This window comes from Acomys minous, assembly GCF_964271855.1.
Source record: "Acomys minous genome assembly, chromosome: 3".
In the NCBI taxonomy this organism is placed as follows: domain Eukaryota; kingdom Metazoa; phylum Chordata; class Mammalia; order Rodentia; family Muridae; genus Acomys; species Acomys minous.
This window is the reverse complement of record NC_140485.1, coordinates 142,591,469-142,715,556: the sequence shown is the minus strand read 5'-3', so window position 1 is coordinate 142,715,556 and position 124,088 is coordinate 142,591,469. Positions and strand designations below refer to the sequence as shown.

General features: G+C 49.4%; 3 protein-coding genes and 3 long non-coding RNA genes across 12 annotated transcripts; 4 read left to right on the top strand and 2 right to left on the bottom strand.

Moving 5' to 3' along the window:
* The first annotated feature begins 31,170 nt into the window (after window positions 1–31,170).
* On the top strand, window positions 31,171–55,784 carry CCR6 (C-C motif chemokine receptor 6). Of its 5 annotated transcripts, XM_084776111.1 has the most exons (4): window positions 31,171–31,403; window positions 40,575–40,665; window positions 52,159–52,246; window positions 52,355–55,783. In XM_084776111.1, exon 4 carries the CDS (start codon window positions 52,361–52,363, stop codon window positions 53,450–53,452), a length of 1,092 nt encoding a protein of 363 aa, XP_084632237.1. In that variant the 5' UTR covers window positions 31,171–31,403; window positions 40,575–40,665; window positions 52,159–52,246; window positions 52,355–52,360; the 3' UTR covers window positions 53,453–55,783. The 5 variants fall into 5 exon arrangements, with proteins under 5 accessions (XP_084632237.1, XP_084632240.1, XP_084632239.1 ...); XM_084776113.1 differs by lacking the exon at window positions 40,575–40,665 and having other exon boundaries at window positions 31,391–31,403; XM_084776115.1 differs by lacking the exon at window positions 31,171–31,403 and having other exon boundaries at window positions 40,635–40,665; window positions 52,355–55,784.
* A 2,664-nt stretch (window positions 55,785–58,448) lies between these two features.
* Window positions 58,449–60,048, top strand: LOC311593578. 2 transcript variants are annotated; one of them, XR_014777765.1, is made up of 4 exons: window positions 58,449–58,719; window positions 59,264–59,320; window positions 59,413–59,544; window positions 59,665–60,048. It is a non-coding gene; the product is annotated as an uncharacterized lncRNA (long non-coding RNA). The 2 variants fall into 2 exon arrangements; XR_014777766.1 differs by having other exon boundaries at window positions 58,453–58,719; window positions 59,413–60,048.
* Window positions 59,690–61,478, bottom strand: LOC311593579. Its single transcript, XR_014777767.1, has 3 exons — window positions 61,072–61,478; window positions 60,896–60,985; window positions 59,690–59,770 (listed from the first exon to the last, which is right to left on the bottom strand). It is a non-coding gene; the product is annotated as an uncharacterized lncRNA (long non-coding RNA).
* A 12,525-nt stretch (window positions 61,479–74,003) lies between these two features.
* On the top strand, window positions 74,004–91,544 carry MPC1 (mitochondrial pyruvate carrier 1; the record flags this gene model as incomplete). Its single annotated transcript, XM_084776502.1, has 4 exons — window positions 74,004–74,190; window positions 85,027–85,030; window positions 90,394–90,490; window positions 91,408–91,544. Exons 1-4 carry the CDS (start codon window positions 74,120–74,122, stop codon window positions 91,542–91,544), a joined length of 309 nt encoding a protein of 102 aa, XP_084632628.1. The 5' UTR covers window positions 74,004–74,119.
* Window positions 91,545–92,064: 520 nt separating this feature from the next.
* On the bottom strand, window positions 92,065–102,026 carry LOC311594622. 2 transcript variants are annotated; one of them, XR_014778155.1, is made up of 3 exons: window positions 101,828–102,026; window positions 96,691–96,983; window positions 92,065–94,906 (listed from the first exon to the last, which is right to left on the bottom strand). It is a non-coding gene; the product is annotated as an uncharacterized lncRNA (long non-coding RNA). The 2 variants fall into 2 exon arrangements; XR_014778154.1 differs by having other exon boundaries at window positions 92,065–96,983.
* Window positions 102,027–102,038: 12 nt separating this feature from the next.
* On the top strand, window positions 102,039–123,174 carry SFT2D1 (SFT2 domain containing 1). The gene is given in 9 exon segments (XM_084776501.1): window positions 102,039–102,249; window positions 110,892–110,978; window positions 111,468–111,550; window positions 112,700–112,781; window positions 116,405–116,420; window positions 116,423–116,439; window positions 117,824–117,882; window positions 118,844–118,873; window positions 122,697–123,174. Coding segments are annotated over 9 exon segments (477 nt in total). The 5' UTR covers window positions 102,039–102,186; the 3' UTR covers window positions 122,737–123,174.
* The last annotated feature ends 914 nt before the right edge of the window (window positions 123,175–124,088 follow it).

The following is a 124,088-nucleotide window of genomic DNA, read 5'->3' as shown; positions in this document are numbered from 1 at the left end:
ATTTCATTTTGATGAGCACCCTCCTGCCCCTCATGTTACATACAGCAGCAGTGGCTCACAGTGCAGATGCTGCTGCTGCCTGATTCCTGCTGTCCTGGAGCGGAGCACTGCAGGCCATGCAGCTTCTGCACCCCACAGCTCCTCAAGTTGCTTGTATCACCTTTCCTTGTCTGAAATGGCTCCTCAGAGCCACACAGACTGGTTTTCAGAGAACACAGCACACTAGAGTAGGTGCCCATCTCTACTGCGACATTAACCTTGTGTTTTATTTATCTCTTTGTTGTGGGAGAGCAAATGTAATTAATTCATCCTAGATAGGATACCGAAGACACTGTTCAAGTGTAGCATGGTGAACTAGTCAGTTGACTGGGGCCCACACCAACACGCATGACCACTTATGCCCAGAGCGTCCTAAGCACCTTGGGGCAGCTCTGCTGAAGGGAGTCCTCCCTGGCAGCTGTGCACTGCGTATCTAGCCTTGGGGATAGGACTGACGCTGGATTTGTAGCTGTAAACTTGCTGAGTTTCCAGGCTTCCTCCGCATATGAGCCTGTCTTCACCCTACAGGAAGGAGTGTTTGGATTGGGGGGAAGTAGCCACACAACACTCACGTTCTGGAGTGGTCCGTGTCCTTGTGTGGTATCTGAAAGCTCCAAAAGAGCAGGAACTTTGCTAAAAATGAATTTTCCTAGAACAGCATGTGGACCCTAGTGTGAATTTCATAAATGGATTTTGGTGTTGTAAGAGGATTTTTAAGTACTGCAGAAGGCAAGGGCTGCGTGGTGGCCACGCAGGCTCCTTCGCAGCCCAGGACTCCAGTTGGGATAGTGTCCTTGCCAGCTTGACGTCTGCAGATGGGGTCATTAGGTGCAGGTCTGATTCTGGAAGCTCATGGTCTCTCAGACTCAAGCACAGGTGGAGTTTTCCCCTCACATGAAGATGTCCTCTCATGGCACGAGGAGAAGCAGAGCATCCCCAGGCCTCTGGACCCCTTAGACAGGGACAAGCAGGAGAGGAGCAGCACCTCTGGAAGGAGGGGTGCAGGCCGAGCCCTGGGCACTGCACTAGAAAGAGGTCCCCATAGTTGGTTCTCTGCTGTGTGCACTAACAGGCCGTGCTGCTGGGCCCCGTCACTGGAAAGTGTTAGTGGGGGATGAAGTACAGAGGATGAAGACAAACCTGTCCAGCTAGTTAGATTGAGAGGACATTTTCTGCCTATAAAACCCATTGCTGTGAAAGAAGAATGGGTGAGTTAAAACACGCGGGTGCTTTGTAAGTGTCTGGCCAGGCAGATGTGCATAGTGCCCACCGGAGTCAGGTGGTGGTGGCCTTGGATCCTCCTGGAGTAGAGTTAAAGGTGGTTATGAGCCATCATGTAGGTCCTGGGACTTGAACCCAGGTCCTCTGGCAGAGCTCTTAACTGCTGAGCCGTCTTGCCAACCCTGTGGGTTTTGTCTTTTGTTTTCTGTTCCCCCTTTTTACATGGGTTCCTGCAGTGTTGCTTGGGTTGGGTTTATCAGTCCTGCCAGCCTCTTAAGTGTCTGGGGCTGTGGGTGCAACCATTGTACCTGGCTCTCAAGTGAATCTGGATTTTAAATCATTGGGTTAAGATTCAGAGTTGAAAGGCTTGGACTAACAAGATGCATTACAACCTTACTCATGGACTTACAGATGAATTCAAAGGATTCCATTTATAAAAAGGCAGTCACATGGGGAACTCACTGGGCAGAGTCCTGCAAAGGAGCTGGTTGCCGGGAAGACAGCTGGTGGATGTAGCTTACACTGGCAGCCTTGGTTCTGGAGAGGCTGGGCAGTCTCCCTCCAGCAAAGTTACACTGTAATCCTGCAGGGCAGACACCACTTCCAGGCAGAGGGGGGCACATCCTAAGGTTCCCCAGCAGGCTCTAGAAGGCTGTGCTGTCCATGTGTGCCTGCCTGCACCTCAGCTGTGCAGATGAGGTTTGTTTCCTGCAGGCCTGCCCTTCTTGTTGGGAAATGGGCTGAGTCCACGCTGGCAGGAGGGTGCGTAGCCAAGATGACCTTAGTTTCTGGGTCTCAGCTGGGAGCTTGATCTGGTCTCTTACACACTCAGTGTTAATGAGTTTCCTGTTTGACTTCCCAGCACCTCAGGGAAGCATGTGTGTTGCACATGCTTTATGTGATTGAAGGTGTCAGTGGGCATGTTGACCATTACTGTTGGCTTGTGCTAGGACCTGATGATGCTTGAGTTTTTGAGTGGGAAAGACCTCTCTTGGCACAGTTGTTCTTGACTCAAAAGATCTAGGGTGCCAAAGATGGCTCTGCAGCTAATGGCTCATAAGTCCTTTATCTCCTGCTGGTAAAGAAGACATGGACACTTTCGTGCATATACAAAATGGAGGCAAGTTTTACTAAGAATTACATGAAAAATTAAAAAGTGAGAGAAACTCTCCAGAAATGGGAAGGGTTTTCAAGAGGAAAAAGACATTAACTTCTTTATCTGGGGGTCTTATCGGACCATAGCCAAAACTAGACAAAAGCTGAGGTCATTACTTTGAGACTAAGCTAGTGGAGGTCCCAACGGGGTCATGGTCATGCACTGTTTGTGTGCTGCCCACCCAGTTAAGGTGGTTGAAACCCCTCTGCCCATCTCTGCCTTGTGCCATGTCAACTGCCCACATCAACTGTCTGCTACCGTAAGCCCTTGCCGGTTTGCCACCATCCACCTGGAAGGTGTCTCGCTGGCCACTAATTAACTTTCTTTTCTCACGTCTGCATGACCAGCCTTGAGCTTTGCTGTCACAGCATCAGGATGTAGCTGCAGTCTTCCTTGGTTGCCTGAGCCTGCCTGCCATCACAGGTGCAGAGCTCTGTCCCTCTCAGCTGCTTAGCTTGGTTATTTCATACGTAGCCACAAGCAACCATATCCACCTTCCTCTAACGCCAGCCTCTGTTCTCCCGGCAACACACGTCAGCAGCCTGCAGTTCATCGTGGGTCCTCTGCCTTACCGCCCACAGCTCCTGCTCACTGGTTTCTAAAGCCAAATAGCTCTCTGGAGATGATCACTGCCAGGCAACACCCCTTCTTTCTCTTCCTTCTCACCTCTTATGTGAGCTGAGGCTTTCGTCTTTGTGACCTAGGTCCTGGACCAAGTATGTTTTGCCTGGGCTGGCTGCACTGTATTCTGGCTGCAGGACCCTGCCCTCCCATCTCACGTACACCTTGGCCTTGCCAGTCTTTCCCCCACCTTAAGGCTCTAATGCCCCAGGCATGGTCTGTGATGCACAGAGCCGAGTCACCCAAGGATGAACCCTCCCTGGATGGTGCCCAGCCAGCCACCTATATGTTCAGGTGTGCAGGTAGTCGTCAGCCTCCATTGGAAGTTCTGTGAGCACTCCTGCCTGCTCTAGTTCCCTTCAGGCCCTCTATCCTGTGCCTGAAACTTGGCGTCCTGCCTAGCTCAGTCTGCGATGGATAAGAGCCTGAGAAGACGGGGTGCAGACAAGGGCTACCCGCCGTACTGAATGAAGCTCAGCTGAGAGATGATGGAGACAGGCAGGGAAGAGGCAAGCATCTTCCAGAAAGATGTTCCTGGATTATGTGATCTATGACTGACTGCTCCTTGGATCCCATGGAGTAAGCAGAGGGCCACCAAAGGGGGAAAAAGCACGGGGATTAGCAGGGAATGGAGCAACAGCATGAATGTAAGCATTACAGAGACCCACCTGGCACTGAATGACATGCCCATCAGTGGGTCTCTGTCATTCAGTGCCAGCATCGCAGTTTCCCATCCGTCAGAAGCAGTTTTTAAAACCTAGGATTCACAATGTAGACCAGGCTGGCTTCAGATTTACAGCCCACAACTAAATGCTGGAATTGCCACCCTGCCTGGCTAGTTACTTTGTTTTAAAGTCCATATTGTCTGGTGACAATGCAGCCATTCTTGTCCTGTGCCTGTAGGCATGGGGTACCATTTCCTTTCAACCTGGTTATGTCTGAGTGTCAGGCTGTCTCCTGGAGGTGTCATGTAGTTGGGTTTGTATGTTGTTGTTGTCCTTTAAGTATTTTGAATGGAATGTTTATAGTTGAATTTATGTGTGCAACTTTTAATTTTTTTAAGGCTCAAATCTGTTATTCCATATTGTCTTTTTTTTTCTTCTTACTTTCCAATGTAATTCTCTAAATTATTTCCTTTAAAAGATTTTTTATCTTTTAAGATGCATTTTTCACTATCTTTCTCAGTGACTGTCCCAGGCCCTGCAGCCTACTGACCTGCTAAACAAGATTCAGAACCAGTCTTTGATGCCTCTAGTAAGCCACATGGAACCAGCCCAACATTTACCAGAACTATTACTCTCTATAACTGTAATTTTTCTTAAGTGCCTGAGATTGAGAAGAGAACCAGGGAACATCTAGAGACAGAGAGAAAACTAAGGAAGGAAGATGAAGTGCATAAGCACCGCAGCTTGCCTCAGTCGGGATCTGAGCTCCCAGGCTGCGCCTCTGTGGCGAATGGGGCCTTCCTAATTTTGCTAGCCACCCATTTCTGGGAAGACATCCTCCCTTGCTCAGGGCCTGGCTTCCCTCTTTCCAGGCCATGTGCCCCATGTCATGCATCATGCCACTTACTGCGGTTTCACACAAGTGGCCTGTGTTTGTTCAGTTAGATTTAAAGTATTTAGGGAAGAAAACTTCTGTAGCTGTCTGCGAGCATTTAAGGAACTGTGCCCCTGCGCCATGACAGGATGCAGGATGCAGATTCTGAGAAGAGCATGGTGTCCTCCGCACCTCAGCAGCGGGAGAGAGTGGGCTGGGCAGCTCGAGATGGTCTCCATCCTCCGCCTCTCAGTGCACCATCACCTCAAACCAGCGAAGCTTGAGGGACGTTGTTTGCTTTGTTCTCCGTGTCTGTGGGGAGAGTCATAACAAAGATGAGCAACAGCAAGAGAATGCCCAGGTGGTTTCTGTGACTCACGTGACCTCAGACCACTGTCTCCACCTCACAGGACACTGCCGTGCCCAGCCCTGCACGGGTTCTGTGGATCTGAACTCAGTGGCTGGCCCTGGACCCACTCTGCCATCTCTCTAGCACCCCCACCTACACTTTCTTTCTTTGGTCTGATTTGGTTTGGTTTGGTTTTTCAAGACAGGGTTTCTCTGTGTAGCCCTGGCTGTCCTGGGACCTGTAGATCTGTCCTGTCTCTCTGTAGACCAGGCTGGCCATAAACTCACAGAAATCTGCCTGCCTCTGCCTCCCAAGGGCTAGGATTAAAAGTGTGTGCCACTACTGCCCCAAAACCCATTATTTCTGTGTGTGTGTGTGTGTGTGTGTGTGTGTGTGTGTGTGTGTGTGTGTTTTGTTTTATGGGACAGAGTCTCTCTATGTTTGCCTTGGCTGCCCTGGACTCGATTTGTAGACTAGGCTGGCCTTGAACTCAAAGCTATCTACCTGCCTCTGCCTTCCGAGGGCTGGGATTAAAGGCTTGCGCCACCATGCCCGGCAAAACCAATATTTCTTAAAAATCAAGAGATTCCTTAGAAATTCCATAATACAAATATACTAAGCTTTATTTTTTTTTAATTTGTTGGAGGGAGAAAAGAGAGACACACTGGTGTACATGTGCCGTGGTGAACATGTGGGCAGTCAGAGCGCTCTGAAGTCAGCCCTTCCTTCTACTGCAGGACCTGAGATCAGAATCATGGTGTCAGGCTTGTGCAGCACTTTATCCCCTGAGCCATCTCCCCAGCCTGATATTTTTTTAAAATAAATGTTTTTAATACAATATATTCTGATCACTGGTTCCCTGCCCTCAACTCCACACATATACTCCCCAACCACCACCAAACCATCCAACTCCATGCCTTCTCTTTTTCTCTTTAGAAAACAGGCAAATAAATAAATAAATAGATAAAAAATTAAATAGATATTAAAGCAAGAGACACAACCACATAAAACACAGTATACAAGCTTATGATAACATACAAACAAAATATCAGAAAGGCTAAAATAAAATTTAAAAAAGCTCAAACAAAGCAATATGAAACAACAAAAGTCTCCAAAAATAGCTTGAAGCTTCATTTTGTATTGACCCTCTGCATTTAAATATGGCTTGTATACCTAGTGCGGCTCCATTGGACAAAACATTGTTTTCTTTATAAGCAGCGGTCGGCTGGAGATAGCGTCTTACAGATAGGGGCTTGTCTCCACTTTCTCTCAGCAATGGGACTGTATCTGGCTTGGACTGCCATGCTGCCACAGTCTCTGTGAGTTTATAGGTGTCAATCACTTTCCTTGGTGTCTTCCATCCCCTCTGGCTCTTACAACTGAGAGTTCCTGCATCCCAAGGGAGAAGTGTGTTGGAGACATCCTATTTAGGACTGAGCACCCCAAGGTCTCGGTATTGGCACACTGTCCAGCTGTGGATCTCTGTGTATTTCCCATCTGCTTCAGGAGGAGCTTCTCTGACGATGGCTGAGTGAGACACTGAGCTATGGGTGTAGCCGACTGTCCTTAGGAGTGATTTTATTGCGAGCTCCTTTAGTAGAACGACAGCTTTTGGCTTTCCCCTAGGCCCATGGCCTATCTAGTCTCGCAGTAGCAGCCATGGGCTCCATCTTTTAGAATGAGCCTTAAATCCATTAGAAAGTGGAAGGGCTCTCCCACAATTGTGACACTATCGCTCTAGCACATCTTGCAGCAAGTCACCGTCAAAGGGTTTATAGTTGGGCTGGTGTTTACCTTTCTCCTCTGAGCACCTTGCAGTACCAGGAATACTGGTCAGTAGGGGTGAAGGCTCTAGTTAGGCACCAGCTTGACTTCTCTGGGTTCAGCAATGGGGCCTTAGCATCACTTTGTGGAGAGCAGTAGCCTAAGTTGTTTGGAGACTTCCATGGGGCCCCTTTGGCCAACAATTCAATTATGAGTAAACATTCCTGGCATTGGAGGGTTCACTTGGTGACAAAAGAGTCTAGGTGAGTCTTTGTCTCCCCTGGTATTTGATGACTCCATTTAGACTTCCTTGACAGAGATATATATTTAAGAATCTTCTACTGTAGTTTGTTTTCATATGGCCCATCAGATGACCCTTGTATTCCCCGAATTCCCTTCCTTACTCCATTTCCCTCCCCCATCTCCATTGAATCCACCTGTTCTAGTTCCCCCCACCCCCTATCTTCCCCACCCCCAATCTCCCCATCGCCCCACCCCCGTCTCCTACTGTATATTCTATTTCTCCTTCCTTGGGAGATGTGCCTTTCACCTCTAGTCCTTTATACCTAACCGCCTTGCGTATATGGATGGTAGCATGCCTATTGAAGGCTTACAAGCTAACATCCACATATAAGGGAATAAATACCATATTTGTCCTTTGAGGACTTTGTTACCTCACTCAGGAAGATTGTTTTTGTAGTTCCATTCACTTACCTGAGAATTTCATGATTTGTAACAGCTGGATAATATTTCACCGTGTAAATGGCTGAATATTATTCCACTGTGTGAATAAACCACATTTTCATTCCTGCTCATCATCTGTTAATGAACATCTAGTTGTTTCTGGCCATTATGGATAGAACAGCAGTGGAAGTGTCACTGCAGTCGGATGTGCAGCCCTTTGAGTATCTGCCCAAGAGCACTGTAACTGGCTCTTGAGGTCGGTCTATTCCCAGCTTCCTGAGGAACTGCCACACTTATGACCACAGTGGCTAGACAGTTATCACCCCCACCATTCACGAGGCCTGCCCCCCCCCCCCGCCACATCCTCGCCAGCAGGAGCTGTCCTTTGCTGTATTGTTCTTGGTCACTCTGACAGGTTTAAGATGGAATCTCTAAGTGATTTCCATTTCCATTTCCTTGCTGGCTGTGATGTTGAACACTTAAGTGCTTCTCAGGCATTTGTGTTTCACCTTTTGAGAACACTGTTTCGTTCTTTGTCCCCCCCCCCTTTTTTTTTTAGGTTGGTTGTTTTCTTGGTGGCCAGTTTTTTTGTTTTTTTACTTGTAGTTTTAACCCTCTGTGAGATACGTAATTGGTAAAGATCTTTCCCATGCTGTGGCCGCTTTGTCCAAATGATGGTGTCCCTGGCCGGACAGAAGCCAAATGTTCAGCTTCCTGAGGTCTGGTTTATCCATTGTGCTGCCAGCACTGTGCGAGCTCGAGGCTACCCCCACTTCTCTACCACATTAGTGCGTCCGTCCCCAGCCTCACTGTAAACGTTAAGTAGTAACCAGAATAGGTGTTAATCAGACTATATGTATAAAAGTATGTGTCCTAGATGGAACAGCAAACAAGCGACAAATGAGTGCTTACTCAGGGAGATTAGGGTACACTACCGTCTATAGTCAGCGTGTGGTCCTGCTGTGCCCTTCACAGCTGCTGCAGCCTAGCTACTGTGGTACTTTTAGACTGTGGAGCCAGGGAAGTGGTACTTGCCTCCCCAAGACATAAAAGAAGACATTTCCCTAAATGGCTGCTTGGACTCCTAGGACTTTTGAAGTGACTGGTTAGTGGTGTGAAGGTGAATTCGCAGGCTGAAGCCATGGGCAGCTGCCAGGACAGGCAACACTTGGTGAAGCAAAGAAGCCAACAGCCCTTCCGAGTTGCCAGGGGCCACGCCAGAGAAGCCATCAATCCCCGATGCTCAGGATGCTGTGAGAAGGCAGGCTGGCCTCCGAGGTCTGGGAAAGCTGTGTTCAAAGTAAGCGAGAGGAAGAAGTAAATGTCCTTAAAAGCACCCTCCAAAGAGTACTCAAAAAGAGCTTGTTGGTTGTGTTTGTTCTGCGGTGTCTAAGCAAGAGCACCTACATAGAATTGCCCGGTAGCGAGAACAAAGGAACTGGGTCATCTACTCTGCGTACACTTTCCAATCATGCTGCTGGGGCCCTGGGGGCAGCTTATCTCAAGGGCTTTGTCACTTCTTTGAAATAAAAAACAAAACAAAAATCACCATGGGCTGACAAAAATACTTGGCAGTGAGCCTAAGAAACAATAGCTTCTTTATATATTTTTTTTCCTACTGAATGTAAACTGGGGTCTTTGATTGGAGGAGTTAACTTTTCTAAGCTATGACTATAGCTTAATTGTGAAACCTTGCCTGACAAGGTCCTGGGTTCAGCCCTAGTCCACCAAAATTTAAAAAAAGAGAAATAAAAACAAAGACCTGTAGGTGGAAGCTATATTTAATTGAGCAGTTTTATACGGCCAAATAAAGAATTCATCTGTGGTGAGTATGGATGGAGAGGGAGGGCAGAGGCGGGATATGGAGGTGGACAGAGGAGAGGCAGTCAGGGGAGGATGCTAGGGAGGCTAGCATGAGGACCTGAATTGGCCATGCACATCTGTAACACCAGTTCCCGGGTGGCAGAGACAGGAGGAGCCTTTGAGCTTCCTGAGTCTGCCCCCCCCCCCAGAGATGGCAGGTTCTAGATTTAATGAGAGCCTCTGTCTCAAAAGTAAGGTGGAAAGTGGCTGAGGTGGGCTTCACAGGGAAAAGCCTGGTGACCTTAGTTTGGCCCCCAGAGCCCATTGTGGAAGAGAACCAACTCCCCAAAGTTGTCCTCTGAGCGCCACCTGTGTACCCTGGCATTCGTGTGGCACCCCCCCCCCCATACACACACATACACATCAGACACAGACAGACAGACAGACAGAGGGAAGAGAAAAGGGGAGGGGGAGGGGGAGGGGGGAGAGGGAGGGGGGAGAGGGAGGGAGGGGGGAGAGAGAAATGTAGGCCACGTTAGATTTGTGCCCAAATAGGAAGGCTTGCAGAAGATTGTCTCGCTGTTACTTTACAGAGAAGCTGAGCTTTCCACTGTGGTTTGATGTGTGGTTTTTAGAAGTCACCTACCTGCTGAGAGTGAGTCCGGACGCACCACAGTGGTGAGCTTAGAGAGAGCTCGCTCCCCCGAGACAAGGCTCAACCCATCACCTTGTCTAATAGGACCACTCGGTGAGGGGTGCTCTTCTTCAGCAATGCAGTAAAAGATTTACAAACTTCAATATTGATAATGTGCTGAGAATGCATTTCAACTGTCTGATAAATTGTCCCTTAATGACTTACTTTGTGAGCTCAAGGCCACCCTCCTCGGTGGCCATCATCATCTCATACCTAAGGTGTTCCTGTGGGACAGCAGGGAAAGGTCCATACCAAATGTCAGAGGCTAAAATGTATCGGTGATTACTTAGTTTATGACCTTTGGAGTTGCCTCAAGGCTGACACAGTCTGATGGAGCCACAAAGTGGAAAGAGCTTGGGCCTTCAATAACATTGTGGAGAAGATTTCCTAATTCAACCATCTGATTTTGATCTGAGAAAAACAAAGTTTTGCTGTGATGAACCTCTGGATATTTTTTCACTTATATCTCAACTTACCTAATTTTTATTTTGTCAGAGTCAGAAAGTCAGTTTTCATGTTTACCAGGACATTCTTTTAAAGTCACTTTTGTCAGCCATTCCTTTATGTTTTGGGTACTAAGGGCCTGTCTAGGCATCTTCCAGAAACATCTTTTCTATGAAGTCCTGTTCTCATCTTCTTTGCAGTAAATAACAAATCCAGAAAAGTTACCAATTGGCAGAGGTGGTGAGAGGCCTGTGTGTGGCGGTTCGCTCCTCGCATGGCTCTCAGGGCAGTGGTACTGGTGGATAGCACGCCTGGAACAGCAAGCAGCCTGTAAGAAAAGGTAACTGTGACACTTTGTGCCTGTGTCGTCCAACAGCTCACATACTACGGCGGGTTTCCCAGCTGATGGTGGTGCCGGGAGGTAGTAGAAACTCCAGAGGATAGGGCCTACGTGGAGGAAGGTAGTCCCGGAGGGTGTGTCTCCATACATGGCACACTCAGTGCACAGCACTGGGAAGTCCTCCAGGGCTGTTGAGACACTAACCTTTGGCTCTCATCAATGCTGCTTCCTGGCTTCCAAATGTGAGCACCCTCACCCTGTGGCACAGACTCCCCCATGAAGTCCAGCCTCTAAAGCCTTTTAAGTTGTTTACATTTGGTATTTTGTCACAGGGATGAAAAGCTAATAAACACAGTGATGCATAAAAATTTATGTAGAATGTTCCATTTTAGCTGGATTTGGTTTTCTGAATTACTTGAGGGGTAACACATTATAGGAGAATAAAAGTAAGCATGAGCATGTAAGGATATGGGGATCTCCATCACCAAAAATTGTATTGTCCAGCAAAAGTTCTTGTTTGCCCAAAATACAATAGCAATGTTAAGAATCTAACATTCCTTTTGTTATTAAAAATAATATACTCTTTATCCTGAGTCCAGTGGCACAGTGGTACATACATGGCAAACTCAGTAGGCAGCATTGGGAAGTCTCTATCAGACAGAGAATTTCCCTTTTTACCAAAGAAAACAAAGTATGTGACTAAATAAATTTGCAAGCTGCTTCTGTTCAGAAGGTAGTTACTTCTGTGTTCTGTGACAGTCCCGAGAAGCAGCTGAAGAGAGCAGAGGTTTGTTCCAGCTTGTGGTTTGGAGGGCAGGGAAAGCACGGCAGGCCCACCCAGTTCATGATGAGAGGCACTCTCGGTGGGCGGCTGTTTCCAGCCTGGCAAGCAGAAAGCAGATAGAGTGTGTCAGGGGCCCGGGCACGCTGTAACCTTCAAAGGCTGGCGACCTGTTAACCACCAGCCAGGGTCCCACCCAGTGGCACCAGCTAAGGACCAGGCATTTAAAACATGAGCCAGTAGGAAACATTCAGTTCACACCATAGCGTTCTGGCCTGGCCCCCCGTGCGGCATGGCCACTTCACAGGGCAAAATACATTTTCAACTTCAAGAATTCCCCAAGTCGGAACGGTTTAACCACCAATACAGAATCTGGAGCTCACAGTCTCTCCTGAGAGTCTCCTAAGTTGTGAAGCAAATCACTCCACCCGGCTTTGGCAGCACCAACCTCTAGCCATGCAGCCTCTGTCCACACCGTCTCTGTCCAGATTGCAAGGTTTTACATTTTTCTACCCCACTTTCCCCACGTCTCTCTGTGAACCTGCCTATGAGCAGCCAGCAACAATCATGTGATTGCCCGAATGCTGTGTGGCTTTGACATTTTCTCCAAGTCAGTCCAGCCTTACTCAGGTGTTCAGGGAAAGTGTAAAACAGACAGGCCTTTGCCAGACTGTGACACAAATGTCCTCTAGCACTGTCCCAGTGGACAGTTCTCCTCTGAAACCTCAGGATCTCTCTCTTTACTTCTGCGTTTCTCTTGTCATAAAGACAATCTACAGAGTAAGAGAAAATCTTAGCAAACCAAATGTCTATAATATATAAAGAGCCTTGTGGGCTGGAGAGATGGCTCAGCCGTTAAAGGCGAGGCTCACAACCAAAAATACAAGAGCCTTGCAGCTCAATAATTATAACAATAATTATAATAGCCAAATATCCTACTTATGAGTAAAGATCTGAATAGATTTACTAAGAGAAAATAGACAAATGGCCAATAAATACAAGAGAAGATGGGGGGACGTCATGAGGCACCAGATAAGGAAAGTACAAACTACAGGGAGAGATCTTTTTCCGTCCCCTGGGCTGGCCAGAGGGAGAAAGTCAGATGGCGAGTGCTGGTGAGAACATGGAACATGGGAACCCTCCAACACCAGTGGCGAGAATGTGAAGAGGAGCATTTGGGAGCTGGGGAAACAGTTCCCCAAGCGATGAAACCAAGAGCTCCCAGAAGAGCAAACAAGCCGACGGTAGATGCATTCCATTGGCAAGTGAAAACACATCTGCACGGTCTGACCATGAATGCTTATAGCTGAAAGTGGCAACAGCCCCGATGTCAGTGGATGAGCAGGGGCTTAATAAGGCATGCTGTATGCATACAAGGCCGTAATTGACCACAAAACACTCAGTTCTGTTACAGTCTACGGCTTGGGTGAGGCTTGGAGACACTGTAAGTGAAAACGTCACTCACAAAGTCTCCTTCTTACATGATTTCTACAAAGATAGGAGCAGGTGCTAAAGAGGAAGGAACAGGAGGTGGGTGAAAGAATCTGATGGGGCCGGGTGTGGTGGCCCAGGCATTTAATCCCAACACTTGAGAGGCAGAGGCAGGCAGAACTCTGAGTGGAGGCCAGCATGGTCTACAGAGTGAGTTCCAGGACAGCCAGGGCTATATAGTGAGAGCATGTCTTGAAAAAACAAGAGTAAATAAAAATTTAAAATCCAATTGTCTGCTTTAAACTATAAAAAGAAGGAAATATAAAGTTCATGAGCCCCCAAAAATCAGTGAAACTAAAAACAAAAATTATATAAAATCGGTGACATGACAAATCCATGCTAAAAAATAGTAAAATCCAGTATGTTCTAACAAGTCAAAGGAAAAGGAGCAAATAGCTCATATAGTGAGTGCAGTGCAGTGTCCCCAAGAACACCCACAGGCAGTGTCTGTCTCCATGCACACCCACAGGCAGTGTCTGTCCCCATGCACACACACAGGCAGTGTCCCCAAGAACACACACAGGCAGTGTCTGTCCCCATGCACACCCACAGGCAGTGTCTGTCCCCATGCACACACACAGGCAGTGTCCCCAAGAACACCCACAGGCAGTGTCTGTCCCCATGTACACCCACAGGCAGTGTCTGTCCCCATGCACACACACAGGCAGTGTCTGTCCCCATGCACACACACAGGCAGTGTCTATCCCCATGCACACCCACAGGCAGTGTCTGTCCCCATGCACACCGACAGGCAGTGTCTATCCCCATGCATACACACAGGCAGTGTCTGTCCCCATGCACACCCACAGGCAGTGTCTGTCCCCATGCACACCGACAGGCAGTATCTGTCCCCATGCATACATACAGGAAGTGTCTGTCCCCATGCACACCCACAGGCAGTGTCTGTCCCCATGCACACCCACAGGTAGTGTCTGTCCCCATGCACCCCTACAGGCAGTGTCTGTCACCATGCACACCGACAGGCAGTGTCTGTCCCCATGCATACACACAGGCAGTGTCTGTCCCCATGCACACCCACAGGCAGTGTCTGTCCCCATGCACACCCACAGGCAGTGTCTGTCCCCATGCATACACACAGGCAGTGTCTGTCCCCATGCATACACACAGGCAGTGTCTGTCCCCATGCATACACACAGGCAGTGTCTGTCCTCATGCATACACACAGGCAGTGTCTGTCCCCATGCACACCCACAGGCAGTGTCTGTCCCCATGCACACCGACAGGCAGTGTCTGTCCCCATGCATACACACAGGAAGTGTCTGTCCCCATGCACACCCACAGGCAGTGTCTGTCCCCATGCACACCCACAGGCAGTGTCTGTCCCCATGCACCCCTACAGGCAGTGTCTGTCACCATGCATACACACAGGTAGTGTCTGTCCCCATGCACCCCTACAGGCAGTGTCTGTCACCATGCACACCGACAGGCAGTGTCTGTCCCCATGCATACACACAGGCAGTGTCTGTCCCCATGCACACCCACAGGCAGTGTCTGTCCCCATGCACACCCACAGGCAGTGTCTGTCCCCATGCATACACACAGGCAGTGTCTGTCCCCATGCATACACACAGGCAGTGTCTGTCCCCATGCATACACACAGGCAGTGTCTGTCCTCATGCATACACACAGGCAGTGTCTGTCCCCATGCACACCCACAGGCAGTGTCTGTCCCCATGCACACCGACAGGCAGTGTCTATCCCCATGCATACACACAGGCAGTGTCTGTCCCCATGCACACCCACAGGCAGTGTCTGTCCCCATGCACACCGACAGGCAGTATCTGTCCCCATGCATACATACAGGAAGTGTCTGTCCCCATGCACACCCACAGGCAGTGTCTGTCCCCATGCACACCCACAGGCAGTGTCTGTCCCCATGCACCCCTACAGGCAGTGTCTGTCACCATGCATACACACAGGTAGTGTCTGTCCCCATGCACCCCTACAGGCAGTGTCTGTCACCATGCACACCGACAGGCAGTGTCTGTCCCCATGCATACACACAGGCAGTGTCTGTCCCCATGCACACCCACAGGCAGTGTCTGTCCCCATGCACACCCACAGGCAGTGTCTGTCCCCATGCATACACACAGGCAGTGTCTGTCCCCATGCATACACACAGACAGTGTCTGTCCCCATGCATACACACAGGCAGTGTCTGTCCTCATGCATACACACAGGCAGTGTCTGTCCCCATGCACACCCACAGGCAGTGTCTGTCCCCATGCACACCGACAGGCAGTGTCTGTCCCCATGCATACACACAGGAAGTGTCTGTCCCCATGCACACCCACAGGCAGTGTCTGTCCCCATGCACACCCACAGGCAGTGTCTGTCCCCATGCACCCCTACAGGCAGTGTCTGTCACCATGCATACACACAGGTAGTGTCTGTCCCCATGCACCCCTACAGGCAGTGTCTGTCACCATGCACACCGACAGGCAGTGTCTGTCCCCATGCATACACACAGGCAGTGTCTGTCCCCATGCACACCCACAGGCAGTGTCTGTCCCCATGCACACCCACAGGCAGTGTCTGTCCCCATGCATACACACAGGCAGTGTCTGTCCCCATGCATACACACAGGCAGTGTCTGTCCCCATGCATACACACAGGCAGTGTCTGTCCCCATGCACACCCACAGGCAGTGTCTGTCCCCATGCACACCCACAGGCAGTGTCTGTCCCCATGCATACACACAGGCAGTGTCTGTCCTCATGCATACACACAGGCAGTGTCTGTCCCCATGCACACCCACAGGCAGTGTCTGTCCCCATGCACACCGACAGGCAGTGTCTGTCCCCATGCATACACACAGGAAGTGTCTGTCCCCATGCACACCCACAGGCAGTGTCTGTCCCCATGCACACCCACAGGCAGTGTCTGTCCCCATGCACCCCTACAGGCAGTGTCTGTCACCATGCATACACACAGGTAGTGTCTGTCCCCATGCACCCCTACAGGCAGTGTCTGTCACCATGCACACCGACAGGCAGTGTCTGTCCCCATGCATACACACAGGCAGTGTCTGTCCTCATGCACCCCCACAGGCAGTGTCTGTCCCCATGCACCCCTACAGGCAGTGTCTGTCACCATGCATACACACAGGCAGTGTCTGTCCCCATGCATACACACAGGCAGTGTCTGTCCCCATGCATACACACAGGCAGTGTCTGTCCTCATGCACACCGACAGGCAGTGTCTGTCCCCATGCATACACACAGGCAGTGTCTGTCCCCATGCACACCCACAGGCAGTGTCTGTCTCCATGCACACCCACAGGCAGTGTCTGTCCCCATGCACCCCTACAGGCAGTGTCTGTCACCATGCATACACACAGGTAGTGTCTGTCCCCATGCACCCCCACAGGCAGTGTCTGTCCCTATGCACATACACAGGCAGTGTCTGTCACCATGCATACACACAGGCAGTGTCCCCATGCACCCCCACAGGCAGTGTCTGTCCTCATGCACCCCTACAGGCAGTGTCTGTCACCATGCATACACACAGGTAGTGTCTGTCCCCATGCACACACACAGGCAGTGTCTGTCCCCATGCACACCCACAGGCAGTGTCTGTCCCCATGCACCCCTACAGGCAGTGTCTGTCACCATGCATACACACAGGTAGTGTCTGTCCCCATGTACCCCCACAGGCAGTGTCTGTCCCTATGCACATACACAGGCAGTGTCTGTCACCATGCATACACACAGGCAGTGTCCCCATGCACCCCCACAGGCAGTGTCTGTCCTCATTCACACACACAGGCAGTGTCTGTCCCCATGCACCCCCACAGGCAGTGTCTGTCCCCATGCACACCCACAGGCAGTACCTGTCCCCATGCACACACACAGGCAGTGTCTGTCCCCATGCACCCCCACAGGCAGTGTCTGTCCCCATGCACCCCCACAGGCAGTGTCTGTCCTCATGCACACACACAGGCAGTGTCTGTCCCCATGCACCCCCACAGGCAGTGTCTGTCCCCATGCACACCCACAGGCAGTACCTGTCCCCATGCACACACACAGGCAGTGTCTGTCCCCATGCACACCCACAGGCAGTGTCTGTCCCCATGCACACCCACAGGCAGTGTCCCCATGCACACACACAGGCAGTGTCCCCATGCACACCCACAGGCAGTGTCTGTCCCCATGCACACCCACAGGCAGTGTCCCCATGCACACACACAGGCAGTGTCCCCATGCGCCCGCACAGGCAGTGTCTGTCCCCATGCACACCCACAGGCAGTGTCTGTCCCCATGCACCCCCACAGGCAGTGTCTGTCCCCATGCACCCCCACAGGCAGTGTCTGTCCCCATGCACACACACAGGCAGTGTCTGTCCCCATGCACACACACAGGCAGTGTCTGTCCCCATGCACACCCACAGGCAGTGTCCCCATGCACACACACAGGCAGTGTCCCCATGCACCCGCACAGGCAGTGTCTGTCCCCATGCACCCCCACAGGCAGTGTCTGTCCCCATGCACACCCACAGGCAGTGTCTGTCCCCATGCACACACACAGGCAGTGTCTGTCCCTATGCACACCCACAGGCAGTGTCCCCATGCACCCCCACAGGCAGTGTCTGTCCCCATGCACCCCCACAGGCAGTGTCTGTCCCCATGCACCCCCACAGGCAGTGTCTGTCCCCATGCACACACACAGGCAGTGTCTGTCCCCATGCACACACACAGGCAGTGTCTGTCCCCATGCCCACCCACAGCAGTGTCCCCATGCACACCCACAGGCAGTGTCCCCATGCACACACACAGGCAGTGTCCCCATGCGCCCGCACAGGCAGTGTCTGTACCCATGCACACACACAGACAGTGTCTGTACCCATGCACATCCACAGGCAATGTCTGTCCCCATGCACACCCATGTTTGCCTTCATGCACACCCATAGGCCGTGTCTGTCCCTATGCACACCCACTGGATTCTGCAGATGGCCCTGCACACATGAATGGATAAGTTAAAGAGGACAAAGTAGATTACCAGTATGTTACTGCACTGTTAACTACAGTTACTGCACCATTGCTACAGTTACTGCACTATTATTACAATTACTATACTATTCCTACATTTACTGCACTATTATTACAGTTACTGCACTATTATCACAGTTACTGCACTATTATCACAGTTGCTGCACTATTATCACAGTTGCTGCACTATTATCATAGTTACTGCACTGTTGTTATCACAGTTACTGCACTGTTATCACAGTTACTGCACTGTTGTTATCACAGCTACTGCACTGTTATCACAGCTACTGCACTGTTGTTATCACAGCTACTGCACTGTTATCACAGTTACTGCACTGTTATCGCAGCTACTGCACTGTTATCACAGTTACTGCACTGATTGTTCTATTACTAACATAAGTAATTTGCATGAAGCCATGTCCAGGATGAAGAACAGGAACAGGCCCCAAGCTGCCATGCCCTCTTTGGTGCTCCACCTTCCAGCAACATCCATGTGTTTAGAGACCAGAGAAACCCTGACCTGGTCCTTCAAGCTTCCATGGAGGTGTTACCACCCAGGCATGACTGAAGATAAACATTGTGTCAAACTGACTGAGCAGAAAGGGCGTGATGCTGGCTGTGGGGGAAGCCCAGACTCACCTGTCCGCTTCAGCATCCCTGACCTCTCTGTGCAGCATTCCTTTCTCTAGGAGATGGGCTAGGGCTCACAACTTCCTGTTGGATGGGGTAGGTCTGAGAATGTTTTTAAGTATGTATTAGCAAGGTGTCTATGTGCGAGTGCAGGCATGTATGTGGAGCTCAGAGGACAGCTTTCCGTCAGATCCCCTTGAACTGGAGTTACAACTGTTTGAAAGGGACCCAAACCCAGGTCCTCTGGAAGAGCAGTAAGTGGTCTTAACCACCGAGCCATCTCTCCAGTCCCTAAAGATTTGTTTTTACTGTTCTTAATTATGATTGTGTGTATGTGGGCAAGTGCACATGCTTTAGGTGCCTGCAGAGGTCAGAGGCATTGGATCCCTGTGGAGCTGGAGTTACAGGTGGTTGTGGGCCACCATGACTGGGTGCTGGGAATTGAACTTGGCTCCTCTCCAAGAGCTGTATACCACTTTGCCATCTTTCCGGTCTTTCCCCAAACCTATCTTTATCTGGTTTATTATTATTGGAAATAGAAGCTTTTCCTAAAGGCCACAAGTGATGAGTTGTTTTGAGCTTTCTGGAAATCAAAAAGTATCACCCACCCGACATTTCAGTGTCTTTATTTACAGAGCGTTAAGAGTTGGTCTGTGGTTGTGAAAGATGCTACATGCTGTGGATCTTGTCCGCGAATCCAGGCTCATCAAACCCTCCCTGAGGCAGGTCATGGGAGTTCCTGTTTTCCCTCACCTCCTGCCTTCAGAGTCTCAAAAGGAAATTTCTCTGACCTATGGGGTGGTGAGATGTCAGTGGGAAAAGGCGCTTGCTAAGCAAGCCTGACATCCTGAGTTCATGAGACCAGGACCAGGGGATAGTGAGAACGACCAGGACCAGCCCAGCAGCCAGCAGAGTACATTCCAAGGATTGGGGCTGGCTCAGTGGCTCCATGTTAAAAGCACCACCTGGTCTTCCAGAGGATGCAGGTTCCATTCCCAGCATCCACATGGCAGATCACAGCTGTCTGTAACTCCAGTTCCAGGGTATCTGATACCCTCATACAGACACACATGCAGGCAAAACCACCAATGTACAAATAAATGGTAGATAGATAGATAGACAGATACATACATACATACATACATACATACATACATACATACATTCTAGATAGATTAGGTAGGTAGATAGATAGATAGATACATAGATAGATAGATAGATAGATAGATAGATGATAGACAATGACATATAGTAGACAGATAAGTAGATAGGTGATAGATAGATAAATAGATGATAGATAGATGACAGGTAGATAATAGAGAGACTGATAGATAGGTAGATAGACAGACAGACAGACAGACAGACAGACAGATAGATAGATGATAGATAGGTATGTAGGTATAGATAAACAGACAGACAAATAGAAAGTACATCAGTAGAGAGCTGTAGGCTCAATTTTCTTAACAATTATACTTTATTATGAACTCACTAACAGAGCGTACCTCACTTACAACCTGACTAACCCAAAGAATAGGAAAAGGAGATTGAAGAACACAATAATGAAACCTTAAGGATCTCAGTTCTGAGGAACAAGCCTCCCGGAGTAGTCAGCAGGACCTCAGCAAACCGCAATTCAACCAAGGCGGCTGCTGGAACCTGGAACAGCGGCCGAGGCCCAGAGCCTCAGCCGGAGCCCTGAGCCGTGAAGCGTCCCTGCAGCAGCTCTCTCTAGGAGCATCTCTCCAAGTGTTGACGAACAGCCAAACAATCCCGAGTCTCCTTTCTCTCCCTCTGGATTTGGGATGTGGACAAGGTCCTACTGCCACTCCTGTCATCACGCCTTCCCCTCTGGGACGGGCTGCCCGTCAGTCCATCACTCCCAGGAGCCCTTTCTCTTTCAAGCTGCTGCTTCTGTCAGTTATTTGATCACAGAAATAACGAAGGTGACTGAAACGGCACCTCATAATGGTGCAGTGAGAGAGGGGCTGTCCACGTTAAAAGGAACTGCAAAGTGATATCGTCCAGAACACGACCCAGCAATAGTCTCAGAGGTAACTAGTGGCTGAGATGGCCTTGTGGGTTTTGCCAAGCTGGGAAGCCATGTTTAACAAGATGTTTGCTGTGTCCATGGGGTCCTTATCCGGGTGGCAAACGTGCCGGATCTCCAGCCAGGAGAAGTTGGAGAGGAAGTTGCCTCCACTCGGAAGCTCTGTGTCTCTTCTATGGCTTTTTGTTTTCAGGGTGAAACCTCTTCCCTTTTGAGGATGACAAATCACAAAACTGGCTTGCCCCAGATTGGTGCTGCCTTGCCTATCTCTACATCAACTCGAGATCGACACAAGATCGGGTCTACAGATCATTGCACAAATGAGATAAGCAGCGGGTAAACCCACACTCTAGTTTTTCACGCCAACCAGTGCATCACGTAATCTTTCAGTCTGAACAAATCTGTTAGCACCTGCCCCGAACAAGAGCGAGACAGCAGGGAGCAAAACAGACCCTGGTCCTTCTTGGCTGGGTCTTGTGTGATCAGACAGATACGAGGTGGGAACAAATGCTACAGAGGAATTTCTGGGGACTGAACCTTTTGTGAGACGGGCACTCAGAGACAACCAAAGGAAGAGAGGAGCCAGCTGCGTGTCTGAGGGAATAGGCACAACCAAGGGATAGCACAGTTGCCAAGGCAACTGGTATAAACAACAAAGAAGGAAGAAACTTCAGGGAAGTAGAGCTGTGAGCATGGCCGGTCCCCTGTGACCCCTGTGACTCCTGTGACTCTTCCACACCCTCCCAGATCGCTGGGAGTGTGACCCTGAGGACCAACGACAGAGGCATGGAGACGGAGACATGGAGACGCCGGTCCATGGCCTTGCTTGACTGTGTGGGCAGGAGGTAGGGGATGGGAGTCAGGCCAGGTCCCATTGTCACTCTTCTGTGTTACTGAGAACAGGTACCACAGAGGGACCACTAGCCATGCCCAGAGGGGTTTTCCACAGGAATCTCCTGCCACAGCACTTTCAGCTGTTCTCGGTAGGTACGTGTGCTTACCACTAGACTACTCCCAAGGGGCTCTGGCTGGGTGACATGTGTTCCCTGGCCAGTCTCTGCAGGGAACTTGAGCCTCGCCTACCTCTGCAAGGCCCCTAGGCCCTGGAACCTCTCCATTCCCTCTGGCTTAGCTCCTCCGTGGGCTTCCGGAACTAGTAAAGGAATTTCAAAATGTGCCCAGGCATCGGGCAGGATTTCCTGCCTTTTCTGGAGAGGTTCATGGTTTTGTAAACTCCAAGTCAAGCAGAAGGCAGCGCTGGCTGGACCACCCCCAAAGGCCTCCTGACAACTGGCTTTCCCACACTGGCCTATGAGGACAATTTTTACATTTCTTCTGAAAGCCACTGTCTGTTCTAAGGCTTGTTCTGATTGGTCAGATGCCCCTCAGCATCCAAGGATGGCTTCTTTATTAGGGTGCCCTCCTGTCTGGCATCACTCCATCACTTTGCTGAATCTGGGGAATTCCTGGAGGCTGTTAGGTATCTTGATGTGTGAGGAAATGGGCACAGTTCAGTCCTGGGTTCCTGCTCTTTCTACACAAGCCCAACAATTTGTGGGCTGACTTCCAATCCTGGTTCTCCCAATGGTTTTCTTTACAGTAACCTAAAGTCAAATCCTTTCTCCATACAAAGGAAGCACTTGGCAGCACACACACACACACACACACACACACACACACACACACACACACACACACACACACAGTGGGTCTACCAGAATCTCGGCCACTCTGCAGTCTCTCGGGGCTTGTGGTCTGACAGCAAGGAGGGTTTTGTGATCTGCATGGAGTAGCACCCCACAGCCTGTTTCACTTCCAGTGTACACCAGCGCCTCATGTGATCTCGGGCTATTTAGACACTGTGTACTTTTCCATGCTGCGACATAACAGGACAGTCTGCTAAGCACCTAGGGACTTGAGGTACGCCGCTGTCTCTCTGGCTAGAGGCTTTGTGTGGTGCTAGGAATGAAACCCAAGGCCTTGCACACGCTGGTCAAGCACTGGGACGCCCTCCAGCCCCGTGCCTCTTGTTAAAGCTCTCCGTAACTCATGTTGATAAACTTGAAATTATGTGTCCTGCAGACAGAGTCATCATCGTGGGGAGACCAGGGACCCCTTGTCTTTGTGCCCAATCTAAGCACTTCCCGTGTCAGCTAACCTATGCTGGCTGAATACGAATCACCGCTGCCCAGAGCTCTTCATTGTCCGTTCTCCCTTGTATAAATCGTATCTACTAAAAAACAAAAACAAAGAACAAAAAACAAAAACAGAAAAACCTACCCTTCCTCTGTGTTTGCCTCATGGCCAGCTGAGTTCCTGGTATGCAATGCTTAGACATACTAGGGGAAGTGAGAGCGGGCTGTTTTCTTCCCCTGCGGCAGCTCTGTACAACCTCAACACAACTTCCAGGAGGCCCACACCTTTCTAGTTTGGAGACTGAGTGTACTGTTTCAGACCAAGTGCCTGAGCATCCAGACCACCCTCTGAGGCAATTCACATCCATGCTGGCCCATGGGCTGGATCTGCCAGGAAAGGCCAGTGTGTTGTAAAGAGACCGGTAGGGCAGTTGCTCCTCACACATGGTGCCCTTCCCATAGGTGGATGGCACTGGAGGCAGATGACAAGGGTCCAGCATCCCTGCGCTGGGAGTGTGACACAGCTCTTCCTGTCACGGGCTCCAGGAGTCCAGGAGGGCTGACATGTGTTCTGATTGAGGTGTGCCATAAAGAATGGATCTAGGCTCCCAGCCTCCTCACAGAGTGAGAACAAGTTTAAGTGTGAGACTTGAGGGCCAGAGATGGATGTCCAGTGGCATCCTCAGTAGCTTTCCACCTTTTTTTTCCAGACTGATTCTCTCACTGAACCTGTATTTTATCAATTGTCTTGTCTGGCTGGCCACAGAGCTCCCACGATTTATCTAACTCTGGGCTTACTCTGACCACCCACGCCTCGAGTTCTGGGGTTACAGATGCAAGCTGCTGCACCTGGCTTTTATGTGGGTGTTCTGCCAGCGTCTATATGGGTGGGGGGAACCAAATTGTACGGACGGCTTTTTGCTGACTAAGACATCTCTCTAGCCCTATGCGGAGAAGTTAAAATGAATCTGAGGGGCCCACCAAAATCAGGGCGTGCTTGTGGCAGCAGAGCCCTGTGCTGACCCTGTTGCCTCAGTTGCACCCAGGCTTGGAGCCACCCAGGAAGGAAGCAGGTTTCTCGGTGACTCACTTAGGTGAGCCCCTACCTTTTCTAGAAGCCCACAGAGTCTGCAGTGTATACTAGAACTTTCGGAGGCACTGAGTCAGAACCGCCCATGCATTTCCTCATCATCTTCTGCTTGGGACCTAGCACCTTTGGGCCCAGCTACAAGTTGCTTCCATCCCCAGATGTCCTGACGGAGCCTGGACACTGTGTGTGAGTCACTTGGGAAACTCATCCACATAGGGAGCAAGTGGGAGATCCCACACTGCTCCAGAGAACTCTACAGAGCCACCTTGATCTTGTTCATTTTAGGCTTATTTAAGCATAGCATGATTTGGTGAAAACTTTTCTGGTGGCGATTAACCCAATTCTGAGTGCACAACAGAGCATCTGTAAATCTCCTTGAGGAACAAAGCGAGTTAGGCTACACTGAAACTCTTTTTAAAGTCTATAGATGGGCTCTATAGATTGTCTGAGAAGAACAAATTTACAACAAGGGTCCGGGGAAGAGTCTGACCACACAGGCAGTGCAAAGTGCACCAGGCTAGAAAACAAGCTCGCTCCCTGCCTCCCGCCTTATGGGTGGATAAGTATTACATTCCTTCAATGATGGAACAGCTCTGTGCTCAACGCCCAGGTTCCCTTAGCGCACGAAAACCGTCCGTGCCTCCTGTAGGGAACTCTAGACCTATCTAAGGATACCTGACGTGGCATGTGGACGTTTGGGGAAGGAAGAGAGGTTATACCATTTCCACACTTTTCTCTACAAAATATTTATTACTGTGAAGGATGGCAGATGCTGAAACTGTACCACGTGGTCACACTCAACACAAGTCATGGCGATGCATTCACCTGCCAGAAACAACAAGAGGAGCAGTCCCCATCCCAGACCCTGCCTCCGCCCCTGCCCCATCCCCGCCCTTGCCCCCGCCCCCACCTCCACCCTTAAGTTTCCTGAAGATGTGAAGGTTGTGAGTGAAACAATCAAGAACCATTCCTGCTCTGTGGTCTTCACCGCTATAGAGATCGCAGGTCAGAGAGAGACAGAAAATCAGGGGGGAAAGATGGAGTTACTTGCTGCCTGTGGGCCTGGCAGGAGGCATGAGACAGGGTTGTGGGAAGGAAGACAGGGGGGAAATGAGGACCAGAGAGCAGACATGTAGAGGAGAAATGAGAGAAATATGCTTAAGGGTTCAACACTATGACAGGAGAACCATTATTGCATTTTGATATCACCTGCTTTGTAAGGACACACACACGGTGCCTCGATCAACTTCCCACCTGCTAGTATGTTCTAGGTTTTCGTTCTATTTGAACTTATGGGGTTGTTCTTCCCTTCCTGGACGATGGAGGGCGTTCTCGCAGGGCCTCCTTACTGATCGGCCTAAGGTGAGGGTGGTTCACAAACTTAATTCCGAGAAACCTAAGGGCGGCGTCCGGCTCACAGAGGTCAAGTCTTCACATCTGTACCTCTTCCTTAGCAGAGGTAGAAAAAAGAGTGGATGCAAGGCTGCGGCGGCGGTGTTCCATGCCAATCATTAGAGCCGATTTTTGTTATTAAGTCAGTCTACAGCATGATGCCAGAGGCAGCAGGCAATGGCTTGAAATAAGTCAGGCCAGGATAAAGGAAGCGACTGCCAGGAATATCACCGTGAGTTTGCATCTCTGTTAGATTCATAAGAACCCATGAAACCTTTCCAGTCTCCGCTGTGTGACGTCACCAGGAATGGACCGTTCTTAGCAAAAACTAGCCCAGCCCTACTGGAACCATTTTGTTCCTTCCAAGTCTATGAGTTTTCAGCGGTCAGGAAGGAATTAGACTCCTATGTGATGCTCATTCCAGCAAAGCAGGGCAAACCTTTTCAGTATTGTCCCTTCCTGTGTGCACTTAGAATCTATGTATTAGGACAATAAATAAGGATGTTACCGTTACCCAAGGGTGAAACAATGTTCACCGCCTCCTGAGTTTTGTCTTGATTAAATTAAAGGCTTCCTAGAAGCAGCTCCTGGCATCGGACAGCAAGAACCTTATGGGCAGCTGTTCAGGAATCAGGCAGCCAACGGAAGTAATCTTCCAAGTTCGGTGCTATATGGGGGTGCTGTGCAGCAAGGCACGCTGGCTGAGCCATGGAAGCCCCGCCAAGTTTGAAACTGCAAACGGAGAGAGACTGGATGAACCCCCATTATATCAGTGTCCCCCAGGCTCCCAGAGGTGCTGGAGTTAGACTCCAGCACAGCCCACCACAGCACTGGACAGCAGCCTCAGTCGTAGGAACTGGAGACAGGGTGGCTGAGGTTGGAAGCTGGCTGCACATCTTCAGCATTTGTTTGAAGACTCATCCTCCTACATAGAAGTACTATCAGTGGACTGAAGAAGGCAGTGAGGCCTTGGGCCTTGTACTCTCTCTGATCCCCCTCTCACTGATGAGAATACAGTCTCTCTGCCTCCACCGTGCGCCTACTGTGGCTGAATTCCGGGCTGTGGGTCTTTCTTGACTCCTTTTATCGTCTTCACCAATGGTAAACTTTTCAGAAGCTATTAAAATAAGCTTCTGATTTACAAACTTATAGCAATAAAAAGCCACTTTTATATATCCCCAGAAGGAGAACTTATGTGTTACACAAATTTAACTTTTAGAGGACAGGATTCCAGGACAACGGATTTCTTTTTTCCAACATAGGGTTTCTCTGTGTAGTCCTGTCCTGGACCAGGCTGGCCTCGAACTCACAGCGATCCACCTGCCTCTACCTCTGCCTCCCAAGTGCTGAGATTAAAGGCATGTGCCACGATGCCCAGCTCAGGATTCTTTTTGTTTGTTTGTTTGCTATTTCATCAATAAAATGTGTACTGCAGGGTCATATCCCTACCTTGTTATGAAGCATGAATGGGTTAGATTCCCCTCTTATTTACCTCCCAAAGGCTCCAAACACATTAACACATGGATGTTTACAGAACACCCATTAACCTCCAAGCACATTAACACATGGCTAGCTACACTGAAGCCGCAGGAACTACACGGCTCTCACCCATGCTGTAGACTCTCCATACCATCAGCTAACACCAGTGTGTGAAAGCTTAGCGGGACGAGCGACTCGGAGTGTATAATGTTCCCTCCCAAGGGACAGCAGGTGTTGGGAGGGGAGGTCGCCATGGCAATCTGTGCAGATGGATTGTGTGACAGTAGGATGGCCTTGGGAGTTGTATACATAGACCTACGTGTCCCGGGAGGAATAGGGTAGAGCTGCTCAAGTCTTAGCTGCTGAAGCTGCTTCTCCTCTTCTGTCCTGAGGCCACCCCTACAGCGAAGGACAGACAGACAGACAGACAGACAGAAAGACACACACACACACACACACACACACACACACACACACACACACACACATCAGCGTTTTGATCAGGGGCCATGCCTGTGCATTGAGCATACACACACACTTGGGCTGCTGGCTCCAAGCCAGGAAGGACAGCGTGTCGCTACAGTTCTGTAGTTGCCGACAGGTTTCTGTTCCTCTGACCCTCGGTCAGCCAGTGGGGGAGGAGGAAGGTCAGGGGCTTTTGCCTGTTGGGAAACTAAACCTTGATTCTCATGCCCTGCGAGACTGGCTTGCATGAATGCTGTGGTTTTAATAGCTGTGTCCCCCAAACTCAGGTATTGAAGTCCTCACCTCCAAGGCTTAGGAGGTGATTGAAGTCATAGAGCCTCCCGAATAGGGTGAGTTCCTTTTTAAAGAGGACACCAGAGAGCTCTTCCTAACCTTATACTGTGTAAGGGCACTATGACATGGCACCATCTGTTTGGTTTGTTTGCTTTTTAATCTATATGTATGGATGCTTTTCCTGCATGTATGTCTGTGCACCATGTGCACACCTGCGGCCTGTGGAAGCCAAAGAGGACATCTGATCCCCTGGGACTGGAGTTACAAGAAGGTGTGAGCCACTGTGTGGGTGCTGGGAGTCAAATCCAGGCTCTCTGCAAGAGCAGCCAGTGTTCTCAGCCACTGAGCCGCCTCTCCAGCCGCCATCTCCTCCTCCTCCTCTGTTTTTCCTTCTGTTGACATCTCTATTGGGAAGGAGGGCCACCCACACCAGCGCATGTTGTGGCAATCAGAGCCGCTCCTTTCCTTCCGCCATGTGGGTTCTGAGTATCAAACCAGACTGTCAGGTTTACTGACCAATACTGATGGCTTTGTCTTAGTTTAATCAACTTAAGAGACACTATTTGGGGTTGGGTGTGGTAGTGCATGCCTGTAATCTCAGCACTCGGAAGGCAGAGGCAGGTGGATCTCTGTGAGTTTGAAGTCAGCCTGGTCTACAAAGGGAGTCCAGTGTAGCCAGGACTACACAGAGAAACCCTGTCTTGAAAAGAGAGGGTGGGGGAGACTACTTGTCATGTGTCAGGCAAACTAATAAGGTTGATTTGAGGTTTTATTTGTTTGTTTTTTGAGAGAAGGTTTTTCTGTCTCTGCCTGGCCTGGATTCTCTTTGTAGACCAGGCTGGCCTCGAACTTACAGAGATCCACCTGTCTCTGCCTCCCAGGTGCTGGGACTAAAGGTGTGCGCCACCACACCCCACTTCCTAATAAGGCTGAAATTATCTCCCATAGCAGTGGCACAGGGGACTCGCCAGGCCACACAGTTCTGTTTGTGGAGAAGCCAATCTCTTCCTTCGCCATAAAGAGAGATTCCTACAGCCCAGTTATCCTGTGAGAGCAGGGTGGGGTACCTCCACGAGCTTTTCAGCAGACAGTGAGACCCCTGCCTGCTCCAGCCCTCTCTGGAACAACTGCTTCAGTCTAGAGAGCCAGCAGGCTGGGATGAGACCGATGAATTGCTCCTTTTCCACTGAGCTGGCCTTTTCATTAAGTAAGACAAGTCATCAACGTGACAGAACTCTGGATGAAAGCATCATGGGTAAAACAAGTGAAGACCTGCCGGGTGTGGCACTGGGGAGGCAGAGGCAGGTGGATCTCTGTGAGTTCAAGACCAGCCTGATCTACAAAGAGAATCCAGAACAGCCAAGGCTACACAGGGAAACCCTGTCTCGAAAAACAAAACAAACGAACGGAACAAAACAAAACAAGTGAAGAAACCAGTACGAAGTCATAAGCTACGTCTCTTCAGGTCTGAGCACAGATCTAATTGGCCTGTGTCTGGGTTGCTGTCTGGGATTTCCCAAGACGCTATACCACACGGGGCTCAGGTTTGCCAAATTGGGCAGAAATGTTAACCAGCGTCCATGATGAGATATCTGTGTTGAGGAGCCCAAGACTACCTGATCCTTTGTCTAACAGTGAGCCACTGGCCTTTGTGGGGCTGAAGGGAGGGGCTGGCCACACCCCTCCCCCCCCACCAGAGCAGGTACTTCAGTCTGCCTCAGTGCTCCGGGTTTCCTGAAAAGGGCTGCTAAATGTTACAGTTTTTACGGCCTGCATCTACAGGCCTTCTCTTTCCCTCCCTCCCTGAGCAGTCACCTCGCTTCCTTGACAGGTGAGCCCTTAGCTGGGTCCGTCCCTGTGTTCTATCTTAGATGCTCTGTGGGCCGCTGTGCGTTCGAGGCCAGCCTGGTCTACATAGCAAATCCAGGACAGCCAAGGCTACACAGAGAAACCTTGTCTCGAAAAACAAACAACAACAAAACAAAAAAACTAAAAGAAAAGAAAGAAAAAGAAAAGTATGTTGGAAACAAGAGCCACATCATGGGTGACTTAGTGATGCCTCCAAACCAGGCTGCTTTTAGTGAATGAGGAAGTGGTGTTGGGTGTGGCCACCCCAAGACCCCACTGTTATGTGGTAGCAAGGTGTGTTTAATGAGGTTTGGGGGTCACAGTTGTTGATCACAGTGGAAAGGCTATAAATTCCAGCAAAAGCTCAACCCCCAACATCAATAGACACGGACTGTGATTTCCTGACAGGGCCTTTAAGAGGCGCCCTACAGGACCCTGAAGACTGAGATTCTCGGAGCCCAGGGTCGTTTGTCGTTGAGCCTCAGAGCCACGCTGTGCGCTGTGCTCAGGCCACTTGAGGCTGCCATCTTGTCAGGCTCTCCGTAAGCCAATGGGAATAAGGGAATAAGGGCATCATTCATTTGTCCCCTCTTCTGAGCCGTGATGGGGCGAGTATGACTTCTACTCTGTAGGCCTGTCAGCAGTGAAGAAGAGCCAGTACTGACCAGTCTGATGCCTGGAGGGGTCCCACCTTGGCCGGATCAGTTCATTCCCATGTACCCAGGTGATAGACACCTAAGGAGAACCGAAAGTCTCCCCCAGCTGTAGTGAATTTGGGGTGCTTCAAAAGCAGCGTGAACCCCCCCTGCTCCTTTCTAAGGACGGGTGGCCTCGTGCATCGGTGTAGAGGTGGGAGGCGGCCGGTGCCCCGTGCCTGCTCCTTCCTTGCCTTGCGTCTGTCCCGGCGTTCTGACATCACTCTCGCCTCCTCAGCCAGGGTTCCCTTTCAGCATTAGATCCCACATCCTGGAAACCACTTCTTTCTTCCCCGTCGGAGGCCCCTCTCACGTGTGCTCACTGTATGTAACACGAGTCCATTAGCTGACCTCATCACAGCTAAGGCTACCATACTGTGCATACGTGATTCGACCAGCGTGTAGATCTGTCAGGGTCAAGGACTCCGCCTGTTGCGTTCCCTGCTCCGTCTGCCATTCCCTGAACAGGGTGTAGCAGGCCCAGAGTGGTCAGGGAATGAGTGTTTACTGATGAGATATTATAAATGCAGCCTTGTAGAAAAAGCCCTCAGCAGTCTTACTCACTGAACCCCGCAGCTCCAAATCACTCAACACCTTTGTGAGCCGGCTTTTCCACGCCTGAGTAATGAGGGGTAGGAAATATCTATTTTGCAAAAATTTACTTGTCAGAAGTAGGTGAAAAGTACCCTTGCCTTGTGCCACATAGAAATGGCCTTTAACAGAATTGCTGAGATTCACAAGGAGAGGCGCAGATGCCACAGGCCTGAGCTGTCACCCACCTTGCCTACCAGAAGTCACTGGTGGTTTCCACCAAGGGCCAAACAAAGACTGTACTGGGGGTTAGGGGCACTTCACAGACGCTTGCTGAGAGGTCTTTACACTTCCATCCTCAAGGAGTAAAAATGTGGGTGGCTAACTATAATCCATTAGGTAGACAGGCTCGACCCCCTTTCAGAGATCTTTACAATCATTTGGCTGATATGTAATTTCCAAGAACCGAGAAGGATTCCACAGACTAATAATTCTGAAACAACAAAAAAAATTTGCATCTCACAATGAAATCATTGACCTAGTTACATAAGGTGCCTTCCTGCCTCCACCTTTGCTACCTTCATATGGTCTGCAGCGTGTTGAAGATAGAACACTTGTGGTGAGGCAGCTCGCCACCCCGCATGAGGGTGAGGAACAGGTCACACGGCCTTAAGGAGCCCAGCCCTGAGCCCCAAGCAGACCAGCAAGGATAGACACCACCTGCGGCTTGAAGGCATCACTTTCAATCCCCTGCGACTAGGGCTGGGGAGGTCTCCACACCTGTGAGAGGAAGCAAAGATCTAAGAAATCTAAAATTGAAAAGAAAAACTGCAGCTGCTGGTTTGTGGCTTGGAACACTGTTGGTAAGTTTTGTTTCGCCTCAGACTTTGGGAAACACGGGGTCTCTGTTGTCATTGTGAATGTCAGGCTTTGAAGACAGAGGAATAGTGTCGTGGTCTTGCTGCTGAGGCCTGCGTTCTTCAGTCCTGTTGAGATGGAGGACAGATGCTTACTGTGGCAGTCTTCCAAGGACCACAAATATTCTACGGGACTTAGTATGCAGCATCTAATGTCACTCTCACCATGTCTAGGGTGGAGGAGAAGGAGTCTGAGTCCCAATTTTTCAGGTGTCAGGGTCTCTGCCCTTTCTATCCCATAAGGAGATCCTTTTTCCTTTGGCTGATTGTGAGACAAGGCCTCATAATATCCCAGGCTGGCCTTGATCTTGCTATGTAGCTCAGGGTAACCCAAGTGCTGAGATTACCAGCATGTGCCACCAGACCAGGTTTCTGTGCTGCTGGGGACTGAAGCCAGTCTTTCATGGGCACTAGGCAAGTGCTCTACCAACTGAGCCCTAGAATACAGCGTTTAACCCAGTGCAGCTCTGCAGTAAGGCAGCCAGTGCCTGGCAAAGAAGCACGGAAACATTTGCAAAGGCTCCGACACGAGAGACCACCTCTGGAGAAGGACTCAGCTATAGCAAGGAAAAAAGAAAATGCAGATTCCACAAACTCCAACTGGCTTCGGTGTCCTTGTCACCCAGGGCTGCACTGGGCAGCGGAGTTGGCTGCAGGGTGGTCCTAAGGTGGATGGGGATCAGAAGAGGAAGTGGACCTTGAAGAGTAGGGAGGAGTTGAGGCAGAGGGACTCGGCCAGGACAGAGGGAGGAACCACTGGCGACATGTAGCTGAGAATGAGGGTGCAGGCAGCTGGTGAGCCTGCAGCCCACCCAAGTGGAGTGCGCAGATCCACCAAGGACGGTTTGTGCAACCGCTCAGGAGAACCCAGGGTGATTCGACTGGTCGGAAGACAATTCTTTTGACAGCATCAACTTCCAAGTGAAAGTGACAAACTAGTGGGTTTCGCAGGGCTGTGGGCTGATTGTTGTCACTTAAAGACGCTGTTGCGCTGTGAATATGACATCATCAGAGGCCTCCGCGTTCCCTCGCTGTTTTCCAAGTGCCTTAGGCCTCCTGAGCCCCGGCTTACCTGGAGACTTCCTACCTAATAATAATGTCTTCTAAGCCAGTCCCAGAAAGAGGAAACAAGCAGAAAAAGAGACCATAGCCAAAATAGATACCGCAAACTCCTGCCCTCAGCCTGGGTGCTTCTCCCAGGGGAGACCCTCAGGTGTGTCTTCAAATACACCAGCTCTTATTTTAGGCACAGTTCTGATAAATAGGGCTGTCTGGTTTCCAGCCTGGATGGGATTAGTGTGTTGGAAGGCCAACCAGTGAGGCAAGATGGACCCTGAGTTACTGGCAAAGCCTGATGGAGCCATTAACACCGCCACACCAACTCCAAACGCTTTGCACGGGGCCCCGCTGAATCGGACTCACAGTCCTGTGAGCTTGAAGGTTCTTCGTTAGCTACAGAGGGGGTGCACGCATGGCCTCAGCAGAGGCCATGGGAGAAGGTCAAGGAAGGCAAGACAAGGCTAGAAGGTGTGCTCTTACTGGAGCACAACCGGGAACCGCATCAGGCGCTACGCTGCAGCACGGCTTAACCTCGTGGAGTCTTATGGTAAATGTGTGAGATGCTCAGGTGGGTAGCCTTTGCTGAACGTGAGGCAGGAATCGATGCAGCAGCTGTCTCTGTATTCCGGCATATAGTACAACAAGCTTATCCGGAACGGCAAGTGGAATGTACTTGCAATGGCAGGAAACTGAACTCAGGCCAGGGGCATGCCTTCAATCCCAGCACTCGGGAGGTGGAGGCAGAGCTAGTTTCACGACAGCTGGGCCTACCCAAAGAAACCCTGTCTCAAAAAACCACACACACACACACACACACACACACACACACACACACACACCTGGGTGTGGTGACACACACCTTTAGTCCCAGTACTCAGGAGACAGAGGCAGGTGAATCTCTGTGAGGTAAAGGCCAGCCTGGACTACAAAAGTGAGTCCAGGACAGGCAAGGCTCATAGAGAAACTCTGTGTGTAAAGAAAAAGAAGGAGGAGGAAGAAGAGAGAGAGAGACAGAGAAGGAGAGAAAGAGGGGGAGAGAGAGAGAGACAGAAAGACAGAGACAGAGAGAGAGAGAGAGAGAGAGAGAGAGAGAGACAGAGAGAGAGACAGAGAGAGAGACAGAGAGAGAGAGAGAATAGGAGGGAATTGAATTCAGACTCTAAGGAAGGGCACTGGTTGAGCACCCAGCACTGTCCGGAACTGGGAATGGTGGCACACACCTGTAATCCTAGCACTCCAGAGGTGGGGCAGGAGGATCAGAAGATCCTGCTCAGTTACAGCCAGTTGGAGATCAGCCTAGACCACAGAGACCCTGTCTCAAGGAAAACAAAATGTAAAGCAGACATCACAGCAGAAAAATGAATGCCTGCTAACCACAACTTTCCTTTTACTTGTCAAAAAAAGAAAGAAAGAAAGAAAGAAAAGAATCCTACAGACGACAAAGCAGAGAGGGGAAACTTAAAAAAAAAAAGGCAGGTAGAAGAGGAGGTTTATATCTTAAAACCCAAGGAGGAAGTTGGGGGCAGTGATAAAAGATGTTCACGGATAAGGCAGGGTAGCCATCGAGGACCAGGGTAGGGCTGGGCCGACTCACCGTAGCAAACAGCCATACTGCTAAAAATGGCTCCCATGGCCCTGGGGAGAAGGGAACCTAGTTTTGAGTGTGGGCTGTCCCTGTGGTTGCTTCTGTACTTCCCTCCAGCCTGCTGTCTTCTAGGGACTTGGGGACAGAAGGACTCACATTAGTGTTTGAATCTTTACACAGTATCACTATGCGTCCACCCCACCGAACTCTGTGGTCGTAGGCCAGGAGCTCTGGCTTTAGGAATGAGCAGGGCATTTGATGACGTCACTTTGTGGGGCCTGCCACTCAACACAGCAAGGCTACAGGGAGTCAGGGTGGAGGGGCAGGCTTGGAGGGTTCCTTCCCTTCTCCAGACCTGCTAGCTCAGCAAGTGCGTTTTGATGCCATTGCCATAGAAACACATTCAGAGGTCCTAGCTGGTGTAAAGTTCTCAGTCCCCAGGATCTGCGATGTTTGGCAGCAGCAACAGCTGCTGATTATGGTATTTTTGCCCTGGAACATCGATGTCAGCAAGGCCCTTTTCTGTAAATCAGTGTAGCCTTTCCCAGCAAGCAGAATGGGTCAGTGTGGCCTGCAGCAAACCAGTGCAGGTCCCAGGCCCTTTGCTCCGCTAACTTTCCTAAGTGGGGAGGGCCAGTAGCCAAGTACTGTTTCCAGCAGTGGGTGTCGGTGCCAGCACAGCTAGGCCTTTCACTGTTCTGGGACCCAGCTCACTCACGGTGAGTGAGTGTCACCCTATGTCACCTTAGCCACATCCAGGGCAATACAGGAAGTAGAGATGAGCATGTGAAGCTGCTGCTAAGTGCCTAGGCTGCCCCCCACCCCAGCACCCCCATTGTAGCCCTAAGTGCTCACTCTTGGACGGCTGTCCATCTTCCGGGTGGGGTTTGTCCATTCCTACCTTTATCTACCTATTCTGACGAGAATAAAGCTGTGCATTTGACATGCGGCCAGAGTAGCTCAACTTCAGGACCTCAGAGAACATTTTCGAAGAATCTGGTATTTCCAAATGGTTCAGTCAAAATGTTCTGTTCAATAAAGAGCGACCAACTATTGGCTTGATGGAGATCATGTTTAAGAGACAGTGACCAGATAGGACCTGCCGAGTGCAGGACATATGCCATAAGCACAGTGTCTCTCTCAGATCTCAGAACAGCCCCAGAGGAGGGGAGTTGTCAAAGGTATTCAGAAAAAAGGGTGCCAAATTCAGCTCCGTGTGCCTCCAGAAACACCAGGCAGGCTGCGGCGCCTGCTTTCCCATGGTGCAATGAGGAGCTGGCCCATCCTTCACATCCATGACAGTTGCCCTGTCTGACTTTCTGGCATCCCTCCCTCCTTTGCTGAGTTTATACTGCAGAGAAGCAGAAAGGCTGCTCTTTACTGCCATCACCTCTGTGAGAGAACAGGGACCTCCTTTCCAGTTTGGCTTTAACCCTGAACTTTACATGTCCCAGGAAATCCCAGGAAAAGGAGAAGGTATAGTCACTCTGAGGCCAGCTTCCAGAAAGAGAACCTGAGGGCCAAGTGGCCAAGAACAGTTGAACCATTCTTGTTGGTTAAAGGCTGAGTCCTGCTCGATGGGAGATGTCCGTCAGGATTAAGTCCTTTAGTTGTTCCTGTGGACTCTATGTGTCCATTCTCCATGGTCTCTTCAGCCTCTGTATCCCCATTCCCCACTGTCTCTGGATCACCATCCCCCACTGTCTCTGGATCACCATCCCCCATTGTTTCTGGACCACCATCCCCCACTGTCTCTGGACCACCATCCCCCACTGTCTCTGGATCGCCATCCCCCACTGTCTCTGGACTACCATCCCCCACTGTCTCTGGACCACCGTCCCCCACTGTCTCTGGACCACCATCCCCCACTGTCTCTGGACCACCATCCCCCACTGTCTCTGGACCACCATCCCCCACTGTCTCTGGACCACCATCCCCCACTGTCTCTGGACCACCGTCCCCCACTGTCTCTGGACCACCATCCCCCACTGTCTCTGGATCACCATCCCCCGTTGTCTCTGGACCACCATCCCCCACTGTCACAATCTTTGCATCCTCATCTTCCAAGGCCTCTTTGCCTTTGTCCTCTACAGTCTTGCTCTTACTGCCCTCCATAGACTCTGGTCTCGTGGTCTCTGCACCTTCATCTCCTATGGTCTATCCTCTATGGTCTTTGCAACCCTCTTTGTGGTCCCTTGTGGTTTCTGCAGTCCCTGCCTGTCCCCCAATGTTGCAATAAGGTGTAATTAGATGCCTTCTCTTTTTTTCTTTTATCTTGTTTTCTGAGACAGGGTTTTTCTGTGTAGTCCTGGCTGCCCTGGACTCACTTTGTAGACCAGGCTGGCTTCAGATTCACAGAGATCCCCCTGCCTCTGCCTCCCAAGTGCTGGGACTAAAGGCATGCGCCATCACGCCCAGCCCCTATTGGACTTATTAATGAGCTTTAAGCACAATAACTGAGCAGATACTGGTCTGTGCTACCCCTCTCTGCTGGCTTAGCTACTTCCCAGCCATACACCCCAAGTTACTTGTAATCCTCACTCTCACGTCTGTCCTCTAGGAGAACGCCATGGCAACTCCTCTCCTAGCCTTTCCTTCTTGTGGCCAACTCCTTTCTTCCTTCTCTCCTCTGCCTATTAGCTGTCGCAGGAAATAGGAAGTGGGAGTTCTGGCAGGGAGAGACATGGACTCTATAGAGAAACTATAACTGCAAAGCTACACCCCGGAGTCTGAGGAAAATAGACCCATGAAACTGAAGGAGAGGCAACCAGGCACATGGCATACGTAAAATAGATAAGTTAGAAATTAAGTTATGAGCTAGTCCAGGAACGAGCTAAAGGACATTTTTACTGGATCAAAGTCTCATGGTCTCTGGATCTCTGTTCCTAGAGTGTCTGTGTGTCTTTCTTTCCTGGACATCTCTCCATCTCTGTCCTCTGCAGCGGCGGCTGAAGTCAGACGGGGGATTGGGAGACCACGTGAAGAGCGAGAGGTGGTAATGGTTCTTCCTACAGCTCAGTCGTAGGCACCTTCAGCGTTCGCTTCCTCCCTTCAGCGTTTGCTTCCTCCCTTCAGCATTTGCTTCCTCCCACACACTCATACCAAGAGGTGATTCTCAGGCTGCCCAGCATGAGCTAGGAGCCACACAGTCACTTTTCAGGAGAAGCTCTACTATGTAGATGTTCCTTCAACTGCTCTTCTCTCCTGCCTTCCCTGGTCGCCCTGCATTGGTGTTTGGGTGACCTGAACTTCTGGGTACCACTTAGGTTTCTCTCCCTTGCTTTGATTTGCCCGTTGACCCCAGTCAGCACCTCTCTGGGCCTCATGCCCCTATGTCTGTCTGTCTGTCTCTGTCTCTCTCTCTGTGTCTGTCTATCTGTCTCTGTCTGTCTGTCTGTCTGTCTGTCTGTCTGTCTCTCTCTCTCTCTCTCTCTCTCTCTCTCTCTCTCTCTCTCCTTCTCTTCCTCATGGGACTTGGTTATAACTGCAGAGCTGTGTCAGGGCCCTCTGATTATTTACAAATGTTGGCTTGACTTTGCTCATGCAGAGGCAAATTAAAATGCAACCAATGTGCGGCTTTGTGAGCCTAGACAGGTCAAGAGTGCCCAAGACTCTGCAGTCCCACAGTCTGTGATCTTCCTCTACCCAAGAGCCTTACATAACACTCAAGTCCTCCCCTGCTTACCAGCGTGGTGGCTGAGATGTCAAGTCACCCAGCTGTCTCTGGACTTTGTTCCCAATGGAACTTTCACACTGACTGTGTCATGTTCAGACTGCAAAGCGTTAATACAAAACTGCATGGCTGCCCACTGAGGGGCTTACTTTCTATGTACCCTACAGTATCCGTGTAGAGGCACGATGCCGTTCACATTTGTGGGCGGAGCTTTGGCGTGGGGCATTCCCAGATGAAAACAAATGCACTTGGATGTTCTCAGGGTGATGTAAGATTTGGATTTTGCTCTGAGATGTGAAAGAACTATTGGGGCAGAGAACACACAAAGCAGCGAAGAGTTTGAGAGACCACAGCTCCGTATCTCTACGCAGGCCGGGAACAGTGGGTATGTGAATGGAAGCCATCTGTCGTGGGCTGAGAGCCCTGAAAGGCAGAGAGGATGTGCCTTGGTTCACTTACTCCCTTGAGTAGAGGAGGAAGGTCAGAAACAGCCCCCCTTTTAAGGGAAGGAGGATAGGTCCACAGCCTTCTGGGTGGTGGTCCCTTGATGCTTTGGGCCCAACATGTAGGATTTCTGTTTTTGTTTTTCTGGTCCTTAACAAAGTTAAATCTGTTTTATTGATTTTTAAATTTCTTTCAGGTGAGTCTTTTCTGGGGTTAGTTCTCTGTAAGAGACTTGCTTTCTACCCTGGCAGTGGTGGTGCACGCCTTTAAGCCCAGTCCTCAGGAGGCAGAAGCAGACGGATCTTTGTGGGTCTGAGGCCAGTCTAGTCCACACGATGAGTTCCAGGACAGTCGGGGCTACATAGTGAGACCCTGTCTCATCTTCATGGCACACGAGGTCACGAAAGGAGTGGGAAGGACTGGGTAGAAAAAACAGGCCCACGCATCCTAGAAGCCTGGTTTCTTCCTCTGTGAGGCCAGTAAACTCCCTGGTGGGCACGTCTAACAGCTTCTACCCTGGAAAGAAGAGAAACAGAGCCACTGGGAGAGGGAGGCTGAGGCCAGGGAGAGTTGTTTTCGGCTTTCCTTCCTATGGGGTGTGTGTGTGTGTGTGTGTGTGTGTGTGTGTGTGTGTAGGTGTGTGTGTGTGTGTGTGTGTAGGTGTGTTCTAAGCATGGGGGAGTACTGCCACAGCACAGGCCTCCCTCAAGCAAGAGGACCAGGCCACTTGGAATCAAGGGAAATCCCAGGCTCTGCCATAGAACAGAGAAGGAGGGCATCAGTCAGAAGGACAAGGACAGCTGTGGTCACAAGGTCTGCAGACACTTCACCTCTCACGGAGAGCCAGGGCCGGGCAAGCAGAAACCATGCAGTCTTCAGGGAGAAGCTTGCTGGAGACAAGGACTGGACAAAACTAATGTGACAGCCTGGAGCAACTAAGCAGGACAGGGCAGGCTCTAGTTTTCCTGTCACACTCAAGCGTGGGGACAAGCTGATTTAGGGTTCTGTGGTGCAGAAAGGTGTAAAGCAAAGTGTACTCAGACTGAGCCAGTTGGGCCACTGTTTGTGAGACCACTGGGTCAGCAGCCCTAGGAACTGAGAGCGAGGTTCAGCCAGCCCTGGTCGGAATTGACCGCTGTGTCTCCACTGGGCCGTGTTCAGCATTTCCTGGGACTTGCTTCCTGGCCACTGAGGTGTGAACAACTTCACATTTTTTTTTTTGCTTCTTTAGTATTTAAACAACTGTAGACATGAAGAAACATCCCTTTACACCACGAGCCTGGAGAGTTGGCTTGGGGGTTAAGAGCACTTGTCCTCGCAGAGGACGTGGGTTTTGATTCCCAGAACCCCACATGGCAGCTCACATCCACCCATAGCCTCGGTCCCAGGGGATCTTCCAATGCCCTCTTCTGACTTCTTTGAACACCACGGACACATGTGGTACATAAATATACATGCAAACAAAAGCCACGCACATAAAATAAGATGGTTAAAAAAAAAAAAGAGGAGTCTATGACTCAAAGGTGACTGTCTCCTGGAAACTCCATTGTGGCATTAATGACGACCCATGGAGCTCCAGGTTCAGAGGCTCCTTTCTTCAGCAATTGTCACTGTGCATATAACCTTGGAGAGGGTCCTTTCGAATCCTATGTGCCTCCCCCCAAAAGGAGTGTCTCAATCCAGAGGAACTAGCTCCACAAACACCTGCACCTAAAAGTAAGTTCTCGCCTGTTGCTTCCCATGGTCCCGCTAAGGCCAGGGTAGTCATGGTAACTCTTACCAGCCATCTCTTGAAGATGAGAGGCCCTGATTTAGGGATCCCAACTTTTCAATCTCACTGCACAGAAACGGAAGCTAGCTAAAGACTGCGTTTTCCCAATCTCTGTCCCACGTACCCCCCCTCTCACGTCTCTCCCACTCTCTCCAGTGCTTGAGGCAGAGACCATTGTGGGGCCTGGCTGCTCTGAACACAGCAGATCCACACGCTGCCTCCAGGTGGCTCCAGCATCCTCCCTCCCAGGAGACTGTGATACACCAACACTTCACATAGAAAACAGGACCAAGGCTCTCTTCCTTGAAAAACCACATAACCAAGCTCTCCTCTTCTCTTCTTTGTACTGGTTTGACTCCAAGTCAGGTGATGGTGGTGGTGGTGGTGGTGGTGGTGGTGATGATGATGATGATGGTGATACATAAGTCTTTTACAGCCTACTGGCTGTACATGGTTAACCATTTATATCCAGGCAGGTAGGCGTTGCTTTTAAGTAGGAAGTGGTGACTGGGTGACTGTCTTCTGGCAACTCTAGCAGCTCACTATTCATTTCTCAGTGCTCACTGCTGTTGCATCTGTTGACAGAATGGTCCTCACACCCTTAGGACTGGAGCCTGGACAACCACCGAGGCGCGGGTAGCTAGCCCGTCCACTCCGGATCTCAGCATTTCCTGGGGTGAGCATGCATCCCTTTCCCGTTTTTTTCAGACATGTCTTAGTTCTTGGACATTTTCACCTCTGATGTGAATGTCTGATAGGGACAGTGTCCTATGGGATGTAGGCGTGCCAACCAAGCTTCCACAGAACACGTCCTTGTGGGTTCAGAAGAGAAATGAATTTTCTAGAAGCTGGCTCTTCCTGTAGGTTCATGGGAGGTTTTGTTCTCACTGCCTCACACCAGAGCTTTGGAGATGGTTTGGTCATCACTTGTTTCCTTAGAAAAAAAATCTGAGATACATCAGTCTGGAGAGGAATGGTGTGTGTGTGTGTGTGTGTGTGTGTGTGTGTGTGTGTGTAATATGTGTGAGATGTGTACACGTTGTGTGTGGTGTGTGGGGGTGCATGTGTGGGTGTGAGTGTGTGGGGGTGGTATGTGTAAGTCTGTGTGTGATGTGGGGGTGTGCGGTGTGTGTTTCTGTGTCTGTGTTTGTATGTGGTGGTAGTCTGTGTTGTGTGTGTAAGTGTATGTATGTGAAGGGTAGGGGTGGTATGTATGGAAGTGTAGTGTGTGCATGTTGTGGGTGCTTGTGTATGTATGGTGTGTGTTGTGGGGGGGGTGTCGTGTATGTTATGTATGTGCTGTTTGTGTTTGTGGTGTGTGTGCATGCTTTGTGTTGTGTGCGTTTGTGTTTATGGTGGTATGTGTGGTATGTGTATGTGTGTGTGCGTGTGTGTGCGTGTGTGTAAATATGTGGTGTGAGTACATGTATGTTACTAGAAACTGAACCTAGGGTATGGTACGTGCCAGACAAACACTCCACCAGTGAGCTATATTCCTAATTCACTTTGTAGCCCGGGCACTGAACTTGCTATTCTCCTGCCTCACCCTCCTGAGTACCTAGGATCACAGCCCGGTGCCACCATTCCCAGACTATTGGGTTGTTTGTTTGTTTGTTTGTTTGTTTTTTATTGCTAGGACTGAAGCACAGACCTCATGAGGCGACTGGTCTACCCTAGCTGCACTCAGTCCTAGCAAAGCAATGTCTTCCTTAAGACTTACTATTTATTTTTTCATTATGCGTATATGTGGGGGGGGGGATGTGAATGCATTAGTGTAAGTGTCCATGGAAGCCAGGGGTGTTGGACCCCACAGGAGCTCATTACAAGTGGCAATGAACCGCCAAACGCGTGTCCTGAGAATGGGCCTCTCGTCCTCTGTAAGAGGGGTGCTTGCTATTAGTAATGGAGTCACCTCTCTAGACCCCTAAATCTGCAATTGTTTAGTTCAGTACACAGAGAGACAAAGCTGAACGCTGAGTTAAGGTAAAGAAGCAGTGGGAGATATGTGAGCCACAAGGCTGTAGGCGGGAGATTGTGGAGACCAGCACCCCCTAAATACAGAACAGGCACAAAGGCTGCATCGCAGCTACTCTTGAAGCAGTTAAAGATTTAATGCCTGAAAATAAGTAAATCAAGGAAATATTAGCGGCGCATATAGTCCCAGCCTGTACTCGCAGAATTCAGTAGCTAAAGGCAAAGGATTGTGGGTACAATTCCACCCTGTGTCAAATAGTAAGACCTTGCATCAAAAACAAAGCAAACAAAATATACAACATGAAAGTGAACTGCCAAACAAAGCAAATCTCTGGAAAACACCTTCTGGGTTCTTCCTAACCACCAGCTAAAAAGCAGAAGGAACAAGTCTTGTCTTTGAGCTGCACTGACTTTCACAGAGCAGAGAAGCCAGCATGCATGTGAGCCCAGTGCTTTTAACACCCACACTGCACCCCTAGCACTGCTGTAGGAAACGCTTGAAGGAAGAGGGCTTAACTAAACTTACTATTGAAGGGCTTGTGGGAACTGCGTGGCAAAGCGACCCAGGTGGTGGTGACGGACACTGCTCATAGCCTCAGATGGCCTATGGCCTGTCTGCCGCCACCTGACCGAGCTCTGTGAAGCTGCAGCAGGAACAGATGGGAAACAGTGATCGTGGTGCCCAGCACATGAGTGGAACTTGATTTACAGCCTGCACACAGCTGGGCACACACCCACACCCACATCTGCATAGGCACTCATTCAAATACATTTAACCTAGGCTAGTATATACCATATGTGTATATGCGTGTATATACATACATATACACAGATGTGCACCCATCCAAACACACGGCTAGAAATGCTCATGCATAGAATTGTGCATGCATATGCAAACACCCACGCCTACATACCTACACATGTGAACACCAATGTAGCTGCATATGCACATGAGCACATATACCCATAAACAGACATGCACACACATACACATCTAGGCACATACTTAAGCTAACTCTCTCTCTCTCTCTCTCGCTCTCCCTCTCCCTCTCTCTGGGCTGCCTGTCTCTGATCCATCTCAAAGCCACATGTAGCTGTTCTTCTAGGCTTATCATCCACTATCTGACACCAGCTAAGGCTCTAACTGCCATGACAGTCGGATACATGGCACCTTCAGGTCCCCTTTCCTTGCACAGTGTACATAATGAAAAATGGCTTTAGGAAACCCGTATCACAGTACATAAAAGACACATAGAGTACATAAAAGTACATAGAGAAACCCTGTCTCAGGAAAAGAAAATTTCCCCCTAAAGCAGTGGTTTCTGACCCTCTGAAATGTTAGAGCCCAGAGGCAGAGGCAGGGTTGGCCAGGCCAGCGGCGTGCGGTCCACTTTGGCACCCTGGCTCTGCTGCTTTCACTGGAAAGGGGGAGAGGAGTGAGTGTCTCCGTGGTTTCAGACTTTAAGTGTGAAAGGCAGGAGAGAACTCACCTAAGCATCTGGGTGCTGGGAGGAGAGAGAAGCAGGAGGGGAAAGAGAGAACAGAGGTGGGAGAGGGAGAGCAGAGAGAGGGGGGAGAAGGTGCCACTGAAAGAGCCGAAAAGCCACTCAAAGCCACGCTGTCCCCAAGAGCTGGTTTCTTTTCTTTTTTCTTTTTGGTTTGGTTTTTTGAGACAGCGTTTCTCTGTGTAGCCTTGGCTGTCCTGGACTAGCTTTGTAGACCAGGCTGGCCTCGAACTCACAGAGATCCACCTGCCTCTACCCCTCTGCATGCTAGGATTACAAGTGTGTGCCACCATGCTCTGCCCGAGATATGGAGATTTTATTAAAGTTATCTTAATATAGACTTAAGGCATGGGGTTAGGGGGAAAGGGAGGAACCTGGGAAAACAGTAAGATACACTGAGGGCGTGGCCGGGGCTTCTCTATGAATCACCAAGAGTAAGCCGCCTATGCAAGTGTGCATACTTAAGTGTCTAGGCATAAACCAGCCTATGTACCATTTTGGTGGCCCTCAAAGTACATCCTAAGAGGTTCCCCCGTCTCCTTCTTGTGATGTGTGATATTATGGGGTGGCCCTGACGATATACTGGACAGAGTCGTCTCCGGATGAAGTTCAGCCAGGTTTCATTAGGGCTGCAGAGTGGGGCGCACACTCTTCCTGTGTAAATGAGGTTTCTGGCGAAGATTCCTAGAAAACGGAAGCTTTGCAGCTTGAAAGAGAGAAAGCACACAGCCAGAGGACCCATGGGCCTCTCCTGACAGTGAGCTTTCCAACAACCCATCAGAGGACACTTGCATAGGAAGCAGTCCTTTCTCAGAGCAGGGACAACACCGCCCCTCCGGCCCCAGGCACAGCTGACTAGGAACGAGTGTGGTCACAGACAAATGAAAAGCACAGCGTATGCATGCGCTCTTCTCAAGACCCCCTATTATGCGCACATGCTCCTCACCTACCTCCTGTCTCCAAGAGCCCTTGCTCAGATCACCCATAAAACTAGGCACGAATGCAGTCTAAGCAGTCTAGGCTCGCGGTTACTCTGCTGATAAGCATCTGTAGCTAGGACTCCAGGGTCCCCTGGCACCTGTTAGCTATCTCTCATGTTCACCCATCTCCTGCAGTCTCCGTTCTCTAGGGCTCCTGGCCCAAGAGGTCCAGGCCATCCTGTGTTCAGCTTATCCACTCAAACTGACAGGGGTCACCAGGTCCCAAGGGCACCTGTGTCGCTGTTGTTGAACTGTCTGAAATTCTTCCTGGTAGTCATGTCATCTCTAATCCTGGGCAGAGTCCTACTTTAGGGCAAAGTGGACACCCCTCTTTCAAGTTACGATCTCTCAAGCCCTGATGGATGTCCTTTCTAGCTGATCCTCCACTTCTGAAGCCACAGAACGCTTTATCTTGCTTGTTTGATGACCAAGGACCCCCAGCTGGCTCCTCCCCCAGCCCCTAATCACTGTGTAAATCTGGCCAGAGTCAGGTGTGGAGTCTGGCACGGACCTCGTTCTGAGCCTGGCCTTTTCAGTGGATTTGCCTAAAAGTTAGACCAACATTCGTTTTGCTGAGCTCTGTGGGAGTCTCCTGTCACTGCCACCACGTTGGCCGTTCATGTGGCTGAGCTTCCTTTGAGTGCTGCAGCCAAGGATCTGATCCCAAGCTCAGTTGCAGAGCAGCTGGGCACAGTGCCTCGTCCTCTTCTGGGCTTCTAGAGGGGGAATCTGTGCCTCTGACTGAGCCGGTTATGGGCTCCTGTAGCAGGACCCAGATTCCTATTTTCACAACAGCTGTCAGAGAGGGTTCCTCCCAGCCTCTCCAGGAAAGCTGCTTGGCTTGTGGCTTCTCTTCTGCCTTAAGCAGCAACAGACGTTTCCATCATTAGCTTTCTTCTCTCCTCTCTCAGGGGAGTCTTGAGGGCCTTCAATTCTATCTGTCCAAGCCTAACCACGTCTACACAGTCTCTCTTGTCAGGTAAGTTGGCGTACTCACAGGTCCCTGAGATTGAGGAGTAGGCATCCTTGAAGCGGTGGGTGAGCACAGCGCCCATGGTGTGTCAGACCATTGTCTCTGAGCAGCTGGTTTTAAGCCTGAAAGCTGAGTGACTGAAGTGAAAGGGGACACAGGTGGTGGCAAAGTTAGACAGCTGTGCGTGGTGGGGTGGGCACAGCGGGCTTGGTGGACTTCCTGCCAAGTACATACTAAGGCTGGGTTTCCGTCTAGCTTCTAACCATTTAAATGCAAAGGCAGGAGGCCGGGGAGACGGCTCAGTGATCGAGAGCATGTATTATCCTGCTGAAGACCTGGGCTCAGTTCCCAGGATCCGCAAGGTGGCTCGAGGCTGCCCATAGCTCCACTTCCAGGGGAGGCAATGCTGCCTTCTGACGTCCTTAAGCACCAGACACACACACGGTGAGCACACATGCATGAAGGCAAAGCACACACGGTGAGCACACATGCATGAAGGCAAAGCACACACGGTGAGCACACATGCATGAAGGCAAAGCCCTCATACCCATAAGCAAATCCACAAGCACAATTCTGAAGCTATGGAACCTTTTTTTTTCCCCAGTTTTCCTTACAGCTGAATTCTGCATTTTAGACCTGATCCACTGTTTGACTCTGCCCAAATTAGTTGCACACTGATTTGGTCATCCACTTTATTAATTTGTTTTAGATTCTTGATATTTTCATTTTTATTATTTTTATAATTTATTCAGATTACATCCCAATTGTTATCCCCTCGGTTGTATCTTCCTGTCCCTACCCTCCCTTCCTCTTTCGCTCTATTCCCCTCCCCTAGGCTCTGCGTAGGTTAGCATCACACGCAGAGTGGCAGCCCATCCCATTGCCCAGCGGCTGGCCCGTCCTGCTCTTTGAACCTGCACACCAGATTATATATACTTCCTCCTGATGATTACTTTCAATTTTCAGATTTAATCATAGATTTGCAATGTCTGTCACACTTCCCTTATCTGTTGCCTTGTGACCATGGCTACCAAGGCTTGGGGATCAGCCTGCCGGTTATATGTCAGCAAACACGTGGTGACTTACTCGTTGATTCTATGCCAGGTGCCTGAGAGTCCTTCATGATAGTCTTAAAGATGCATGAGGATGCGTGCCGACTCCATACCTCAGTGGTGACCTTCGCCTTTTCATGTGCGTTGTGTGGAACATGTGCATATGTGCGTTCACATGTGTGGGCACATGTATGTGCCCAGGGCTGATGTCATTAGTCTTCTTCGGTCGCCATTCCATCTGTAGGGCAGGGTCTCTCGAACCTGTAGTGTGGTTGGCCTCACCAGCTAGCTTGCTCTGAGGATCCTGTCTCTGCCTTTGGAGGCTAAGAAAACAGGGAAGCTCCCAAGCCCAACTGGCGCCTCCATACCTCTGGGGATCCGAGCTCGTGCTCCCTTGCTTTATGGCAAGCACTTTGCTAAGCTGTCTCCTACGCCTTAAGTTGTGAGGGTTTTTTTGTTTTTTGTTTTTTGTTTTGTTGTTGTTGTTGTTGTTGTTGTTGTTTTTTTGTCAGCTGTTCTACCTTTCTTGAGTCCTCACAGAGAAGGCACCCTAACAACGACATTCTCTGAGAGCCTGTGAAATGATTTGAAAGGGTGGACAGGAAAAAAGGCGGGAGCTGCTTTCTCTCCTGCTTTGAAGATACAACAAACACTCGATGAGAAAGATCCTCTGGGGCACTGGGCACTTTGAGGTTATGTACAGTGTAGGGCCCCACTGAGCCCTACAAGCAGCAGCCAGGGTGATGGACACTTTACTCACGGCAGCTCATATCAAGGTGCTGTTGCTTCTAAAGGTTTCCTCACCCATTTCACCCCCACTGGACCCCAAGGTTTTTCTCCAAAAAATAACCTGGGACATTTTTTCATAGATTCTTTTAATATCAATTTGTTCTTTAGACTATTTCTATACATACTTGTTTTTGGTTTTGGATTTTTGGTTTTTGAGACAGGGTTTCCCTTGTAGCCCTGGATGTCCTGGCCTCACTTTGTAGACCAGGCTGGCCTCGAACTCACAGAGATCCACCTGCTTCTGCCTCCCGAGTGCTGGGATTAAAGGTGTGCGCCACCCCGTTCAGCTTATTTTTTTGTTGTTGTTTGGGGGATTTTGTTTGTTTGTTTTTACTTGTTTGAGAACTGCTGACTTAGGAACATTTAAAGGCCTAGAATAACCATATCACATATTGAGAATCAGATGACATATGTGTATTTTGCATGTGGCCTCTTCAGGCCACAATCAGACCCAGTGAGTGGGCATGCGTGAAAGAGAATGTTGTGAGCCTGAAGACAACACAGGAAGATATACTGCTTCGCGTAGCTTGACTGTTGCTGTTTGTAAGTTCACAGGCCACAGGCTGACTGACGCTCTACACGTCCAGCCGCTCTCCTCTTGCTATATTGACAATCTATTTTGCTCTAAATTCCTTAAAGGAAAGAAAAAAAACCACTTAATTAGGAACCAGCAACATCTTTATCATCAAACACACCTTCTCCTAACAGAAAGCATATAGGCTGTGTCTCCAGTGGGTGAGCTGCCACTCGGATCGAGGTCGTGGGGTAGAACGTGTCCAGGACTCTGCATGCTGCAGTGGCCCAGATGCCAATCTGTGACCGGTGCAATTTCCTAGCAACGACATGCGCCGTCCTTGTGGTGACAGTAGTGGTTTGACAGGCTGGTTCGTTTCCAGGTACTGTGAGTGTCTGATATGCAAGTTGTCTTCCCTCGAAGCCCTCCCCGATCGCCAGCCCTGGCGATGCTGAGGTCATCATTATCCAGTGTAGCAACACACGTACAGCATCATCCCGAGGCAGCTTCAACTTACAAATCTCGGGTCCTTGAGATTTATTTCACCATTGCTATCAGTAAGATTAAATTAAGGCACTGTCTCTTGAATAGAATGTTCGTCCAAGCAATTGTCTGCCTCTGCTAACGATACCCTCTGGCCTGGGCACTAGTACAGGCCTCAAGCCCTCCTGACCATGAGGAGCCACCATGGCTGACACTGGCCATCCTTTCAGCAGGGGATAGCATGGGTTTCTGTACAGTCCTGAATTACATTGTTTGGGGAGGCTGTACCTGCCTGCTACCTCCCTGACTCCCAGACTTACCCTTGTTCTGTGTCGTAGGTCAATGCCTATCCTCAGGAGGCATTCTTTTTTTGGTTGTTTTATGAGACAGGGTTTCTCTGTGTAGTCCTGGATGTCCTGGACATGACTTTGTAGACCAGGCTGGTCTCAAACTCATAGAGATCTGCCTGCCTCTGCCTCCCAAGTGCTGGGATTAAAGGCGTGCGCCACCACCACCAGGATCTCAGGAGACTTTTTTAAACTTCCGTTGAACTGATTTTACTTGGATGCAAAAACTGTGACTTATCATAGTTCAGACAAATATTTTTCTTATATGGGGAGTCTAGCCAGGCACTGACATGCAGCACGGTTGGCTGACCCTCATAGTCTTTGATCCCAGCAGTTTTCCCCACCAAGGCAACGTGCATGGGGAGAAATCACCACGCCCTATGTCTGTCTACCCAAACCCTTCCAGCTAAGAACCATACTGACCGTTCCCAAGCCGTGGTCTCCTCAGAGGATACAGGACTCTTTCTTGAAGCACCACCCCAAGGCAACCTCTGTGGTACCCTGAACCTTCACGCCTCCTGTGGTTCCCAACACCTGTAGCCCTCAAGTCTCCCCAAGTCTGTACCAATCCCACCCTTCAGGGCCACGTCAGTCCTACTGGGCCACGTGCTTGCTGTAGCCTTCCCCTGACTCTTCTATCACTGCCTGCCAGTGAAAGGGCATCTGTGTAAAAGAACATTCAGTAGTTTTAAAATAGCATTACTAGGGCATAGTTACACACAGTTATTGAAGCAGTTCAGGGTTTTGACAGGCAAGCAGCCACACATAGACTATTATTCCACTTTGTGAAAACACTGTGATTTACCGAGCCCCCCCCCCCACCCCTACCCCCACCCCAGCCCCACCCCCAAACATTTAGGTCCTTCCTGGTTTGGAGCTATTAGCAGGATTGTCTCTAAAAATTCAAGTTAGTGTTTTTGCCTCCTGTCTGGGTGAATGCCAGGAGCCATACCTGGTCTGTGTAGCCAGGGCACAGCTAGTGTTACAGGAGGAGAGCACACGTGTGTCCACATGTTTGTGTGATGTCACAGTCCCACCACCCAGGTGGGACATCTGTGCCTGTTCCACGTCTCGGCTGATGCCCGTGCCTTCCAAGGCCATCCCTGTGGGCATGAAGCCACATCACACGGAGGTTGTGATTTGGCCTCCCCGACATATTGTGCATTTCTGTCCTTCAGGTGTGCGGTGACAACTCGGAGTCTTCGCATGCTCTGGATGTGACCAGATATGGGTTTCCAAAGGTCATTTTCCAATTCAATTTTTTTTTCATTTTCTGAAGTGGTTTTTTTTTTTTTTACAAAGAGCAGAAGTTTTTAATTCTCATTAAACACAATTTATTATTGTTATTACTTACAATGTATGTTTTTAATTTAAAAAATAATTTATTTATTTTTATTTTATGTGCATTGGTGTTTTGTCTGCATGTACGTCCATGTGGGGTGTTGGACCTCCTGGCACTGGAGATACAGACAGTTGTGAGCTGGGAATTGAACCAGGGTTCTCCGAAAGAGCAGTCAGTACCCTTAATCATCTCTCCATCCCCTACTTTTCTCAATCTACATAAGAAAATTCTTCCATTCTTCAGGTCACAAAGCTTTTCTTATGTTTTCCTCTAGGTGTTTTCTGTCTCTGCTTTTAGAGGTGCAGCCAGTGTGAGTTTGCTTTTCCTGTGGTGGGAGGGAGGAGACGAGGGGCAGCCTCTTCACATAATAGCCAGTTGCACCACTAATTCAGGATAGTTGTTCCATCGTGGGGTTAGCTTGGGACCTTGTTTAAGTCAGCTGGGCATCTGTACAAGGCTCACTTATGGGCTTTGTGGCCATCCCGCGGGTTCCTGTTCCTGCCTTCTCCATCATCAGCATCACAGACCCCGACATTGCGGTTCTAACTCTCACAGTGAGGTCATACGAATCCTCCACCTTTGTTCTCTCTCTCTCTCTCTCTCTCTCTCTCTCTCTCTTTGTTTTTTGTTTTGTTTTTTTTTTTTTTTTCGAGACAGGGTTTCTCTGTGTAGCCTTAGCTGTCCTGGACTCACTTTGTAGAACAGGCTGGCCTCGAACTCACATCGATCTGCCTGCCTCTGCCTCCCGAGTGCTGGGATTAAAGGCGTGTGCCACCACGCCCAGCTGTTCTCTCTCTTGAGTTCATGGTAGAATCAAAATCAGTTAGCCAAGGGTGCAGCGGTGCAGGCCTATAATGCCAGCACTCGGGAGGCAGAGGAAGATGGATCTCTGTGAGTTCGAGGCCAGCCTGGTCCAGGACAGCAAAGGCTACGCAGAGAGACCCTGTCTCCAAAAAAAAAAAAAGAAAGAAAGAAAGAAAAGAAAAGAAAAGAAAGGAAAGAAAGACAAGAAAAAGAAAAAAGGAAAAGAAAAACCCCAAAAAAAACAAAAGAGAAGAAAAAAAGCAGTTAGCCAATTTCTCTAGTTAGGAAGCCTTCCAGAGTTTTGACTTAGTTTATTGTTTGTGGAGAAATGTATCTCAGCAGAGAACTGTTCAGTCCTGTGCTCCTAAATCTACACACTCTTCTCTCTGCTAATTGGAATTTCAGCATATAAATCTTCTTCACAAACATTTTGCGGTTTCCTTTTTGTTATCTCTCCCTTCCTCCTTCCCTCCTTCCCTCCTGATCTCTTAGTTTATCTTTTGCTATTTTTTTTTTCAAGACAGTTTCACTATACATCTCCAGCTGGCTTTGAACCCACCATCATCCTGCCTCAGTTAGCATTCTGAGAGCTGAGGTTACAGGCGAGCACCACCACAGTGGGCTTCGCGCTTTCCGTTTCTAAGTCCTCTTGCTAGTGTAGACTCATGACTGTCCACAGGACTGTGTTGTCTGCTCAAGACGGTTGGTCGGTTGGTCGGTTGGTTGGTTGGTTGGTTGGTCGGTTGGTTGGTTGGTCGGTTGGTTGGTTGGTTGGTCATCCTAGTAAGTTTATTGTGTGCATGCAGATGCCTTCAGAGGCCAGGAGAGGGCATCACATCCTCTGGAACTGCAGTTACCAGTAACTGTGGGCCTCCTGACACAGTACTGTGTGAGTGCTGGCAATCAAACCCAGGTCCTCCCGAAGAGCATCGAGTCTTCTTAACCACAGAGCCGTCTCTCCAGTCCTCAAGACATGAGCGTCTGTCTGCATCTAGATACCTATAGATTGTGTTCTGTAAGATTTTCTTGTATACAATTAACTGGAATTTTGGGTGAAGACTCATACATTTCAAAATCTGTCGGATGTTTTTGTTTTTGTTTTTCTGATATGACTTTTCTTAAAGCTAAAGATTAGAAACAGCCAAATCCCAGTCTGTGACTAACCAATTCTGGGCAGGCTCATTCATTTACATATTCCTTATGGCTCTTTCCAAGCCACCAAAGCTGCCTTGACTCACTGAGTCAGAGCCCACGGTGTGTGCTTGCTGGCTCTTCTCAGAAAGACCCAGGAGCCATGTCGAGTGCATATTTTCACATCAAGGTACACGCAGTGCAGTGTGTTCTGACAGGGTGGAATGCTCCAGAACACACCACAACTGAAGCACATTTTCCTTCTCCCTTCACAGATTCACCTCTGCTCTCCCAACATCTACGCGAGTGCGTGCACGGCCCACTTCACTTTCTCCGCCTGGCTCTCCCGCCATCACGCACGGGGTGAGACTCTGCTCTATTTTGGCAGGGAGTGTGAGCTGGGCTAGATGTGGCTGGTTGAAAACATGCTGTCACTGTTGCTATTTTTCATTGTTGTTTTTTTTTCTTCAGGAAACAATGAATTCCACAGAGCCCTACTACTACCTTGACACAGCTTTCTATTCTGTGCCCACAGAAGACCAGCCGTGCTCCTTGGAAGAGGTCAGACAGTTCACCAGGGTGTTTGTGCCAATCGCCTACTCTTTAATATGTGTCTTTGGCCTCCTGGGCAATATTATGGTGGTGATGACCTTTGCCTTCTATAAGAAGGCCAGATCCATGACGGATGTTTACCTGTTGAATATGGCCATCACAGACATACTTTTTGTCCTCACTCTGCCATTCTGGGCAGTTACTCACGCCACCAACACTTGGGTTTTTAACAACGTGCTGTGTAAGCTGATGAAAGGCATCTATGCAGTCAACTTTAACTGTGGGATGCTGCTCCTGGCTTGTATCAGCATGGACCGGTACGTTGCCATCGTTCAGGCAACCAAGTCTTTCCGGGTACGGTCCAGGACGCTGGCACACAGTAGGGTCATCTGTGTGGCAGTGTGGCTCATTTCATTTGTCATCTCCAGCCCCACATTTATCTTCAACGAGAAGTACCAGCTGCAGGGCAGGGACGTCTGCGAGCCTCGGTACAGGTCTGTCAGGGAGCCCATCACGTGGAAGCTGCTGGGGCTGGGGCTGCAGCTGCTGTTCGGCTTCTTCATCCCGCTGCTGTTCATGACGTTCTGCTATCTCTTCATCATCAAGACCCTGGTGCAGGCCCAGAATTCTAAAAGGCACAGAGCCATCCGCGTGGTGATCGCCGTGGTCCTCGTGTTTCTGGCCTGTGAGATCCCTCACAACGCCGTCCTTCTTGTGACGGCGGTGAACACGGGTAAGATGAACCGGCCCTGCGGCGGTGAGAAACTCCGCGCCTACGCCGGGAACGTGGCTGAGGTCCTGGCTTTTCTCCACTGCTGCCTCAACCCTGTGTTGTACGCGTTCATCGGGCAGAAGTTCAGGAACTTCTTCATGAAGATCATGAAGGACGTGTGGTGCGCGAGAAGGCTGAGGAGGGCGCCGGGCTTCCTCTGTGCCCGGGTGTACTCAGAAAGCTACGCCTCCAGGCAGACCAGTGAGATTACAGACAATGACAACGCATCATCCTTTACCATGTAACGTGTGGCTATGAAGCCGCATACCCCGAAAACCTTTGTGAATCTTGCTATTGTATTTGGAAAAAAAAGAAAGAAAAAAAAAAAAAAAGGAAGGAAGGAAGGAAGAAACAAAGAAAGCCATGCCCAAATATATCCAGTAACTATGAAAATTAAGCAAAGACTTCCTACAGGACCAATGAGGAGGTGGGCACAAACAGCCAGGCCCTCCCAGGTGTGCATGGCAAGTTAACATTGGCAGCTCTTGTCTCCACAAAATCAGATGTAGGGAAGTCTGGATAAGAGTGAAGCGCTTATGAATGTAAGCATATTCAGAAATGTTCACGAAGGGGAGGGTCACAGACCCAGTGACCCCTAGCACCCACAGCACAAAACAAGGACGTTGTAGCTTGGGAAACTGACCGAAGCCCTACTGTAACTCGTGAGCAACCGGGACGCTTACCATAGCTGGTGGCAGATCACGGAGATCCTGTACCTGTTTCTGTTTTATCTTCTCAGCAAGCACCAGACTGGGGAGGGGGAAGGCAAGCAAGCATCCTCAACTGCAACAGCCACCTGGGGGTGGGGGGTGGGGGTGGGGGCAGGAGCCAAGTAGGAAGTGGGATGCCTGGCCTTGGTTCCAGAAATGGAAGAGGTTCCCTTGGCTCCCCGTTCCCCTCAGAGGTGGGTGGAGCCTGAGCAGGCGAGCTGGGAGCCTGTTCCAGGCTGGACTCTGGGCTCAGCAGACTCTAGCAGTTTAACATTCATGCCACGGATGGTAAACTTGGCTTGTCTGTGGCTGAAAGTGCTTTTCTTCCAGTTCAGAAATGATGCTGAAGATTCTGGTCACCGAGAGCTTCACATGAACCCCTGAACACGCTGGCTTCTGAGGCCAAGTGCGTTTTTTATTTAAATTGAAATTGAGCCTAGGCCTAGGGTTAGGGCTCTGAAGGTGTGCTGCCGCGGTGCTATATTCTGGTGCCCTTCTGCATATTTCATTTAGACAGAGGGTCTCACTAAGGTATCCAGGCAGGTCTTGAACTTGGCAATCCCCTGCCTCAGTTCTACAAAGACCTAGGATTACAGGCCTGTGCCGCTCACTGTGCCTGGCAGCTCTACCCAAAGCCATAGCTAGCTGTAGAAACAGGTTTCAGAGAGATTCCTCTGCCTCATTAGAAGCTTTTGGTACTCTGGCTCTCAGAGGGCCTCATAGGCAGATGGCAGATACGTGCTGGAGATGCGGAAACGCAAACCTCACTGCAGAAGTTGCTGACATATTTGATTCTGATGCATGGTTTGGAATTGAATGGTTAGTGAGATATAGCAATGCCTTTCTATAGTGTGAATGTGCGTGTGTGTGTGTGCACGCAAGTGTATGTACATGCGTGTGTGTATGTGCATTGCATGTATATGTGCATGTGCATGTGTGTATGTGTCTGCATGTGCATGCGTGTGTGTGTGTGTGTGTGTGTGTGTGTGTGTGTGTTTAGGCCAGAGGACAGCCTCCAGTGTATTCCTCAGACATTTTTTTAAAGACAAAAATCTCTCCGTGTCTCAGAGCTCAACGTGCTCAATAAGTAGCTGGGCTGGCAGGCCAGAGGAGCCCGGTCCAACTACCTCTGCCAGCACTGGGATTACAAGCATGCACCGCCACCACGCTATTTTAATTTTTCCCCTCACATAGGCTCTGGGCATTGAGCTGCTCTTTGTATTCACCTGCAAGGCAAGAGCTTTGGTACCTGTACTATCCCTCCAGCCCAGCATGGGAAACATAACCCCTCGGCTTGCTCCAATGGTTTCACACATTAAAATACAAACTTATTTACAAGATTTAATAATTCTGAGTCTTTTTGTTTGTTTTGTCTTGGGACCTACTAAGAGAGAAAGAGGGGGGACAGATTATGCCCCCCCCCATTTTCATGGTGTCCTGGTTTAATGTCTGTTGCTGTGATAAAATACCATGGCTGACCAAAAGCAACTTTGTGAAGAACTTCAGGTCACAGCGCATTACTGTGAGAGGTCAATGAAGGAAAACCATAGCCACAGTCAAGAACAGAGAAAAGAGAATGAAGCATGGCCTCTGTTGGCCACCGTCTTCTGCTTTCCTATACAGTTGGGGGCCCCATTCAAGAGGCCACATTCAGGACGCGTCTTGACACCATCTAACAAGACACTCTGCACAAATACCATGGCGACACCATCTAGCTGACTCCTTACCAACACAACACTCTTCCCAGATAATTCTAGATTGTGTCAAGACTACAGTTAAAATTAACAGGTCCACGTGGTGTCCTTGGAGCAATCTTAGCGTTTTCTCGATGGAAAGTGCTTTGTCTCAAACCTGAAATAACTTTGAAATCATTTGGGGGTTTAGGTATTAATTATTTAGTTTCTCTTTAGATAACTGGAAAAGAAAAGTGGACCATCCTTAGGTGACAGATCCCATTGTCCTATAAAGAAGCAGGTGCCCTTGAAGCTGCTGGCCTCCCAGATGGAGCTCCTAGCATGCTGAGAGAGAAGCATCAACCAAGGAAAATGCCTGTGAGGGAGGGATGGAGCCAAGGGCTCTGCTGGGTGTCGGGGTTGCTGGGGAACCAGAGCGCAAGCCACGCCCTGACCTCGCCCCCTTGACAGTTAACTCATCACCTTTATCCTCTTATCTGCTTGCCTCCCTCCATGGCTAGAAACCACAACCTAAGATGGAGAGAGAGAGAGAGAGAGAGAGAGATGCTGAACACACCCTCCTGTAGTCCCCCTGGGGCAGGAGGATCATCTGAGTAGTTAAAAGTCATACTGAGCGACACAGAGGCTCTATCTTGAAATATAACAGCAAAATAAAATAAATAAAACTAAAAAGAAATATTCGTCACTCTTGTGCTCTCACCCTGTCTTTCAGCCTTCATGGGCTACGGTGAGGCCAGGGATGTATTCTCAGTGTCTCCATGACGGCTGCATAGACCCACAGCCATGGAGGAAGTCATGGTTTTACCCAGGACTCGGTGCTGCACTGTGGGAGATCCTGTGCTTCACAAAGCAGCACCCCGACTCTTCCCCCTTCATATGTTGCAGGGCTGGGTATAAACCCCTCTGTGCACAGGGCACACACTCTGTCTTCCCCTGCATCCACAGCCTCTGACCCCCATGTGTGCTGGAGTTCTCTAACCTGCAGAGTCCGGCTCTGACTGACTTTCAGACTTGTTCTTTACGAGCCATCACACCCAGGGTTGTTGCCCTGGGTGTGTGGTGTGAGAATTGCTGAGGTTGGGGGGTCTCTACTTTCTCACTTGCTGTTTCTCACCCTCTTCCCAGGCAGGCATTCCCACAGGCTTGATGTCCCTCCATCTACTGCCAAGGTGGCTCATCCTCCTCACTTTGCCAGCCCGAAATTCCTTCATGCCCCGGGGACCAGGGGCAACTGCTGGGCTCTCCTGTGGACTGCCAGCTCTCACCGCTTGTCCACATGAGCTTTTCCTTTTTTGGTCAGAGGCCCCTTGGTGGTCAGTTCTTAGGATGGCTGTTTGAGAGCATCGGCTGGCTACACATCTGTTAAGGTCCTTAGGGCACAGCAGCTGTGGGGGATGGGGGGTAGCTGAGAGCAGCCGGAAGCCTGCAATAGGAGCTCTGTGACGTGTTCCTATGTCTGGTGAGCTATGTGGTGGGAAGGGGGACAATGAGAGAGGAATGGCCCCACCCTCCGGAGTCTAGCTGACCCCAGTCTCAGATGACCCCACAACCACCACCACCTCTGGTAGGACACATCCTCAGGACATCACAGCATTCTGGGAAATGTGCTGAATAAAGGGAAGGAGACGGAAGAAAAGATGTAGAGTAGCTAACTTTAATGACAGACCCCCTAGAGTTCTCCTGCAGACCAGGGGGCAAATGCCGCCTCTCCCGAGGACCACCAGCTCTCTTCCCGCTGTCAGTGGCTCCAAGTGGGCAACATGTGGTCTTTGCTTTGGCGCCCATGTCCTGCAGTGAGAGAAACACTTGGGAGCTGTGGAACGGAGCTGGCAGAGCACTGGGGAGGGGCACCACGCATGGAGAGACGTCAAGTCTGTGGGAATGGCTGCTTATGAAGAGAATCAGAAACCGGACGTGAGGAAGTGGGGACCCCCAAGCACAGACATCCTCACATCACACACAGGTGGCTTGCTGCCCCTCCTGTCAGCTCACCGGGCTTCCAGCTTCCGCTCTCTCACCCAAGTCTCAAGCCACACGCCCCAGCAAGGCAGCCGGAGACTGCGGGCCCTTGATGCTCTGCACTCCATCTCCCTTCTGGCAGCGGACCTGCCTCCCTCCCAACGGCCCAATCACGAGTCAGGCTAGGGGCATAGCTCGTCCATGCCAGTGGCTTCCTGACTTCTAGCATGTAGGCTAGGCCCTGTGGTGTAGGAAGTATCCTCTGCAACAAAACAAATTCTATGAAAGCAAGCCGCCCCCTGGTGACAAGGGGTCTTCTGACCCCTGTTAGGACCCAGTGGCACCATCTATCTTTCAATCTAGTGACTCCCCGAATAGCCCAGAACTATTGGGATTTGAAGCCTCTTTCCCTCCAGGACCTCCTCCTCCGTGCTACACATGGTGTCTGTTTCTCCTAATGTTCCCCGCCTTCACAGCCTTCTTATGGGTGCCTATGGCCCTGAGCCTAAAACTCCCCTAATAAAAATCAAGCTCCCAAAAGGCAATTCCTGACAGCTTCCTTTTCTACGAACTTGTTTTATTGTTCATAACACCTGTGAGTCTCAAGGTTTGCAAAATGATTCAGGCATGTGATCACAGTCACACTAACAGCACATGGAATGGTGGAAAAATAGCTCAAAGCATGATGGGAAATGCTGCAAAGGTCCTCCAGGACCTGAAGCCAGGACAAGGAACAGTTTGGATATTTAAGCTGTTCTGTGAGGTCTTTCTGCGGCTGCCTCATCAGTGCGCATGAGTACACGCTCCTCAACATCCCCTGAACAGCAGCGAAGTGGCCTGAGACTCAGGCTGAGCATGCGTCCTATCGCTCCCTGGCCTGAGACTCAGGCTGAGCATGCGCCCTATCACCCCTACGCATGTCTCTTCTCTGCCTCTCAACAGCCAATTGAGAGAAGCAACAGCTAGATGGGGGGAAAATCATCAAGTCGGGTCCTCAGAACACCCAGCAGAGTTAACCAGAGCACAGAAACTGAGACAGAAAGCAAAGGTGACATCATCGAGTCAGAAACTTACACGCACCGGCCGAAACCACCGGAGGAGGAGGAGGCAGCTGGCAGGTGCTCCCACTTGAAGGCTTCCTCTCCATGGGTGAGCATCTGCCTCTTGCTCCCACTGCAGGTATTTTTAAACCTTGGTAAACCCTGCTGGATATGGTCCAGCTTCTGGATGGTCCCACGGTCTCAGTGTTTTCAATATCCTTAGTGGCTTGCTGGTTTTCCCTCTCCCAGATGGCCTAGCCCAGGCCAGGATTGGCTATAGGAGACAAGAGTCCACTCAGTAAGTTTTAATAGCAGATGATGGTTTTACCAATATAGTTCACATTACAGCAGCAAGCCTGACCCTGTGACAGTCACCCTCTGTCCTTAGTCACCCTAGGAACACACATGTTCATGTTTCCTGAAGAAAGTTTTACTCACAGGAATAGAAAGTTCAGCCCAGACAACACAGGTGCACGATGCTTGGACTTGCGCTGTTTACCTTCATAAAACCCAGATGTTCTGAATTTCGGAATACAGAGATATCCAATAGGATCTCTACCATGCGCCCCACCCTCCCTCCCTCCTCCTACCCCCCAATCTCTCCCTCCCTCCCTCCCTCCCTCCCTCCCTCTTTCTCCTCTTCTCCCTTTCAGTTGGAGGACCCTGGCTTAGAAGCTTCCTGGCTGTGGAAATGGTCATTGGAACCCAGAGTGACCACATGTGGACAGGAGAGAGTGGGCTGTGTCCTTATAGCACTGGCCTGTGGCTGCACAACTTCTAAATTGGGCTTTGATGTTTCCAGGAGGATGGAGCAGCCTTCCTGGACTTCTTTCTGGAACTTGACCAACTTTTGTGTGTTTGAGATATACAATCTGCCACTAGAGGGCGGTAGTCCACCTCCACAGATGCAGCACTTGCCTGCTGGGACCTGCAGGTAACTAAAGCCTACCCCCAGCCTGTTCCCTCTGGGAGCTCTCTCAGAAGGAGGGCACGCACCACGCAGAGGCCCCAGGGGACATAGCCGCCCAGCATTTGCTTCCGGTTCCTTCTACAGCCTGGACAGGCGACTGCTGGCCCTGCGTTCCGAGCAGAGCTCCGAGTCTGTGCTCTCATGGTCTGTACTGGGAGAAGCAGATGAGAATCCTAAATCCACCGTAGACCTGCACAGGTGAAAAGTGTTGAGATGATCAGAGTGAGGCTGGCCTCCTGGCAGCCCTGGGTGTTACCACTGTTGCATCTCGTGTAGGAGGGTTTAGATGCTGCCTTTAAAACGGTCTGCCCGAGAGGGCACAAAGAGCTGCTTAGTGAGTACCTTAGGGAGGCCTGTGGGGAATACTGTGGGGAGGGCTGTTTTATTTTGTTTTCTTTCTTGGTTTTTATTGAGACCAGGCCTCTTGCTGTGTAGCACAATCCTGAGAAATGGATTAGAGGCATTTGCCAAGCCCTGTAATAAATTCTTTTACTTAAAAAAATTTTTTTATATTAAGAAAGATGTGTGTGTGTGTGTGTGTGTGTGTGTGTGTGTGTGTGTGTGTGTGTGTGTATGTGTATGTAAGGCTGGCACATTGGTGCATGCCTCTAATCCCAGCACTCTGGGAGGCAGAGGCAGGAGGATCTCTTGAGAGTTCGAGGCCAGCCTGGTCTACAAACTGAGTCCAGGACAGCCAAGGCTTCACAGAGAAACCCTGTCTCAAACAAACAAACAAACAAACAAACCAAAAAGCAAAAACGAAGTAGATATTCATGGCATTTTCTTTGGCTTCCCTCAGTCTCTTGGCCAAAAGTTTAGCATATTCCGTCGCCTCTCCATGCATTGTTTCTTCAGAACAATACACTGGCATCTGTGTCACAGGGCACCCGGGGGACAGACGCTGAATCTTGGGTGTTTGGTCCTGGGCTTCTCACTTTCTTGGTTTAAGGACTTTCTGGTAACATACTGGTGATGTCTTCTTCTTTAAAGGGACTGAGACGCTTTCGGACTCAGCCTATTGTGAACTGCAACCACCAAGACGCAGTAGCATCTGCCCAGACATAACCTTCTCTCTCTCTTTTAAACGATAACTAAGTTAGAAAGCTGAGATTGGCACCCACAATGCATCCTTGAACAGGGACCCTTTAGTCTGTAAGAAAAATGCCCTTTACTCTATAGCAAGGGCACTCTGTTGTGGGTCAAGACACCTTGGGTCATGGGAAAACCTTATTTGCCTTGAGGTGTCCTGATAACTCCTGACCTGGGTTCTTCCACCCTACCACCCCTGTTTCGTGTATGCTGTCAGCAGCCTCACCTGGCTGGTCTCCTCGAACTTATTCCATCCCCACCGGGAGTCTGTGCTTCAGTGCTCACGGTTGGCATTCCACACAGTGTCACATGCTGCCTGGGGTTATTGACACATAAATTACTTAGAAACAGTTCTAATTTTAGTTTCATGGCTACCCAGCCACGTTTTAAATGCTTCCTCACCTTTTGCTTGCGGCTGCTGTTTAGACGGCGTGGATGGCGGCTGTGCTGTCCCGTGGGGATCATTCTCTGCCCAGTCCTCTGGCTCCAGCAAATTCCCAGAAGAGGAAGGTTACAGGCAGCTTGTCAGACCTCCAGAGAACAGGAAATCAGGCCTGGGGCCATGTGGCTATGAGGCTCAGCCTGTAGGACTCTGCGCTTTGTCAACCATCAGCAGGGTCTCAAGGGTCTCTCTGGTCACGTCTGCTCCAGCACTCTGACAGAACCATCATCTCCATCTAACGAGAGCAGGTGGCATCGTCGTGCGTGGCTGCCGCCCGCCCCTCTTCAGTCAGGGCTTCTCAGAGCAGCTGATGGCACGGGAAGATGGGTGCTTGGGGAAAGTCCTGTGTTGGCCCATGCTTCAGCTACACACAGCAGTAAAACCGTTGGCCACTAAATCTGTCTTGTAACCTCTAGACATCCTCATATTGTTCTCCCTCTTCCTCCTCCCCTTCCCCTTCTTCTTCCTCTTCCCCTCTTTCTTCCTCTTCCTCCTCCTCCTCCACTTACTTCCACAGCCCTAATGACAGCCGCAGACCACAATTTCCTTGCACAGTTCAACCCTTCCTTACAAATTTCAATGTGCACACCGTTCCTAGCAGGAGCCACAGGCTCAGTGGCCTCTCCAGATGGTTCTGGTAACTTTGATCTTCTAGTCACCTGAAAACTGACCAAACAGGCAAATTGGTGAGGGGCAGCACATGCTGGATGACTTGAGGGCGGTAGTGGGACGGTGGGGGGGGGGGGGAGAGGAGAGTGCTCAGGAACAGACCGAGGAGGAAAATCTTGATGCCTATTGTTTTTTTGGTGATGCTGTTATTTTGTTTTGTTTTGTTTTTGAGACAGGATTTCTCTGTGTAGCCTTGGCTGTCCTGAACTTGCTTTATAGACCAGGCTGGCCTCAAACTCACAGAGATCCTCCTGCCTCTGCCTCCCACAACCACACCCAGTGTGGATACCTACTGTTAATGATGTGACCACGCCCTGCCTCCTTCCAAACCATCTCCTACTGAAGTCCTGACTCTGGGACCTAAGAGCATGGCTGTATTAGAGATGGGGTTTTCAGTGAGGCCTTAGAGTCAGGATAAGGCCATTTTGGGGTGGATCTAATCAAGCATAATCAGTGTCCTAATTAAGAGGAGAGATTTAAGAGGTCTGAGGAGCTGACTCACTGGGTAAGAGCACCTGTAATAATAATAAGGGTGGAGTTTGGATCCCAGAACACAAGGGCCAAGCACATTTGTGTTCAGTGCACACTTGTAACCCTAGCACCAAAGGGGAGCAGAGACAGGAGGATTACCGGGACTCGTCATCCCACTTTACTGAGAATAAGACCCAGCTTCCGGGAGAGACCATGCCTCCTGGGAGTGAGCAGAATGACTGTAGAGAAGGACACCCTTCTCTGGCTTCCACACTTGTGCATAGGCACCCACACCTCCACGCTGGGTGCACATACACACACACAAATAATACTTAAATTGTTTTTAAAGGAGGCTTGGATGCAGAGACAGCTATACAGAGGGAGACAGTGTGTGGAGTCACAAAGACAGCACACCGCTCGGAAGCCAAAGGAAGGGCCTTGGAAAAACCAGCCGGGTGCTGTCAGTGGTTTGAATCTGCAATGTCCTTCACGGCTTCCTGTTTTGCTCCCAGTTGGCAGAGCTATTTTGTGTGTGTGTGTGTGTGTGTGTGTGTGTGTGTGTGTGTGTGTGTGTTGGGGCTGGGGGGGTGGTGGAGGGGGTCGCTAGCATCCTTTAGGAAGTAGGGCCTGACTGGCTAACGTAGGTGACAAAAGGCAGAACCTTGGTGACAGCTAGCCCTGGATCTGGCCTGTCTCACCATTTCCAGGTCTACTGTGATGAGGGCCACCTCAGTCAGTCCTTTTTCCCCATCTCAATGAGCCCTCTGCTGTGCCTTCCCTTCCTGTCCCTCTGCTGTGCCTTCCCTTCCTGTCTCTCTGCTGTGCCTTCCCTTCCTGTCTCTCTGCTGTGCCTTCCCTTCCTGTCCCTCTGCTGTGCCTTCCCTTCCTGTCTCTCTGCTGTGCCTTCCCTTCCTGTCTCTCTGCTGTGCCTTCCCTTCCTGTCTCTCTGCTGTGCCTTCCCTTCCTGTCTCTCTGCTGTGCCTTCCCTTCCTGTCTCTCTGCTGTGCCTTCCCTTCCTGTCTCTCTGCTGTGCCTTCCCTTCCTGTCTCTCTGCTGTGCCTTCCCTTCCCTGCCATGGTGAATTGAGCCACGTGCTAAAACACCTCCTTGTTTCTCTTAGGTATTATTACTACGTTGGTGAGAAAAGTAACTGACATTCCTGCTGACACCTTGGTCAGGAACTTCTAACCTCTGTGGCTGTGAGAAACGTGTCTGTTTAAGCCATCCACTCATGGGAGTTTCTTTAACAGCCCTAGGAAGCTCACATAGGTACTACAGATAGACCTCATCCCCCCACGTAGTCCCCAGTGATCCAGTGTCATCGCCCATGTTCCTTTTCCCCTGACCTGTTTGGGACTTGTGTTAGCTTTCTGTAACTGCAACAAAATAACAGAAACAATTATATTAAAAACAGGAGCTGGGCGGTGGTGGTGCACACCTTTAATCCCAGCACTCAGGAGGCAGAGGCAAGTGGATCTGTATGAGTTTGAGGCCAGCCTCTTCTACAAAGTGAGTCCAGTACAGCAAAGGCTACACAGCGAGAAACCCTATCTCAAAAACATAAAAGCAAAAACAAAAACAAAAAGAAAAGAAAGAAAAAACAAAGAAAATGTCCTTCATATAATAATACCATGTACAATGGGCATATGCCATGGATTTTATTTCATTTGCTGAAGAGAACATAATGTTTTCTGAAGCCTCGGGAGGGAGCTTATTGTGGCCACTGGGACCCAGACCATGGAGATAATGTGTAGCACCATTGTCCTGTAGGTGCCAGCGTGCCTGTCAGCTTCTTCTGTGCCTGCTGCCCTGCATCCCTGACTGGAGTCCTCTTAGAACCTCCCTCCTGATACTGGGATGCCTCACCCTGTCACCCCATGGCTCTGCCATCTACTTAGCATCACCCTCCCCAGCCTCAGAGCAGAGCCTCCCAGGGTTTGAGCGTCACCCTCTCAAGGAAGCATGTCAACTGCCCTGTCTACCTCCCACCAATCTCTGTTAGGTCACTCCCGCCCTGGCATACAGCAGAGCCTGGGATAGAGGCGCCCCTCCCACCAGCTTCTCCATTTCTGTCGGGGCGTGAGCCCTGCAGAGCCTTTCACCTGTTGCCTGCAGCGCCACCTGGCACCAGTCTTTGGTACCTGATGACGCCTATGGGCAGACAAAGAATTAAATGTGAGTGGGAGAGATGAAAATGTCAGACAAGGACCTGAGCCACACATGGGCTTGATCTGAGGTTAACGTGTTAGAGAAAACATCCCTGCTGCCTTCTGCTCCTGTCTTACTTGCCACAGAGTGAGTCCCTGGGGAACCTCATGTGGACATGCTATCAGCCATGTGGAGAGGGAGGTCTCAGGCTAAAGCTGCAGCCCTCAGTCTCTGTGAGGATGAAACCCTGTCTTAGGTGCTTTGGGGAGGTGGCCTGTGACACGCAGTCATGTGACTTTCTCAGAGCTATGGGGTCCCCTGGGCATAGGAAAGGGATGGGTGGCACATGGCACAGCTAGCTGCACTCCTTTTTTCACTGGTGAAATTCTGGAATGTGGCTGCTGTCTGTTGGCCTCTCCTTGGACAGCTGGTGAGCACACAGCAAATATTAGCTTTCAGATAAGCCACGGGGGCCATCAGGGCTCGTCGCCGAGGTCCACGTGGAAGTGTCTTTGAAGTTGAGTAAGCAAAGCTACCCCAGCCAGACTTTGCTCTGTTTTCTGAGAACAGGCTAAGACCGCCATGCTCTCCTGGGCGTGGCTCCCTGTGGGTGGTGCTGCCCTCCTGGGCGTGGCTTCCTGTGGGTGGTGCTGCCCTCCTCCAGCCTCAGCGTCCAGGCACTAGGTCAGCTGGCCAGGTCTGCTATGCAGTCCCACTGAGGCTGAAGCCAGAGAACCAAAGGTGGCCCACTGGCTTCCAGCTAAAGATGCACAACACTGTCTTGAACAATGCAAAAGGCTTTATATATATATATATATATATATATATATATATAGTTTGTTTGTTTTTTTTTGTTTTTTGTTTTTTGTTTTTTGTTTTTGTTTTTTCATGACAGGATTTCTCTGTGTATCCTTGACTGTCCTAGACTTGCTTTGTAGACCAAGCTGATCTCAAACTCATAGTGATCTGCCTGCCTCAGTCTCCCAAGTGCTGGGATTAAAGGCGTGTGCCACCACCGCCAGGTGCAATAGGCTTTAACTAAGGTGAATATGAGTGGGAGGAGGAAGACACACTCACAATGATGGGAAGATATTGCGAAGAACTCCAGGAGTGGTGGGTGGAGCACGCCTACAATCCCTGCACTGGGAAGAGGCAGCAGGAGGATCAGAGCCGGGCAGCCAGTCTGTGCCACGTGACACCCGGTTTCCATGGAAACAAAAAGCACACAAAGCGTAAGGAGCACCACAGGGTATCAAGCAAGCCTCTGTGCACCTGGAGAACAGCTAGGTACAGGCAGTAGTGTGTCTGGGGTGGGGGTGGGGGTCGGTGCTGACTGCCAGCAGTGCTGGGAGCCATAGGGGAAACGCAGCCATTGTGCTGGTTGGTGAGTTTTGTGTGGACATTCACCAAAGAAGACCGCTTAAGCCAGTAGAACGTCTTCATTAACCAGCGGCAACACGGGGTGTTCGGGATCCCAGTGAGCATCAGTGTGGGGGTTTTAAGCACATGTTCTGGGTTGACATGCTTCGGTAAAGAACAATTAGCCAGAAGTGGAACTTCAGGAGCTAAAATGCTAGGTAAAGACTTTCGCAGAACTATGCACTTTGATGGGTTAGGCCTTTGTTTCATTCTGGTAGACGGTGTTGCCTGTGTGCTGAGTTTTATGGCCTGAATGATGCTTCCATCATGGAATCAGTTGTGCTATGGTCTGGGGCCCCAATACAGTCTCAGTAGAGCTTTGTAAGGATTTATTTAGCTCCAATTCTAGAATTTCTGCAGTAAAATGTTTGACAAATATCAGAAATCAAAGGTAATAATGGCAGTGTCATCTGTTCACCAAATCCCCAAACACAGGAAAGGCTGAACATGTAGTACAGGGCATCCTGCAAAAGCTCATTCAGGACCAACTTAGCCCCGAGGATGCTGTCGCACTAAGACTGCTTGGCTATGTGACTATACTTTGAAGATTACATTTTATGAAATTCAAATATATATCAAGTTTTGTCCATTAAGATTCAGCATCTGCTGGGTACCATGGTGCACACCTTTAATCCCAGCACTTGGGAGGCAGAGGCAGGCAGATCTCTGTGAGTTCAAGGCCTTCATGGTCTATAAAGCGAGTCCAGGACAGCTAGGGCTCTGTTACACAGAGAAACCCTGTCTCAAAAATACAAAACTAAACAAAACAAAAAGTCCGAAAGGATTTAGCATCTGAATGGAAATGAATCATGTATGTAAAATATAGCACAAAAAATAAAATACAGCCAGGTGGTGGTGGTGCTCGCCTTTAATCTCAGCACCTGGGAGGCAGAGGCAGATGGATCGCTGTGAGTTTAAAGCCAGCCTGGTCTGCAAAGTGAGTCCAGGACAGCCAAGGCTACACAGAGAAACCCTGTCTTGAAAAACCAAAGTAAATAAATAAATATAAAATACAATTCAGTGGTGACACTGAGGGGCATCCCCTTGCTGTGCAGTGTGGCTGGCATCAGGCACCCTCCCATGCTTAATGGCTGCCTGTACATCGGCTGCGTTGCTTATTGTGTGGCAGGCTATCATTTTATTGGTGAATCTTGAGTTCCTTATGTTTTAGATTTGGAGCCCTCATCAGGCAGGTGATCTGCAGACCTTTTCTCCCATCCTATAATCTTATTTTTCCCCTTGAGGACCAGGAGTTCACAGAATTTCACGTCAGTGTGGCAACATCTGCAATAAGCATTCTGTGCGTGGCCGCTGGACACCCCTGAAAGACGGCTTCCTGCTCTGTTGCTGTTGGTCCTCTGAGATGCCTGGCACTCTGGCAATCCCAGACGCTGCTCTTGCCGACTGCGGCCGGGAGCTCTCCTTGTGGGAGATCTGTAAACGGAGACGTCACTTCACCATTGATCTAGCTCCCGGAACTTGGCTTTTCACCCTGCACGGCACCAGGGCCTTACGCAAGAGAAGCGCACATGGGGACCAGGACAGATAGCCAGTGTATCTGCAGGGAGCCCTTTAGTGACCCTTCGCCCTGTGAGAGGAGAGCTAATGCCTGCAGCGTCAGAGGGCTGCGACCCGGCCTTTTAACTAGACGAGGAGGAGGAGGATAGCATGTAGACAGGCACAGAGGGTCCTTCAAGAGGACAAAAGGAAGGAAGGTAGGGACAGGGAGATTGCAGAGTTTGCTGTGACAGCACCAAGATGTCATTCCTTTTCTTTGTTTGGTACTGGGAACGAGACTGGGTAAGCACATGTCCCATCATTGATTTTTCTCATTGCCATGGATGTAATCTCTCTGAGTTTTCTTAAGAATTCAGCCACCTACAGGATCTAACATAAGAGTTACCATATCCATGTTATAGATTAAAAAAGTGAGGCCCCATGGGATTTAATGACTTCCACTTGTGGGCAACTCTGAACATTCCAGGGTGCCCCAACTCAGAAAGGTCAAGACAGGATCACCAACCTCAACCTGTAAGATGTTCTGTGCAGACCGGCCCTGGGGCTATTGGGATGCAGGCTGATCTCAGACCCAGCTAGTCAGGGTTCATGAAGACTCAGAACAGACAACAACCAACGTTCTGATGCAAACAGTCTTCCAAGAAGCTCCCCTTTGCACCTCGGCCCCTGAGGGCACAGCCTGCACCCCTGCAGGAACTAACAGGAACATCTGTGGCTTGGCTGAGAGCCTTGCGCTGTGCTGCGATGCAGGCCCTGGCTTTCTGCAGGGGACTTTTAGTCTTTGCTGACCAGCACATGGCTTCCTCGCGTCCACAGCCACTGTGCGCTGGCGATGGTTCTGGCTCCTTTGTCTCACTTCCATTTGTTCACTAGGAAGCCGCAGTGCTCTGTCCCTGAGACCCTTCTTTTGTGACTTCTTTGCCTGTGGCCTGAGAACCAGACCCTGACATGGAGAGAGGGAAGGAAGGCAAGTGCTTGTGTGGGACCAGTCATCAGGGCCCGAGCCCCAGCAGCTCACCGCCCCCGTTATAACTGGCTTTAATGTCCAGTCTGGGATCCTTCCGGCCAACCTTGGCTCCATGAGTGTTGTAACTGGCTAAGCAGAGGGCTGGCGGTAGAGAGAAAGCTGAGGTGGGCATTTCACAGTTTTGTTTGTTTTTTTTTTTTTTAACTGAGACATGAAGACAAGGTGTAGAGGAAGAACAGAGCTATCTCAGACTACTCCTCTGTGGACCAATGAACCTCCCTGTCTTGCCAACTGCCTGTTGGGAAATGGCAGGTACCCCTACTGGGAAGTGGAGGAAACCCCTCTAACCGTGATCCCTCTGTGGGCCCCAGAACAGCCTCCTCTCAGTTTGGTGGCTCCTAGCCTGTCTGTTGCAGGAGATCCACCCACAGCACTGGCCCCTGTGGTGTTCAGTTGGCATCTACTGAAATTAGGAAGGCAGCGAGAACTCACAAGGTGTTCTGTTATTTAAAAACGAGAAGGGAACAAGGCACACGGAACCCAGGTGCTGCAGTGAAATCCCCCCACATTGTGAGCCGAGATACTGTGTGAGGTGTTTTGTCACAGCAGTGACAAAAGTAAGACACTAGGCCCTGAGCTGTATCCCAGCACTATGAAAACGTTGCTGTTGGAGACAGGATCTATTATGTAGCTCTGGCTGGCAGAACACGCACTGTGTAGACTAGACTGACCCTAGTTTTACAGAGCTCTGTCTGATTCTGCCTTCTCAGTGCTGGCATGCACCATGACATGGGGACATGTTTTCAGGCTCCAACATAAAGAACTGAGGACAGATACTGATGAAAGTACTGAGGTGACAGATACGGCAGTGATCCTGATCTGGTCACTGAACATCAGATACATATCCTGAGATGCCGAGGGAGGCGGGGGGGGGGGGGGGGGATGGGGGGGACGCGTAGCTTAATGACAAAGTATGTATTTAGCACCAGGTCCTGGGTTCACGTCCAAGGACCAAAAACATTACAATACAACTCACAAAAATGTTCAATTAAAAATTGAAAATATTACCTTTGATCCCAGCACTTGGGAGGCAGAGGCAGATGAATCTCTGAGTTCCAGGCCAGCCTGGTGTACACAGTGAATTCCAGGACAGCCAGAGCTACACAGGGAAACCCTGTCTTGAGAGAAAAGGAAAAAGAAAAAGAAAAAGAAAGCAAAACCCAAAGTGTTACTGGTGGCCGTGGCGTGGGCAGTGGCGCTGGTAGTGGTGGTGGCGGCAGAGACATAGCTGTTGCGTTTCAGCCTTCGGGCTTCCTTGTGCTTGCAGCAGCTCTACAGAAATGCAGCGAGTGCTGAAGCTCTGTGCAGAGCGCTCAGATGCCCCTGCACAGGGGAGAAAACCTCAAATGCAGCACAGCCAATTATCCCCTGCAACACAGTGCGTACCTGCTGCCCACAGACAGTGGCCTGAGACTGAGCTCTGTAAGGAAGACAAGCATCCTTCCGGCCTATAACCTTAGACACCTCCCACCTCATTGATGCTGAACCACGCCCTCAGAGGAAGCCAGTTGTAGAGACCATGTTGTGACTGTCCTTCAGAGCATCCATGGGCTCAGGAGGCACACTCCCTCCTGACTCTTAATACTCACCTTGTGCACTGGCCTCAAAAAAGCCAGTAATTGGCCTTTGTACCTTCCACATACTGTCCGAACCTTGCAGGAAATTATTAGCCAGTGTGCCTGCTGTCACATTCTCTTGGGCTTTAGACTGAACTGCCTAAATCCTCCTTCAGGCAGATGCATGTTAACATGAGGACAGTTCTTTCTCGACATGCAGGAAGGGAAAGTGTGGCTCTCGTAGCCTGGGAGAGCTGGCTTCGCATTCCAGGCAAGGCCGTTAATGGGGTGGGACTTCCTGGTTCTGTTCCTTTACTTCAGCATACTGTGTCACCCTGCTCCACGGGTGGGAGCTAATAGAAAGCTCCAAGGTCCTGAAGAGGCCCTGTTAGGAAGCCAGTCCTGATGCGGTCCTGGTGATAGTAACAGGACAGTGGGACAAAGGCCTCTGTGGTATTTCTGCAAATCCTCTACTGGGCAGGAACCAGAGTCTCCCACACTGAGGCTTTGGGTCCCATGCCATCTCTCCAGTTGGCTCTCTGCAGGGGGCTATTCCCACAGCTCCCCTGATGCCCTGCTCATGAGCAAAAGAAAACCATGGGAGGAGAAGTCAAGCAGCTGTCAGTCCAGGAGCCTTTGCAGGGGAATCTCCTCACTGGTCCTATAAGAGAAGTTGAGTTTGACTCAAGAAGCCATGGCATTTGCTTACAGCCATCTTCTGAGTTGTGATGAGAAAAAAAATATATGCCTGGTGCTGGTGGGCACACAGGGCTGTTCATGATGTCATGGGTGATGAACTCAGAGGGCAGAGTGCTTGCTATATGAGCAAAATCCTAGGTTTCACCCCTACACTGCACAAACTAGGCATGGTGGCACATGCCTATAATTCAGTACTTGAAGACGAAGACATGAGCCTCAGAAGTTCAAGGCTGTCGTAGGTTACATAGTGAGTTGGATGTCAGCCTGAGACTGTCTCAAAAATACTAATACAAAGCCAGGCAAGGGTGGCACATCTCAGCACTTGGGAGGCAGAAGCCAGCCTGGTCTACAGAGTCAGTCCTAGGACACCAGGACTACACAGAGAAACTCTGTCTCGAAAAAGAAAACAAAAAATACTACCACTAATCAAGGATCCTTGCTTCCTAGTCTCTAAGTATATTCCTGACCCTGCCACGCCTCGGGGCAGAAGGGGTTATTACAGGCTTGCACTATTGTGTGTCCATAGCCCGTATGTCACAGGCTAAAGTTATAGAAAATGAGTTTGGTTCCATCAAAGCCCTGCCATATCCATTCTCAAAGGCATCTTCTGTCTTTAATGTCACTAAGTGTTTGTCTTCCGTTCTTTAATGTTAACTGGTGCTATGACATGCATCAGAAATGTCCCAGAGATCTGTGTGTGCAGAGCTTGGGCCCGACTTTCTGCTACAGGCTTAGCAGAATCTTTACAGGGCGAGACCTAGTTAGAAGGAAGTTACATCAGTGCCCATGTTTTGAGACTTGCTTTCCTGAGGAGACATACACGGAGTCTGGCAGTCCTCGTAAGGCCGCAAAGACAATATAAAGTATAACTCCACCAAAGTTCAACCTAGGAACCAATGGAGTTTATTGGGCTTATTTAGAAAGAATAGGTGAAAGGGTGGCTTACAGCAGTGTGGGGGCCCCGGGACAGTGGCAGTGGGTGGGGCTTCCCCACAGTGGCATAGGTGGAGTTCCTCCTTCGTTTACCTTTCCCTAAACAGTCTAGCACCCCTGAGACCTGCAGAACAGTCCAGCTAAGGCAGAATTGCACACAAGTGGCTGCAAGACACAGGAGGGAGCAGTTGGAATCTCCGGTGAGGGCCCAAGGACCCTCTCTACCCGTCCTCCTCTGAGGGGGGCTATAAGCAGTCAGTCGGCAGTCAGTCAGCAGGCCTACTAGTGATGCTGCAGTGCAAACAGACACAGCTCATCAGATGAAAATGGTGGCTGCTCTGCTCTGAGGGTAGTGCACCGCAACACCCACCCCTTCCTCCGGTTCTTGTGTTCCTTTTGCCCCTCCCCCACCCCTTCCACAGTGTTCCCTGAGCCTTGGAAGGGTCACACAGATGCGGACTGTTCTCCATCTCCAACCCTCATGCCCTCTCAATGGTCCCTTCATCTCTGAAGCTCGGCTGCTGAGTCTCAGAGGCGGTCTTAGCATAAAACACAAAGAGAAGCTGGGGTAAGGGGCGGGAAAATACCCAGATGGAAGCTGGCAGCAGTAGCCTGCAGACAGAAACACAAGCGTTTGGAAGCCAGCATATCACATTCATTTAATAAGATTATCTCAGTCACTTCCCCATTAAAGCTGATGTGTCCTTGTTAGGGTTTCTATTTCTGCAATGAAACACCACGGCCAAAATCATGGTGGGGAGGAAAGGGTTTATTTGGCTTACACTTCCACAGCACTGTTCATCATCTAAGGAAGCCAGGACAGGAACTCAAGTAGGGCTGGGACCTGGAGGCAGGAGCTGATGCAGAGGCCATGGAGGGTGCTGTTCACTGGCTTGTTCCTCATGACTTGCTCACAATTCCTTTTTATAGAACCCAGGACCACATGCCTAGAGGGTGGCACCACCCACAATGGGCCGGGCCCTCCCCCATCACTCCCTAATTAAGAAAATGCTCTACAGGCTTGCCCACAGCCTGATCTTATGGAGGCATTTTCTCAGTACAGGTTCCCTTTTTCCAGACGTTTTTAGCTTTGTGCCAAGTTGACATAAAAACATGTACATTTCTGCCAGTGCCTGCCAGAGTCCCAGAAGCATTCTAAATGACTCAGTTTTCCTTGCTTTGGGGTATAACCCCCAAATTGTGCTTTTGTTTTTCATTTTGTTTGTTTGTTTTTCTTTTGAGACACGGTTTCTCTGAGTAGCCCTGACTGTTCTGGAACTAGCTTTGTTGAGTAGGCTGGCCCAAACACAGATCCTCCTGCCTCTGCCTCCAGAGTGGTGGGATTCAAGACTTATGCCACAGCGCCCAGCTTCAAATTGTGCTTTTGTAAGGAAGAGAGAATAAATTGGCAAAAGTTAAACCTGAGAGAAGGAGCACACGTTTACTGTATGCAGAAGGGGGAAATCACCCAAGTAAGGTTTGCTTAACAACAGTCATCCAACTGCCAACTGTGAGGGCTCGGTCAGTGGTGACCTTGAACTCCTGGTCACCTTGCCTCCACCCCCTGATTCACCACTCCGCCTGGTTTATGCAAGGCTTCCGGGGCAAACCAGCCAAGAACGTTACCAAGTGTGTTACACTCTCAGCCCTATAAACGCGGAGACTGCCATCTTCAGTTTGCTTTTGGTAAACAAAGACCGACATTTTAATGAACCCAGGGGACAGGCATTAATGAGGTCATCTCAGGTGCGGCTGGGAGCAGCCCTATCTCCTGAGATAGTGACATTTTAGGGTGAGGATTGAAGGCAGGGTGTTCTTTGTGCTATCGGGTTTAAAGCAGAGGAGACTCGATCGCTTTTCCTTTCCTGGGGACGAGCGGGAGGTGGTAGTGGCCCTTTTCCTTTCCTTCAGCTCAGTTCGTTCTGCAGCCTGGCACCGCCACGTCTCGGGCCTGGCTCTGGACCTCAACACAGGCCTGTGCGGGTGTTCCAGCTATCGCTCCTCCAGTGTGCACGCCGAGAGGACTTACGTAACCTTTCCTTTCCGCACGTGGGCAGCCACGATTGTGGACACTGAGGCTTCCAGCTATTTTTAACTGCCTTCCTCCTCTGCACTGGCTGACTCCATCCAGAGCCGGTTGCCGCCGGCTTGCAGGATCTCACCGGCTCTCTGCAGACGCAAATGGATGACAGGAGCCCTACCTACCCGCCACGCCTCCCCAAACCCCCCACCCCACCCCCCGAGGACCACGCAAGCCAGCCCAGGGCCCCCGGGGCAGAGAAGTGTCACCCTCACGGTCCCTAGCAACCGCCGGGCAGTCCTCACAGGCCCTTTTACGACAGCAGCCCCGCGGCGCGCGCGGGGGCAGGCAGGAGGTGTGTTGCCCGCGCCAGCCAATCACAGACGTGCACTGCAGCCTAGCGAGTTCCCATAGGCGGAGCGCCGGGCGGCCGTCAAGCGAACCCGGGTGTCGTGAGGCGGGCGCGGGGAGAGAGCGCCGAGGGCCTCAGCCGGGTGGACGCTGGTGTCACCTGTCTGGGTAGCGGCGTCGCTGCGAACGGCACGGCCATGGCTGGAGCGCTGGTGCGCAAAGCGGCGGACTATGTCCGGAGCAAGGACTTTCGGGACTATCTCATGAGGTGAGCGAACGGGTAGGCCGTGAGGGACAACCCCGCGGCTCGGTGCCAAGATGGGAGAACCGCGCGCGCCGGCGGACGGCGTTCCCACCCGGGACCGGGGAGAAGGGGGACGCCGCTCCTACCCGGGACCGCTGGACAGCAGGCGAGGAAGGGACGCCGCTCCCACCCGGGACTGAGAAGACAGCGGGTGACTTAGGGGGACGCCGCTCCCACCGGTGCCAGAGGGGACGGCGGGTGATTTAGGGGACGCCTCTCCCACCGGTGCACAAGGGGACTACGCCCCGGGTCAGGGCGACTAGGGAATGCCTGGTGACAGAGAACAGAGCTCCGTGGGGAGACTGTAGGGACGGCGTTCCCACCCGTGACTGAGAGGACGGCAGGTGGCCAAGGGGACACCGCCCGCGGGCACGGCGACCTGGGGAATGGCAGGTGACAGGGGACAACCGGCCCGGTGACTAAAAGACGCTGGGAGACTGTGGGGCCGCCGCTCCTGGGCTGGCCGTCGGGATGCCCTTTGCTGGTTGACGTGGGGACACTGAGTGCCACCCCCTCCCCCTCCTCGGGTCCCCTTCGTCACGGGCCTGGGACGTGGCAGGAGAGGTGCTGGAATGTCCCTGGATGCGCTACTGCCTGGAGCTGGGCGCTAGAATGCGCAGCGTCGAAGTGATTTCGCCTCCCCACCCCAGCACCGTTTGCCCACTTTAAGTTGCAGGCTATGCATGGGGGAGGGGGTAAGGGGACCGGGCCAGTGTTTTGTCAACCACAGCCAAGTCTGAGAACTGGCTTTTACTTGCAATTGTATGTTCCGTTGAGAGACTGAAGAGGCACTTTCTGGAACTGGTTTTCAATGATAATATTCCGGTGCCTGCTTCTATTTATAAGTATCTCACAAAGCTTAGAATATTTAAAATATTTCCAAGCATAATTTTATTTTCTTGTGATTTTTAAACTTAGGTAAGCAGAGGGCTGCCTTTTAATTTTCTTTTCAATAGTTAATTCGGAGCCAGGCAGTGGTGGGGCATGATTTTAATCCCAGTGGAGGAAGGCAGAGGCAGGATGGAGGGCTACAAAACGGGTTCTAGGACAGCCAGAGAAACCCTGCCTCAAAAACAAGACAGAAAAGAAAAAAGAGGGAAAGTGTCGAGAGGCAAATTTTAAACTTAGCCTTTTCTCTCCTGGGGGAAAAACTTTTCTTTCTGGAACTTACCACAGTGTTTTATACTTCCAGTTATTTCTTCTAGATACCCCTTCCCCCAACAGCCCTGCTTTACTTTAGGAAGGGAGAATAAATCATAAACAGAAAAATGTAACCATGACTCTACTGTTAAAGTTCTAGTCTTTTGCATTTTTCAATGACTTTTTAAAAAAAGAATTATTTATTACGTGTACAGTGTTCCACCTGCATATACTCCTGCACGACACAAGAGGGCATCAGATCACATTATAGGTGGTTCTGAGCCACCATGTCATTGCTGGGAATTGAACTCAAGACTTTTCTTTGGAAGAGCAGCCAGTGCTCTTAACCTCTGAGCCATCTCTCCAGCCCCTTAGCAATGACTTATTACACTTTATTTACATCCATTGTCAGCTTAAGATCTCAATACTTTTTTAACTGAAGCACTTCTAGAGTTAGATTTTTTTTTCTTTTTTGTGATAAGGCCTCATTTTGTGTAGCCGGGCCTCCCAGTTCACTCTGTAGCTGAGGAGAGTCATGATCCTTTGTGCTCCTTTGCCTCCACCTCTTGAGTACTGGGACAGGCATGTGCTTTATCTGGGCTCAGGAAACCCCTTGCGTCCCTGCTAGGCAAACTAGTCCTGTTGCCTTCTAGCTTTGTGAAGTTTAGTTTTGTGCTTTAGTGGCTCCGGTGCTTGAAACATATCTGTTTTATTTATTTTTGGGACAGGGTTTTACTATGTGGCCCTTGCTGACCTAGAACTCACAGAAATCCTCCTGTCCCTGCCCCTACAGTGCTGGGATTAAAGGTGTGTGTCACTAAAGGTAGCCTCAGATAATTTATTATAATTAATATTATATATTTAGTGCCTTGGGTTTATTTTTTTTCCTGTGACAGGGTTTCCCTGTGTAGCCTTGGCTGTCCTGGACTTGCTTTGTAGACCAGGATGGCCTCAAACTCACAGAGATCTTTCTGCCTCTGCCTCCCGAGTGCTGGGATTGAAGGTGTACGCTACCACTGCCCAGTGCCTTGAATTTCTTTAACTCTTTTTACCCATCAGTCTTTTTTTCACCATCTTCTCATCTTGGTAAGATGTCTTCCTTTGAGAGGACCGCTTCCCTGGGACTGGCCTTGAGTTAGCTCTAGCACCTCAGCCGGCAGAGCAGCCACGCTGCTGCACTTGGTCATTGATCAGAATCTCAGAGCAAGAACTTCTTCCCAGGTTGCTAGTTTAGTAGTCTCTTTCTTTTCTTTTCTTTTCTTTTCTCTTTCTTTCTTTCTTTCTTTTTTTCTTGTTCTTTCCAGACAGGGTCTTGAACTGGCTTGGCTATCTTGGACTTGCTTTATACACCAGGCTGGCCTTGAACTCACAGCAATCCACCCACCTCTGCCTCCCAGGTGCTGGGATTAAAGGTGTGCGCCACCACGCCTGGCATCTTTTTTCTTTTTTTAATGTTGAGGCTCAAAATCAGGACTTGTGCCTTTTGTAGGCATTATAAGGCCTACAGAGTTATACCCTCAGCCCTCCAATTCCTGTATTTTGCGTATTTGATGTGTGTCCTAGTGTGTGTACCTATGGGGACCAGAATAGGTGTCAGAGCTCCTGGGACTGGCAGCGCAGACAACTGTGAGGCGCCATGTGGCACTGGCACTGCAACCCACGTGCTCTTACCTGCTGAGCCGCCTCTCTAACCTTTTAATTTTTACTTTCAAGTGTTTTGTTTTGTTTTTGAGACAGGAGCTCTGCATATCTCTGACTGTCATGGAATTTACTATTAGAGCAGGTTGACCTTGAACTCACAGAGACATATCTGCCTTTGCCTCCTGAGTCCTGGGATTAAAGATGTGTCCCACCACACCTGGCTTTTCAAAGTCTTTCTCTTAAGAAACTATTTCCTTATGTACTTTACTGACAAAATAAAGTGAAATAGCCTTTTTTTCCTTTCTATTTCTTCTATGTAGATTTTTTGTTAAATTAGAGTGAGCAGTGAGATGACTTGTATTTTAAGGACTGTATGTGTACAGATTTATTTTAAGTTTATAATTAAAGCAGAGATGACTATGCACACAGATACACACACACACAGACACATGCAGACACAGACACACACAGATACACACACACACACACACACACACACACACACACACACACACACACACACACGCCACCTATTCCTTAGGTAGAATCCAGGTTATACAATGCTTTTTTGTTTTGTTTTTCAAGACAGGGTTTCTTTGTGTAGCCTTGGCTGTCCTGGACTCGATTTGTAGACAGGCTAGCCTGAAACTCACAGTGATCCACCCTCCTCTGCCTCCTGAGTGATGGGATTAAAGGTGTGCACCACCTCGCCCAGCTGTATAGTGTTTTAAAGTCAGTCACAGCATGTTTACAAGTGTGAGGTTCGTGAGATGTTGGCAGTGAGTGTTCTCGTTAATAAGGTGTTCTGTTCTGCACTGACTTTAACTTCTGAGCTCCCAGAAGCTTTAAGAGTTTATTTTTTTTTAAAAAGAGTTTATTGTTGCCCAGAAGAAAAGTTGTAGTAGATAAAGGGACTGCTTCCTAAACGTGGAATATCAGAGTTGGGAATAACCAAGTAAGTACCAGCTTCCATATGAGAAAACTTGACCAATCAGAAAACTTGAGTCCTTTCAACACCCAACTTGTGAAGCCAAAACAGCATTGTCAGCTTAGGACCAAAGGAAGAGCAGCAGTGCACAGAAGCAGTCCTGAGAGAAAGCAGGGGTGAGGTTCTTTTGCCTTTTTGAGGAGGTCGAGGCTGAGGAGCTGGGACAAGTCCTCTGTGTGGCACAGCTGGCCTGGAACTTGTTTTGTAGGCTAGGCTGACCTTGCGCTTACAGAGACCTGCCTGCCTCTGCCTCTGCCCCCCAAGTGCTGGGAGCAAAGGTGTGCGCACCCTGCCCAGCTGAGAACCTCCTCTGTGTGCTCCCTGCCCGTGCTTCCCTCCTCTCGGCAGCCGCATTTAGACTCTTAGCACTTTGCTGTCCTATTATTGACCTTCAGAATTAATGAAAATGGAATGCTAGAGGCCTAGCATGCGTCCCTTACAGCTGTGACGTCCAGATGCTAGAGGCCTAGCATGAGTCCCTTACAGCTGCGACGTCCAGATGCTAGAGGCCTAGCATTCGTCCCTTACAGCTGCGACGTCCAGATGCTAGAGGCCCAGCATAAGTCCCTTACAGCTGCGATGTCCAGATGCTAGAGGCCCAGCATAAGTCCCTTACAGCTGCGATGTCCAGTTCACAGAGCTCTTTGTTGTCATTTAACAGTGTTCTGATTGTTAAATTACAACTAAAATATTAGATAAAATTTTGCAACAATAATCCAAATATAGGTGAGTATCTTTTAGGAAAATACAGAATTATAATCCAGACAACCTTAAAATTTCATCCCATTTAAATGGTGTTTTATAAGACGTCTAGGCTTGCCATTGGATCCTTTCAGTATGATAAAAGTACGGTATAAATGAGTTTATAGTAAACTATGTCCCCTAAATTATTCTCAGTGCTTTCAAAGAAATGTAGCAAATTCTATCAGTCCCTTTAGTAAAATAAGAGGCTGCAGTCAGCAGTGCACAACAGACATTAGGGAATAAAATAAGCTTAGGGGAACCGTCTGAGCAGCCAGTCACTACTGACTGCTTATTCCGAGGTAGTTGTCCTTTATTGTTCTGCTTTATCTGGTGTGTAACTGGCTGACTTGGTAGTGCTTACTGTGTTTCCCCACGTAGAATGAACAGTAATACACAATCGCTGACTATCCACAAGAAAAAAATATTTATCAATATTGATGAGAAGCTTAACTCTTCACCAAGGTCAAGACCTAGGCAAAGATATTCCTTAGTACTATTTTTTTTAACAGCATATAAGGAATCCCAACTAGCTAGGAGGTGTTGAATGCCTGTAATCTGGGAAGCAGAGGCAGGTGGATCACTGTGAGTTCGAGGCCAACCTGATCCACAAAGCAAGTCCAGGACAGCCAGGGCTACACAGAGAAATCCTGACTCAAAAAACAAACAAATAAACAACAACAACAACCAAAAAACCCAACCCAAACCAAAACCCAATAAAAAGTAGCAAGGGTCAGGGCACATTGCCAACGTGAGGGCAATTGTTTCCCTATATGCTTCATTAACAAATGCAGTCTGAGCTTGGAACATTCGGCCATTTGCATTGTCACACTCAAAGGCTGGGTCTGTTCACTCTGTCACACTCAAAGGCTGGGTCTGTTCACTCTGTCACACTCAAAGGCTGGGTCTGTTTGCTCTGTCACACTCAAAGGCTGTTTGGTTTGGCTGACTGGCTGTTGATGAATCTGGGCTCTTGTGCATGTTAAGCACACAGTCTACCACTAAGCTACATTCCTATCACTAAATTAAATAGATATAGATAAAAAAAAAAATCTAGCAGAAGGCTGTGTAAGAGCTATCTGACAACACCCCTGTGAAAGCTTTCAAAGAACTGAGTGGTAGAGTGGAGCTACTCCATGTCCATGCGTTGAGAGACTCTTACATCTTCAAGATGGCCATTCTTCCCAGCCTGGCTTACAGAACCAGTGCAGTGCCAGCCAAAATACCCGCAAAATCATTTTGTCCGTCTCAGGAAATGGATTCTGGGCTTCATGTAAAGTTTGATGCCCAGCAACACCAAAAAATAATGACAATAAATTAGTAGGTATGTGGTGAGCAGAAGACCCAGACAGTACTGAGGAAGAGCAAAGGTGGCAGGCTGGCAATACCCAGTTTACAGTTTACTGTAAAGCTACAGTAGTCAAGCCTGTGCTGCTAACATGGGAATAGACAAATAGATCAATGGCACGAAATAGACAGGTCGTAAATAAACACACACCAGTACAGCCAACTCAACTTCAGCCAAGGAGCAAAGAAAGAATAATGTAGCAAAGATAGTCTTTAACAAATTAAAACATTTACACACATCCTATGTCTGTAGCAAAAATTTTACTCAATTTACATTTATAGGGCAAAACATAAAGTGCAAACTATAGAATATGATAGAAAATCTAAGTTATCTGGGGTAGGCAATGACTTTTTAAATACAATACCAAAGGCAAGATAAGTGAAAAAAAGTGTGGGTGAACCAACCTTCATTAAGACTAGGTGTGGTAGTGCACACCTTTATTCCCAGCACTTGGGACACAAAGGCAGGTGGATCTTTGAGTTCTAGGCCAGCCTGGTCTACAAAGTGACAGGGCAGCCAGGGTTACACACAGAGAAACCCTGTCTGGAAAACAACAACAACAACAAAAGACTACTACTTTTAGCTACATGGTAGTTCATGCCTGTAAATCCATACTCAGGATTGGAGGCAAGAGAATTGAGATTCCAAACCAGCCTGGGCTACACAAGGAGACTTGGTCTCAGAAAACAATTTAGTTGGCTATGTGAAGGAGAAAAAGTCACAGATCTAAAAAGTGTTTGAAAAAGATAATTGATGGGCTGGAGAGATGGCTCAGCCGTTAAAGGCTAAGCTCACAACCAAAAATATAAGAGTTCGGTTCCCAGCACCCATGTCTGTCTGTCTCTCCAGACACAAACACATACACATACACATACACACACACCCACCCACCCACACACACACACACACACATACATATGGTAACTGATAAATCAAGACTATTACCTGGGCTGGAGAGATGGCTCAGGTTAAGAGCACTGGCTGCTCTTCCAGAGGTCCAGAATTCAGTTCCCAGGAACCACATGGTGGCTCACAAACATCTATAATGAGATCTGGTGCCCTCTTTTGGACTACAGGTGTTACTTGCAGGCAGAAGAACATTGTATACATAATAATAAATAAATGATGATGGTGCAGCTCTGGCTTTGGAGCCACTAGGGCTCTTCATCCTGGTGGGATGCAAATGGTGCAGTGCTCAGGATGGCAGTTCAGGCTTTCTAATACGTCAGAAGCCATGCTCCTGCTGTAAACAGGGCACCTGAGGGTGATTTCCACACGGGACCTACATATGGCTGTTTATAGCAGCTCTATGCATAATTGCCCAAACTGGGTATCAAACAAGTTGTCTGTCAGTGGGAGTGGGCGGGTGGTTAATGGTACATCCAAACGGTCGCATATTGTTCAGTGCCAAAAGGAAATGAGCTAGGAAATCATACAAAGACATATAGGAAACAAGCTCAGATTGGAAAATAGTGTACAGTAAAGGAATCAGGATTCAGGCTTCTTTTGCTGAAAGCTCTGAGCCTGCAAATAGCAGTCTAGTGGGCAATCAAAAGCAAGAAAAATCCTTAGCATTCACCAGGGTGATAGTGAGTTCAGTGCTGGCTAGTTGTTATGGTAACTTAATAGAGTCACCCATGGGCTTGTGGCTCTGGGTTGTAAGGGAAAGCTGGCTGAGCAAGCGGCAGAGAGCAAACTGAGGAGCAGCACAGTCTGCGGCTTATACAGCAGCTCTTCCCTTTACTAAAGGTTCACTTAGCACAGTAACAAATGCTAAGACAGGTTTGATCGCTAGACCAGTTAAAAAGAGCCAGCATGAAGGCCAGTGTGCAGGCACACCCTCCTAACCCAGCACTGGGAGGCAGAGGCAGGTGGTCTCTTCAAGTTCACAGCTAGTCTGGTCCATGTAGCAACTGTGAATTCCAGACTAGCCAGGGATATATATACCCTGTCTCAAAAGGGGGGCTGGGTGTGGTGGCACACCTGCAATCCCAGGACTGGGGCAGTGAGGACAGAAGATTCCTGACGTCTGCTGGCCAATATGCATAGTCTGCTCTGCAAGCTCCATGCCAACGCAAGCAAACAAACAAATGAACTACATGTGAAACTCCTGAGGAACAATAGTGGAGGTTGCCCTCTGGCCTACACATATGTGTACACAAGCATGCACACGCAGAAAAGTGTCTTTGCCCTCGTGTTGCATACATGTTCTTTGCTACCTTAAACTTGAGCACAGATCCCTGCCTAGCTCTGCAAGTAAACATGTTAATTATTTAAGGAGTGTTAGTCTAAAACTGGTACTAGAAAGCTGAGTCATCCTGTGTTACCTAATCTTTCTTCTTCCCCTCTGAAGTTTGAGGACGCCAACATCAGGATAACTAAGATAGTTTCAAAGTTCCAGGAACAAGGGACTTACAGGCAGACCACCCAATGATGGAATCGAGGCTGCCCCTCAAGTGAGAGGAATTGTTTGATAGCAAGAGCTGAACATCCCCTGCCCCTGCCCCTGGCCACACACACACAGTAAGACCACGCAGAACCAGACCTGAGAAAATCAGCGGGGACACAGCTGTGCACTGCTGCTTGCTGTGCATATATGGAGCCTTATTTGAGGGGTCCCCCATCAGACTGGCCTGTGAACCATTTTCTTTTTTTTATTATTATTATTTAATTTTATGTGCATTGTGTGTCTGTGTGACGGTGTCAGATCTTTAAGTTATAGACAGTTGTGAGCTGCCATATGGGTGCTGGGATTTGAACCCAGGTCCTCTGGAAGGGCAGTCGGTGCCCCCAGCTGCTGAGCCATCTCTCCAGCCTCCCCCCCCAAGGCCATTTCCTTGATGACTGGCTGATACTTGATGGCTCAGCCCACTGTGAGCAGTGCCACCCTAGGCACATGGTCCTAGGTTGTGTGGGAGGTGAGCAAGCCATGGAGGCCAGCGGTGCCAGTGCTCCAGGGGTTCTGCTTCTGTCCTGCTGTGAGTTTTTGCTCTGACCTCCCTTCCTAATGGATTGTAGGCCATAGTATGACATAACCCTTTCCTCGCCAAGCTCTCACTTTTCAGGTTTTGTCTGTTTCATTTTTAAAAGATGTTTATTTGTTTGTTTTGAGACAGAGTTTCTCTGTGTAGCCTTGGCTGTCCTAGAACTCACTTTGTAGACCAGGCTGGCCTTGAACTCACAGAGATCTACCTAAAGACATGCACCACCACCACCTGGATTAAAGATTCTTTTAATGTGTATGTTTGTGAGCCTGAACACATCTACCTGTGTCCCACCTCCCTGCAGGTGCCCACATGAGGCCAAAGGCAGGCACAGGATCCTCTGGAACGAGAGTTATAGTTAGTTGTGAACCACCATGTGGTGCTGGGAATTGAGCAGATGCTCTTATCTAAGCAATCTTTCCTGCAAAACTATTATTTTAAAAATCATCTTTAAGCCATGCAGTAGTGGTGCATGCCTTTAATTCCAACACTCAGGAGACAAGAGTTTGAAGACAGCCTCATCTACAGAGCGAGTTCCAGAGCAGCCAAGGCTGTGTTTATTTTTCAAGAAAATGTCACCACTCATTCATGCATTTGTTAATTCATTCATTTCATGAGACTAGCTTTATATAATAATGGGAGTTTATTACTAATAAGATTCAGCAGTGTTTCCAAGGCTGCACTGTTCACACTGGCCTGCACTTGAACTGTGGCTTAGACTGCTGTTCATTAAGCATAGAGTCACACTAGACTTCAAATAGTAAGTGCAAAAAAGTATGTAAAATAGCTCATTGATAATTTTTTTGGTGCATGTGGTTTTTCTCTGTGTACCCTTGGCTGTGTTGGACACACTTTGTAGACCAGGCTGGCCTTGAACTCTCCACCTGCCTCTGCCTCCCAGAATGCTGGGATTATAGGCATACACCACCATGCCTGGCTAGTTGGTAATTCTAATGATGACATGTTCATATTACAATGTGTTTTACATGTGGGGATAACTTTAAGAATTTGTATCACTCTCTCACACATATTCTTTCACCAGGTCTCACTATGTAGTTCAAGCCTCACACTTGCTTTGTCACCTTAAATAACCTCTCACTTACAACCCCTGCTCTAACCTTCTGAGTGCTAGAGTTACACACGTGCACTCCATACTCTGCTCTCTGTGCTTAAGATGGCTTGTAGAAAAGTTAAAATCATACACACAGCCCAAGTTACAGAACAGAGATCTAATGTCACCTGTTATTATGTATGATTCTTCTTTTGGGGTGGCAGTTGGGTTTTTTGTTTTTTGTTTTGGTTTTTGTTTGTTTGTTTGTTTGTTTGTTTTGGTTTTTCGAGACAGGGTTTCTCTGTGTAGCACCGGCTGTCCTGGACTCACTTTGTAGACCAGGCTGGCCTCAAACTCACAGCAATCTGCCTGTTTTTTGTTTGTTTTGGTTTTTGGTTTTTCGAGATAGGGTTTCTCTGTCCTGGAACTCTGTAGACCAGGCTGGCCGCAAACGCAGAGATCCCCCTGCTTCTGCCTCCCTACGTGCTGAGATGAAAGAGGTGTGCACCACACGTGGCACATATAATTCTTTAAAAACAAAACAACAAAACCAAAAGACTGTTTTATGTTTACTTTGAGAAGGTTTGTGTGTCATGGCATACTTAGGAAGATTGGAGAACAACTTGGGACTCAGTTCTCTCTACAGCATGTGGGTCTCAGGGATCAAATTTAGGCTCTTACGCTTGGGGGTGAGCACCTTTGCCCACTGGACAGGTGGCCAGCCTGTGATACAGCTCTTGATATTCTCAGACAAAAAACGTAAACTGTGTCACTAGCATGCGACTAAAGCTTAATTGCATGTGAGTTTGGAATGTACTAGAATGTTTGGAAGTATCTGATTATTTTTCTTTTTGTTTTGTTCCCTCCATGTCTCTTCTATCTGAACCTTGGTGACTCCACAAAATAGCACGGTAAGAAAATTGTAGCCATTCTGGGCACCTGTGCACTTTCTGCCCTATAGAGTTAGAGACAAGAGGCAAGTTGGGGTGCCTGCCTAACTCCCATGCCAAGGGGTAAGCTGTAGGTGAAGCACATGTCTGGGCCTGCCTCTGTGGACCACAGTTCTCCTGTGTTTAGAAAGGAGCCTGCGGGGCTGGAGAGATGGCTCAGCAGTTAAGAGCACTGTCTGTTCTTCCAGAGGTTCTGAGTTCAATTCCCAGCAACCACCTGGTGGCTCGCAGCCATCTATAATGAGATCTGATGCCCTTTTTTGGCATTCAGGTATACAAACAGATAGAGTACTATATACATAAAATAAATAAAATCTTTTTAAAAGAAAAGAAAAAGAAAGAAAGACAGACAGACAGACAGACGCCTGCAGTACTTGGTCCACAACAGTCAGCTCAGAACTTGGCAGCTGATGAAAAGGAAGGCAGTGGAGAGGGAAGGAGCAGACTGAAGTGGTCGTCCTGCAGTAGGCAACTTGTGCCCATGGCTTGCTTTCCAGACACAGAGACAGACCCCACACTATGCTGCTTGTTTCTGTTTGAAGTTTTTATAGCTACCATAAAAATAGCAAAGTAAAAACATTTCCATGTACTTGATAAATACTAGTCACAAAAATTCCTTATTTTTCTATAAATTGATTGCAGTTTCTGGCAGCGTGTACCAGACACATATTTCAGAACAGGGAAAAGAGAATTAAAATTTTGCACCAGATACAAAATATGCATTACAAGTATTGAAATAATTTTTGCCTTATGTGTGTAGACCAGGTGACTTATGATCTATCTGTTCATTCGTTCGTTCATTCATTCATTCATTTGAGACAGGGTCTTACTAAGTAGCCTTGGCTGGTCTGGAGCCTCAAACTGATAGAGATCCCCCTGCCTCTGCCTCCCAAAGCTGGCACTAATGTTGTGCACTGCCATACCTGGCTGTGTTGACTTAAAGTGACCTTCTTCCTGCCATAGATGCCAGAGTGCTGGGATTTAGAGGCATGTACCATCACACCCAGCACCCTTTGTGGTTTTAGGGAATATGTTTAAATATTCCCTAAATATAGCTCAATGCTATAGTGTTCTGTGTGTTTCTTAGCTTTCAGAATTCCATGTCATATAATTGAAAACTTATTATTCTTAAATTTGCCATCATTTAACTATCATTCAGACTTTTATGTGGCTTTAGTTCTATGCCATCGTCTGCCTCTTCTTTGGGAGCAGGCTGGTTATACATGGTGGTAGATAGTCAGGGCAGGTAAGCCCCTCTTAGAATAATTCTTCTGGACTAAGCCTGGTGATGCATGCCTTTAACCCCAGCACTCAGGAGGCAGAGGCAGTGGATCTCTGTGAGATTGAGGCCAGCCAGAGTGAGTCTAGGAGTACCAAGATAACACAGAGAAATCTTGCCTTGAAAAACTAAAATAAATTTAAAAATATAATAATAATAATAATAATAAGTTATTATTACTATTATTATTACTACTATTATTATTATTATTATTATTATTATTATTATTATTATTATTATTATTATTTAGGCTTTGTTACAGACTTCACAATCTGTGCATGATAAAGTAGATATCAAGACAACCATACAGTGCAGATCGGTGGAGAGTGATGGGAGAGAGATGGAAAAGTGGAGAGAGTGATGGAGAGATATGGAAGAATGGAGAGAGTGATGGAGAGATGGAAGAGTGGAGAGAGTGATAGAGAGATGGAAGAGTGGAGAGAGAGTGATGGAGAGATGGAAGAGTGGAGAGAGAGTGATGGAGAGATGGAAGAGTGGAGAGAGTGATGGAGAGATGGAAGAGTGCAGAGAGTGATGGAGAGATGGAAGAGTGCAGAGAGTGATGGAGAGATGGAAGAGTGGAGAGAGTGATGGAGAGATGGAAGAGTGGAGAGAGAGTGATGGAGAGATGGAAGAGTGGAGAGAGAGTGATGGAGAGATGGAAGAGTGGAGAGAGTGATGGAGAGATGGAAGAGTGCAGAGAGTGATGGAGAGATGGAAGAGTGCAGAGAGTGATGGAGAGATGGAAGAGTGGAGAGAGTGATGGAGAGATGGAAGAGTGGAGAGAGAGTGATGGAGAGATGGAAGAGTGGAGAGAGAGTGATGGAGAGATGGAAGAGTGGAGAGAGTGATGGAGAGATGGAAGAGTGCAGAGAGTGATGGAGAGATGGAAGAGTGCAGAGAGTGATGGAGAGATGGAAGAGTGGAGAGAGTGATGGAGAGATGGAAGAGTGGAGAGAGAGTGATGGAGAGATGGAAGAGTGGAGAGAGAGTGATGGAGAGATGGAAGAGTGGAGAGAGTGATGGAGAGATGGAAGAGTGGAGAGAGTGATGGAGAGATGGAAGAGTGGAGAGAGTGATGGAGAGATGGAAGAGTGGAGAGAGTGATGGAGAGATGGAAGAGTGGAGAGAGTGATGGAGAGATGGAAGAGTGCAGAGAGTGATGGAGAGATGGAAGAGTGCAGAGAGTGATGGAGAGATGGAAGAGTGGAGAGAGAGTGATGGAGAGATGGAAGAGTGCAGAGAGTGATGGAGAGATGGAAGAGTGGAGAGAGAGTGATGGAGAGATGGAAGAGTGGAGAGAGTGATGGAGAGATGGAAGAGTGGAGAGAGTGATGGAGAGATGGAAGAGTGGAGAGAGAGTGATGGAGAGATGGAAGAGTGCAGAGAGTGATGGAGAGATGGAAGAGTGGAGAGAGTGATGGAGAGATGGAAGAGTGGAGAGAGTGATGGAGAGATGGAAGAGTGGAGAGAGTGATGGAGAGATGGAAGAGTGGAGAGAGTGATGGAGAGATGGAAGAGTGGAGAGAGAGTGATGGAGAGATGGAAGAGTGGAGAGAGTGATGGAGAGATGGAAGAGTGGAGAGAGTGATGGAGAGATGGAAGAGTGGAGAGAGTGATGGAGAGATGGAAAAGTGGAGAGAGTGATGGAGAGATATGGAAGAATGGAGAGAGTGATGGAGAGATGGAAGAGTGGAGAGAGAGTGATGGAGAGATGGAAGAGTGGAGAGAGTGATAGAGAGATGGAAGAGTGGAGAGAGTGATGGAGAGATGGAAGAGTGGAGAGAGTGATGGAGAGATGGAAGAGTGCAGAGAGTGATGGAGAGATGGAAGAGTGGAGAGAGTGATGGAGAGATGGAAGAGTGGAGAGAGTGATGGAGAGATGGAAGAGTGGAGAGAGTGATGGAGAGATGGAAGAGTGGAGAGAGAGTGATGGAGAGATGGAAGAGTGGAGAGAGTGATGGAGAGATGGAAGAGTGGAGAGAGTGATGGAGAGATGGAAGAGTGGAGAGAGTGATGGAGAGATGGAAGAGTGGAGAGAGTGATGGAGAGATGGAAGAGTGGAGAGAGTGATGGAGAGATGGAAGAGTGGAGAGAGTGATGGAGAGATGGAAGAGTGGAGAGAGTGATGGAGAGATGGAAGAGTGCAGAGAGTGATGGAGAGATGGAAGAGTGGAGAGAGTGATGGAGAGATGGAAGAGTGGAGAGAGAGTGATGGAGAGATGGAAGAGTGGAGAGAGAGTGATGGAGAGATGGAAGAGTGGAGAGAGTGATGGAGAGATGGAAGAGTGGAGAGAGAGTGATGGAGAGATGGAAGAGTGCAGAGAGTGATGGAGAGAGATGGAAGAGTGGAGAGAGTGATGGAGAGATGGAAGAGTGGAGAGAGAGTGATGGAGAGATGGAAACAGATGCAGAAAGAAGAGAAAAGAAACAAATTATTATGGAGTAGCAGAGTTCAAAATGAGGTATCATCTTATAAAAAGACAGGTTGGAAAAGAAGTCACTAGGTTAAACAAGAAATAAGTAGTTATCCTACAAAGGTCTGGAGATAAGGGAAAAATGAAGGTGTAATGTCTGTTTAAATACACGAATGAAGACAAAAGCTGAGAGCAGCTCACATAGGAAACATGCAGCTTGACTGTAAGAAAACAAGTTGCTTAGCACAGAATCCCAAAGATCCTTTGAACCAACAGTGCCTAATCTGTGGAGACTACAACCCACGTTAACTTGGCTGTCTTTGCCATGCTGGCTGAGTAAACTTTAGCATACATATTCCAGGCATGTGCCTCAGCTGACATGTAAGCATGCTAGGTTACCTTTTCAACGTGTTCTCCTATCATGCCAAGTGCTATCCCAAATTATTCCTGTGTAGCCCTTTCTCCCACTTCCTTTGGGATTTTAATATAGTCATGACTTTACCCAAAGCAAAGTCTAGAAATATATTTCATAGTCTGTATTCATCACAGTCACTGTGACAGCTGCAGTCCCATGAAGGCCATTTAACCCTGGTCACTTTAGATGGGCATAGTTTTAGATGGTAGGAAATTATCTACTCTTTTATATTACTTCAAAAGTATTTTCAAACAATCTTAATTTTTTAGTGTGTGAGATGCTGACTATAGATTTCCAAGTTCATATATAAGCTAAAAAATATTTTCTAACATGGGCTCAGCAGTTAAAAGCAGGTATTCCTGCAGAGGACCTGAGTTCAGTTCTCAGCACCCATCGTGGGTGCCCCACAACCACTTGTATGGGATGTCTTCTTTTGAACTCTAAAAGTTCAAAAGATACCCATCCACACACACATATACACATGATCTTTAAAAACATCTTTTAAGCCAGGCACAGTGATGCATTTAATCCCAGCAGAAGGAGGCAGGTTTCTGTGAGTGGGTACCAGCCTGGTCTACATAGTGATTTCCAGGCTAGCCAGCATGCCATAGTGAGACACTATTTCAAAAAAAGCAAAATCAAGCTGCACTGTGGTGGTGTAACATGCCTTTAATCCCAGCACTTGGGAGGCAGAGGCCAGTGGATCTCTGAGTCTGAGGCCAGCCTTGTCTATAGAGTGAGTTCCAGGATAGCCAGGGGTTACACAGAGAAGCCCTGTCTCTTGAAAAACAAAAACAAAGAACTTTTTAAAAGTATCCTTGCCTTAGAAAAAGTGTCCAGTTTAAGTTCTGTGTTTTACTAATAGTGCACTTAATGAAAACTTGGGGGGGGGACATTTTAGTAGATTTAAACATATTGTAGACAATAGTTATAATAAGGTTTAAATTATCTAAGAATAGATAATCAGAGATTACTGACTTGTGATGTGGAAATCAGTGAGGAGCTTGAGCAGAGCCAGACCCTTCTTAGTTCTGGGCTCACCTGGTGGGAACTGGCTTACACTTGTGTGAAACCATGGAGCTGTAACTCGTTAACTTGAAGACACAAACATGAGGGTTCATTTCCACACATTTGTGTCCTTGAAGGTGTTGAAATGCAGCTGCTGATAGCTGCACTCTAACTTTTGCCCTCCTTTTTTTCTCATTTATTGCAGCACTTCTGGGGCCCAGTTGCCAACTGGGGTCTCCCCATTGCTGCCATCAATGACATGAAGAAATCTCCAGAGATCATCAGTGGGCGGATGACTTTCGGTAAGAGCACACTGAGGAAAGGAGGGCACTACACATGATGTCACTCCGCGTACATCTCACCACATGCTGTGGTTGCTATTAGGAAGTCACATGAGGAATATAAGGATGAGCTAGACACCTTTAATCCAGCACTCAAGGAGGCAGAGGCAGGCAGGACTCTGTGAGTTATGGTCTACAAAAAGTACAGGACAGTCAAGGCTGCCCAGAGAAAGCCTGTCTTGGAAAAAGAAGTGTGTGTGTGTGTGTGTGTGTTTGTGTACGCGCGTGCGCGCGCACTTGTATTAAAGAGTACTACTAGCTCTGAAATAGGAGTAATTTGAAGATTTTGGGAAATCTGAAAATCATTTGCTTCAGTTTGAGTATGTTCAGTTCAGGTCTGAGGGGCTGCTTTGTTTTGTTGAGTCAGGCTCCTCTGCAGCCCTGGCTGTCCTAGTAGAACTCCCTCTGAAGACCAGGCTGGCCTTGAACTCAGAGATCCACCTGCATCGGCCTCCCAAGTTCTGGAATTCAAGTCATGTGTCATCACTGCCTGGCTCAAGTGTGTGTTGTTTCAATTATCCTCATAGCCAACTGACTTTATTATAAACTTGATCAGGCAAGGGGTCCTAAGTCCACTTGAAACCCCAGTATGTGAGCATACAAATGAAGGAAAAGGTTTAAGTGGCAGTTCTTTCAAATGCTTGATATAAAAAGCTCTCACACACAGCAAAAGGGTGGAGAACTAATTTGCAATTATTCCTGCTGATACGTATGTCCTAATGTTTAGGTAATAAACCACAGCCTTAAAGGCTTACAAGTGGTAGCTACGGTGCAGGGGTGGAAGAGGCTCTTCTCACTACTGCATTGGATGTATTGACTTTTGTTTCCTTCAGCCTGGCATCCAGTGTATTCGTGTTCTTTGTTTTTGTGTTTTGCAGCCCTCTGTTGCTACTCTTTGACATTCATGAGATTTGCCTACAAAGTGCAGCCTCGAAACTGGCTTCTGTTTGCATGCCACGTAACAAACGAAGTAGCACAGCTCATTCAGGGAGGCCGGCTTATCAACTATGAGTAAGCAAATTTCAATGTATTGTTTTGAGGAACTAGTAAGAAACTTGATTTTAAAAACAGGTAAACCACCAGGCATGGTGGTGTACGCGTGTAATCTCAGGACTTGGGAGGCAGAGGCAGGCAGATCTCTGTGAGTTCGAGGCCAGCCTGGTTTACAAAACGAGTCCAGGACAGCCAAGGCTACACAGAGAAACCCTGTCTTGAAAAACCAAAAAATAAAAAATAAAATAAAACGAAACAGGTAAACATTAACATAAAGTATGCTGTGCCATTGTTACTGAGGCTGGCAGAGGAATTTGTTTCTCATTAAAATTGTCTGTTTCCAGGATGAGTAAGCGGGCAACTGCATAGCCGTGCGAGGACCAGCTCTTGAAAGAGCCAGTGCCCCAGCCACCGCTGCCGAGCCACAGATCACATCAGCATGACAGTCTTGCTGAGGGGAAAACACGGATGCTATGTCTAATAACCATGCCAACATTATAGAGTAGTGGGAGTCCCTAACCCAACTCTCGGCTGCCTTATTAATGCTAAAACTTATTTGTCTTCATCGAGAGTAGTTCAAAGTATGCACCTAATGTAATAATTCTGAGTGATGGTTCTCTCTATAGCCATCTGCGGCAATATGTATATTATCTATTGGGATTATGTATAAATCCAAGGGAACAAAATTTTATAACTATAAGCACTTAAGTACTCAAAACCCTTGACTTTTTCTTTAGCAACTACAGTACAGTACATCCCTGAGTTGGTCATATGTCTACATGTAATTTCCAGTGGTAACAAGTGCCAGTGTTTTCCATACAGTGTAATTCAGATCTGTACCTTAATGGCAATAAATGATTTAAACATTTGCTATTTGAGTGTTCCTATAACTTGCTGTGTTGGTTAGGAAACCGGGGCTAAACATCTAGAAGGATAGTTTCAGGAGAAATAGGACATCCTGAGCATCAACATGACCCGAGGAGCTAAAAGGTGGAGGGCGTTCCTTTGGAAAGTGCTCTAGCCCCAGCCGTTCACAGTGCCACTGCCACTGCCCTCTCTTAGGCCTTCCCAGTCTTCTGAAGGAAGTAGACGCTTTTTTTGGTGGTGGTGGTGGCAGGATGGGCTGGGGTGATGTCAGTTTACAAGGTACAAAACACAGGATAACCTGGCAGGGCCTCGGCCCCCACTCTAGGCTCTCCCCTGCCAAGCTGTGTCTGCAGCCCCACTGGGAATGGTGCCAGGCCACGGCTGTCATGGACTCTATCATACACATGCAGAGCTGGCATCGGGAGCCGTGGGTTCTCTCATTCAGTTCCCTCTGTGTTGTTTATTCTATAAGGTGCAGTTACAGAATAACGCCCATAGCCTGCCCAGGCCTCTCTGACCCTCAGCAGTTAGACACCCAAAAGCTTTATGGATTTCAGTCTTGCTCTGTCAGCCTTTGGGGAAAGCTGTGACTCATGGTCTTGAATGCTGAGGAAAGAGCCCCAGCTTTCACATTCCTATCGGGAGACTGGCCAGCTCCCAAGGGTAACCATGATGAGGGTTCCAGCTGAGGACACAGCAGTGAGAGCCAGAGGGTCCCCAAAAGCAAGGGTTCTCATGACACATTTCTTCACGAAACCCAGACAGAAATAAAGATTCCTTTGCCAGTGAGGAGGCTCAGCACATGAAGGTACCTGCTGTCAAGCCTGGAGACCTGAGTTTGGGTCCTGGTAAAGAGAACTGGTTCCTGTTCTGTGCTTCCCCTCAAGCCATGTGAGTGTGCATACACAAATAGGTCAAATAAATGTAGGACATAGTAAAAAAATATTTATTTGCAGACGATGACCACCATACTCCATTATCCTGGGAGCTGCCGAGCTTTGTCTTTGGAGGCCTGTGGAGGGCCCATCACAGCATTTGATATCACAGCCTGTTGATCAGAGAGTATGTGGTGTCCAATCTCAAGGTTCAGAATCCAGAGCCAACCTTTTCAGGACAGCTTGTGGTGAGCGTCAGAGAACAGGTAAACACTGCCATAAGAGGGTGCCGTTAAAGGAATGGCTACAGAATAAAGCTGCGAACTGAGCTGGGCAGACTTCAGATCTGAGTAAAAGCCCGACAGTGTATAAACAAACTTAAAATCATAAGTTACATTATCCCAAGACTCTGGAATTAGGGGATACAAATATTTTTCATTTCTAATAACAAAATGAGAGTTGTGACCAGCTTCTAAAAGGATATTGACTCCAGTTGTCAAAACTCAAGTGCCATGTTGCCCTCACCTCCAGTGGCAGTTTTCTTGTGCAGGGTTCTGGGGCAGAGGTGACAATTGTGAAACCTTCCTGTACAACCAAGAATCTGCCGCCCACACAGTGGGAGTCCTGCCCTGTGTGTGTGGAGGGGACACAGGAGGAAACTGGAGAAATCAATGGCCTTTTGTTTCATGATTCTGTGACCTTCTCTGGCTTTTGAGTCACGCTCCTGAGGTTCTTTATTGCTTCCTTCTGCACGCCCCCCACTCAGGGAGCTGCCATTCAGAGGCGTGAGCTGAGTGCAGTGACCATTTTTTACTTTCTATTTCTATCTGAGATTTCTTATGTATTGTCTAGATCAGTATGAGGAGTGTACAGACGTAATAAGCGGGAACACAAGTTGGCATGGTGCCTGGGGACACTTTATTGCGCCGGATTAATGAAGACATTTACTAGCCTCAATACAGTCACCTGCTTAGAAGGTAGAGACGCCCAGGCCGCAGCACTACAGGGGAAGTCAGGCCCGGCAGCTTAGTTGGGGACTGAGACCTACAGACTAGAGGTCTATGGAGAGGAACCATCAAGGTTAGAAATCACAGCCTTGGTTTCACCTGTTGAAGAGAGGCCTCACAGAGTGTCGTAGTTAGGGTGGCTGTAGCTTGGGTTCTCTCTGACCCTTTCCGTAGGAAACCTAGACAGCTCACAGTCACCTCAGCTCAGTCTGGCCAACACTCCATGGCCTACGGGCAGCAGACTTTGCTGTTCTGTGGTCTCCTGGCAGGGCTGCTCGTTCTCCAGTGCATTGAGAGAACCGCCCATCTGAGACATGGCTTTCTCCGCCATCACTGCAAATCCTTGCCTAACCACCACTTCCGCTAGTTCCATTAGAGCAGTGGCTCTCTACCTGTGGGCTGCGAGCCCTTGGGGGCCACAGATCCCGTTTATCACATAGTTACCTTAGGATTCATAACAGTAGCAGTAGTGCCTGCATTTCCTGGCTGGCTGGAGTTTAACAAGAATCTGTCCTTCCAGACCATCCTGGGGCACAGAACAGCTATCCAGGCTAGGCATGACAGCTGGGACTCTCTGTTCCCTGTCTGTTTACATGGAGTCCTGACCATCAGGCCATGAGAAGACCTACAAGGACCTGGAGAAAAGGAGCAACGGAGACAGAGGGGAGGGGAGGGGAGAAAAGAGGGATGCGGGAAGGAGGCAGGAATAATTAGTTGACTTGATTTTAGTAATCATTTCTGTGTGTGTGTGTGTATGCATGCATGTATACATGTATGTATATCCTCATATTATGTATATATGGGGCTTTTCTTTTTGTAGTGCTTGGACTTGAGCACATGTCTTCACGCGTTGGCAGCCACTCTTCCAGCATCCTCAGCCATGACTGAACCCAGGGCTTTGCTCATGCTAGTTGGAGCTCTGGCATTGAGCCCACGATCAACTGAACATTTTGAGTTTGCCATAAAGCACATAAAGCTTGCAGCTATTGTGGCAAAATTGTGCCACCTTGTGGTATCACAAAATTTGAACTATGAGGTGACCAACAAGAGGTCATTGTTTCCTCTGGTAGTTGTGGTAGGGAACATAAAATCTTCAAACACAGTCTCCTGGAATGCCCTTCCTGTACAGGGCAGCCTGGGACAAACCCCTCACTGTGGTAAATCCCAACTCATAGATTAAGGTTGGACAAGCAGAGGACTTTGATTTCTGCTTTCAGCCAGTTCTTCAGCAAGTGATTAACAAGCGGCTCAGGTGTGTCTTAATGCTTGTGGGGCGTGGGGGCAGGTGGCTCAGATGTCCTTAATGTTTGTGGGGGGTGGGGCAAGTGTGCCCCTTGACCCCCATCTCCCATTAGTGTTTGCAGTGAGACCTGTGGGCAGCAGGAAGGAGGCCTCGTGTCTTGTCCTTGGGCTCCTCCCACCCACATCCATGAGGAAAAGTCTCGCTTATAGAGGGCTGCTTAATCTGAGGGTCTCCTGCTAGGTCAGCTGTGCACTTCCGGAAAGTCATTAGCAAAGTTCCTGAGCCATTAGCTTGTTCAAAAGAATAATTCAGGAGGCAAGATAATTTCAGGGAACTGTTGGGATTATAGTCTTTCCCTTGTTTGTTTGCACACTCCAAAAAAAAAAACCAAACAAACAAACAAAAAAAACGTGTGGGACACCTATATCACATGACTAGAGCATATGAAGATGAGAGGAAAACAATGTGAACGACGCCATCTGAAACCCAGAATCATGTCCTGCAGGAGTGTGTTCCCTCTCCAGGGAAAAGTGCCAGGCAGGGCCCAGAGCTTTACCTTGCTGCCCGATCAGAATCTGTCGTCCAAAGTTACATTCTAGGCAAGAATACAAAAGCGTGACAGATGGCACTGCGTACAGCGGAAACACCAGGCAAGTTGAGTCCTGTGTCCACTCTGCGGCCTCCCTGCGTAAGGCTGCGCAGCTCAGAAAATGGGCCAAATGCATTCAGAGGCTGTAGCGGGTCACTGGGTGTGGGGTCTGGAAAACCCGCACACTGCCCTTGGTTCATCCCGGTTTTCACGGTTACCACAAACCACTCCATACTAAGAGAAGTGTGATACCCATGTGCCACTAGGTCAGCTGGTTTCCTTTTAACTTTAAAAACAAGTGTGTGTGCACACATGTGCCACCTTGTGTGAGAAGAGTCTCTGTGTGTTTGCCACTGCCTATGTCACGCGGGTGAGCCCGTAGCTTCCAAGGGTTCTCCCAGTTCCACCTTCCTTCCCGCTGTAGCAGCGCTGCTGCAGTGACTTTATGTCGATTCTGTCCTGAGAGGTAAGGGGTTTGCTCGGTGTGGGAGGCATGGGGAGAGGAGGGGGAAACCAACAAGGCACAGGCACACCTCTGAACCTTGGCACCGTGTCCTTGCCCTGTTCATGTGCCCTTCCGAGCCTACCTCTTGAATAAAAAGGCTTCCCTGCCCTCTGTCTTTCTGTGAGCTCCCTGAGCCCTCAGCCGGGATCTTGAGTCCTTTGCTGAGACAGTGGGTCAACAGGACCTGGGGCTGCATTTCTAGCTGGGTCGGGGGTGGCTGGTGGTTGGCTGGCCGTGGTCAGGGGAGAGGTGTCGCATATAGAAGCAGGATTGCTGTCGTTCATCTTTCATTAGATCTTCAAAGTCAATCAATAAACTCTTGAAGAGCAATGGCATGTTTTTTTCTCTCTGAGTCCAGAGCTGAATATGTAATCTCTGAAAGACAAGACCCTGTTATTCATTTTTGTTGTTGTTTGAGTGTTTGTTTGTTTGTTTGTTTGAGCCTGGGTCTCAGAGTAGCCTTGAACTCACTATGTTCAAGGTCCAAGGAATGATGTTAAACTTGCAACCCTCCTGCCTCCGTGCTCTGAGTGCATTCTAGGCAAGCACTCTGTCAACGGAGCTGCACCCTAGCCCCATTCTGTCATTCTTAATGAGGTCAGATTCAGCTGCCCTGACACACACTGGCTGTGGCCATCTCCCTGGGGATCTACACCAGGGCATTTTAGTTCATCTATGTAACACTGGTCACATTTCCATGAACTGGTTATAATGTGAGCATGTCCACGGACGGTCAGCCACAAGGCACAGCATGGCTGCGATTGCCATAGCTGCCACCTCTACCTGCCATCAGAAAGGAAAAGGAGCTGGGCGTCGGTGGTGCACGCCGTTAATCCCAGCATTCAGGAAGGCAAATAGAGGTGGATCTCTGTGAGTCAAGGCCAGCCTGGTCTACAGAGTGAGTCCAGGACAGCCAAGGCTACACAGAGAAACCCTGCCTCAAAAAAGAAAGAAAGAAAGAAAGAAAGAAAGAAAGAAAAAGAAAAGGAAGGAAGGAAAAGGAAAACGCCGTTTCTTCACCAAGTCCTTCCTGCTGGCTTCTCACAGTCAGGGTTTGAGGAAGGCACTGTCTCTTCTGGCGGCTTTTGAAGCATGAAAACTGATCTCCCAGGAATCTGCACAGGCCACAGGTAAGCACAGAAAGTGTGTCCTTTTCAGGTTGCTGTGCATCAGCAAAGTACAAGAACTGGCATTTTCCATAAGAGCTGATAACACTTGTTCAAGCACTCATAAGACCCTGGAAGGGAAGCTCAGCTCAAGGTGCTCAGCACCACACACAGCAAACTGCCAGGCTTTCGGCATCAGCACGGTGGTCCACAGGCCCTGGAAGTGGAACTAGCTTCTACTGTCTTTGAGCCACGACAGAACCTCTTCAGGTCTCACTGGCCCTCGGAAAACAGACCTGCTGAAAGAGACGAGACCTAGCCCTTTGCCTTACCAAGCCAGGGCCGCTGGCCACATCCCTCCTGTTCCCCTCTCACCCTCGTTCTCGTTTTTATCAGAACACCAAAGGCCCCTTTCTTCACTCACAGCCTCTCAGAAATTCCTTCCCTTCTAGGCCTCTTGCCAACTTGGCCTTCCAAGTCTCTGTCACACCATCTGTGTGTGGATGCCACATGCAATGGCAAACATTTCTCAGACACAAACCCCACCCTTCCCCCTGTGCCCTTGTGACCACACTTCCTGCACAGGGCCCACATGCCCAGTCCCATGTGCACAGTCTGCTGGATTCTCCCTTCTGCCCAAGTTAGCATCCCAGAATGCACACCTGTGTCTACCCTAGGGCTCCCTCAGCAGCCTGACTCTTCCCTTAGTGCCAACAAAAGCCCATGTGCTTTGCCCTTGCACTCCAGCCAGGCCTGCTGCTCTCACTTCAGCCTCTTTCATAGCTCCTCTTTGCTGGAGTGCCCCTCCCACTCCTGTCCCGTGAACCCGGAGGCTCTGCTGTCCACTCTATTGTAGTGTGCATGTGCCCTTGGGGGTCCCAAGTGCGAGGGACATACCCATAGGGAACCACTATTTCATACGAACAGCTTTATCTTTTTGAGTAGTTTGAAGCAATAAACAGGCAGAGAGCAGGAGGACCCCCACGTTTCTCTCCATCTGACCCCCACAACCTCACCCTAATTCTGATGAGGGTGTTCTACTCTGATGAGCCGACTTGCATGTTTCTGCTATGGCCCATGGTCTGTTACAGAAGTCATTTGGTGCTGCACACATGGGCTGGAACAAATGTATACTGCCGTGTGTCTTAGAGTCTTATTGCTGTGAAGAGACACCATGACCACGGCAACTTTTTTTTTTCTTTTTTCGAGACAGGGTTTCTCTGTGTAGCCTTGCCTGTCCTGGACTCACTTTGTAGACCAGGCTGGCCTTGAACTCACAGAGATCTGCCTGCCTCTGCCTCCCGAGTGCTGGGATTACAGACCTGTGCCACCACGCCCGGCGGCCACGGCAAGTCTTTCAAAGGAAAACACGTGATTGTGCCTGGCTTACAGTTCTGGGGATGCATGGCGGCATGCAGCAGACATGGTGCTGGAGCAGTAGCTCAGAGTTCCACATCTGGATCTGCAGGCCTCAGGAAATAACAGAGACACACTGGCCAAGCTTCAGCTTCTGACACCTCAAGTCCACCCCTAAGTGGCACACCTGCTCCAACAAGGCCACGCCTCCTAAGAGTGCCACCCCCTATGCGCCAACCACACCACGTATCCCTCACTGTTCTACTCAGAAGCAGGTCCACTGCCCCTGGGTCCTCTGTATCGTGTTGACTCATCCACACATACCCACCCCAATCTCAGAAACCAGTACCTAGGTTTACCTTTTTTGGAATGTCACATGACATCATGCAGTGTGGAGTCTTTCCAGACAGTGGGTTTGTTTGTTTGTTTGTTTGCTTGTTTGTATGCATTCAAGGATCCCATATCTTTTCTTTTCATGCCTAGATGGGTCCTTCCTATCTAAAAAAAAAAAGGACTGGTCTTGGACTCACTGGTTTGGACTCACAGATGCCAGTTTCTCTCTCCCTCCCTCCTTCTGTCTGTCTGTCTGTCTGTCTCTGTCTCTGTCTCTCTCTCTCTCTCAAGTGCTGACCAAACCTGGCTTACTAGCTAGGCGCTCTTCTCAGTGCCTCGGAAGGACTTGCTTTCCAGAGGTCCAGCCTATCTCCACTCAGATCCTCACTCTGCACGAGGGTTGCCTTGGGTTTGCAAAGTAAGGATTTTGTTGCTACTGGAAAACCCTGTTTAAAAAAAAAAAAGGAAGCAGAATGGAATCTGGAAGTTTTTCTGGTTTTCTGGGCAATTACACTAAAACAAGAAGAGAACCGGGTGCCCAGATGTTTGAGATGAGCCAGTGGCATGATGAAAAACACCAACATTCGCTGGGCAGTTGGCGAGTGCCAGTTGGTTCTGAGTATTTCCAGACGCGGTTCTTGCTGTTTTCGCCCTCTGTGGTCAAGAAAGTCACCACAAACACTGAATCAGCAAGGGCTGAGCCCTCGTTCATTCGTCCTTGGGAGCCTTGGTCACATTGCTGTCAGCTGATCATTATGTAAGCTCCCTCGCTCCCTTCCTTCGTGTTGTACGGCTTTGTTAGGGTTGGATGCACAGCTGCCGCACTCATGCAGACCGAGGCTTCTCTGAGCATCTAAGAGGGCACTTAGGAGCCTAGGCAGGGTAGATGGTCCATGCCCCACCAAATAGTGGAATCACCCCCAACACCACCAAAAAAAGCACACTAATGTGAAAAAAATTGGGGCACCGAAAAGGACTTAGAAGGGAAATCTGCTTACAATATAAACTAAAATGAGGCAGCCTCACCCTGCTGATCTTAGCTGATGTAGTGGGCTTGTAAAATGTCCACCCCCAGAATGATCTGGAAAATGCTACAAAGACTGACTGATTTGGAGCATTTACAAAATGCTTTTTGTTGTTGTTGTTGGTGGTGGTTTTTGTTGTTGTTGTTTGGTTTTTTGAGACATGGTTTCTCTTTGTAGCCTTGGCTGTCCTGGACTTTTTTTGTAGACCAGGGTGGCCTTGAACTCACAGCAATCCACCTGCCTCTGTCTCCCCAGTCCTGGGATAAAAGGTGTTTGCCACCACCACCTAGCTTACAAAATGTTTTTAGTGACAGAAAAGGGGAGTCACATTTATACCAAATTAGAACATGAAGAGGTTAATTTTCAGGCAAAATTGGGTTACCTAAATGGCTATCTCACCTCTGTAACATATTTTAGGATCTGGAGCTCAGCGGTATAGTCCAGTAGCAGGGCACTTGCCTGGTACATGGAAGGGCCTGAGTTCAATTCCCAGCACCACCAAAAAAAAACAAAAAACAAAAAACATATTCTACAATCCAGTTATTTATTCTTGCTGTTATAATCAACATCTATCATTTGCACAAATTAATGAGTTCTTGAACCACTGCTAATGGCCCTTGAGATTGGAGTTTCAACTATATTGTGAGCACTGGCAATTTCCTATATATATTGGAAAGCAGACTTTCCATTAGTACAAACAAAACTACCAGTTTATTTTTTTAATATAATTTTAAAGAACATTTTATTTAATTTTTAAAATTTATGTACGTTGGTGTGAGAGTGTCAGATCTTGGAATTACAGACAGTTGTGAGCTGCCAGGTAGTTGCTGGGAATTGAACCTGGGGTCCTTTGGAAGAGCAGGTGGTGCTCTTAACCACTGAGCCATTTCTCCAACCCCTCAGTTTCTTTTTAAATGTACTTATTTTATGTATATGAGTGCTCTGTTTTCATGCACACCAGAAGAGGGCATCAGATGACATTATAGATGGTTGTGAGCCACCATGTGGTTGCTGAGGAATTGAACTCAGGACCTTTGGAAGAGCAGCCAGTGCTCTGAACCGCTGAGCCATCTCTCCAGCACTCCGAGTTTTGTTTTTTAATATAGACGCATTCAAGGACGACATTGTTGTACATTCGTTATCGTCTTTGTGACGTTCCAAAGGGAGAAAGGATGAGTTTTCCTTAACTTCAGTTCGTCAGGTCCAATCCCCTGAAAAAAATGCTGGCGCGTTTCCTCAGTGCATGACCTCCTTTTCTAGAGTTCCTGTAACGACTGTTTTCCGAAAGGCATCCTGATAGACAATTAACCCCCGCCCCCTCCTTTTTTTCTCTTGATTCTTTAATTTTAAGGAAGACGGTGTTAATGAATCAGTTAAATAATAAAGGACATTTCGTTACCATCTCTCCAAAGCAAAACAACCGGGGCAGGACTTATCCCTCAGTGACAGGAGAGCTATGCAGTTGCACAGTGCGCGTTTCTCTGCGCCACGCCGGACAGACAGCCCTAACTCGCAGGCTGTCAACTCTAGTAACTAGCCGTCTGTGGGCACCGGAAGTGACGTGCTCAGGTCCACGCCCCCCCCCCCCCAATCCCACTTCGTCCCAGCCGCTGAAGGGCGAGGAGGTGCGCATGCTTGAAGGAAGGAAGCGGAAGCCCGGATTTCCGGCTGGCGCCTGAGGGTGCGGGTTCCTGGCTTCCGGGTGGGCGTGAGGGGCCGGCGAGCTAGTGGCCGGCTGGGCGGCCGGAGGACGGGACCATGGAGAAGCTGCGGCGCGTCCTGAGCGGCCAGGACGACGAGGAGCAAGGCCTGACGACGCAGGTAACGCCCCCGGCTGTCGCGGCGGCGGGACGGAGGGCCGCGGACCGCCGCCTGGGAGTCGCCACCGGGCGCCCTGGGCTTCCGGTCCCACCTGCTTCGCCGAGGCCTTTCTCGGGACCCTCCCCTCCCGCACCCGCGTCCGCGGGAGGCCCAGGCTTCGGGGGTGGGGGTGGGGGTGGTGGTGGTCCGGGTCTCAGCTTTGCCTCTGCTGTAATGAATGAGACCAGGGCCGCTGCGTGCCAAACGGCGCCTGTGGGGACAGCCCGTGTTAGCGGGGCATGTTTTTGTGTTTGCATGTGACCGGGGACGTGAGACTTGATAAAGGCTTACTTCCTCCAGTAAGAGTTTAAAATAGGCAAACAGGAACTGCTTTGTGTTTTGCGAGCTAGCACATTTTGCTGTGCCCTGGCACACAGACTTGGAGCACTTGAACTTGAATTGTACTACACGAAGATCTTTCGTTTGCTCCTTTTTCGTTGCTGGCTGACTTCCTTGTTGGCGGGACTGTGAGCTTGGCCGTGTGTTAAGACAGACTAGCCATCTGTATTGTGGTTTTGTTGTTGTTTGTTTTGTTTTGGAGACAAAGCCCCCACTGTGTGGCCCTGATTAGCCTGGAAGTCCGCCTACCTCTGCCTCCTGAGAACTGAAATCCATATTGTAAAAAGCCCATACATGGTAACAGCAGAAATGGCAGCATGTATGTCTTATCCAGGTGGCTTGATAGGAACGGCTGTTCATGCCCCACTCTTTGCTCTAGACTGTGCAGTAGCTATAACCACAGGTAGCGATTGAGATTTAAACGGGTTATAACTTACTCCTTAGCCGTACATCCCATTTTTAAGTGGTCAGTGGCATATGTGGTCAGTGGCTTACTGTTCAGGTAGTGAGGTAGGTGAGGGCAGCTTCCACTGTTGTCAGACGGTGCTCTTGTAAATCATGGGGGACAAGGAAGTGATCTTGTTCCTTGAAGCTGTTTCTGGAGGAGAGACAGGTGTGTGGAGAAGAAGTTGATCAAAGGTCAAAGGGTCTGGTGGCAGTAGGCCGTAGGCTCCAACAGATCTTGAGGCCCCCACGTAGTTGGCGATGTAATGACAATAACCAGCCGAGGCCTCCCATGCACAGAGTTCACATCTCAAACAAGGGAACAGTTGACAAAGAAACATACAGCGTCGGTGGGAAGAACCGGGGAACAGGCAGAGTGGCTTGGGAAGCTTAGGGGTCGTTGGCGTCCCTGGTGGGGTGGTCTGTCGTGAAGAGCTTCCCGCCCAGAGAGGGTGGCAGGTGCCGAGCCCTGAGAACAGTGGGGCCTGTGTGTAGCTGGACGGGGACTGGAAAAGAGGGAAAGAGTGTAGGAGACAAAGGCAGGCAGGCAGGAGGTGGGGCTCCGCATTCCATTGCATCTCCTGGGCTGTGGAGAGAGTGTCCACTTTATTGTGCCTGACTGATGCTGTTACTCACTTTCTATCACTGCCCACAGTTCCTGGCAGAAATGACTTGAGATGGCTACATTGTGGTTCCCTATTTCCAAGGCTTTTGTTCTTGGTAGCAGAGATACTGGCAGAGGGCATTGAGTTCACGGCTTTGGGAGCAGAGTAAGAAGGCAGAAGTCAGGAACAGGGTATAACTCTCCAGGGCCATCCCCTAGGAGTGACTCCTGCCGAATAGGCCTTACCGTCTCAAGTCTCCAGAGCCTGCCAAAGCAGTGCCAGCACCTGAGGACAGAGATGAGAACACGAGCCTGTTCATGAGGGGACATCTCAGCTGTGTTGATTCAGTATTCCAGTTTTCACATTTTTTTTTTCAGATTTATTTTTACTTTATGTGTATAAATATTTTGCTCTCCAAGGATGAGAGGTGTGACGTAATGACGAGGAATGGGGTACAGTGTTGCCGTGGCCTTGAAAGTAGTAGGTGCCTCAGGGGAGGACCACAGGCCAGGAGGGAAGAGTGCCTAGCCACTGCCTGTCCTGCAGGACGTGTGGGGAGAACACATGCTCCTGGGGAGGGTGTAGCAGAAGGTGAGGAGTGCCCAGAGGACGGTGAGGAGTGCTCAGAGGACAGTGAGGGGTGCTCAGAGGACGGTGAGGGGTGCTCAGAGGATGGTGAGAAGTGCTCAGAGGACGGTGAGGGGTTCTCAGGATGGTGAGGGGTGCTCAGAGGACGGTGAGGGGTGCTCAGAGGATGGTGAGAAGTGCTCAGAGGACGATGAGGGGTTCTCAGGATGGTGAGGGGTGCTCAGAGGACGGTAAGGGGTGCTCAGAGGGTGGTGAGGGGTGCTCAGAGGATGGTGAATGATGCTCAGAGGATGATGAGGGGTGCTCAGAGGGTGGTGAGGGGTGCTCAGAGGATGGTGAGGTGTAGCAGAAGGTGAGGGGTGCTCAGGATGGTGAGGTGTAGCAGAAGGTGAGGGGTGCTCAGAGGATGGTGAGGAGTGCTCAGAGGATGGTGAGGGATGTTCAGAGATGATGTGGACCAGAAGGTTGGTGTACAGAGTTCGGGGTGTTCTCAGATGTAGCTGCCCAGGCTGGGCAGGACAGAGGAGTGTCCTGAGAGGAGCGCTGTACAGCAGGATGGTACAGGTCCATGACCTGCCTGAGAGAGACAAGGATGTCCACGCACCTGGGGTTTGAGCTGCTGTATCCTGCTGCCGAGGGGCTTAAGGCCTAGGGTTGACTAGAAGCCAGGGTTCTGGGCCCTACGTAGGTGTCTGGAGGGAAAGGCTTGAACCAGGCCTCAGAGAACTGCATCCTGCTCTCCTACCTCTGTAGCCCCTAGAGTTAAGCCCAAATTAGCTTCTCAGACCTGCACTGCCCTGGCCCCACCTCCCCCTCTGCACCTGCCAAGACTCACTGTACTTAGGCACCTCGGCTCCCTTGGCTGAGCCCTTCCCTATCAGTACAACTTGGCAGTCTTTCAGCAAAATCCTTTTTCCTGGAATGCCCCAGCCTGGCTCCAGTGGAGTCTGCACTTGCGTGTCTTGAGAGACCAGTCCTGTGTGCTCTGGCAGCTGTTCTCCCCATCCGCTGCCCACCACTAGCATGTCAGCACCGGGAGGCTGAGCCCTGCCGTGAAGGGAAGCTTATCAGGTGTCTTCCCATGATCTGTATGTTCCTAGACTCTGACCAGGGCCCAAAGGCTGGTGGCTTAGAAACCACAAAGACCTATTCTTCACTCTTTTAGAGGCTGATAGTCCTAAGGTGATTCTGTGTCTGCTGAAGGCCACTTTCTGCTCCGTGGACAGACCATTCCATTTTGTATAGAAGGGGTATGGGAGTTCCCTGGGCCTCTTTGGAAAGGAAACAGATCCCACTTGCAAAGGCTCTGTTCCCACATCCTGCATGCCCCTGAGGCCCCATGGTCTAGCCCCAATATCTGAAATGTTAGGATTTAGGGGACTGCTGACATGCAGATCATATCACTGGGTGGAGATAAGTACACATTAACAAGGGAAAGTAATATGTCATGTTTCACCTGTGAAATTGCCTCATGCCTATTATATAAACAAAGCTGTGGCTTTGTCAGAAGACTGAATATGACCTGCCATGGTACTGTGAAACATTTAGTTACCTGTTTTCTGTCACATTACTCCAGAAATGTATGTTGTCTCTGAGGTGACATCTTCTATATGCTTCGAGCTGCCCAGGGGCTGGGGGTCTCTAGTAGCTGCAGGATTAGAATGCGCACAGAGTAAGACCAAGCAGTTAAGGTTAGAAAATTGGGTTTTTCAGCCCCATCTTCAGGGTTAGGGTATGCTGTGTGAAAACCAAAGGTCAGAGCCATGCTTGGTGACACATGCCATAAATCACAGCACTTGGGAGGCAGAGACAGGCGGATCTCTGTGAGTTCAAGGCCAGCCTTGTCTACAAAGTGAGTTTCAGGTCAGCCATAGAGAGACGGTATCTAAAAAACAAACAAACCATGACAGGAATGGTGGTGTACCCCTATAATCCCAGAACTCAGGGAGGCAGAGTTCAAGGGAGCCTCTGAGTTCGAGGCCAACCTGGTCTACAAAGAGGCCAGGATACACAGAGAGACCCTGTCTCAAAAAAACAAATTAAAACTAACCCTGTATGCCAGTTGCTGTGACAAATACCATCACTACCGTGGTCTCACAACTCTGGCAAGGACACTCTGCTTCATGGATGGCGCCTCCTGCTGCCTCCTCATGATGGAAGGGGCAAATGGTCTCCCTGGGATCTCTTAAGGACACCCAGAGGCCTCCTCTTAAGACTGTCATTGGGGGAGTCAGGTCTTAGCATATGTATTTGGGGGGTGCACGCAGAATGCATCATTGGACGGGACTGTCTGGGCCTGACCACGAGCACTGGCACAGCCTCATAGGAAGTAGTCATGCCACATGGGCCTGGAGTATCACAGGCTCTGAAGGGAGTGGTAGTCCTGACCTGCAGCTCCTCACTAGCTGTGACCTCTCTCTCCCTCCTTCCTTCCTTCCTTCCTTCCTTCCTTCCTTCCTTCCTTTGAGACAGGGTTTCTCTGTGTAACAACCTTGGCTGTCCTGGACTCGCTTTGTAGACCATGCCTGGTCATCATACGGTGTTTTGTTTGTTAACTGAGCCCTCACCTAGCTCTTACTAGCACATAGTAGCTCTCGGTGTCAAGGAGTGGGGATGGGTGGCTGTGGAGGGTGGGAAGAGACATCTTGAGAGATTTTGTTTTAATGTAGAAGAGTTTCAAGCACATTTAAAAGTAGGCTGTTAGGATGGAACTCACAGTTCTCTACAGAGGAAAGCCTGGAGTGTCACTTCCTGCAGATGGTCTGAGGGGTCTTAAAGCAGGTAGGTAAGTGTATACCTCCCTGAGAGAGGTAGGAGGGGCCCTCCCTCAGAGCCAGAGCAAGGCAGGGCCTGGATGCTTCTGTAGGAGGGCGTTGGGTTGCTTTTCTATTGCTGTGATTGCACATCATCATACAGGCAACCTGTGGAAGAGTTTATGTGCGGCTTACAGTTTCAGAGGGTGACTCCATGACAACAGGCAGGTGGGCGTGGCTCTGGTACAGTAGCTGACAGCTCACATCTTGAGACACCACCATGAGGCAAAGATGGCTAACTGAGAATGGTGTGGGCTTTTGAGACCTCAGAGTCCACCCCCAGTGACACTCCTCTTCTAGCAAGGCCTCCCCTCCTGGTCCTGCCCAGACAGTCCACACCTGGGGAGCGTGAGCCTGTGGGGACTGTTCTCACAAACCACATGGAGTTGTGAGAGTGCTCTGCTGCCTTCACCTTTCTCTGTTGTCAGTAGGTGGAGTTGTCTGCTCAGAAAGAAGTGTTGAAGCAGCGACGGTTGTTACAATACAAAGCACGTTGAGAAAGGAGAGGGTGAGAGAGGAGAGACCCAGGGAGCTCCAGGGAACAGGCTTGATGCCGAGTGGGAGACGCCAAGTGGAGGCAGCTGCAGAGTGCTTTGGGTGTTGTCCTGAGGCGACATCCAACATGACTGCCACTGAAATGATGGGAAGCTGAGGGCCTGAGAGGGGCCTGTGAGGCAGGCGAGGTAGCAGCTGCTAGGACATTTTTTGTTGTCATTGTTGTTTGTTTGTTTGTTAAGAGTGATTCATTTTTGTGTATATGAGTGTTCTGCCTGCATGTACTCATATGCACCATGCCCACTGAGGCCAGAACCCACCGAAGCCAGTAAAGGGCACCAGATACCCTGGGACTTGAATTAGGAGTGGTTGTGACCACCATGTGGGTGCTGGGAGTTGAACCCAGGTCCAGTGCATCTGCAAGTGCTCTTATCTCTGAGCCGTCTCTACAGCCCCAAGACTGGGTTTCCAAGGATTTCAGAGATGGAATGACGGCAAGGAGGAAGAGGCAGTAAGGTCAGTGGTGAAGTGAAAGAGAAAAGCCGCTGAGAAGGGCTGAAGAGCAGAAGGGATGGGCTGGCCGCGTGAGTATGGAGATCATGCAAGACACACCTTGTGGCTGGGGTCGGCCTTGTGGTTGGTCCTGAGGAAGAGGACAAAGAAAGCTGGCCAGGGGCTCCTGAGCCACATGGCTCTTTATCCCAGGACCCCAGGAGGAAGGCGGCAGGTAGGTGTGTGCTCAGAAGGGCCTTCCACTTATGCTGACCACTGTGTCTTTACATGGTGGTCGTTTGGGGAGAGAAGTGGGGGGAATGCAGAAATTAGAGCTTTGCCTACAGCGTGTGTCCTCCCAAGGGCAGCGTCCAGGATGCGAGGTGCTGCCCTAGGCCTTGGCTGTCTGGACATCAGGTGCAGGCGCAGAGGTGGCTTCCATTACACAATGGCAAGTCCATTCCCACTCCATGGCCGTACGGCTGAGGAGGTAGTGTCTGTGGTTCATCTCTGGGTCCTGACTCCTTGCTGTGTCTTAGCAGTGGCCTCCTGGTCAAAGGCTGCACTGATAAGTGTGATCCTGGAGAAGAGGAAAACTGGCTCTTGCTTTGCAGGAACTTTCATTTCCTCTTCTGGTGACAAGTAAAACAATTGGTGACACTTGTTTGTGGAGGTGGTATTTGTGATGTGGAGTGTTTTCTGAGACTAAGGAGGTGACAGATGGTGAATTGCTCCTCTTCCTAATCCAGAAGCTTGTGGGCACAGATGCTGTGAGCTGGAAGGCTGGGCGAGAGATTTCCTGCATGGAAGTGTCGTGGCCCCTCAAGGTTTCTATACCTACACACACTGTTGCCTGTGGACTCCACGGTTGAGGGTCTGATGCTCTTTTCTGTCCAACTGCCATCATTGGTCGTTACATTGCATTTTAAAGATTATCACATGGAAACACTAGTAAGGGGAAACCTTCAACTGTACAAATAATTACATGTGCTCACTGATGGGGAAAACTAAGTGGGCCTTGAAAAGGAACTGTTATTTGGGTTTAGAAACAGCACAACTACTTAAGGTCTTAAAGAAAAGTAAAAATGGGTATTTTTCCTTTCTCCATAAATCCTAATATTGCAGGATCGCACCAAATTTTAGAAGTCATGACTATTGACTGTCACCAGGTTTAACTGATAGTGAAAATTGTGTGCATGTATGACAGCATGGTATTCTGATGTGTGTGACGCCAGAGTCTGAAGAATGCACTGTTAGGTCATTTGTTGAGTGATGTACACGTTTGGGGTGCTTTATTGTGTGGTTAAAATACACGTAGTTATGACCCCTGGTAAGAAGGGGCTTTGGGTGTCTTGAGTGGGTGCCTCTGCTGGAATCAGCGTGTCTGAGCTAAAGTGCGCGGCAGAGACACTAGGAGTTCCGCGCCGTGTGTTGTGCTGACAGAGGACTCACTGCTTCTCTGCTTTTCATGCTGCACAGGGATTCCTGATGATCTGCTGAGGTAAGGAGCGGTAACCATGGGGTCCTGTTTGTCTCACCACTGACAACACCCTGAGCGCTGGTCTTACTTTATTTAAGTGTATATGGTAGTGCCCATTAGAAACTTAAATTTGGGGAATGAAAATTCTTGAGTTTCTAGTTGCTAGCTTTGAACTTGCTGTCTAGCTGAGGCTGGCTTTGAACTCCTGCTCTCTCTGTCTCTGCTTCCCACGTATTGGGACTGTAGACATGCACTACTGTGCCTGGCTAACTTTCTAGTTTCTTCAAAACCTATTGACAGTCTTTCATCTCTTTGGGAAGGTAAGTTTTAATAGTATACCAAACAATCCCAGAGAATGCATTTAATTATGATGATGAGCTAGATTATTATATTGTCGCATGATTATCATATTCTCCTTCCTACAGAATTTGAGTAGAATTTGTATGGTGTATAAAAACAGTCTACAATAATTTCAAAAATTTACCTGTAAAGTTAGGAGCTGTGTAGCATTCTGAGGGATTGGCTTTAAATGAACTACTTGTAATGGAGGTTGACAAGTGTATGTATGCTGCAGGTCTCTGTGACTGCCAGCCTGGGCTCCCTCCTCAGGTCTCCAGCTCAGAATTCTTGCTGTTTGTTCACAGTCACCCCACTGTACTGCTAGCCTACGGTCAAGTCCCACCTGAGGCAGCTGTCCTCAGGCTGGACATCCATGGCAATGTGACTTGCTGTGGGCCCAGGCTCACCCTTGCTGGGTGCGTCCCATTCCCCTCTCCAGCTCCCCCACCCCAGCTTTCTTAAAGGTTGCTACTGAGAGCATCCCTGCCTCACTCCCCAGGACTGGCAGAAATTGAGAGGTGTGTGTGATCCTAAGTGCCAGGCCCAGCTTCAGCACTTCCCAACATGCTACCTCCTGGGCTTTGCCCCAGTTTAAAGATGCATCTCGTGCTTTGTGGTGCTCTGCCTAGATGAGCATGCATATGCTGCACCCACCCAACAGAAATGGGCTTTATGAAACATAAGCGGTCTGTGGTGACACCTGTCAGGTCATCTCCTCTGATGTTCAGTCTGTAGAACCACCGAAGTGACTACAAAGTCAGGTCCATGTCAACAATGAATTTGCTGCCAGGCGTGGTGGTGCACACCTTTAATTCCAGCACTTGGAGGCAGAAACAGGCAGATCTCTGAGTTCGAGGCCAACCTAGTCTGCGTAGTGAGTTCCAGGACAGCCATGGCTGCATAGAAATACCCTCTCAAAGAAACCAAAACCAAAAGCTTGCTTAATGTAGTGTAGAGTCAGCTTCATGCATGTGGACCTAACGTTCTCAATTGTCCCTCTTTCCTAAGGTCCTGGACGCCTCGTCCCTGAGTTTCAACACCAGATTGAAGTGGTTTGTCATATGCTTTGTTGCTGGCATTTTCTTTTCAATCCTTGTGAGTTAAGGCTTTGTCTTGTTTAATAATCTTATGTTATTCTTAATAATTTCACTTAGAACCAACAAAAGTAGCCTGCTTCATCTAAATGTCTGTTAGATTATTTTGGTGGAACACAGTGACCTTAAGTAAATGTGTAGGGATTATCTAAAAACATACAGAAATTAATGTTATGGTGATTTGGAGAAAATGTTAAAAGTTTTATTAACAACACCAATTTGTGTTGAAAACTGGACAGTTAATAATTTAGGTGTATTTTATTAAGCCTGTTAACTTAGTATTGAAATGAAGACTTAGTTTCAGACTATTTGCTGACAAGTATGCAGACACTTCTCCACAGCACATTTGTGTGCACTGACACAAGAGACTGCAGCAGCACGGTTGTGTTTCAGCATGTGTATTACTTGGGATCTACTGCTGTAGTAGCACTTTAAATTTTAGGCTCTTAAGATCACGTTGTTATTTAACTAACTGTAATTTGTGCTTTAGGGAACTGGGTTGCTGTGGCTTCCCAATGGCATAAAACTCTTTGCAGTGTTTTACACCCTTGGAAACCTTGCTGCATTGGCCAGGTGTGTGTGTACTTTGGCTTCTTAAAATGCCTTGTTTGCTGTTGGTACCAGATTTCCTTTCTAATAAGTCTTTGTAAGTATCGTGCTTTTGTTGATTGTTTATAATGTCAGTTCTGCAGCAGGGTTTATATTGATACTACAGTAATGCTGTTGTATAACTGAGTACCAGGGATACAGTTGGGGAGCATGGGGCCTAGATCCCAGCCTGGGGATGCTCCAGAGCCCGGCTGTGTGGTTGCTGCCCTTCAGTCCTGGCTCTTGTGGAGGCTTTGTGAGGAAGTGTGTCCACAGGGAACAGAGACAGATCTGGCGGCTTGGTGCCTGCAGTGCCGAGGCCTGGAGGCAGTGAGCAGCTGGGACTAGGAGCTGTTGGCTCTGGCTGTGGTTTCTTCTGAGACCACAGCTATGTCGGGATGAGTAGAGTATCTTAGTCCAGGCTGTTTGTGCTGCTGTAACAATGCCATAAATGGTGAGAAAAGTGTCTCTCACGCTTGTGCAGGCTGGGGAGCCCAAGATCTGAGCCTCAGTTGTCTGCTGAGAGCTGCACCCTGCATCCCTGAGGGGTCACATGCACTCCCATGTTTGGAAGGTTACCTCAGGGCCTTGCTTCCACCCATATGGGGATGGCACGCAGTCTGTGGCCTCTTCACCCCTTCACACCATCAGACCAATAGCATGTTAAGGCCATAGCATGTCCTGAGTACCCATTCAAAGTTAAGGGGAAAGAAAGCCCAAGCATGATGGGCATGCATGTAACAGCTGCGTTCTGGAGGAGAAAGCAGAGCAGTCACAGAGTCAAGGCCAGACCTTGTGTCACAGGACGGCAAAATGAAAATGAATGAGTACCCAGTACTAGGAGGGCGAGGCAGGAGAATTGTGAGATTGTGGCCCACTTGGGCTACACAGGAAGACCCTGTCTCAAAGTAACAACAACAAACTAAGGTAGGAGGGAAAGTTCCCAGTATAGGAGGTTGAGACAGGAGTGTGAGATGTTTAAGGCCAGCCTAGGCTTTGTCCCAAACAGCAGCAAAGACAACAGACCCACAGAAAAGTAATGGAAGAAATAAAACCACTCCCAGTTTATTTTTAGCAATCTTATTTTTTGTACAGCCAGACAGATCATAATGTCCATCTCTTTGTTTTGAATAGTACATGCTTTCTAATGGGTCCTGTGAAGCAGCTGAAGAAAATGTTTGAAACAACAAGGTTGCTTGCAACAATTATGATGCTTGTAAGTAGATGCTAATTTAATAAACTTATTGAAGTCTTTTCTGCATTATTGTTGTGAGTGTCTGTCTGTCTGTCTGTCTGTCTGTCTGTCTCTCTCTCTCTCTCTCTCTCTCTCTCTCTCTCTCTCTCTGTGTGTGTGTGTGTGTTTGTGTGTATGTGTATTTCTCTTAAGCAAAATCATATTCTCAAAGCTGTGTGATTAAAGAGCTTGGCTTATGCAGTATTATCTAATGTGCTTGGCTGAGTACAGCCTGCTTCCTGTTGCATGTGCATTTTAAAGCTAGGAGTAGTTCTGAAGCCAGCTGATTGTATTTAAGCCCTACACCTATTCTTTAGAGTGTCTACCTCTTGGTCCATTGGAATCTTCTCAGGGGAGCTGGAATAATCATTTGTGCTGCTCTATCTCTTCCTGTGTGCTGACTTGACCGCTGTAATGGTGTGGCTGTTAAGTCCCTTCCTGTAGTGGGGTCTCACCATGACTGTCACTTAGTGCTCTCAGTGTTCATGATAGCTTGCAGCTAGGGGACAGGAGAAGGCTTACGCTACTTACTCACGGTGTAAAGTCTTGGGGTGTATTTGCTGGTGGATGTTTTGTGTAGAATGGTCTGAGAAACCCAGGCTCACATCCCTCCTCCCATCTTTCCTCTCCATCCTGGTTCACTTGTTCTGTTCTGCTGAGTTCTTGAAACATTTGTGATGCTTGAAGAAATTGAAGTACCAGCATTAGCTCATCTATCTCTACCCCCTTCTCCCTCTCTCTTTCTCTCTCTCTTTCTTCTCCTCCTTCTCCTCCTCCTTCTCCTCCTCCTCCTCCTCCTCCTCCTCCTCCTTCTCCTCCTCCTCCTCCTCCTCCTCCTCCTTCTCCTCCTCCTCCTCCTCCTCCTCCTCCTCCTCCTCCTCCTTCTCCTCCTCCTCCTCCTCCTCCTCCTCCTCCTCCTTCTCCTCCTCCCTCCTCCTCCTCCTCCTCCTCCTCCTCCTCCTCCTCCTCCTCCTCCTCCTCCTCCTCCTCCTCCTCCCTCCTTCTCCTCCTCCTCCTCCTCCTCCTCCTCCTCCTCCTCCTCCTCCTCCTTCTCCTCTCCTCCTTCTCCTCCTCCTCCTCCTCCTCCTCCTCCTCCTCCTCCTTCCTCCTCCTCCTCCTCCTCCTCCTCCCTCCTCCTTCTCCTCCTCCTCCTTCTCCTCCTCCTCCTCCTCCTCCTCCTCCTCCTCCTCCTTCTCCTCCTCCTCCTTCTCCTCCTCCTCCTCCTCCTCCTCCTCCTCCTCCTCCTCCTCCTCCTCCTCCTCCTCCTCCTCCTCCTCCTCCTCCTCCTCCCTCCTCCTCCTCCTCCTCCTCCTCCTCCTCCTTCTCCTCCTCCTCCTCCTCCTCCTCCTTCTCCTCCTCCTCCTTCTCCTCCTCCTCCTCCTCCTTCTCCTCCTCCTCCTTCTCCTCCTCCTCCTCCTCCTCCTCCTCCTCCTCCTCCTTCTCCTCCTCCTCCTTCTCCTCCTCCTCCTCCTCCTCCTCCTCCTCCTCCTCCTCCTCCTTCTCCTCCTCCTTCTCCTCCTCCTCCTCCTCCTCCTCCTTCTCCTCCTCCTCCTTCTCCTCCTCCTCCTTCTCCTTCTCCTCCTCCTCCTTCTCCTCCTCCTCCTCCTCCTCCTCCTCCTCCTCCTCCTTCTCCTCCTCCTCCTTCTCCTCCTCCTCCTCCTCCTCCTCCTTCTCCTCCTCCTCCTTCTCCTCCTCCTCCTCCTCCTTCTCCTCCTCCTCCTCCTCCTCCTCCTCCTTCTCCTCCTCCTCCTTCTCCTCCTCCTCCTCCTCCTTCTCCTCCTCCTCCTCCTCCTCCTCCTCCTCCTTCTCCTCCTTCTCCTCCTCCTCCTCCTCCTCCTCCTCCTTCTCCTCCTCCTCCTTCTCCTCCTCCTCCTCCTCCTTCTCCTCCTCCTCCTCCTCCTCCCTCCTTCTCCTCCTCCTCCTCCTCCTCCTCCTCCTTCTCCTCCTCCTCCTCCTCCTCCTCCTCCTTCTCCTCCTCCTTCTCCTCCTCCTCCTCCTTCTCCTCCTCCTCCTCCTCCTTCTCCTCCTCCTCCTTCTTCTTCTCCTTTTACTTCTTCTCCTCCTCCTCCTTCTCCTTCTTCTCCTTCTTCTCCTCCTCCTCTCCTCCTCCTTCTTCCATTTGGAGCCAGGCGCGGTGGTGTACACCTTTAATCCCAGCACTTGGGAGGCAGAGGCAAGCAAATCCCTGTGAGTTTGAGGCCAGCCTTGTCTACAAAGCAAGTCCAGGACAGCCAAGGCTAACATGGAGAAAGCCTGTCTCAAAAGAAAAAAGAGTAGCTTTTGGAACATAAGCAATCTCTATTAGCTATAGACTATTTAATGTAGTTTGCCATTCTGTCAACTCAAACTCAGGTGGGCCTAATTTTATTTATTGATTTATAACTTATTTTGGGGGTTTTTCGAGGTAGGGTTTCTTTGTGTAGCCCTGGCTGTCCTAGATACAGCTCTGTAGACACTCAGAGAGGTCCACTTGCATCTTCCTCCTAGCTGTAGGGATTAAAGGTGTGAGCCATCACTGCCCAGCTCAGCTCAATTTTATTTTATGTCTTTATTCAACATCAGTTTTATTACCAAAGTTTTGGTGGATGAGTTTACTAGGCTCGCCTATATCAGCACACGTGTGTACACCTACTTTATCTGCTTTACTAGGAAATCACTTTATACTCTTACTAAACTACAAGAAGCCTGCGTTTCTGACCTTGCTTAGGGCTGTCTCATTGTCGCTGTCTTTGTCTCCCGTAACACGCCTTACGCATGCATTCAGTTGGTGCACCATTAGTCCTCCCGTAACACGACTTGGCCGTGCATTCAGTTGGTGCACCATTAGTTCTTCCGTAACGCGCCTTGTGCGTGCATTCAGTTGGTGACTGCTAGAACCTGGAAGTATGAAGCCTCTCTCCCGAGACCCCGCAGTGCTGGGGTTATGCTCTTTCCAGGAGAGTGTTGAACGTGAGCTAAGTTACTGCACATGCAGATTCTGCCTCATGGTGATGGTGAAGACAGCCTGCCCCCCAGTGCAGACCAATGGCAGCCCTCGAGGCGGTGGACAGATGTTGTCTGGATAGAGAGGAAAGCTGTGCCCTACACAGGCCTCCCAAGCAAACCCTGACCCCTGAGCTCACTAGGGCCAGACTGGGATCACGTCAGGCCTTCCTAGCTTAGCCTCCCACTTGTGCTCTTCCTGGCCTGCCAGGTGGCATGAGTGTGCAGCGTGCTCACGCAGTCTCCTGTGTGAAGCTATTGGCACTGCCGGTATCAGCCATTGGCGCTGTCATGGGCATCAACAAGACACAGGAGCAGCCTCTTGCAGCTCTAAACTTTACCCTTCAGTCTTTCCTTTACTTAACCAACACGTTATTTAGTGCTTACACACACACACACACACACACACACACACACACACACACACACACACTCACTCTCTCTCTCTCTCTCTCTCTCTCTCTCTCTCTCTCTCTCTCTGCACGCCCACACACATACATAGATAGAGAGAATGACTCTTCCATACTATGCTGTCCAGGCAGATGAATGTACAAGAGTCTGTGCGTGTTTGTTGCGCCCTTGGAGCACCTCAGATCTCTCATCACTTCTTTCCTTCCTTATAGTTGTGCCTCGTGTTTACCTGTGTGCTGCTCTGTGGGTAAGTGATGCCAGCCATGCTGCCTTTCTGCTCCCTGTCCCACTCCACCATCATCTTAGAGTAGCACAGAGGTCAGCTTCATAAAGCCCTCCAGAGAGTCATTGTCCTTGAAACAAGAGATGTCCCACTGGCTCTATGCGAGGTGGAGTCTGTGGTGTTAGGTGTGGGGCCCTGTGAGCACACTCAGGCTGAGGCCTACACTGAGGAGAGCCTTGGCAAGGCCTGTGTCCTCTGCTTTGCCTGCTGTGGACTCAGCGCCTCAGGTGAAGCAGCAGTGTGACTGGTCGCACCAGAGGAAGCAGGGCCAGAGAACAAGCAGGCCAAAGACGAGACACAGAAGAACCATCAGGGCCGCTGTACAGGTGATATCACTAATCAGTGCCTGGAGACAGGCAGGCACATCTCTTGTGTGAGGTCAGCCTGGTCTACGTAATAACTTCCAGGCCAGCTGAGGGCTCCACATGTGTGTGGTTTGCCACAGTGCACATGTGCAAGTCAGAAAACAACTTGGAAGTGCCAGTTCTCTGCTTCCACAGTGTGGGTGCCAGGGGCTGCACTCGGTTGTCAGGCTTGACAAACAAGCGTCTTTACACACTGATCCTCCTTGTTGTCCCTCTCCTCCCTCTCCTCCCTTTCAGAGGGCAGAGGCTGGGCATGTGGCTCAGTGGAGGAGCACCTGGCCAGCTAGAGGCAGGTCCTGCCCACCCTCTTCCCCAAAAGACTAGGAATTCTCAAGTCAGTTATCTAGGGCACTGTAGGGACTTCACATTGTTCCTGAAAAATGCAGTAGAATAATTGTCCCCTTAAAAAAAATACCTCAATTAAGGCCAGGCAGTGGTGACGCAGGCGGATCGTTGTGAGTTAGAGGCCAGCCTGTTCTACAAAGCGAGTCCAAGACAGCCAAGGCTACACAGAGACACCCTGTCTTGAAAAACCAAGAAAACAAACAAACAAACCTCAACTAGTCAGGCTTGATAGTGCATGCCTATAATCCCAGGACTTCAGAAGTTGAGACAGGAGGATTGCCAAAGGCCCAAGGCCAGCCTGAGCTATGTAGCAAAAATGTCTCCAAAAACCAAAAAAATCTTGAGAAGGAGAATGAAGGTGTAAGTAATTCTATATGGAGTTTCATGGAGTTTTAGATGTTGGATTCTAGGAGAGGCTACCTCACTATAAAGTTGTAACCTTGAAGAATTTCTGTTTGTAGCCTTTGCACAGCTGAACACCACTGGGAAGGAAATGCACTTTCATAGACAATGTTTAAGACTTTTAAATACATAGGAATAAATTGAATAAATAAACAGGGCTATCTACCTTAAAAGATAGAATTGAGCCTGGTTATAACGATAGTTGTTACAATCCTGAATGTGTTGTTTGTTGCTAGTGGCGGAAGAAGGGGCTGGCCTTGCTCTTCTGCATATTGCAGTTCCTGTCGATGACCTGGTAAGTGTCCTTACACCTGCTACAGAGGAAACAGACTGGGGTGTCAGGAGCAGCCGTTGGATCTGGAGGGTGGGGGGCATCTGACAGTGTGCCTCCCTGGCCTTGTAGAGAGAGCGGCAGTAGCAGAGTGCACTAGGTATGGGGTGGCCTACTGTGGGAAGGGAGCACATCAGAAATGTAGACAAAGCCACTTGAATTCCAGTAAGAGGAAGACCACAGAGTACTAGGCCCAAGGCTGTCAGGTGTCCCAGGCATTCTGCCTGCTGCTGCTCTGCACCTTCTTTCCAGTCCCACATCCCATCCACAGACCTGTGTGTCACACCTGATTCTGCTCACCTGCTGGAAACTCATGTCCTTATAGGGTTGAGTGTCGCGGCCACTCCTTACCCCACTACCTGTCAGACTACGGACTGAGTTTCCCTATTGTGTTGTTGCTAGTCTCTTCCATTGCCTGTCACCCAGCTGGGCTTAGCTCTTCAGGCTTTGTTACTGCTTTTCCACTGAGAGAAAGGCTCACACTCAGCATGTAACGTGTACTCGGCTGGCTTTTCTCCAGGAAGTTGTCAGCAGTTCTTGGTGCAGTTAGCACTTGCTGGGAGGGTAAGAGGGTAACTTCTGCAAAGAGCTTCAGCACCAGCACCGGAGTCGCCGCACGTTTACTAAAACACTGATGTCAGTTGGGTGTGGAGCTCAGGGAGGGAGGCCCCGGGCCCATCCGCAGCACAGCAGACAGCAAACCAGAGCACCCTGCAAGCCGCTTGAGAGGCAGTCCTGGGACTCGGAGCCATAGGTCTCAGAAAGCTGGCCTCTGTCACAAGCTCCTGGTCGCTGCTGTTGCCTGAGACTGGAGTCACAGTTTGAGAACCACTGTCCTGTATTCTGCTGCTGAGGTGGCCAATGGGAATAGGGGGGCTTGGTGCAGAGAAGTGTCACCATGTCAACATCCTACTCTCTCTTGCAGGTACAGTCTATCCTACATCCCGTATGCAAGGTGAGCTCTGAATTGCATCCTGCTCTTCTGGACATGAGTTTAAATAGTTTTTACATTAAGATATTTATGGCTGGGCATTGTGGCACAGCTTTGTGAGTTGAAGGCCCATCTTGCACATAGTGAGAACCTGTCACAGCAGCAACATTCAGAGGAGGCTTTTAATTAACTTTGACATTGTTGCTGTGAGAAAGTTATTTTTAAAACGACTTAAAAAGCTTGGTGGATAAACTGCCTTCAGGTGATCACCCTGATGTGCAGAGCAGCTGGAATGCTACTTACTCCCCAGAGCCTTGCTGTGTGAACACTGACAGGCAATTTGAAAAGAAATCTGCATCTTTCTGTTGAGTAACTAAGAGGCAGAAACTCCTGCAAGAATAATTCTATTTTGGAATATAATGGGGGAATTAGGAGGAATCAAAGCATAGCACATTAATGTTCTCAACTAGCAGAGAGCTCACTCTGCACAGGTGGGGCCCAGGTGTGACAGTCAAACCCCCTGACAGGTGGTGCCCAGGTGTGACAGTCAAACCCCTGACAGGTGAGGCCCAGGCGTGACAGTCAAACCCCCTGACAGTTGGGGACCAGGTGTGACAGTCAAACCCCTGACTGGTAGGGGCCAGGTGTGACAGTCAAACCCCCTGACAGGTGGGGGCCAGGTGTGACACTCAAACCCCAGACAGGTGGGGGCCAGGTGTGACAGTCAAACCACCAACAGGTTGGGGCCAGGTGTGACAGTCAGACTCCCGACAGGTGGGGGTCAGGTGTGACACTCAAACCCCCTGACAGGTGGGGGCCAAGTGTGACACTCAAACCCCTGACTGGTAGGGGCCAGGTGTGACAGTCAAACCCCCTGACAGGTGGGGGCCAGGTGTGACACTCAAACTTCAGACAGGTGGGGGCCAGGTGTGACAGTCAGACTCCCGACAGGTGGAGGTCAGGTGTGACACTCAAACCCCCTGACAGGTGGGGGTCAGGTGTGACACTCAAACCCCCTGACAGGTGGGGGCCAGGTGTGACAGTCAAACCCCAGACAGGTGGGGCCCAGGTGTGACAGTCAAACCCCCGACAGGTGGGTGTCAGGTGTGACACTCAAACCCCCTGACAGGTGGGGGTCAGGTGTGACAGTCAAACCCCAGACAGGTGGGGCCCAGGTGTGACAGTCAAACCCTGACCTGCAGAAGCTGTTGCAGATTGCCTTGTGCTCTCTGTGCTTTTCTAGAGGAATATAGTGATTTAGTTATAGAAGAAAAACATGACTTAATTACAACACTAAACCTGATGGATTTGGAGTCAACAATTCTCGTGAGGTAGGGCTTTGTCTCTGTGGAATTTGGAGCCACATTATATATTTAAAAAACAAAATTATATGTGAACAATGGGAGAAATTCTGTTTTTATTCTACTTCTCGATATGAGTGATTGTTTTTGACAAACACTTAAAAGTAGAAGAAGCAAAACAGTGTGAAGTGCAGGGAGGCTGCCCTGGAACAAGAGTGCGAAGGTAATTAATTCACTGACCTGGAGCAGCTGCTCAGTCAGGAGGATTCCAGTGTTCCTCTGTGTGGAGGGGGGTCAGCGAGATCCTCAGTGTGTTGAGGGTCAGTGAGATCCTCGGTGTGTCGGGGGTCAGCGAGATCCTCGGTGTGGAGGGGGGTCACGAGATCCTCGGTGTGGAGGGGGGGTCAGCGAGATCCTCGGTGTGGAGGGGGGTCACGAGATCCTCGGTGTGGAGGGGGGTCAGTGAGATCCTTGGTGTGGAGGGGGGTCACAAGATCCTCGGTGTGGAGGGGGGTCAGTGAGATCCTTGGTGTGGAGGGGGGTCACGAGATCCTCGGTGTGGAGGGGGGTCAGTGAGATCCTTGGTGTGGAGGGGGGTCACGAGATCCTCGGTGTGGAAGGGGGTCACGAGATCCTCGGTGTGGAGAGGGGTCACGAGATCCTCGGTGTGGAGAGGGGTCACGAGATCCTCGGTGTGGAGAGGGGTCACGAGATCCTCGGTGTGGAGAGGGGTCACGAGATCCTCAGTGTGGAGAGGGGTCACGAGATCCTCTATGTGGAGGGGGGTCAGCGAGATCCTCGGTGTGGGGGGGGACAGCGAGATCCTTGGTGTGGAGGGGGGGCAGCAAGATCCTCGGTGTATGGGGGGGGCAGCAAGATGCACTGTCCTTTCACTTCCAAGTCAAGGCTCTGAAGATGGTGCAGCTGCCAGAAGATGACCGCTCGCCCCAGAAGCTAGGGTTCCCGGATTGCAGAAGAGCAGGCAACATGCAGAACACATTTTAAGGGTTTTTTGTTGTTTTTGTTCTGTTTTGTTTTTAAGATTTATTTATTATGTACACAGTGCTTTGCCTGCATGTACACGTGAAGCTCAGAAGAGGGCATTAGATCACATTGTAGATGGCTGTGAGTCACCAAGTGGTTGCTGGGAATTGAACTCAGGACTTTTGGAAGAGCAGCCAGTGCTCTTAACCTCTGAGCTCTCTCTCCAGCCCCCATTTTAAGTCTTATTAGTGTGCATTTTGGGCAGTAAGGGTTTGTTGTTGTTGTTGTTTTTTAATTTTATGAACACTTAGAGAAGAAAATATGAAGGCTGGATACAGTTTATCATGTTGTTTTGGGAATTCTTAGGATGCTGTGATAAATGCTTTACTTTAAAAATCAGACTCACTGTCTGCCTCCTGGACTTGGAGCAGGCAGCATTGCTCACACTTTGCACTGTGGTGCCCTGCCTCTCTCTGGCCAGATCCAAACCCAGAAGTTCCCTAGACAGCCTATGTGTAAACTGGTGAATAACCAGAACAGAAACTGAGACAGCCAGATTCCACACAGGAGGACACACGGAAGCTTGCTGTCCTTGACACTAAAACACTGTAAACACTCTTAAGAACGTGGTGACCAGAGCAGCAGGACAGCCAAGGGTTCATTGCCTTGTGTTTCCAGGTCACAGGCCACCATTGAGAGAAGGCAGGCAGGAGCCTGAAGGATCACTGTTTGCTGTCTTACTCAGGAGCACTTCCCAGGGACTGGCAGTGTCCACCATAGGCTGAGGCTGCCTGTATCTGTTAATAATCAGTCCTCACAGACATGCCCACAGGCCAGCCTGAGCCAGCAGCCCCTCAGTTGAGATTTCCTTCTCAGGTGATCTTTAAGCTGAATAGGCCAATGGCTGTCTCCAGTTCAGCCCATTTCCCTGCATGTGGCAGGTTTCTCTTCTCTGGCTGAATAAAGTGTCACTGTGGGGGCTGGAGTGCTGGCCTGCTCTTCTGGAGGACCAAATCACCCATGTCAGGTGCTCATGACTACCTGTAGTTCTGCCCCAATTCCAGGGGATCTGTTGGCTTTTCCCCAGGCACCCACACTGATGGCAGACCATCACACAAGACACATACAACACACACAAAATAATTCTTTTTTAAAAAACCAATACAGTTAAAATCAGGCGTACATGCTAGTCAAAATTCCTGTGATAAATACCATTTCAAAAAATTAGCAAGAGCCAGGTGTAGTGGTGCATGCCTGTAACCTCAGCACTCACAGAGGCAGAGACAGGTGGGTCTCTGCTTTTGAGGCCAGCCTGGTCTACAAAGTGAGTCTAGGACAGCCAAGGCTACACAGGGAAACCCTGTCTCAAAAAAATAGCAAGAATACTTTAAAAGCACTTGCAAGTATTCTAAGTGATTCCTGGCAAAGCTTTGGCTCCTTAGAAACTCTGCTGGAGAGCCCTGCTGGCTTGGGAAGGTGCTAGTGTGTGCAGCAGGGGCCGCTGAGGCTCCTGCACACTGTCTGGGAGTGTGTGTATACATGGCCTTCTCTCTCTCCCTCAGGGATGCGGTGCTCAAGTGCTGCTCCTCAATGTTCAACTGAAGGCTGCGTCTGCCCATGCGAGGTGCTTGTGAGTGGTGCTGATGCTACGCCTGCCCAGCCATCACTCCAGAGACTGCAGCAGCCTCAGCCCATGCCGCGCACTGGTGAACTGCACTTGCGTAGCCCTCCGTCCCCTGCCCATTAACCTCTTCTTCCAAAGACATGGAGATCATAATCATTGCCACTTGTATATAAGTATTACTCAGTTTTTAATCTTTACAAACAGCTTTTGAAATGTGAATATTTAAGGTATAGACCTATGTTGTAAGATATATCCAGCTTATTTGGCTTTTTAAATGGTCTACAATTTTGAAAGATTTTTTTTTAACTTTAAAGATGTGAAAGTTTATATACTTTAAGCCTAAAATTACTTGTTCATGTAATAAAAATAATATATGTATTTTACAGTTTGGAAATAAACCACTTTTGGAAATGTAACATTTTCTGGACCAACTTTGTAATACATTAAATAGATGAGCTGAGAGAAGTCCCCCTCCAGCTCTCTTGATGTGCACCATCTGAGCCTCTGCCTAAGTGACAGGGGTAACAGGACCGGGATTGGAGGCCAGCTCTCAAGAGCCACCGGCAGGCAGGACTCTGAGTTCAAAACCAGGCAGAGCTATATAATGAGGATCTGTTTAAAAAAAAAACAAAACAACCAAAACTCACCTACCCAAAAAAGTGGCCCAAAGAGGGATATGTAGGGGCCGCTGGTCAGAAGATGTCCCTAGAGCTGGCAAAGACCATTTACCGCTTTCATCCCAAGGTGAAGATAGGAAGAGGTTTTGGCTATCACAGAGACAGGAGATGGCTTTGGAGGGCAACAGGCCATGAGGAAGCATGTGACTGGTAGTGTCGTCTTCAGGTCCCCACTGGCTGACAGTAGTGTGCACTGTGGGGACTGGGCACAGCGTCCTGGGTGGTGTGCTGAAGAATCACTCCTGTGTCGTTGGCCTGGTGAACGGAGCAATAGGCGTCTCGTGGAGATGAGTCCATAAGGATGGGGGGAGAAGGCCAGGGCATTTGGCAGGTCACACTGCTGCGTGTTTCAGAGTATAGAAATGGTGGGAGGTGCCAGGCACTTGGGGGCTGGAGAGGTGATAGGCTATGAGCACTTGCTGCTCTCTAGGGAACCTGAGTTAATTCCTGTCTCCCATGTGATGGCTCACAACCATCTCTAACTCCAGTTTTCGGGGATCTGAGCACCCCCACCCCCAGCTTCCAGAGGCACCAATGCCTGTGGTGATCCGACATCCATGTAAGCAAAACACTCATATTCATAAAAATAAATCCTTTAGGATAATCCTGCAGACTGGGGGTTCCATCTTCCTGCCCTGGAGCCTCTTTGGAGC

Excerpts from the sequence above, each read along its gene's own strand:
- CCR6 (XM_084776115.1), top strand. The coding sequence starts at position 52,361 with ATGAATTCCACAGAGCCCTACTACTACCTTGACACAGCTTTCTATTCT.